The sequence below is a fragment of the Podarcis gaigeae genome (genome assembly GCF_964106915.1).
Source record: "Podarcis gaigeae genome assembly, chromosome: 12".
NCBI lineage: Eukaryota > Metazoa > Chordata > Lepidosauria > Squamata > Lacertidae > Podarcis > Podarcis gaigeae.
The window spans coordinates 28,135,144-28,279,322 of record NC_139688.1 but is presented as its reverse complement, the minus strand read 5'-3'; the positions used below and the strand labels follow the sequence as shown (position 1 = coordinate 28,279,322).

General features: G+C 42.7%; 4 protein-coding genes and 1 long non-coding RNA gene across 8 annotated transcripts; 2 read left to right on the top strand and 3 right to left on the bottom strand.

Annotated features, from left to right (window-relative positions):
* Nucleotides 1-55,787: 55,787 nt before the first annotated feature.
* BET1 (Bet1 golgi vesicular membrane trafficking protein) lies at nucleotides 55,788-68,665 on the top strand. Its single transcript, XM_083705446.1, has 4 exons — nucleotides 55,788-56,009; nucleotides 62,367-62,482; nucleotides 63,483-63,539; nucleotides 64,358-68,665. Exons 1-4 carry the CDS (start codon nucleotides 55,991-55,993, stop codon nucleotides 64,511-64,513), a joined length of 348 nt encoding a protein of 115 aa, XP_083561572.1. The 5' UTR covers nucleotides 55,788-55,990; the 3' UTR covers nucleotides 64,514-68,665.
* Nucleotides 68,666-69,305: 640 nt separating this feature from the next.
* On the bottom strand, nucleotides 69,306-119,748 carry LOC310828201 (putative acyl-CoA dehydrogenase 6). The gene is made up of 9 exons (XM_083705373.1): nucleotides 119,422-119,748; nucleotides 108,762-108,882; nucleotides 91,549-91,678; nucleotides 83,520-83,626; nucleotides 82,424-82,591; nucleotides 78,738-78,911; nucleotides 75,083-75,244; nucleotides 74,358-74,508; nucleotides 69,306-70,214 (listed from the first exon to the last, which is right to left on the bottom strand). Exons 1-9 carry the CDS (start codon nucleotides 119,608-119,610, stop codon nucleotides 70,124-70,126), a joined length of 1,293 nt encoding a protein of 430 aa, XP_083561499.1. The 5' UTR covers nucleotides 119,611-119,748; the 3' UTR covers nucleotides 69,306-70,123.
* On the bottom strand, nucleotides 96,838-108,743 carry LOC310828272. Its single transcript, XR_014556807.1, has 2 exons — nucleotides 108,451-108,743; nucleotides 96,838-97,216 (listed from the first exon to the last, which is right to left on the bottom strand). It is a non-coding gene; the product is annotated as an uncharacterized lncRNA (long non-coding RNA).
* A 3,422-nt stretch (nucleotides 119,749-123,170) lies between the features above and the next one.
* LOC310828233 (guanine nucleotide-binding protein G(I)/G(S)/G(O) subunit gamma-11) lies at nucleotides 123,171-126,967 on the bottom strand. Of its 4 annotated transcripts, none has more exons than XM_083705449.1 (3): nucleotides 126,446-126,967; nucleotides 126,064-126,165; nucleotides 123,171-123,571 (listed from the first exon to the last, which is right to left on the bottom strand). In XM_083705449.1, the coding sequence occupies exons 2-3, from the start codon at nucleotides 126,157-126,159 to the stop codon at nucleotides 123,446-123,448; spliced, it is 222 nt and encodes a 73-aa protein (XP_083561575.1). In that variant the 5' UTR covers nucleotides 126,160-126,165; nucleotides 126,446-126,967; the 3' UTR covers nucleotides 123,171-123,445. The 4 variants fall into 4 exon arrangements, with proteins under 4 accessions (XP_083561575.1, XP_083561576.1, XP_083561577.1 ...); XM_083705450.1 differs by having other exon boundaries at nucleotides 123,331-123,571; nucleotides 126,064-126,161; nucleotides 126,446-126,929; XM_083705451.1 differs by lacking the exon at nucleotides 126,446-126,967 and adding an exon at nucleotides 126,400-126,427 and having other exon boundaries at nucleotides 123,331-123,571; nucleotides 126,064-126,161.
* Nucleotides 126,968-133,223: 6,256 nt separating this feature from the next.
* On the top strand, nucleotides 133,224-143,939 carry LOC310828726 (tissue factor pathway inhibitor 2-like). The gene is made up of 5 exons (XM_083706462.1): nucleotides 133,224-133,638; nucleotides 139,696-139,875; nucleotides 139,993-140,172; nucleotides 140,619-140,792; nucleotides 141,735-143,939. The coding sequence occupies exons 1-5, from the start codon at nucleotides 133,545-133,547 to the stop codon at nucleotides 141,782-141,784; spliced, it is 678 nt and encodes a 225-aa protein (XP_083562588.1). The 5' UTR covers nucleotides 133,224-133,544; the 3' UTR covers nucleotides 141,785-143,939.
* Nucleotides 143,940-144,179: the final 240 nt, after the last annotated feature.

The window sequence follows — 144,179 nt, the reverse complement described above, 5'->3', positions numbered from 1 at the left end:
TAAACTGCAGTAAAGGAGCGCTTGAATGGCACTGGCTCTCTCAGGTCTACTTTAGGATCAAATAAGCCACTGGGGTGTAGAAAGAGAAATGTCTGACATTTATTCATCATACCCTGAGGCAGTTCCATTGAGCTGCAGTTCAGTTTCACCCAGTACAACACTATGTCTTCTTCTTTGGCAATCACTCGTAGCTGAGTAAGATTGTCTTCCATAAACACGGTTTTGACAATGAATGTATCTTGCAGTCCTCTATGATGGAATCATACATATGTTTGGTCATTATTATTGTTGCTGTTCAGACCTCTTTTTTACATGATTACACACTATTTCGTTGTTTTTTGTTTTTGTTTTTTGCAGTGGAATTCTAAATATTTTTTACCATGTAGACGTAGACCCTTTTAAATGTGATTTCACAGTACTTCAGTGTAGACATTGCTTTTCTTTTCTATGCTATTATTGGGTCACCACACTCTGCATCTTCCCCTACCTTGCTGCCTGCACAAAACCCTTCTTCATCCAAGTAATCAATCCCATTTAGACTATTGCAATGCATCAAGGGCTATACTGCCTTTGAAAGTATGGTGTGCTTCTGAAAGTTGCTTTGGTTCCAAGGGTTCCATGTATATTTGGTGGCCGGGGGACCTTAAAGCCACCCTGCAGCTAGTGGCTTTGGGAGAGAGTGATGTATGTATGTATATTTATATATGTATATATATATGAATGAAGTATTTTTAACTACAAAAAAAGATGATAGATGATAGATAGATGATAGATAGATATAGATAGATGATAGATAGATAGATAGATAGATAGATAGATAGATAGATAGATAGACAGATAGATGATAGATAGATAGATGATAGATAGATAGATAGATAGATAGATAGATAGATAGAGATAGATAGATAGATAGATAGATAGATAGATATAGATAGATGATAGATATAGATGATAGATATAGATGATAGATATAGGAGATAGATATAGATGATAGATATAGATGATAGATATAGAAGATAGATATAGAAGATAGATAGATAGATGATAGATAGATTAGATAGATTAGATAGATAGATAGATAGATAGATAGATAGATAGATAGATAGATGATAGATAGATAGATGATAGATAGATAGATGATAGATAGATAGATAGATAGATAGATGATAGATAGATAGATAGATAGATAGATAGATAGATGATAGATAGATAGATGATAGATGATAGATAGATAGATGATAGATAGATAGATAGATAGATAGATAGATAGATAGATAGATAGATAGATGATAGATAGCTAGATAGATAGATGATAGATAGATAGATAGATAGATAGATAGATAGATAGATAGATGATAGATAGATGATAGATAGATAGATAGATAGATAGATAGATAGATAGATGATAGATAGATGCAATATAAGATACTCCCGTACATTCTTATATAAATTGATATAGTGTTATCATACTTACATAATGTTAACAGGCTACTACATTCTGTAGAAACTCATTCCAAATGTTTTATTTATCCAAACAGTATGCTGGATAAATCCCCAATACTCCCAGAGCTGGTGCACTGAGCACATCTTGTCCAGCAAGCAAGGTGGAGAGCGTAAAAGCTCTTTCTGCACCAAATACCCCAGTGCAACACACACACACACACACACACACACACACACACACAAACACACACACTTACTTTTAAGCTTTCTGCCTTACTTGGGAGGGCAAGGCCCATGCAGTGTGCTGCTGTGGAAGGCTAGGGATGCTCACATGAGATCTTGCAGGAACTCATATTCCCACACAGCATCTCATGAGAGCATCCTAGAGATGGTGCAATGAACATATCTTGCCCCCAGGCAAGATGGAGAGCTTAAAAGCTCTTTCTGTGCCTGACAACCTCAAGTGGGCCCAGATAAAAAGAGCTTTTAAGCTCCTTGCTTTGCTTGGGATTTGACGTGCACAATGTCAACTAGCCTGCCTTCAGCTGCATATGGTTGAAATCACACAAGTTGAATGCTCATGAGATGCAGCCGTACTGTACACTGTTTACTCAGAGCATGCATTTGTCATGTGCCTATGGACCATGAATTACCATTGGTGAATTCTCGTCTTTTAGTTTGTTGTGTTGTTTCCACTCTTCATTTCTCCTACTCCCCAATTAAAGTCAGAAATTACTTATGTTCTGCTACAAATCAGGAGCAGTTAACTAGTTCAGCAATTTTTGCCGTCAAAGGTTCTGCACAGCAAAATGTAAATCATGACAAGTTAATTGAAGATTTTGTGCGAAGGAAATGTTGAAGAAAACACATTTTAAATGTCATGAATGTTTATGGATATTTTATGAGGATCTCTGGATGTTCATTCATTGCGTTCCTTGGAAGTTCGTTTTCAGATGAAGAGGAGTGTTTTCTTTTTACCTCTCTATATACATATAGTGTTAATGAGAGACAAAACATAACACACACACACACACACACGATGTACCAACTGCTGAAGCAGACCAGCTCACTACAACATAATGTCAAGGAAGACATGTCAACTCTCACAACAGTTGCAGACCTTGACATGTCAAATTTCAGTGGTGCCTTGTGTGACACCAAAACCTGCTGCCCCCACCTTGCTTTCTGTTGGACTTTATAGTTGCAGTCCTTGTTGTGGTACCTCAGAATCTCTGCGCCTGATGCGACTGAGGCAGTCACACTCCCCTAGACCTGCCTTTGGTTACATTCAGCTTGGCAGCCTCTCCCTTGGTCATCAACAAATCCTGTAGGTGGTTCTAAGAGAGCTGAGAGTTTTGGGAGACCGCAGCTTCCTTCAAAGTGCTATACATTCCAGAGTGGTTTAACCATCAAACTTTCGGAATTGTAGGTCTGCAAGGGCAGTAGTGGTCTAACAACTCTCAGCTCCCTTAACAAACTACAGTTCCCAGGATTCTTCAGGGAGAAGCCATGACTATTTAAAGTGGTATAATGCTGTATAGGGCAGATGGGGGCCGAAGTGTCATTTAGTGGAACTTACTACCAAATAAGCCTGCATGGATTGCTTGTAAAATGCTTCAGAGTTTTCAAACACTCAAGCGCGACTGTCACGTTCTGTGTTCATGCAGAGATTTCCTACATTGGAAGGGTCTTTGAAATAAGCTTCTATTAGCATAGCCTCCAGGGGTTTGGCAGAGTTTATAGGGAAGATCTGGCGCCACTAATTCCTCTAAAGGCATCTTATGCAAATGGATCAGGGATCCCTTTCCAATAGGCATGGGCTGATAAGTGGATATGAACAGGAGATTTGCCTAAGCAGCCAAGACAAAATATTATTCATGAATCAATTAGCTGGTGAGCAGGTATTACCTGCGCACTATGTATGTGATTATACCTTGAAATTTCTATATATTATGTAATTAGTCTAATAGATTGCAGGGCGCCCTGCAGAATCAAATCCTGCTGTTCCCAGTGTGGGGAGGGAAGGGAAGACTACATTTCTCCCTCCCTGGCTCCTGACTGCATGTTTAATCAGGGTTAAAAAAAAATCTAATTAAACATTAGCTCTACCCCAGCATTGATCCAAGGCTGGATGGGCGGGGTGGCACCCAGGGGTGGGCACATGGTGAATCTACTTGAACCCAGGAGTTAGATCAGGGTCCTGGGGTGGGTGGAGTGTCTCTGCACAGCCTTAGTGTTCAGTCCTGTGCCCAAGGGAAGGAAGAAGCAGCCCTGAGCTCATGGCTCATTCCTAGTCTTCCAGCACATGATTTGGATGGTGGTCTTAATGCATCTTCTATCCAAGTGATTATGCTGCGCATGGCCTCCAGTGTGTGGAAGATTAAAATAAGAAAATGGAAAGAAATGGAGACGTTTGGTTGGTAATTGTGCCATGAACTTTTATAAAATACTGCTGCTTCTAGAACGCTAAGTAAAATGTAACACGCATCAGTGAATTTTCGGCACCAGATCACATGAGTGCCTTTGATCTCATGTTCTCCTGCGTGAAGAAATGATGATATCAGACGGATGAATGCTATTAGATTTTAAAAGATGGGTAGGACCTTCAGGAGCAGGCTGGTTTTTCACAAGTTTTAAGAAGTATAGGCCTAGCAACCAAGAAAATTGAAACATTAATCCCGCAGAAAGGAGGAGAAGTAACACAAGTTTTTCTTGCATCACCACTTAGGTTTTACATCTTGAAGTACAATGAAAAACCTGCCTGCCTGCACTGAAGCCTGGTGGTGGACAGATGTTGATCCCCATGTTGATAACTAGGATTTAGGAAGCTTCCTTCAGAAGTGGGCAGCTCATTTAGAGCTCTGAAAATTACTGCAACATCTTTACATTCTAAATTCAGATCAGTTTCTGCAACAATGAAGCAAAGAATTGAAAGCCCAGGGCTGAGCCAATGCACTCCAGGTCACACATTAGGGACAGACTTTGGTCTTTCAAATTTCAGTGGCACCCCGGGCAAGGCCAAAATTAGGTGCCCCCTGCCTCTTGGCTGCTGCTCTGCTCAATTACATTATGCTGTAGTTGTGGCACCTTGCAGCGCCCCCTAGGCTCAGAATCCAGTGTGGCAGAAACAGTTGTGCTGCCGTCAATCTACCTCTGCACATGTTTAGGTAAGTATTTTCAGATGAACTAAGACAGGGCTGGGGAAATTTTGGACTTCCTGGTGTTATTGGTCTATAAACTGGCTGGGGTTGTTGGGAGTTGGAAGCCAATAACATCTGGCGAGTTCCCCACCTCTGAACTAAGACACGCAAGTACAGCCTCATATTAATGGCTGGAATCTCTTAAAAAGATTTGTCATGAAGGGCCTTTAAGAGGAGCAAATTATATCTTATATGCTTTATTTCTTTCTTTAAGTGCAGCTCTGACAAATACAATGGGGTGGTATCTAACATTAGTCGCAGTCAAAGTAGACCCATTGAAATTAATGGGCCTAAGATAGTCATGCCCATTGTTTTCAGTGGCTCTGCCCTGAATATTGCAGCATGCCAAATGCAACCCATGCCAAATATGCCAGCCACGAATGATAAAATCATGGTTTCAAGAGCTACGTCGGTATTCCAGAAAAGCTTCTAAACGCATCGAAAATGTTCCCAGTATTTGAAATTTCAAGTGTTAGTTTGCAGGTGGTGAATTGTTGCTAAATGTGTACTCATTATTCAGGTTCTCCCTGCCATACAGCCCTTGTTTTGTGTCTGGTATCATAACGACTTATGTGAAGCAGGAATTTTCTGAGGTGTTTATTGTGTGCATTACATAGATAAATTTAGTGGTGCTGCAACTTGCACTCACTTTACATGTGCGATCGCAACCTTACGTGGTGGTTGGGAATAAATAAATAAATAAATAAATGGAGATTGAGGGGAACCTACTGTTTCTTCTTGCATGGACTGCAAGAAAATCAAACCTATCCATTCTTAAGGAAATCAGCCCTGAGTGCTCACTGGAAGGACAGATCCTGAAGCTGAGGCTCCAATACTTTGGCCACCTCATGAGAAGAGAAGAATCCCTGGAAAAGACCCTGATGTTGGGAAAGATGGAGGGCACAAGGAGAAGGGGATGACAGAGGACGAGATGGTTGGACAGTGTTCTCGAAGCTACCAACATGAGTTTGACCAAACTGCAGGAGGCAGTGGAAGACAGGAGTGCCTGGCGTGCTCTGGTCCTTGGGGTCACGAAGAGTTGGACACGACTAAATGACTAAACAACAACACTGTTTCCCATTTATTTATTTGCCCCCGCTCATGCACCCAGTGGGTTTTCCTTCTTTACCAGGCTCTGGGAAGGACTCAGGGTGTCTCTGGGAACATCCCAGGGCCCTCCCACAACCTTCCCAGAGCCCCACCTTGTGGGGATGGTGGTTCCAAGGGTTCCTGACTTTGTGCAATTTTGTGCATGCCAGCCCCCAGAACTTAACCCTCACATGAATGCTCGGCAAACTGTAATCCAATTGAGGTCTTTTCGTGGCTCTACCTTTAGTGACACTCACTGCTGCAAACTTTGGCCTGAGACAGAACTCTTCATCAAGCAAAAACAGTCTTTGTAACCTGAAAGTGTGCACACATGTTGACCAACAATAATGGATCCAGTAAGATAGATCAATACTTGAGAATTAATTTTGTTTACCATTTGTCTCTGTGCTCACTATCTCATGTTTCCCTTAATACCATGCATCTAACCCAGCGACACTTCCAAGCCAAGGTTCCGCAATGCTCCTGCCAGAGAATGCTTTCTGTTTCCATAATTGACCTTTTTTGTTTTTGTTTTAAATTACTGTACCACATGGCCCATTTAGTTCTCTTTACAAAGGTTCCTTCTTGCCTTGCCTTTCCTCTGTTTACTGTTCCACCGAGATATCAGATTTTAATCCTGTTCTACTCTTTCATCTTTAGCCAGAGCACACAAAACAGCTTTTCTTCATGACCTCAGTAACATCTGAAGAAAGGCATCAACCCCCTTAAATGAGTTGGCCACAGATTGCTCCCAGCTCTGATTCGAAAACCAGACCTTGGCGTTTAGAATGGAGGTTGACCAGTCCATACACTTCTGCTGAAAATTAACAGTGTTTATGAATCGGTTGCCAGTACCCAGATACTGTATACTTCATCCCTTTTAAACGGTTAAAAGTGGGCATTCTGTATACAGGCTTGGAGGATATCCATATGGGCACAGGGAGTGGGTGGGAGGAAGTTCCTTCATACCAGACTGGAAAATATTATTTATTTATTTATTTATTGATGGATGGATGGATGGATGGATGGATGGATGGATGGATGGTACAGAGACCAAAGGAAGGACTTGAAAGCTGCCCTCATGAGTTAAAGGATTGCGCACCGACCCCTCTCGCTCTCCAAGCTTCAGGAAGACATCCACGGCCTAGGCAGCCCTGCGGGAGTTCCTGCAGGGGTGTCTAGGCTGCGGATAGTAGCCTGCTTCCCGGAGTGCCCGGCGCTTCGGTTTGACCAAACTGTGAGAGGCAGTGGAAGACAAGAGTGCCTGGCGTGCTCTGGTCCATGGCGTCACAAAGAGTCGGACATGACTAAACGACTAAACAACAAGGATTGTACACCCTCATGCTTAAGAACACATTACATATATATTGTAATGTCATCTGAAGACCCATCCCGCATCTTTTGAAAAACTTTGGAATAAATTGTAGATGGACCCCAAGTAATCTCACATGGCACTATTTGAACTTGTGGCATGTCATTAATTCAATTTAAATTATAAATTGAACTGTGTTTTTTTTAAAAAAAACACACACACATACACTTTCACCTGTAGGCATTATTCTTTTACGTATTGATGCAGATAAGAGAAACAGAGAACTGTGTGATGGACAGGATAATTGCACACCCACGCCAAAAAGCAGCAGCCCCAAACACCATCCCTATTATTCATTTGTGCATATTGGGAAGATTATTTCCATCTGCACAAAGACCTCATTAACAACAATTATACAGCACTGCAGTGACGAAGTCTAAGGAAGCAGGACACGCTCTGCTGAAAAGCCCGCTCCAATCATGGTTTTACCCTGTCCTCCGACTGTAATATTGCACCTACAGATGGCTGATTAAAGAATGAAATAAATAAAATCCCCATCACTTTGCCTCATAATTGAGCACTGCCCTTATGTTTCACATAACAGGATTTACAACCAAGAGTCCAACACAAAATCAGTTGGCTCCAACTCAAGCCCACAGGTTAGAAATCAGATTCTTATACTTCATTCGCTTTTCTTTTTTCAACTTCAAAAAGATGAATTCATTTTGCTTCTTCAGCCAGAAATGTATAATACGTCTTTCAGGCAGATGGCCAAATGTACAGCCTGCTGCTGTTCAGCTCTGCACATATTCCATTCTGAAGTGCTGATCTGTATCACACAGATATTTACAGCCACGTTGCTATCTGAAATGAGAAAGTGAAACAAAGCACTTTTCCTGTAACAAAGTCAGGTAGTGCCTGGGATATTTATAACTGCATTTTATCCATAGCATTCACCCATATAAGAAATGCTCCTTTTCTTTCTTTTTCTTCTTTCTTTCTTTCTTTCTTTCTTTCTTTCTTTCTTTCTTTCTTTTTTAGGAGTTGGGCAAAGGAAGAAGTATTGGATCCCTGTAAGGATCCACTAAACCCCTGGCATCTATGTGATGCTTAGTTTTATTTGCGCTGAGGTCCTGCTGACCTTATTAATATGAGAAACCTCGTTGAAAGAAATAAGCCTCTTCGTGCAAGTACGTGGACAGTAGTTGGAAGCCACGTGAAAGTTAATTTGCACCATCCAGATAATTAGTCCCGTTGAAATCAGGGAGACAAAAGCAAAAAGGGCCATACAGTGATACCTCTGGTTACAAACGTAATTCATTCCGGAGGTCCGTTCTTAACCCGAAACCGTTCTTAGCATGAGGCGCGCTTTCACTAATGGGGCCTCCTGCTGCCGCCGCGCCGCCGGCACGCGACTTCCGCTCACATCCCAGGGCAAAGTTCACAACAAGGACTGAAGGAATAAGGCTACAGGATCATCTACTCCCAGGTTAGCGGAGCTTGTTACGTGAAGCGTTTGTAAGGAGGACTGTACGTAACCCGAGGTTCCACTGTAGTTCATTGGTAGAGCACAAATGCTGTGAATGCAGAAGGCCTCAGGTTCAATCCTTGGCATCTCCAGGCACAGTAGGGAAATAATCCTGACATGCGAAATAAACACTGTCTGAAACTACTAGTCAGCAGGCACACAATAGTGCACTGGATGGGACCAATGGCCTGACTCAGGGTAAGCTAGTTTCCTAAGCACTCAGGTCTCAGTGTCACATAACACAGTTGTGGCAGCAGAAACGGAATGGTGGCAGAGGGGAGCTGTTTCCAGCTAAGCTACCTGAGATATTTCAGCTAGAAATACCAGGGACATGCAAAGCAGATGCTCTTTCATCTGAGCTTTGGTCCCTTGAGCCCAGAACTCTATCCAGTGAGATAGGGGTCACATTCACACCATGCATTTAAAGCGCTATAATGTTACTTTGAATAGTCGTAGCCTCCCCCAAATAACTGAGACTTGCTAGGAGACTCTTATTCCCCTCACACAGCAACAATTCCCATGCCTCCCTGTGAAGAGGGCTTGATTGTTAAACTGCTCAGGGAAATGGTTTAGTACTTTAGAAGTTTGGTGTGAATGTGGCCTAGTCCGTTACCTCTACTGAGAGACCAACTGGCATTTAGTAGCTCTTTCATATGCCTGCGGCAGAGGAGGAGATGGGACAGTGGTCTTTTCCATTTAGCTCCTCTTTCTCTTTCCTTGAACTGTTGGTTAGTTGCACTCTACCTTACTGCTACACCGGAGTAATGGAATAGCATGGCCAACTCATCTGAGAGGCCATGACTTCCATGTTACTCTTCCCTTCCATTAACTGTCTCCATCCCAGCTGGTCATTCTAAGTACAACGATATACGGTAACTTTAATAACTGTTCCTGAGTTAAAACAAAAAAAAATTCCTTCCAGTAGCACCTTAAAGACCAACTAAGTTAGTTCTTGGTATGAGCTTTCGTGTGCATGCACACTTCTTCAGATAGCTTTCGTGTGCATGCACACGAAAGCTCATACCAAGAACTAACTTAGTTGGTCTTTAAGGTGCTACTGGAAGGAATTTTGTTTTGTTTTGACTGTGGCAGACCAACACGGCTACCTATCTGTAACTGTTCCTGAGTTGGATGTTTTCCTTTTCCTTCAGTGTGGTGTAGTGGTTATGAGCAGTAGACTCATAATCTGGTGAACCAGATTTGCATCTCCGCATCTCCACATGCAGCTGCTGGGTGACCTTGGGCCAGTCACACTTCTCTGAAGTCTCTCAGCCCCACTCACCTCACAGAGTGTTTGTTGTGGTGGAGGAAGGGAAAAGAGAATGTTAGCCGCTTTGAGACTCCTTAAAGGGAGTGATAAAGCGGGATATCAAATCCAAACTCTTCTTCTTCTTCTTCTCCCTTTTTTCCTTTCCTTTCCTGTCATTTTTAGATTGTAATCCTGTGAACAGGGACTGTCTTGTTTTTTTAATCATGTAATTGTTGAGGCATTTTATAAATAAAAACAGCCACCCCCTTAGGTTACTTCCAAACAAAATGTTTAATAAGCATCCTTGGTGATCTACATGCACAAAGTTTGCATGGAGGTTATGTAATAAGCAGCTATTTATTGGACTTTCGTTCAGATTTGTTTGCAGGCAGGTCATATTAAATCCCACCAAGCAAATGTTATTTCACATTTACACGGTACATTTTCCTGTCGCTTTCATCACAAGTTCAGTTCAGTTTTGCTGCACAAGAGCACCAAATCCACTTTAACCACACAGCTTGAATTTGCCAGGATGTGACTGAACTTTCTCCTGCAAAATAGTTATAGCATAGTTATAGCAAAATAGTTATACAAGTAAGTAGGTACCCATATGGAGCAGGATTTGCTTCCAGACTGCCTTAGTTCATGACCCAACTCTCAACTCATTGAACCACTAATACAAAAAAAAAAATACAAAACAAAACAAAACAAAAAACCAATAATGCTCTGAAGCGGGACCTAATAAGGAGAGATTGTTTTTCCATGACTTGTTTTGATTTATGAATACCACAGCCAGGAAGACTTGACTAAACTTCACTCAAAAGATAATCCTTTGGTTCTGTTTGTTCTGCACTGTGGTTTTGGAGAAACTTAGGCTCTGTGGGGATCAAAATGGTCAGTTACCAAATGGAAAGGTCCATTTGGCTAGAATACTTTTCTCCCAAGAAAGTTTTGGGTTTGATAGCGAGACCTGGTGGCTGTTTTTTTGCTGATCCACAGCAAGTTTGTGCTTCTGGGAAGTGAACACATTGAGTCCCTGGAAGGTTGTAAGGGAATCAAAGGTAGATGACAGAAGCTTTATTTGGGCTCCTAAAATATGCTACACAGCAATCACCAGCTTTTTGTGTGCGTATACTCATTCCATGGTTTAAAAAACGGGCATGGCTTCTCTTTTTCCAAACAGTTGTAAGATCAAGCTGTCTCTGAGTTATGGGAAAAGAGAAAAAAAAATAAACCAAAGAAATGTAGGTTTTATGCCTTATATAACTCACTGTTGGCTGAGGCACTGATTAATAAACGTGGGATGCTTAAGAAATCATTTTTCATCTCCTTTATTCACTTCTAACATTTCTTTATTCATTTCTAAGTGGAAAAATATATAAATAGGCTCAAACCTCTCCAGATATATTAATTCCAGACTTTGTTCTTGGTGCTTAGAGGACAACTCCAAAAGAATTTCTCAGGGAGGTAAAAAAGAAAAAACCCTGAAACTGTTATTTCTCTGTGCTTGCTCTTGCTATTCTAAGGAATCATGATTAAATCTTTTTTATTTCTCTGTGGGGATACAGGTGAAAAGCAGGTATGGCTGCATTTTCAGGTGGAACAGTGTAGATGAAGGACCATTGATCAAATAGTGCATCTGACTGACTTTCTTATTAGTAACATCACTGGAAATAATTACTCCTAGAGGTCTCAGGAAAAACATTTTTTATTCAGATCATAGCCCCCAAACTATGTTTTCACCATTATCAGCCTATTGCAAATCTTGACTTGTGAGTTACAAGTTCTCCGAAAGCTCCACCAACTGCTTGAAGTGTGTCCAGGGAAGTATGAATTATAGAATCTAGTTATAGAATCGTAAGAGTTGGTAGGGCAATCCAACCCAGTTCCCTCTCAGTGCAGAAAATCTAGAAGGAGAACATCCCCAACAGAGGACTATTCTTCCTCCAAGATACTGAGGCATCTAATCATAAGCCTGCATTTTTATCAGAGCTTATATATTTCGATCAGGGCCTGTATATTAAAATGAGCTTAAAGATTTTCAAATGTTTCATGCCAGGCAGAAGACTAAAAAAACCTTGGCAAGATGTTTTTCCTCCTAGACAAGGGGGCCCCCTGATTTATAGCAGAAAACAATTCTCAAAGTCGTAAAAAGGGAATTACAGGCTGAGAGCGAGGACACTGACCCTACATATTACAGAAGATAAAAAAGGCTGAGAAAACATAATTAGGAGTGGGTAAATAGTAAAATAACACCATGTGCCTCCCATTAAAACTTGAGCCATATTTTCCTAAGGTTGAAAGGTCAAGAGCAAATTGAAAAGCAACTGGTCTGGCTGGCAGAAAGAGAGCATTTTTGGGAAGTCTTTTCTAAAGCTGTTTCTCTCTTAAACTGAGATCCTTTTAAGATTTCTTTTCCTTTTAAAAGGTTATTTATGTATTAAATATATTAGCTTAAATGTAATTATGCAAAGGATCTAGAAAGAAAGAAATGTTAAATTCTTATTTCATAGAGTCATATTGCAATAGGAGACCAGAGGGGCAAATGAGCCCAGCCTCCTGCCAGACAGGAGACGCCATCGAGCACTCCTGATATATGGTTGTCAGGCCTTTTGTTTAGACACCTCCAAATGAAGGAGATCTTTCAATGATGATGTGAACTCAAGATCCTTGAAGATAAAAATTTAAGATTAACCATCTGTTTTGGAAGGCAATAGGGCAAGGAGGGCAAGAGGTGAGCTGGTAATTAAGATTCCTTGTTGAGACACATGTAAGATATATTACTACTTATTTGTCATTTATAGATATAAGAATATATAGCTCTTTGTGTCCCATAAAAGGACAAAAGGAAATGGGTGTATCTTTTGTGATTGGTTCTAGCAAACAGCCAATAGGAATTTCAACCAGGCTGATTGGATAGAGGCAGCCACAGGAGGAGCAAGGGGGCTGGATTAAGGAAATATAAGTGCTGGCCAGAATGGCAGGAGGCCAGGCCAGAGCTTGGTAACCATATACCACTGTGCCTCTCATTTATTTGTCTGACAAATAAATTACTATTTTAATTTCTCTATTGCTGCGTTGAATATTTCATTCCAGCTAAGCGTTAACCACAAGCAGGGTGCTACAATACATCTTTCTGGCTCCCTTTTTATTGTAATCCCTGTTTTCAAACACTTGAATTGGCTGCCAATTCATTTCTGGGCCCAATTCAAAGTGCTCACATTAGTGTTTAAAGCCTTAAATGATATAGGCCCCAAATATATGAGATTGTCTCCTTTCCTACAGACTCTAATAAATCACCCTAATAAATCTCCCAACAAGGTGAGGTATGTTAGGCTATAAGATGGAGGCCTTGGCCTACAGCCACAGAGAAAGCCATGGCTGAACGGGGATTCGAACCGAGACTTCTCAGTCTGGGGCCGCATTCATACCATACATTTAAAGTGCTATGATAATCATAGTCATGGCTTCCCCTGAAGGTTTCTGGGAGTTGTAGTTTGTGAAGGGTGCTGAGAATTGTTAGCAGAACCCTATTTCCCTCCTACAGCTATGATTCCCAGAATTATTTTTCCCCACAAGGCAGGTAGCAGGAGATAGGAGGAGGCTAAGACTGAGCTTGGTGGGGCAGTGCCCCTGTTTGCCCTAATAGATCCCTGCCTCAGTTGGACATGCTCTAGTTATCTCCTGCTTGGACTATTGCAATGTGCTCTACATGGGGCTACCTTTGAAGGTGACCCGGAAACTACAACTAATCCAGAATGTGGCAGCTAGACTGGTGATTGGGGGCGGCCGCCAAGACCACATAACACTGGTCTTGAAAGACCTACATTGGCTCCCAGTACGTTTCCGAGCACAATTCAAAGTGTTGGTGTTGACCTTTAAAGCCCTAAATGTCCTCGGCCCAGTATACCGGAAGGAGCGTCTCCAATCCCATCGTTCTGCCGGACGCTGAGGTCCAGTGCCAAGGGCCTTCTGGTGGTTCCCTCACTGTGAGAAGCAAAGCTACAGGGAACCAGGCAGAGGGCCTTCTCTGTAGTGGCGCCTGCCCTGTGGAATGCCCTCCCACCAGATGTCAAAGAGATAAACAACTACCCGACGTTTAGAAGACATCTGGAGCCCTGTTCAGGGAAGTTTTTAATGTGTGACATTTTGCTGTATTTTTAATCTTTGTTGGAAGCTGTCCAGAGTGGCTGGGGAAACCCAGCCAGATGGGCGGGGTACAAATAATTATTATTATTTTTATTATTATTATTATTATTATTATTATTATTATTATTATTATCATCATCATCATCATCATCATCATCATCTGTACACAGCAGCCTTCATATAAGTGACATGTAGAGCTGACATTTCAGAAGGAAGCTCCATATAAGTTTCAGTCACCAGAACGAGTGCCCCATGAGATTTATAACTTTAAAGGAAAGAAAGTTGGAAAGTTCGATAACAAATTTGGATGGCATGCCTATCTATGGCAGGAGAAAAAGAGAGTCCATAAAGGCTTCGAGAACCACATCTTCCGAGGTCCCTTAATTGAGGTCTGGGATAGGTATAAAAATCTATTAGAACCTAGAACGCCACGTTGGCTATCACCACTAGAAGTTATGAGCGTAAAGGGAATCAATATGAGAAGCAATTGGACAACATATGGTCAACTGTTATTTAAGGAAGGGGGAAAGTGGAAAATAAAACCGTATGAGCAGGTAAAAGAACATGTATACGATTGGCTGCACTACTTCCAAATAAATGAGATGTTTAAGAAAGACAGTAAAGAACGAGGTTTAGTGGATAAGGAATCGAATTTTCAAAGTGAGGTTATTGATAGTGATGGCAAAAATTTATCTAAAATGTACAAACTGTTGTTACATTGGAATTTGGAAGACGAAGAAGTTAAGTCGGTGATGATCAGCTGGGCCAGGGATGTGGGTCATAATATACAATTCGAAGAGTGGGAGAAACTGTGGAATGAGGGATTAAAATTCACTGCTTGTATGACGTTAAAAGAAAACACGATGAAGATGTTCTATAGATGGTACATGACGCCGGTGAAACTGGCAAAAATGTACAAGACATGCAATCGGTGCTGGAAATGCAGGGATAAAGAGGGCAGTTTCTTCCATTTGTGGTGGGATTGTAAGAAAGTGAAAGACTTCTGGGAGAAAATATACAATGAGTTAAAGAAGATCTTAAAATACACATTTACGAAAAAAACCAGAAGTCTTTTTGTTGGGAATGGTAGGAAGCGAGATAAAAAGGGAAGACTGCAAATTCTTTAGATACGCAATCACAGCCGCAAGAGTGTTACTGGCCCAGGGCTGGAAACAGCAAGATATACCGACCATAGAAGAGTGGAGAATAAAATTGTTAGATTACGCAGAGCTAGACAAATTGACAGGGAAGATCAGATACTTAAGAGACCAAAAATTCATCGAGAACTGGGGGAAATTTGTGGAATATCTGGAATGTTTAAGTGAAGGACAGATGACGCTCAGGGGATTTAAAGAAGCACTGTAAGAAAAGTAAGAAGTATTGTCTAAAGAGAATAGGGAAAAAAAGGAGATAAATAATGTCAATGCAAATTGGAGAAATGTGTAATCAAATTACGACTATGAATGATTTACGGAACAGTTGAGGGAAGTCCAAAAGAGAAATAAGTAATGGAAAAGATGTGAAACTTATGCAAATTGTTTTGTTTTATTTGTGGATTTTTGTTTTGTTATTATTTATTTTTGTTTTATTTGTGGATTAATAAAAATCATATGAAAAAAAAAAAGGAAAGTTGGCTCCTTCTGTTGTTTATTTTTAGACTTAGACATTTTATTTAGGACTGGGAGGGGTGCAGTAAAAAGGATAATCTTCAGGGGGTCTTTAAAACATCTGGTAATACCTGGATCAGCCCAGAGGTAATTCCTGGATAAGAATGCATTGCCCCGATTTCTGTGATTAGGGGAGGGAAACTATTATTTCATTCATGCCCCAGTAGATGGCACTCACAGGAAGGAATCGGCATTTGGGAGGCCTGTCCCCAGGCAGAAGCATCTTGCCGATCAGCCCAAAGGTTGCTCCATTTCTGAAACATTCAAGAGACTCGGCACTATAAACTTCTTATGCCCTCCTGCTGTCATGCTGAATATTGGTCCCAATAGCTTCCTTGTAGCTATTTGAAGCCAAGCAGCCTCAGGGAGGTTCCGCGATCAGATAAAGAAGCTCCAAGTATTTTGTATTTACTGCCATGGTTTTGACAAGCAGGTAATAACAGGCAGATATCTCAAGTCCTCTTTTTGCTCACAGGGAGCCTGCCTTTACACACTTACTGCCTTGATCAGAAATGAGCATGCAGGCCTCCCATGCTCTGGGGAGCAAATGTCAGATAAAAGGCTCGTAGACAAGCTAGCAATTCATCCACCCATTGCATTTTCTGGTACTGACATTATCTTCCCTCTTCCCATACAGCTGCATATTTGTGAATAGATCTACTCTCTCTTGGAAAGGGTAACCAGTTGTGCATCAGCAGAGAGTGGGAGAGAGAAAACATTGCCAGAAAAGGACCCAGATCTGCACTGAATTTGCACGTGCTACCAGATATATATATGGATGCAAACTTAGAACATCGGAAGCCCAAGCCCTTAAGGTGAAGCAAGATATAAATAGAATAAAGTAAATCTTACCTTATCTGTTTTTTTTTATTTCTCTCACTATTTAATCTTAGAACAAGTGACAACACTTCAGAAGTAATAAACTGGCAAAAAAATGCATAAAATATACAATTCATTGAAACAACCCAATAGTCTTCCCTGACCATTAGAGACAGCTGGATTCAAATTCCAGCTAAACAAAAACAGTTGAGGAAGAAATGGGGCAGGACAGGTAAGGGATGCATCCTGGCAGCATGGCCACAGGTCACCCCTGCAGTAGACTTTAATAGTCTTACGGGGGTAGGCTCTTTAGATGGCAATACGTATTACTTTGCTGACTTCAAAATGTGCTGAGCCAGCCTTGCTACTTTTGAGGGCCCTTCCTGCTCATTCTACTGAGTGGGACCCCGGACTTATGCCCGAAATCCTGATCCCAATGTCACCACAGGTGCCTTATTTAGTGCCCAGCAACACACACCAGGGAGATGACACATGCATCTTCCAAACCCTTGTGAATGTTTGTATCACTTGCAGATCTGAATAAATGATTGATTCTAGTTGAATATTCTGATTTGAACTTTCCCCATTTAGCCAATGATTAGGATAAAGCCTAAAGGAAGAATTACACACTCGACTGCGAACTGAGAATCCAGAAATTAAATCCATAAGTTAAAAGTCATTTAAAGGATTTAACAAGTTCTGTAGCAAGCAATGCAACTTTCAAAATGAACACAGTTTAGCTGTATTATTCAGTATAATTAGATGACACCCTAAGGCTTAGTATTTTTTCCCATTACTGGTGGATTATAATACAAAAGCAGCTACCAATGTGGGAACAGAGACTTCTTTTTTTGGCGACGGGAGGGGCCCTTTTTAAATTCTTGCAGAGTATTTCAGATTCTAATAGGGTCTTTAAGAAATCTCTTGCTTCCTTTTAACGTTCGAAAAGGTGGTGCAATAAAATTATATTATACTTTCATTACATCATCCACAATGTGGAATTCTAAAATCCAGCAATTAAAAGGAGCAAAAAATGCACCAGAAATTTTAAGTGGTGAGGAGCAACTTTTAAAATCATTTTATGCCAAAGGAAACAAAACACATCTAGCATTTCCATTTGTCTTACAAATCATATGTAAATTATAAATACCAGGTGTGTGTGTGTGTGTGTGTGTGTGTGTGGTATGTAACACAATTCATTCAAACCTAATGGCAGCTGCCAGCCTTTCAACATAAGAATCAAATGTTCAACATAAGAATCAAATATTGGAGGCTGCTCTAAGTTTGGGAGTTAGCTGCAGTAGAAGAATACCAGGGCAAGCCTATGTAAGTACAGTGGTACCTTGGTTCCCAAATGGCTTGGCTCCTGAACAAATCAGCTCCCAAATACCGCATACCCGGAATTGAGTGTTCCTGTTTGCGACTGTTTTATGGAAGCCGAACGTCCAACATCTGAGTGAGCTTCCTGCACTTAATCGGAAGCTGCTCCTTGGTTTTTGAACTGTTTCAGGAGTCAAACAGACTCCCGGAATGGATTAAGTTTGAGAACCAAGGTACGACTGTACTGTAGGCATGTCTACACAGAAATCAGTTTGGGGGGGGAGCTATGACTGTTATAGTGGTATAAGAATGCTTTAATCGTATGGTGTGGATGTGGCCAAATAATACACATTACTGTCTAAAGCCAAGACCATTAAGTTGCATAGCGGTGCTACTAGAAACAAATGATTTCTTCAGAAGTGGCCCCAAGTTCAGCAGTCGAAACAGTTTTCAGTCAGTATCTTGCTTGTTCTTTCTCAATCTGAGTTGGAGCTGGTTTGTATGTGAAATACCTGTGAGCCCTGAATAAACAAAAAAAGAAAGATTCATTCAGAGCCTCTTCTCTGCTGAAAATGAAGTGACGGTTGGCTTTGATCTGAATGGCTGTTGATTCGGGAGTGTCAGCAGGCAGGGTAAAGCCACTAGCAGAATGGAAATAAATAGATGTGGACAGGGAGGAAGCAGCTATAAGACAATCTTCTTCTCACCAGGCTCAGGAGAAGATTATTAAAGGTCACCTCTCTACTCCTCATCACTTGTGTACACTTTACAGGATGGCAGAGATCCAAACTGGGGATTCTTAGACGAATACGCTGGCCAATCTCTTCTGAGGGATGGCAGATATAAAGCAAAGGGTAGCTTACAGAAGTCGTGCCTTGTTATCTCCAGGAAATGTACCAGATGCACGATATCAGAGCACTAGCACTGGGCATGTCTACCATTCAATTTGGTGCACAGAATGAGACAGCTAATGTAGAATATTAGGTAGAGCCTGTGAAGTCATGGAGAGAATGTTGGACCTGGAGGGGAGGGGAATATGAAAGCTGGCTGGGAAATCATACGCCACCGTCTTAGCTCATCTACCTCACAGGATTGCTGCATTATTGAAGCATATCCCATCCCGAACACCTTGGGGGAAGTGCAATTTACAATTATAATAGATGAACAATAAATCTGTGACCCACCAAAGTCTGTTGACAAACCTGCGCTTGATAGCGGTGGCACCTGCCTGGGCACACAACGAGGTTGTCAAAAACCTGGTAGTGCTGAGCTCATAGGGGATGGTGGGCTGCAAAAGGCCTGGTTAGTCAAACATGCCACAAGCCTGGCCCACAAAGTCAGGATGCTGCAAGGTGAAAGCAAAAATTCAGACAGCAGAATGGACGCCTCCTGGCCGTTCCTCCCGAGTCACTGGCCATTCCCTGCAATTGGAGGATAGACCTATGTGCACCGCATAGCCTGTCCAGCCACCCCTAAACTACCCTGCTGCCCTCAGATGTGCAGAAAGAAGCTGTTAGGGGTGTGCACTGGATTTAACCAAGTCCCAAGCCAAATCAGGCATATTTGGGTGGTACTTGAGCTCTGCCCCACCCCAAGAATCCTGGAATAGTCATTTGTTAAGGCTGCTGAGAGTTTTTAGCAGCTCCTATATCCCTCACGGAGCTACAATTCCCAGTCCTTAAAAACCAATCCTTCTTCCCAGGAAATTCAGGAAAATGTAGTTGTGTGCAGTGAGTGGGTAATAGAAATCTCGCTGGGGAGGGGTTTGTCAAGGGCCAGACAGAGAGGCCTGGTGGGGGGAATAATTATTTGGCCCCTGGGCCTGAGATTTCCCATCCATGTTACAGGGCATGGAGAGATTAGAGCAAAGTGATTTTCTGAAGCCTGGTGACAGACACCGAGGCCGGCAAAGTACCAGGGAAAATCAGTGGCTCATTAGCCTCCTGAGGCACAGCAACAGAATCCTGTACGACTTCTACAGATGTAGTTTAAAGGCTAGGTCAATATGAGGCAAGACATCTCTTTAGTCTTTCAGGGTTAATTTGTGTTTGACATGAGTATCCCTACACAGTGAGAGAGGAGAGATACTCTGAAACATTCTATATCTGTTTAAACCATACAGGGTTGCATTCAGAAAAGGAACCACGGAAGACTTACCAGGTATGGAGGGATATAGGAGGCTGCCTTATATTGAACCAGACCATTGGTCCATCCGGCTTAGTATTGTCCTCAACTGGCCACAGTTTTCCAGGCTTTCATACTCAGATCTTTCTCAGTTCTACCTGGAGGAGTGAGGGGTTTAACCTGGGAAATTCTGTACACAAAGCAGGCGCTTAACCTCTGTGGTTAAGAGCAGTAGACTCGTAATCTGGTGAACCGGGTTCACGTCTCCGCTCCTCCACATGCAGCTGCTGGGTGACCTTGGGCTAGTCACACTTCTCTGAAGTCTCTCAGCCCCACTCACCTCATAGAGTGTTTGTTGTGGGGGAGGAAGGGAAAGGAGAATCTTAGCTACTTTGAGGCTCCTTCGGGTAGTATAAAGCGGGGTATCAAATCCAAACTCTTCTTCTTCTTAGCTATGACCCCAGAGCCGACTTTCCTATTGGGCTTACTGGTGCGTTGCGCCAGGGCACCGGCCTCTCAAGGGCGCCCCAGCGAGTGGGGGAGCTGCGCAGCTTTGCTGGCGGCCTCCCCTTTCCCTGCACGCCCACCAGCTGTGCCCCGTCAAGCATATGGCTGGCGGGTGTGCAGCTTCCGTCCCAAGCCTCTTTGCACCACGGTGCCGGATATCCTTAAGACGGCCCTGCATGACCCTGTAGGAAAGGAAAGGAAAAGGAAGGAAAGCAAGCTCCACCATTACAGAAGACTAAATGGTAATTGTTATAGAGCTGTTGGTGGGAGAGATATATAGCTACGGTCAGCAGAAATCTTAGAAACACATTTTAATCCTGACACTGCATTTTACTTCAAATCTGTCCCAACCCCAAGCTGTGCAAGCTGGTGCTGTTAGGGTTGTTTATGGGGCTGAATCCAGGCCCCACAGCCTAGAGGACCCCGAATGACACCCCCACCCCAATAGTGGCAGATTCGGTGCAGCTGACAACAGACCCTGCATCAGCACCTGGGCTGACATGGTTGTGTTGCTCACAACAGCACACTTTCCTCCTCCTCCTCCTCGTTCCTCCTCCTCCTCCTCCTCCTCCTAATTCTTGCAAGGGCGTGGCCAGAATCACCATTAGAGTTCCAGATGCTCTCTTTATTATTTTTACTTTGAAATATATTCTCCTTTTCTATAACAAAATGGCTCTTCTTTCCAAGTAAATATGCTAAACTTCTAGGCAGCGAAAGGAAATTAAGTTTCATTCTTGTAACCATGGTGGTGTGATGATTTAACCAAGTTTAAAATGTGACACTGCACATGCTCTGCGTATTCTTTTTGAAAGAAAGAAAGAAAGAAAGAAAGAAAGAAAGAAAGAAAGAAAGAAAGAAAGAAAGAGAAAATCAGTGTTGGCATTTCATTTCCTACTTCTAACATAACGGAAGTGTAGAAGCAGTTGTAGGGAATGGTGGTTGGAAGAAAGGTTAACTGAAGTGCTTCACAACTGAAGCAGTGCCCAGGCCCACCTAAGGCCAGCCCTCCCACCTTGGTTAGGTCCAGAGTTTAAAACAGCCTTTCCCAAATTGTCTGGGGTTGATGGGAATTGCAGCCCAGAGCACCTGGAAGGCACCAGATTGGAAAGGCTGGTCTAAACTTACTTAAATGCACCCCTGTCTGTACCAATTTTGTGAAGTCTATCATCAAGTTGAACGCTGTATTCATAAAGAGCACATAAGGGCAGCTGGAAACCTAAACAGCATCACTCCACATGGTAATTTTTTATTGCAGGTACCACTCACTCTTGAAAAAGGATGATCAGTATTCCAACCCAGGATTCCACAGAGATGTTTAACATTCACTCGGTGCTTGCATTGAGAACCGAGCAAGAGAGAAGGCAGCAAACAAACAGCTAACCAGACTTTTCACGGACATTTCTTTTTCTTATTCTGATGCTTTTTAATTTCCGGTGTATTCATTCTCATAATCCCCATAACCATCTTTTAAAAATCCCAGGAGAAATAGCTGCTTGCTGTGATTTACAGTGTGATTGTGGTTGTGGCAGCATTGTGTGTGCGTGCCGCTGAGTAAATGTAATTTCTCTCTCTCCACTTCTTAAAAGTGGCTCTTGGCTTCTGGAGAAACCCGTGTGAATTGTGAATCTGCCAAACTGATTTCCTGCTTCAGTCGCTTGATGTATTGTTTATCTTGACAAGCTTCCATTTGTATATCAGCACCGTGGCCTTGTGTGGCCTCCTTGTTCTCAGACACAATGCTGTCATCGTCCAGCACCTTCCTGTGACACAAAGGCCACCTGCCAAATGGCGGCTGCATGCGGGTGTCTTCTTTATCAGTTATGCTTCTCTGGAGGTGAAGCAACAGCTGCCAGCACTTAGGAACAGGAACACTGGAAACTGCCTGCACCAAGTGTGAACATTGGCTCATCTAGTTCACTATTGTCTACACTGGTGGCCAGTGGCTCTCCAGGAGTCCACACAGGGTTATCTCTCAGCTCTACCTGGAGATGCTATGTATTGAACCTGGGGCCTTCTACCTGCAAGGCAAATGCTCTACCAACAACCCATAGCCTTGGTGGCTGCTGGTTCCCCTTTGGGACTGGTAGGGCAAAAGGCAGGGAAACCACTTCACTCAGTATTGTCTGGATCAGACATGAGGAACCTTTGGTCCTTCAGATGTTGCTGAACTCCAACTCCCATCACCCTTTGCTTGGGAGATGGAGTTCAGCAACATCTGAAGGGCCAGATTGATGAGCAGCAACTCTCCAGGATGTCAGAAGAGGCTCTTTTCCAGTCCTATCTGGATATTTTGATTGATTGACTGACTGACTGATTGATTGATTGATTGATTGATTGATTGACTGATTGCATGATTTGTATATCACTTAATCACCAAAGCCATCCTAGTGGTTGATCCTGGGATCTTCTACTGACAGGCAGTTGTGCTATCACTGTGCCACAGCCTTCCTCCAAAATCCTTCTGTCTAGGAAGAACTTGAGAGCAACCTGGAGCAAATGAATAGTTACTTGATGCTACCTCTACTCTTGGTTGCAACTTCTTACTTTTTCCTACAACCAGTGACTCTTCCGTCAACATGTTAATTAAGGTCTAGAAATGAAACGTGGCTGAGCATCTCATAGTTTAATTGGTCTCATTTGCACATATAATACAGAAAGAATAATTCATTGTGTGCTTGCCTCCCTGGGGCTTTCGGCTCATTCTTTGTTGTGTTACGAATCGACAGCCTTAGTTTTGCTGCAAGGCCTTCCACTGTTAATAGATTTCAATAGATTATATAAATATGCTAATTTAAATTTGCTGTTATAAACTGAGCCACTGACAATTACAGAATTGGAAGCAGAATCCAGAACAACTCTTTCATGAATTTCAATATATTTGCAACCAGATTGCTGTGTTTATGCTCTCATGGGGTTTTGTGCATGCGTGTGTGTTTTTAGGAATCCTGTGCATAACTGTTGTGAATAGCCTTGCCCAGCCTCTGTCAACCTAAAGCAGACCTATTACAATTAATGAGCAGAGGCTGGGCTAAGGTGCAGTAGTTAGGTGCAGTAAAGTTAGTGAAGGTTAGTTGACTATCACCCTTTGCTAGGCCTTTTCTCCACGAATTTGTCTAATCCTCTTTTAAGCCATCCAAGTTGGTGACCATCACTGCCTCCCAGGAGAGCAAGTTCCATAGTTTGTCTATGCACCGCATGAAGAAGTACTGGCTTAGATAAGTGGTGGACATTCAGGGCATTTCTTCACAAGTTTAATTTGGGGGTTGTTTAACTTTGGGGGGCACTTTGTATACTTGGTTGAGTTCCTTGGGAGGATATACATTAAATAAAAATAAGTGCATGGGATAATAGCCTCTCAGCAAAACTATTTTTAGGTGTATACCTTTATTTGAAAACTGTGTAAGAACTTCTACCTACCATACATTCATTAGACACCTGAAATGCAGGTCCTTTGCAGGTAATTTGCTTTCTTGCTTCTGAATGAAATCAAACCTCTTTTTTTGGTATGTACTCGGTGAGTATTTACTTTGACCCCCCCCCCCATCTCTAGCTCTTGAGTCTTTCTGGCGTTGTGCTGAACTTCTAAGGAATCCCTCTACAAAATCTAGGCAATCAGAGGTGGCAGGTGGTCTCTTTTATAGCTTGGCAAGGTAGATTAAATATCCTGGAAATCTAGTTAGCAGATGGTTTGTAATGAAGAGACCCAAGAGAGGAGAAACATGCTGCTGCAGAAATGAAGGGAAGATATTTCTAAGGTCTACAAGATGGCGATTTAGGGTGGAAATGTGGGTACAATCTCCAGCGTGGTTTAACAATCAAGCTCTCTTTATGGGGAATTCTGGGAACTGAAACTCTGGGAGGGGGAACAGGGCTTCCTAACAGCTCTCAGCACCCTTAACAAACTACAGTTCCCAGAATTCTTTGGGGGAAGCTATGCTTGTGATTTAGAATCATAGAACTGTAGAGTGAATGTGGTGGAGGAGGCGGTAAAGGTTTGGAGAGCAGTACACACAGCTCCTCAAGGCCTGCAGTTGCACCTGTTTCCATTTTAAGCATGAAGTCTGGCAGAGAAACAGAGTGGAATTTTATCAGGCAGACGTCCTTTGTGAAGAGCTGGAGGTCTGCCTTTTTGCAGTTGCCCGTTACGAATTGTCGCCCTGCTGTAATCACATCTTTACTCATTATAGGGGTGAAAAAAAGACTTCTGCTTACCCAAATGGGGAAATATGTTTTGGCATGTCCTGGGAAAATTGAAGTTGTATAATTTATTATTTGCCTCGCAAAGAAAAGATCCAAGAGGGGCAAGTCATTGCATGGCAAAGAGGAGATTGCCTTCCTGGTGCCAGCAGCAATGATACATGGCTGGGAACATTTGAACTGCTAAGGGACAGTGATGAGAAATGGGGGCTTCGTTGAATGTTATGTTGGTGTCTAGCTGTTACTTTATCTTCCCTAGCTCCACAGCCAAAAGCCAAATGGGTATATTGGGATATTAAAGGCGTGTGTTTGGAAAACGTATACTAAACATAATAAACATCAAAAATGAGCTATGTATTTATGCATTTGCTTAACAGCACAGTGCATAGCCTTCGGCCTGTGCATTAATCAATGTGACTGAGACACACCATTCACAGTCTTGGTTCATGCCAGTTCTGCAAGTTGATGGTACAATCCCATGCATTAACATGGGTGACTACTGGGGGGCAGAGTTGCCTCCACATCTGAACCGTAATCCCCAGATTACCTACAATTCCCAGAGTGGTTTGACAACCAATACCTCTTCCTGGAGAACTCTGGGAACTGTAGTTCTGGGAGGAGAATAAGCGTCTCCTAACAACTCTCATCTCCTTTAAGAAACTACAGTCCCCAGGATTATTTGGGGGAAGTGGTATAATTGTGCTTTGAACATACAGTGGTACCTCAGCTTAAGTACTTAATTCATTCCGGAGGTGTGTTCTTAACCTGAAACTGTTCTTAACCTGAAGCACCACTTTAGCTAATGGGGCCTCCCGCTGCTGCAGCGCCGCCGGAGCACGATTTCTGTTCTCATCCTGAAGCAAAGTTCTTAACGTGAAGCACTATTTCTGGGTTAACGGAGTCTGTAACCTGAAGCGTATGTAACCTGAGGTACCACTGTATGGTGCAGATGTGGGCCCGTGTTTCAGTTCATTGTCTGGGGGAAAACAAATTGGGTCTTGCCTCTCATGTTGTGATTGAGGCAACATAGTTGGGAGAAATAATTGAAGAGCTAAGAACAAAGCACAGCTTTATGCTTTGTAGCAAACTGTGTGTTGCAAAAAAGAAAAGAAAAAAGAGATAAACATTCACTTGCAAATGTTCAGCGGCACAACTATAAAAATTTGTTTTCTAGGTGAGATGTGGATCTGAATTTCTGACTCGTAATGGCTTATAGCACTACAGTCTTTAAATGGTTTTGTCTTAAATTGTTTAGACATGCTCTAAATAGAAGTGTGTGGCTGGTGTGCAAAATGTTTTTGGCTGCTGTTTTGAATCCCTGCCTTTTGTTGAAATGGGATATTGGAAGGCTTTTGGTTTCTTGACCCAAATAGCCAGCAATGAAACATTTCTAAATAAACAAATATCTGTAATCAGGGAAGGGATTGTATTATTACAATACACTGTAATACACTGTATTAGTTCAACATCACATGGCATTCAAGGATAGGAAACACTGACAAGTAAAATGTATATTGAAATTTTCTTTTTTAAAAAATAAAACCCATGTTTGTGCATATACCCTATTCAAACAATATACACATGCATGTTTTGATATGTGAATGTGCGGAGGAGGCAGGAGAGGAGAAATGAAAACTTTTCAACAGAAGCAAACTAAATCCCCTTTTAAAATGAAAGTGAGGGGAACTTGGTCACTTTCCTGATGCTCTACACCTGGAATTATGCAACATTCATGAATGCATGCTGCTGAGTTTTCATTTATGTATTGATCACAAAGCAACTTTCCATAGTCACATAGTTCTGAATAACATGGAAGAAGTCTAGCTTTTCCACATGCAAGCATTCTGCCTCTCATAAGAACATAGGAAGAGAATGCTGGATCAGGCCAATGGCCCATTTAGTCTAGCCTCCTGTTCTCACAAAGGCCAACCAGGTGCCGGTGGGAAGTCTGAAAGCAAGACTTGGATTCAACAGCACTCTTCCACCCTGCAGTTTGAAGCAACTGGTATTCAGACTGGCTCTGAGAGCAGAGGTGAGAGCTCTACAGTGCTGGCAGAGCAAATAATGAATCTTTTGGCCCACCCACCTTTCAGTGTGTGCTATTGAACAATCTGGACCAGGTAGCACTCAACAGGGCATCTCATCCAAGCAGTGAAGTTGTATTTCACTAATAATAATAATAATAATAATAATAATGTATCTAAGAGCAGGTAAGGTAAAGGTAAAGGGACCGCTGACCATTAGGTCCAGTCGTGGCCGACTCTGGGGTTGTGGCACTCATCTCGCTTTATTGACCGAGAGAGCCGGCATACAGTTTCCGGGTCATGTGGCCAGCATGACTAAGCCACTTCTGGCGAACCAGAGCAGCACGCCGTTTACCTTCCTGCCGGAGCGGTACCTATTTATCTACTTGCCCTTTGACGTGCTTTTGAACTGCTAGGTGGAGAGGAGCAGGGATCGAGAAACGGGAGCTCACCCCGTCGTGGGGATTTGAACCGCCAACCTTCTGATCAGCAAGTCCTAGGCTCTGTGGTTTAACCCACAGCGCCACCGGCGTCCCTTAAGTTCCATGAAAACTACGATAGCTATTGCTGCAGCAGGAATCAAAAGTACAATTCCCAGAGATCCCTGGGAAGAGGGATTGATTGTTTAACCACTCTGTGAGGGGAATAGGGGGATCTCCTAACAATTCTCAGAGCCCTTGTCAAACAATGGTTCCTAGGATTCTTTGAGGAAGCCACAACTGGCTTAAATTTACAGTGCATGTAAAGAGGCCTGTGATGGACTCTTTTTGCGGTTTATGGATGAATGATGGCCTTTTTGATGTTATTTTTATTTTCTTTTAGGCAACATCAAATGGCAGCACATTGCTCTGAGAAGCTATGTATCCTCCTTTAAAACCTTTTTCTTACAACCGAGACATATGGACAGTGTGGCAGCAAGCACCATCTAAAAGGCCCCGTTGTCAGGCGGCTTAATAACTATAGTAAATCTACACACTGAATCCGAAGTCCATGAACAAGGAATAGCCTAATACTCCATATTAATTTGGTTAACAAACACATTTCTTTGGAATAATAATGGTAGGGATATTATGGTGTTGTGGTTGTTGTTTTTTTTAAAAAAAGCTATATAAATAATTTAGAAAGAAAAAACAACTAAAGATTATGATAGAATACCCTCCTGTAAAAGGAATATTATAAACAGTGGCTCAGTAATAACTAGGGACTGCATTAAGCAAGCGGAGAGCACAGCAATAATATCAACCCAGGCTTTAAAGCAGGTGTTGCCAATGTGGTGCCCAGGGGCACCCATGCACCCATAGAGGCTCACCCTGGTGTCTATGGGGTCTCCTCTCCCTGCTGAGATTCCCTTTGAAAGAAGGAGTCTATTGTTTAGACTCAATTAATAGTGGTCTGTGCTTCAGATGATCATAAGGATCAAGCTCTCTTCCACTGCCCCTTGTGCTCATACAGTGGTACCTTGGGTTAAGTACTTAATTCGTTCTGGAAGTCCATTCTTAACCTGAAACACCACTTTAGCTAATGGGGCCTCCTGCTGATGCTGCGCTGCTGGAGCATGATTTCTGTTCTCATCCTAAAGCAAAGTACTTAACCCGAGGTAGTATTTCTAGGTTAGCGAAGTCTGTAACCTGAAGCGTATGTAACCAGATGTACCACTGTATTGCACAATAACTTTGCCATGAGATCCTGGGTTGTTTTAAGCTAGAGGTTCTTCAGGTCCAAACCCTGAAGCTTGTTTCCAATGTCAGTTAATAAATGAGGAAAATAAGGTGAGAACCACTGGTTTCTTAACCAATATTAAGACAGATGCTTCCTAGTTTAAACATAATGGGGAACTCTGGGCCCTTCCAGACTAGTTTTTCTGTCTCTTTGTGTGTGTACTCTGCAAGATTTCATTGACACAATAATAGTACATTTGTGATGGATTAAAACTGGGCACCATCCACACATTCATTCCATTTTTTTAGTTGTTCTGCGATGCTTCCTCAGTGTTATCACATTGTTGACATCTTGATGAGCAATCATACACTATAGCACAACAAGCGCAGGTCCGAAACAGCAACCCTGGAACATTTGTGGCATAAAGAGTTACAGGATTTCAGCAGGAAGCTATAGGACATGCACTAGTTGGGAGCGAAGCAGGGTGCCAGCCATGAAACTGCTGCAGGCACAGATGGTATTGAAAATGGGATAACATATAATCTTCCCAAAACCATCATTAGCACAATAATATTGTAGAATTCCTTCCCAAGAGAGCATAGATTGGCTCCCTCTTTGGTATTCTTCCACCAGGAGGCCAAGACCTGCCTATTCAGACCTTTGGAAACACCTGAATACAAAGCCCAAGTATATATTACAACATTTTCCACTTGACTGAGCTTCCAAGTGACATACATCAAGTAAAAACATAAAAGCAGTAAGACAATTTAAATGCATTTTTCTTTAATGATGGTAAAGCTGACAAAAATAAAGCCTGAACATAAAGTGGTACAAAAACACAGACCATAATCCACAAGCATCAAAGATATTTTCCCAAAAGATTCTCACTCAGAAATATTTCACCTGCAAACACACAAACTGCAAAAGCTAAAAATGGTGAGGACAAAGTAGGCTCCTTTGTCACAGAGTTCCAGAGATTGATGTGACCACCGAGAACGTCCTATCAGGTCTCCTCATCCCATATTTCAATGTAAGAAAAGATAATTGAATAGGAATACAGAACCAATCACAAGTTTATTCTTTAATGAGGCATGTTTTTCAGTTAAGTTGCCCATGTTAGATGCTTTTTGAAAACTTCATCCTTGGTGCGTGTTAACACCAAATGAAGTAGCATGCAGTCATTCCCAAAAGACCTTAGGACCTGATGAGGCTTGCAAGTGAGAAGGCACAGTAAAATGTGAATAAAAACTAGCTGGATAATTAATCTGTGCTCTTGTTCCAGGTTGTGTTCTGGATTCTTCTTGGAAAAGCTCTCTCCAAATGGTTATCCTCCATTCACCTGCAGTGAAATTAGGGGCATTTTAGGAAGTATGCCGAGGAAAATTGGGAATGCTAAAACTCACCCATAGGCAACACCCTGTTCCCAGCTCCCACTTTGGGTTTACCCATCAGCCCCCCTGAAAGAAAACAATATATATTATATAGCACTGTCTTACATGCATTTGGGAGGGGGGGACAACAGGCATCAACTGCTGCTGTGTGAGTTTATTGTTTATGTTAATGTTAATGCAAAAGTTTTAATTTGGGAACTTGTATCTTAGTCCCAGTTATGGGCCAATAGCTAAAATTCACATCTGGGGAATTTGGACAAATTCTTCTATTGTGTGAGCTACGTAAACAATTGGAATTTTGGAAGGCAAGCAACATTTTATTAACACAAAAGATGTCACCTGCACTGAATAAAATCCGCTGAATATAGAATGCACATTTGCATTGATTAAACATTTCCTGTTGACAGTACCTAATCTATGTCAGGATCTCTAAAATGGACGCTGCAATCTGACAGTCTGACAATGCACAGACATGGCAGGATGTTGACAAGCTATCCTAATCACCCAGTGACTCCGCGACCCCTTCTGTAAACAGACAAGATGTGTGGAGGAACATCTTGTGTGGGTGCATCAACGTTTCAGAACCAGTCAGACTCAGTGTTTTCAGCACTGCCTCACGAGGCTTTGACCTGCTTTGCTACAAATGCTCCTGACCTCTGCCTTTTGTCAGCATCTCATATAAATAACCACTGAACTGTCAGGCTGAAACCAGCAAATCTCTCTAGGCATTTCCTAGGAAATGGAATTGGCAAACGCTGGGCCTGTACTTGCATTTAACGGTGCACAATGATGTAAGGAGATGTCTTGCGGATTTGTACCTACTAAAGAAAAGAAGAATGAGGGAGACAGATCTCTCCTAGGAAAGATGGCCTCTCCCACCTTCAAGCTGAACTAGGAAATAAACAACGGTGGGTTAGTCCTGCTCATTGGGAATTATACTTACTGTGCTGCCAAAGCCTGATTTGAGTCCTAAAGCCTAATCTACTTGGCTTAAACAGCAGTATTCCTTTTATCAGAGAGTTCAAGACAACAACAATTTTTGCTGCCTGAGATAGAAATTGAGAAGAAGATTTGACGATTTGAGGACTGAATCACCATAGTGGGGAAAGGGATTTATATTATTGACTCTTTATGTATGTTTTAATTTATTACATTTATATCCTGCCTTTCCTCCAAGGAGCTCAAGGTGGCATCCAGGACTCACCTCCTCATGCTTATCCTCACAACAACTCTAAAAGATAGGCTAGGTTGGGATACAATTCTGGCTCAAGGTCACTCAGTTAGCTTCATGGCAATTTGAACTGGGCTCTCACATGTGCTAGACTAACACCCCAACCATTACACCACACTGACTCCCATTTATTTTCCCTCTCTTTCCCAACTTCTTGAGTTCCAGTTGTTCTTTAGCTTGATGTCACGTCGTCCAAAGCTTTGCTTCACAATAATAACACCTTCCCTACATCAAAACACAAGGGACAATGTACCTCTATTGAGGAAATCCGAAGCTGCCCTCACTTTCCTTAGATGCGTGGAAATATTACTATTGGCATTTCATGTTAAGCTAGATTTTTGTTATATGAAGCAAATAAGAATACATTTCTGTGTAGGGATTGCTGTCTACCAAGCATAACCAACATGGTGGACTCGAGATGCTGTTGGACTCCAACTCCCATCAGTCCCAGTCAGCTTGGTAAGGGATGATGGGAGCTGGAGTTCCAGCAACATCTGGAGGGCACCATGTTATTTCCCCTTTCCCTTTCAGCAAATGTGTAGCTAGAGGAGAGAGGAAGTAGCCAGTGGTGGCTGGTGACCATTGAAACAGGAGGGCCGGAAGACAGGGAGCTCCACAGGATGTGGAGCTGGAGACAATGGCAGGGAGAGCCTACTAATTCTAATTTGTTACAATTTTCCTCCCGCCCAAGTTCTACAAATGCAACACTGAGACTAAGGGGGAAGAAGCTGACAGGAAGTTCTGCCCCCTAAAAAGGTTGCAAGTAAGAAGGCAGGAAGGTGGGACACTATGGTTGGTCGGCCAATGCCCCATTTGCCCTAATAGACTAGCCACCATGGCAAGTAGGATTGGTGAGCCACTGTGCAAAACTGGATATTGGACTAGATAGCTACTTGCTTAAACTCTGCATGCCAAATATATTTGTTTATAATATCTATAAAGAGAGAGAGAGAGAGAGAGAAAGCATTCATTACCAATTATGTGTGGGCATCTACTGATACATTGCTGAACATTTCCTCCAATAAATGCCAATAGACACACATAGAACATATTTTCAAAAAATGTGATGGTGTGTGAAATATTTCTGCTTCAGTGGAGGATTACTTGGGCTTTTCAGCTACAGGACACCAGGAGGTCCATCTGTCACATTCAATTAAAAGTAACCTTTACAGAACTATCTGGGAGAAACTCCGTTCCAGAAGCAGAGTAGGAGGGCTTGTTTCCAGGACAGCCTCAAAATGGAATTTATGTGCCTCTTTCCTTCACAGTTATAACGATTTGTGTGCTCTACAGTCGTGCACCTTCTTTTTCTTTGTTTGCCTTCAGAACTCTGTGATTTGGGGCCTCCACTTTTCAAGTCAGAGCTATAAACCTGACAGAGAACGTCAGATTGGCAAAACAAATGGAACTCTGATTCCTGCGTGCCAATTCGATAAAAGGCCTGCTCTTGTCAGATACTGAAAGCCCTCGGAAATAATTGCTAGGGTCATTCGCAGGACACTCAATCTTAAAACTATACAGAAGTGAATGAGGAAGCCTCTCTCTTGTGCGAAAATCAATGGCAAATCTTCAGCAGGGTGACTGGATAGCACCAGATTCCAGAAGTTCAATATTGGCATACGGATGGTAGTTATGAAAAGGGAAAGCTCAAGAGCACATCTCCCTACTCTGGGACCCACCAGGTGTTTTGGGTTACAGCTCCCATCATCCCTCATGACTAGCCATGCTAGCTGGGGCTGATGGGAATTAGAGTGCAAAACATCTGAAGGGCACCAGGCTGGGGAAGAGGGAGAGGAAGGTTTTAGAAAGATGGTGGTCAAGCACCCTCTCCTCAGGAACCCTCATGCTGAGTTTGGCAATGGTAGCTCAAGAGGCAGCTGAACCTATGCCCCCAAATAGGCAAAGTCGTGCCCAAGTGATGCTTTGGTCTGCCATCTTTTTTCAAAATGGCGGCCAGCATCCAAACGTCAACAAAAATCACCACCCACAACTCAGGAACCTGTACAGAAAGTATTGATCTGATGTGCAGAGATTTTCCTATTCTAATTAATTCAAGAGGGTTCTGGAAGCTTCTCTGTGTGAAAGAAACAAGCAGAAGGTTCACGATGTTTGGGTTATTCCTTCAGAGAGGCTGAGTACAGTTGGCTTAAACTGGTTCTGTTATCTCCTCTGTGAAGGTCATGCTGTGAAGGTCATAAAAGTAGGGCCAAAAGGAGCCTGGGTTCCACTTTCATTTTCTCTTTCTATCTCTTTTCCTTCTGGTGTGGTGTCCTGTACATTGTATGCTTAGTGTTAAGGTCTTATTATAAGTTATTGCAAATTTAAGCTAAGTCTGCTGCAACTGGATTTCTTATGGGCAGTGCCAATCCTGAACGTATTGGATTTGTGACCTTCAGGAGCAGTAAAGCTCTGCTGGATGAAAAAGAATTGCCTCTGGTCTATTTTCTGGCAATCCTGAAACATGTTTAAGTTTTTGCTCTGCTAACTATATGCTGGAATCTACTCTGGATCAATACTGAGTAAAAGTTTTGCCCATGTCGGAACTCTCATGCTAAGTTTGGCAATGATATCTTGAGAGGCAGCCAAATCTATAGAGAGCAAACAGATAGGCGGAAACAGACAAACAACTTTCCAAAATATATAGCATATTGCAGAGGTGGCCAGAGCAATTCTGGAGACTAAACTGCCTGGTATAGAGCAGATGGGGACATTTTAATATCATGGCAAAGATTCCCCCCCCCCCCAGCTGACAGGAGCACACCAAATCCCTTTCTTACCTTTCTTTCATGTTCCTTTGCAGGCTGTGTGTTAATTTATCTGACATCCTAACGTTTCATATCTCAGGCGATGCCAACCATAGATTTTATTGATAGAGTCACACAGACTGCTTGACCTTGTTTATTTATACTCTTCCCCTCGCCTCTCGATATGCTCAGCTGTCTTCTGTAAGGTTGCAGGTTCCTTTCAGTTTTTATTTAGTTTATTTATATAAATAATAATAATTGGCACACTTTCAAACTCTTGTGTACCTAGTGACATGACACCACACACACCTCCCTTGTTTTTGGGTGGCCCAGTTTTGTTTCCAAACATATATGGCACTCAACCACCTAACTTTGCAAACAGATGGAATGATAGGAAACCATACCTTGCAAGTTGTCTTCAAGCCATGACTGGACAACTCAGGACATCACATCACAGTTATGCTTCATATAGTGTGTGGTGACATGGAAACTGAGCCTAGGTCTAACAGCCTATTTACTTTCCTCCCTTTAGAAAATTAAATACATGCCTGATACACGGTGGAAGAAAAGTGCAATTACTGGACTCAGGGGGACAATCAATAACCTCTTAATATACTTCCTTGGAGTTCATACTCACAAATGAGGCAGGGAGAAGGTAGGTCAAAACACATTAAGGTCAAGTATCTATTGTGCCAAAAGCTCATTGTGTCAAGAGCTAAGTAAGAAAAATGCTTAACAAGACCAGCTGCCGAAGGAATCCAGTGTGCCAAGTATCAGTGACTACCGGGCCAGGAGAGGGGAGAGAGATTGGTAGCAGTGAATAGGGATGGAGTAAATCTTTAACTTTGCGGAGCTCCATTGCCTGAATTAATATAAGCATAATTAAGGAGGCCATAGTTCACAATCGTCCCCAGTGAGATACCTTCATCAGCCTTACGGTACGGCTGTCCCTAGGACTAGCAGGCAATGAATGCTGTTTCCATGAAAACAATGGATGCCTGTGGCGATCACACAGGGTCCTCGAACGTTTAACGGTCTATTGATCCCTGTGCCACCACTGTGCCCACTTCCCCACTGCCACCAACTCGTTTCTCTCGGGTACACACTGAGTCCAGACGGTTGTTAAAATTGAACCAATTAAACAAGTTTATTTTATAAGTATTAACAAGCTTATGGTTTCTCAGATAATATTTTTGTCAGTCTCGTAACTTTAGTTTCTTTACTGGCCTATACCTTCCTAATACCTTCTGACTGATTATATCAACTGTTTGACTGACTCCTCTTAACAGATTCTCTCACTCTCCCACATCAGACTAGCCCAACCCACAGACTTATCCTCTCCATCTCTTCTCTAACTCCAGACTCTCAAGACTTCTTGACAACTCTAACTCTAACTCTAACTCTAACTCTAACTAACTCTTCCCCTTGGGTTCCTATTGGTTAGTCATTTTACAATTAGTTAACCCTTTCCTTATGAACCCAGTATGATGTCACACACCTAGGAGTGCAAACGCCACAATGCCCATTGGTCCTCTTCTCTTTCCCTTCACTACAGCATCTTTTCCTATTAGTGTTCAAGGCACTGAACCCCCAGTGTTCCCAGCAAATGCTCAGGCCCCATGATCCTTGGGTGGTGTGGATGCTTTTAGGCACTGGTACCTCTTGAGGATAAACACAAGGCTAGTGGAATGAGCAGCTTCTATGTACTTCCCATCCTTTGAAGGAAAGAGTGAAAAGCAGGAAACATCAGAAACTGGCTACTCTGCTCTGACAGTAAATTCTGAATCCTCCTTGAGAATGCCAGAAGATAAGAGTCCCTACCAGAGAAGAATGGCAAATTAAATTGTTGGACTATGCCAAAATGGCAAAACTGACCGGAAAGCTCAGGAACCAGGAAGACCAAAACTTTAATAAGGAATGAGAAAAATGTATAATTTACCTTGTAGACCACTGTAAGCAATTGAAAACATTAGCAGGACTGCAGTAACACTTACAACGCAATGAGAGCTATGGACATAATGGAGTTATATTAAAAAAACAACAACCTTGGATTGTTGAAAAAAGATGCAGTAGAAAAGGTTTAACAACAGAACCCAGGGAGGGGAAGGTGGGAAGTCCAGAGATTTGGAGGAATCTTCTAACTGCAGATGTGTTGTGGCATTATAATAAATTTAAATTTGTAAAACCAAATAAAAAAAAACGGGAGGGGGTAGAGAATTCCAGTTTTTAAGCAGTCTTCTGGTCCTCAGTCTTGCCTGGAAAAATGTAAGTTAAGAGTGGGCCTGTGCACCTGGTTAAGTGATCACCTTACCCTTATTTATTGGCTGCATATGCCACCTTTCTGCCAAGGCATTCAAGGTGATTTACAATTCTACAATTCTCCCCCCCCCTCCTCCCTTGCCTCTCTTGCTCTCATCCTTCCCATAGGACAGAGGGGTGTCCAGGATGGAGAGAGGGAACAACCTGCCAGGCACAAGCCTCCCTCCCTCCCTCCTTTCCTTCCTTCTTTGAGAGTTCAGTTTCCTTGATGGGAGATTTGGATTTCTGGAGAGTGGAGTGGAGAGAGCAAGTAGCTTTATAGATTGAAACTGGTGTCATTGTTTGAACAATGAGCTTGAAAGAGCTGGCTTTTTGTGTGATGATGATAATGTTGGCGGAGCTTTAGAAAATCCACCATAAAAGAACATGCCCCTTATTTAAACTGAATTTAACACACACACACACACTCGGTCTCTGGAAATTCCAACCCATTCTTTATTTCAGCGTGCAATGAGAAGTCTATATACTATTATGGACATTTCACCACTTCTAATACTGGTGGGTTGAAATCTATTGGAATGGATATATATATATATATATATATATATATATATATATATCTCCATATTTCTTCTGCTTGCCTCCCTCCTTCTCTCCCTCCCCATCTCTTTGTGTGCTGCTCAGCTTCAGTTTATGCTGAAGAGAAAACATATGGCTTTTTATAGCTAGCCTGTTAAATTGATTTATTTGAAGCCTGCACACAAGAAGTGACTAGCAGTGCTCTCATCTGGGTAGCAATTAAGCACATAAACATGCTAATTATTAGCATTACAGTGCATAAACGTCACAGAAGAAGAAGAAAAAACACCTATGTATTGCAAGAGCGTTAGAAAACGTTCTGCCAATTACGGTACATTTTATACTGCTAAATGGGAACTAATGATCGTGTGCCAGAACAAATGTGTGGAAAATGGCAATGTCAATATTTACCTGCTCAGGTTTTAATCCACATCCAACCTGAAAAGAAATAATTATACACAAAAAGAATCCATTTTCAGTATATAAGGAAAGTAATTTCCATAATCAGCTAACCCTTCCTTTCCCCTCCTTGTCAAATATTTATTATCTGATCATAGTAACAGTTTTCAAGAATACCTCTCTGTCCTTTTCATGCAACTCCTTTCCCCGCAAATAATCCATGACTTGGCATCCTCTTCTTGCATTGATCACCTCACTTCTGTTTGGTATTCTGCTGCCAAAGCCACTTAATTCAAGCTTGGAGAACCTTCTCACTCCATGGGCTGTGTTCTCTTTGACTGACTGATTGATTACATTACAGTTATATCCCACCTTTCCTGCAAAGACTTCATGGTGGAGTTCATAGTTCATAGATTAGGCTGAGAATAAGTGTCTGGCCCCAATTCACCCTGTAAGCTTCATGGCAGAGTGGCGATTTGAACCCTGGTCTCCCAGGTCCTAGTCCAACACTCTGACCACTACACCACAGTGACTGTCCTTCTAGGCAACCTTCTGGAAGTGAGGACACAAGACAGTGGTGGGCGAGGCCGGAAGCTCATGTGGGTGGAGCAATGGGTGCTGATTTTAGCTTTGTACAGTAGGCTTGTTTCTGCACTCATGCATCCTACTTTATGCTCCACCAGCATGATCAGAGTTCAAGGATAATTTCTAGCCAAGCAAAAATGCAATGCAAGCAAGGGTGGTGGAAGGTGTGACTTGCTGAGAAGACTTGTGGCTGAGGAGGAGGAGAGTCCTGAGGGCTAGAGAGAGAGGCTCAAAGGGCCACATTGGGCCCCTGGGCCTCAGTTTCCCTATCTGCGACTTAGCTTCTTGTTCTCTGAAAATGAGACTGCTTAAACTGCTCCACTGGAATAGATCTTGTGCCAGCTTCCAGATCCCCCATGGTGTTGCCTTCCTTTAGGGCTCTGCCCTTATATCCTGAGCATCTTTGCCCAGGACCTTCATTTGCTGCTTTCCTCTCCAAAAGTTTCCTGATCCTTGGAAACACTTTCCCCTTTCTCCCTGGGGTGAAAATGTCTCCAAGACTTTTTCTCCTTCCTCCAAATATTTCTGCACAGGTCACCATGAAGCTTTTGGCACAACCCTCCTGTGCCCCACTGCAATGGGTAGAACAATCTAACCCTCCCTCTGCTTTAGATTAGGCACAGGTGCCCTAACTCTCCTGGCTCAGCCAACCTCCCACCAGCTGCCACTGCCGCCCCCTCCACACTTCTTCCCACTGACTATATGAGTCTGCTAGCAATATCCATATTGGTTGGGACCAGCTGAAAGTTCCCCACATGAATGTTCCAAAGATGGGGATGGAGCAGGGTGGAGCTGGCCTGGGGTCTGCCAGATTCTGAGCTGCTCTCACAGCCATGGGCAATGGCACCAGGACCAATTTTTCTGACCATCAACTTCCACTGTGAGCAGCAGGGCTGAGAAGGTAGTGGTGGACCTGTCATGCTGCAAAGGCCCAGTGCAAAGGTCCTCCTCCTTCTGCTGCCTCCTCATGCCGCTTTCTAGTTTGTAAGCTCCAGGGAGCAGGGACTGGTCTTTTCATTCTTTGTAAAGGACCATGCATTTGGAGGTCACTCTACAGCCACACGTTTAAGCACAGTGTGTGAAAATGAGCCTCTTCCCTGAAAGAAATGAGGACATTCCATTTAGTATTTATGGGCAGTTCAGTCTTCTTCTACTCTTGTCTATTTTGAAATACAGGTTAAAAACATTGTATCCAACAACAATTAAATCCGCAAAGAAGAGAGAAAGGAAGAATGGCCAGTTTGGCCAGGTAAACTAAAGAGATTCACAGTACCTTCTATTGCAAAGTTCATCAGGCTCAGCTTAGTGACTGTAAATTTTGTCAAGAAATTCCCTGGAGCTTAAAAACACTCAACTGGAGGTAAAGGAAGCCATCAATTTTTGGCAATCTTATTTGAGCCTCGGGGGGGGGGGGGGAGAAAACTGCTTCTTACACAGGATTTCTGAGCCATCTTATAGCAATGAATGCGTCGTGCTGAACACTGATCACCTGGAGACAGCATTCAACCCAACAGTTGGAGACTGAGGACTCATCCAGACTTTCTTTTGTGCCGTGTTTCTAGGCACAGATCTGTGCTTTAAGGTGCCATGTCTGAGCTCTCCCCCCCTTTTTTTTGCCCCGGTTCTTTCCTCACAAAACCCCACTTTATCACTGAATCGGAGCAAACAGCAATGTGCAGAAAACCCAAATTGCCATTTGTATCGATTTAGTGTTTTTGTTGAGAAGGGCCAGGGCAAAAAAATTTTTTTTTTAAAAAAAATGCTCAGACCTGTGCCTAGAAAGTGTGGGGCAAAAGTGTGGATGAGCCCTGAGGAAACATTATTGCCCTCTTGTGGGCACCACAAGGGCAGAGCTGTGTAGACTTTGTGGTTTGCCTTGCAACCGCTAAGCTAGCTTGCTAGCCTGCTGCCTTCAGGAGGGCGCTGTCCCACTCCCAGTGCTGAAATAAAAATCGCCAGTCTGATCAGCTTCTGTATGTGGAATGGGGCAGCAGAGTGGGGTAGGTGCACCATTTTTCCCTATGCGCCAAGCAGCAAATTATCTTGGTCTGACCCTGCTTACCTTACACTGCCACAGCTGAACTGAGAACACCAACATGGGTTTCCCAACAAATGAATAACTTTGGTTTAACTCAGGATTAAACCCTTCTCCAGCAGAAGTAGTAAATTTAAGTAAAATCAATTTAAAATCAATGGGAAAAGCAACACTTGATTAGGCATTTCTCTTGGGAAGCATGAGTTCCTTTAATGGAGCCTCTATTGCTTTTAAACCACTAAATGTCTTAATGGAATCTTCCTTACAGCTTCCTTGCACATATAACACACGTCTGCTCCCTTTAACTGTGAAGATGCATACAAAGTCTGCAGGATGGCTTTGGATAGGAAGAATGGCTTCAAGACATTGAATAAGGTAGCTATTTGTCCAGCATGAAGGGTTGGTCCAAACTAGCATCTGAAGGAGAAAATCCAAATAACCTCCTCTTCTCAGAATAATATGCAATATTTAAATGTGAATGTCGCAATGTCAATGACTCCAACAGCACCCATAATCTAATGCTAGTGCCATAGTTCAGTTGTAGACCACATCACTTGCATGTGGAATGCTCTGGGTTCTATCCATGGCTGTGAAAGACCCCTGTGCAATTCTTTGATATGAAAAGCCCTGCTAGTGGACTGAACCTCCATGGATTGAACTTGGAGTCTTCTTGCATGCATGTGATATGCTCAGAAACTGAGCTATGGCTTTGCTGTTGGATTCTGACTGGCAACCCTGGACTAGACAAGACTCATGGGCAGACTTGGTGTAAAGATCCAGCCTTGCCAGCATGTCAGCTTGCAGCAGACACCAGTTCACCAGCTGTCTGGGACTACTGCCAAGCTCCCATTGTGCAGAGAAGTGTACCTGAAATAAGCAATGAGTACTGAGGTTCCCAGATCCTCTAAAGCAGCCAAACAATTAATCAACTGTTACTCTATATTGCATTTTGCTCTGCTGAAAGGGAAGGTGCACTCAGTGTGTTGCAATCACTCAGCATTCACCCATCAATTTCTATCCAAATCTGTCCCATGGTCTCAGAATAGGCTTTTCTTTTCTTAATACACAATGACCCAAACACAGAATGCACATTAGTGTTCAATAAGGTAAAGGGACCCCTGACCATTAGGTCCAGTCGTGGCCGACTCTGGGGTTGCGGCGCTCATCTCACTTTACTGACTGAGGGAGCCGGCATACAGCTTCCGGGTCATGTGGCCAGCATGACTAAGTCACTTCTGGCGAACCAGAGCAGCGCACGGAAATGCCGTTTACCTTCCCGCCAGAGCGGTACCTATTTATCTACTTACACATTGACTTGCTTTCGAACTGCTAGGTTGGCAGGAGCAGGGACCGAGCAACAGGAGCTCACCCCGTAGTGGGGATTCGAACCACCAACCTTCTGATCGGCAAGTCCTAGGCTCTGTGGTTTAACCCACAGTGCCACCTGCATCCCATGTAGTGTTCAATACCAATGTTCAAATTCATAAGCCTAACCTTTGGACAGCTCTTAAGATATTGTAACCAAATTTTGCATGGTGGTTCCTGAGATCAAGGAGCAGGCTTTCACCTGCCTTTGGATACAAATGGACACCATTTTGAATAAAGATGGAACTCTCAAAAATGCTCTGATTTGAACCACTGATTTTGAAACTACCCGGGGTGTTTGCTTCTAGTTTCATTGAATTCCTGACCAAAGCTGGGTATGAGGCTTCTCCTATTTAATAAAGTGGATTATTATTTTACTCATGATAGAATCTATTCATTTCCACCCTCGATATTTCCACTTCTCTGTTGCTTAAGCACCCACTACCATTAGAAAGAAGCAAGGAGACAGAAGATGGACACCAGAGTTCTTGACTCCAATATTTTGTTAGGTGTGAGTGCATGGAGGCAAAAGGGAAGAGACAGGGTAGGAGGTTTTGGTGTGGTGCCTAGTCACACAGATAGAAACATTCACAGCACATTAAGGTAATAACAATAAAGCTGGAATGGAGATAACTGGAATTTCTGCAGTGTAGAATAACTTACATGATGGTGAAATCAAATCACTCCTTCGTGCAGGTGACGCTGAAAAGGTTTACAGTGTAGAATGGGGAGGGAGACTGTTTTTCTTCGGCTTTATATTTTTCACATTAGTTTTCTTGTCTGTCCTCTCATTATTTACACTCACACTTACATACATTTTGTTCACTTCTCTTTTGCAAAAGACCTGCCCACCTTAATATTCCTCCTTAGTTTATTCATCTCCACAACCTGGTCAATTTTGTATTCAGTTCACATTCATGGTCAGGGGTCAGCAAACCTTTTCAGCAGGGGGCTGGTCCACTGTCCCTCAAACCTTGTGGGGGGCCGGACTGCATTTTTTTTGGGGGGGATGAACGAATTCCTGTGCCCCACAAATAACCCAGAGATGCATTTTAAATAAAAGCACACATTCTACTCATGTAAAAACACGCTGATTCCCAGACTGTCTGCGGGCTGGATTGAGAAGGCGATTGGGCCAGATCCGGTCCCCGGGCCTTAGCTTGCCTACCCATGTTCATGGCCAACAGCAAGGGGAGCACATTATAGCTCGCCCCTTGGTGGCCCATGCCTGCTTGCTATTCGCTGATTAGGCGAGCAGGTGGGACCAATTACCCAGGCAGCAAGCTCGGCCCTTTCCTTTGCTGCTTGGGAAATTCCCTGGGACTTCCCACAATGGCACCCATGAGGAAGGGTGGGTGGACTTCTTGAGCTGTGATTAATATATGTATTTTAAGTCATGGTGTTCCGATTAGAGGGATGCCATTGGATTGAAGATTCTGTGTATACCACCCACTGCAAAACATTCGAAGAATGTTGAAGTGGAATGAAAAATTAACCAGAATGGCGTGTTCCATCTGCCAAACATTGCAGATAACTTTAGCAACTGATACTCTTAGCTACTGCCCCAGTGTGTTGCTGGGAAAACTCCATGTGCCGTTTTCTTTCATTCACAGGTAGATTTCAGTAATGCAACAGAGCACCCCAGCTCTTTCCTCTAGCATTTCCCTGCACTTTGTATCTCACAAGCCATAACTCAGGGTCATTTACCTAAAGCAATTCCATTTCCAGAATGCCTTTCGCCACTAAGGCATTTACGTGACTGACACCTCTTCACTTCCACGGAAGATTCATAGTGTGCACTTCCCCTGCCTGCTAATTGAGGTCAAGAGAGTTACTTTTGGTGTCAGAGTTATTGCAGTAGTTCATGGTAAGAGCGCTTTATTTGTTTATTTATTCAACCCCCTTTGGGCAAAGGGGCAGTGAGCGCAGGGTGTGAGCTGCTACGGCACTGCCCAAGGGCTTATTATGGTAATAAAGAATTCTCTTTCACTTTGAGAAGGTTTAGTAATTGCAGTTCACCTGAAGCCGGTGGAAAGCATAATGGGTTTGTTGCTGCGTTTGATCCAGTTGCCAGCTCCCAGTTCCCTAACCCATCTCCCTTTAGCCTCCTGTTTTCAGAAGAATAACTCGTTCCAACACACTCGGAAATGAAATTTTAGGACTCCAGTGAGATTGTGAATGCCTTTGAAACTGTGCTAATCCCTGATAAAGGAAGGGTGTTTGCAGTTAATTAGGAATTTCTGGTTCTTGGTGTGCAGGCTACCAAAAAAAGACCTATGCATGTTGTTGTTGTTTTACTGAAATCCAGTGGTCCTCCAGTTATTACTGGGCTCCAGCTGCCCTCATCCTTGATGATTGATCATGCTGGCTGGGGCTGATGGGAGTTGGAGTCTAACAAGGGAGCCATACTCTACTCAATTAACTGGAAGGAAGGTCCATTAAGCTCAATGGAACTTTTGATTACACATGTCTAGAATCGCCTTGTTAGCTACAAGCTTCCTCTTTGTGGCCAAAGTGATGCCTCACTTTTTAAAAATTAATGTGGGGTCCAACTAAATTCTACTTAGAGTAGACCCATTGAAATTAATGAACCCGAGTTAGACACGTCTATTAATTTCAGTGGGTCTGCTGTGAGTAGAATCTCTGCTAAAGATCACCCTATACTGTGAGCACAATTGCCTGGTATTATGGCTGCAAACTTAGGTGCTCGCATAAACGTACTTCCAAGTGAGCTTGCATAGGCTTAGGCTCCACATCAGCTTCATCCAATCAGTGCAGTTTGGTCGCCCTGAACCAGTCTTCCAGGAAACAAGGCTGGCCACCGTTTCCTGTGACTTAAAGAGTAATGCCTGCAGTTTCTTAACCATGACCTGGCCATGGTTGCTTATGCCTTAGTCACATCCTGGCCAGATGAGTGTCCCATGCTGTAGATAGGGATGCCTTTGAAGAATTATCGGAAACTTCAGCTGGGACAAAATGCAGCCTGCTCTCTGGAAGTTGGCCATGGAGAACATATGGGGCCAATTTTGAAACAGCTGCATTGGATCACTGTTTGTTTCTGGGCCTGGTGTTCATTCTTTCCCTTGGAGATTATATTTTTTAAAAACAGCCTGGATACAGGGTCCTTGAAGTCCTATCATATTCTGTATGATTAGCCAAATGTTAAGTTCTCTTTTGGAGGCTATGCTTTAGAATTAAGCACTTGGGGTGAGTGCTTTTTTTGTGGTGGCAGCAAAACCCTGAAACTCTTACTAAAGCCAGGCAGATGCTATTTCTTTTTATGGTGGCGGTGGGTAGTACTGGCATTGGTATACAAAGCACTATACAGCTTGGGACCAGAATATCTAAAAGATAATCTCACTCATTATACATTCAATGCTTCGAAAGGAGAGACTCCTGCTGATGTCATCTCATCAGGAGGTCTGATCTATACAATATAGGAATTGGATGTTTACGTGGTAGGTGGTGGCACCTGCCTTTCAAAACTCCCTCCCATTAAATTCCAAATAAGCAGCATCTCTTATTGGACCCCAGAACTTTTTTTTCTGGTGGTACTCAAGGGTACACAGTACCGGCACCCCCCAATCACACACAGTCTGTTGAGGACATGGGGAAAGTAGGCAACAGCCCATTTCAAAATGTGGACTGGCTTGTCAACTTTGTTTACCAGTCCTGCTCCTGTGCCTTTAACCATAACCTGATATTAAGGAATTAATTGGGTGAAGCTTTACTTAGCATCACAGTAAGTGATAGGGAAAGGTGCAGCAAGGAATATTCAGGATTCATCCTGCACTCCAAGTTATGGGAGCAGAACCAGTGAAAAGTTGGCAACTCTTATTTCTAATTTTAATTCCTAACATTTTCATCTGTACTTTCTGCTGAGGGCATGTTTTCTTGCACCCTGTGATCAAGTATTTCAGATTGCCTTTCCCCACCCTAGAGTTACATTGATCTTGGTGCTTTTCGGAGAACATGGCCTGTCCTGCATTAAAGAAGCACTGAGATTTGAACTTTAAAAATGCTGATTGAATAGTTATTAATGCATGGTTTGTGTGAAATGCAAAGCCAATTTAACAGCCGCTTTTGAAAGCAGTCTAATGTAGGTCATGGAACTTCCATAAACTTCCTAGAAGCAATCTTCTTACTGTGAATCACACACAATGCGATATTGATGGGGATTTGCAGCAGTACATTTTTAAAATGCTGTAATCAGTGGACAGATGATTGTTACCTTTCTGTTTGCTAGAGTTTCTGGACCAAACAGCCATAGGCTGAAATTGAACAGGTTCTATACTTTCTCTCTCTCTCTCCCTCCCTCCCTCCCTCTCTCCCCATCCCTATGCCAGTGCCTGATCCTATTGTGCAGTGTGATGACATGTAAGCTAATACTTACTGCGCCAGTGCAGTATCTCAACCTATAGTGTGGCATCAGTGATACATTTTGACCAGGGGCCAGGAAGCTTTTTCATATGGGGTGGCACATTCTCTCATGGGAAGCAAGGTGGTGTGTAACCATGTGATTAGAACAGCTTAAAAAACAAACAAACTGCAATTAAACACAACACAGAAAATAACAGCCTATAATTTTAAAAGCAATACAAAATAGACACCCGTCCCATAGATTGAATATAGGTCGTGAAACTTCTTCATAAACCCTTGGCTTCATTTATATCTGGTCATCTTATTCATGGATTGAACCCCATTCCCCCACAATGTTGTAATTTCATGTATAAACCACCCTTCATCCCATAGCAGGTTATTTGACATTTAATATTCCACACTTTAGTATATGGGATACAGCAATGTCTGAGTGTCTCACCAGACACAGGAGGGCGATTAAAGGTGTAACAAAATGAGATACTTTCCAATAAACATGGATCCCTTTCTTTAACTATGCTAATGACCAGTCTTCTCAGTGGAGAGGTTGAATTAAGTAATATGTTTGAACACTGAATGTGTAAACTTATGTCTAAAGTCAATGGGTAGAAGAAACACCGTTAGATGTACTGCTGGATAAGTGTTTTAATTGTTCCAGTTTTTGTTTAAAAATAAATTTTAAAATGTTGTTAAAAGAAAAAAAATATTCCACACTATTGGTCCCAAGGATTGTCCCTGTTTCCATTTGAATGATGGTGTGAGGTGAGGCTTCACTGGTACCTGAGACAGCTCCATGCAGGCCACTGGCTGCCAATTCCACCAACATTAGACTCAGATGTTCCTTTACCAACAATGGTCCTCAAACAGAGCCTTAAATATGAGTTGCAATCCCTTCTCAGTTGTTGTTGCTACCACCACCTTCAGCAAGGAGAGCCTTTTCACTTAAACGGGACCAGCCCACTTTAACAGTCATTGACTCTGACAAAACGAGGGAGAATGTGGATAGTATTCAACTAGGTTTTACTCAAAGGAGGCCTGCTCTACTGGGTATACTCAGAGTAAAGACTAGTTGAAGACCACCCTGTGGTTCCACTTGGCTTCTGAGCTGGAATCGGAAGAGGGCAAGATGGCATCCTCAGCCTGGAGAGACACCGGCAGGCCTTGTGGACAGATTCCTTTTCCCTGAAGGAGAGAAGCCCAACCTAAAAGTCATGCCACCTCACTCTAGGCAGCCACTAATGATTAAAAAACAAAACACACTTTTAAACAGTACACTTTTAAACAATTATGCCCATAAACTGTCCTTCTGTTTGAGCCTCAACAAAATGGAGTCATTCCCATACAATCATGAATTTTACATTAGAGAATGTTTCATGTAAGCCAAGGGTAGGCAATTCTTAGAGGGCCACATTACCTTGGTGTTAATCCAGCAGGGTCCACAAGTTAGCAGGGCCACCTCTCCCCTCCTTCTCTCTCTCTCTCTCTCTCTCTCTCTCTCTCTCTCTCTCTCTCTCTCTCCTGTCCCGCTCTCTCTTTCTCTTTCTGGGGCTTCCTTCTCTCTCTCCACTTCTTCCTCCCCACTCAAAAAGCTGCCATGGCAGGGACGTAATGATATTGCCTACGATTGGGACTGATTGCTTATAGAGGACTTTTGAAACTAGACTAAGGTCTGCATGCCATCTAGGGCCTAGGGTTACCTACCTGTAAAGAGACTCCTGTGTTGTATTAACATAAAAATACATGTGTTTAATGCTATTTCTGTTTGTGGCCAAAATAAATGTGGTTGTGTGTTGTTGTTTTTAAAGTTCAGTCATAAAACACCAACAGACCTAGACATCAAAGTAGTAAGTCAGTATTTAATGACCATTTTCAGGAAAAGTAAGAATTGTGTGTTCCTTGAATCATTATTACAGATTTCCATTTTCTTGATATTATTAAGCACCTCTGAATAGAGCCTCTGGCTTTTACACAGGCTAGTAGTCATTGTCCTACCCAAGTTCTCCTCTTTTGACTCTGGAAATCTTAACCAACTTTAAGAGTTTCTGCTGAATTTGTCTCACCCACTCAGCTGATTATTCATCAGTCAAAGCTGACAACCCAAGTGCTACCTTTATGTTGCCGAAGGAAAACATGACTAGCGTTATGAATAAAGTAGGTAGCAATCAGGACACAGCTTCTGGTAGATTTATTTTAAAAAAAAACTTCCAAACCTGAAGCCCATTAAAACAGTTAAAAGATTGCTGCTTCCTGAGCCCTTGCAAAGTGAATGAATATTGATGGAAATGGCAACATTAAGATTCCACCAATGTAGAAGAAACACGATGCAGTGCTTTTCAACCAGTGTGCCGTGGCACCCTGGGGTGCCTTGAATGGTGGTAAGGGGTGTTGCAGCCAACACTGGCCTCTGTTCCTCTTTCCTTCCCTCCCTCCTCTGATGCCTCTGCCACCCCAAGGCCTGTGTGGCTGTTTGCTGCAGCAGCCCTGGCTACAAGCTCCGGAGGCGAATGGTGACTCAGGGGCTGGCCAGGGGGTGCTGGTTGCCAGGAGCTGATGCGGCCTCAGAGTAAGCAAGCAAGTGGGCGAGGGAGCCCAGCCAGCCAGCCCTTGCTGTTGGGAGAGGACAAACTAGTGGGAAGCTGAGTGGGCAGGTAGGCACTGTGCTGGCCTTCCTTGTGCTTGCTGTGTGCAAGGCCTGCCTGGGAGGCAAGTGCCCATTGCTGAAGGGGAGACTTTCCACCATGCAGGCCTGCCAGTGCCTGCTGCTGCCACTGCTGCCGTTGGGCCCCTAGGGCTGGGGGCATCCTCTTCCCAGGCCCCTATGGATAAGTATGAGGAGGAACCTCTCCTTGGGACCAGAGTGGGCAGCTCAGAGACCAGGTGTGACAGAAATGGCTGCTCAGAGGATTCCCAAGGAGAGGGAAAGGAGACTGAGAGAACGCTACATAAGGGAGGGTGTTCATAAAAGGGTGAGAGGCTGCCAGCTCTGCAGGAACTGGGCTCTTGAGTCCCACAGGGGTGCCACAGACAGAATGTAGTTGGTCACGGGAGCTGCGGACTCAAAAAGGTCGAAAACCTCTGGGAGGTTGATGGTGTTGTTGCCACAACAACAACAGTCACCCTTATAGAATAAATTAGGTACAGTATATAGTTCAGACATTCACACAAAGAGTTTTTCACAAGTATGAGTATCCTCTTGTTATCTTCATTAACATTTGCAGTGTGACACGTGTCAGGAACCTGTGGATCTCTGCTATGACAAGGTCCATGGCCTCCAGTGTTCTGAAATGCACATCTGCAACTTAAAAAGAATGAGAAACTGATGGGGCTTGGGAGTAATTAAATGACTGAATGAGTGGAAGTTCAGGAAATTGTTCGAAGCCGTTTTTGATAATGTCATGAGACTCAGGAGCTGCGTTAAATCACACTGATTGGGGAGACTTTTGCTGATTGAAGGCAGCAATCCTATGCATTGTAAGTAAGTCCCATTCAACCAAGTGAAAACATCATTACATACTTGCTGGGGGGGGGGGGGTGGAGAGATTGCAAGAGTGCAATGAGGAAGGTAGCACTACAAGTGGAGCTTGCAACAAAATGTTGCAGCATGGAGCCAGTGTGCCAGTCAGCCATGCCCTTCTTCCAGGAGGCTCCATTCCCTGCCACCCCACCAGAAACCAAGCCTGTACTTTAAATGTTGTTAGCTGTTTTCCATGGTTTTAAATGCTTTACTTATTTTATTTTTAATTGTATTGTTTTGCTGCTTTGTTGTTTGTCACCTTGGACTCCTTACGGAGGAATGGTAGGACAGAAATGTAATACGTTGTCGTTGTCATCAGGCTCTTTTTGTGTGTGTGTAACTGTTTTTCCTTAAGGGAAAACCTTGGGACTCCCCCTAGCGTGCTGGTACCCCCCCCCCCCTTGTCTTTCTGTAGCCCTGTTGTGCCATCTGCTGAGTTTGCTGTTTTGTGCTATGTGGAACCAAAGTTATAAGTGCACTCCCCGTTGATTGCAGAATATCAATGCCTCAGCAGTAGTGAAGGATGCTGGTATGCAAAGGACCTCAGCTAAATTCTAAGGATTCCCAGGATCATAGCAGTATCTGAGCCCCACCGGGATACACAGGACCAATTTTTCACATAAAGTTGCACACAATTTTCTTTTCATTTTTCACAGTAATTTGTGAACGCGAACCACACATCTTCATGAATAATGGGAACCTCCGGTTTAATCTAGGGACATGTTAGTGTCTATATTTTATTACAGATACTCAGTACAATCTTTTCATCATTAGAATGGCTTCCTATGATCAGTCCAGTTTGCCAGCAGCCTAACACCATGGGATGAAATGCAAGGGCTGAAACAATTGCCACACCTCAGACAGAAGAAGAAGAAGAAGAAGAAGAAGAAGAAGAAGAAGAAGAAGAAGAAGAAACACTTGGGGAGGATTGCTAGTTATATGATGTAGTTTCTACTTTTCTTCCTCCTCCCCCAAGCAGGCAACCCATTACAATATGTAGACATAGCACTTCAAAACAATTTAAGGATTTGTGGAACTCTCCCCACCACCTCAGCTCAACCTCTGCATGTACGACTGGAACCAAAGATGAACTCCTAACCTACAGTAAATCAACCATAAGATGCTTCCAAAATAATGCAATTCATATGCACAAAACTATAGCTAGAAATGTTTCTTAGAGGCTCTAATTTGGGGGGGAGGAACCCTCAAAACCAACATATCATGAACTATACAAGTGAAGATCAACAGCATCAGTTCAAAGATTTGTCCATTTGCACACCTGATGACCTCTTCCATCCTGTGTTGCTTTAGTGTTCTGGGTACCTGGGAAGGGGCTAGAAAGTGGGCAGCCTTTTTTTTTTAGCTCAGGCTTGCCAAAAAAGATGATACTCAGCAAGTTAAAGAAACCAAAGGCGCGAGAGGCTCCTTGCAGATACTGCAAGATATTTAAAACTATACAGTAAATTGATTTAAGAGGATGCTTCGAGATGTGGTAAGCTGAAAGAGCATGCTTTCCATGTTGATTTCCATCATCTGATGAGGATTTCGCTAGTTCAAAAGGATTGCCAGAATTCCTGTCCGACAGGAACAGTGGCGTAGCGTGGGGGGTGCAGGGGGGGCCGGCCGCACCAGGCGCAACATCTGGGGGTAGGGTTAGGGGGCGCGAATCCACGGGTTAGGGGGCGCAAATCCACGGGTTAGGGGGCACAAATTACTTGCCTTGCCCCGGGTCCTGACAACCCACACTACGCCACTGGGCAGGAACCCATGGGCTTCTTAGATGTTGCTCACCTACAACTCCCATCATCCCTCACCATTGACAATGCTGCCTGGGGTTGATGGGAGCAGGAGTCCAACAATGTCTGGAAGGACGGGGATCCTCCATCCCTGCTGTGAGCAGTTACAGTGCTATTTAAAAGGGAAACCCTCCATGAAGCTGTGAAATTCCCCCCAATTAGATGATGTCAGGATTGCTGCATCAATCCCAAAGCCACTGAATGATTCTGACTGCCACAAGGTCACTGGATACTTTCCTTGAGTAAAGAGCAAACCAGAGCAGGCATTTTCAACTACTGATTGACTTTGTTCTGCCCAGCAGCCCAAGTGATTTATGCTCTAGCAATTACCAGTTTCTACAAGGTGTTAAATGAATAGGGGAGCGGCAGAACTTGCACTATATTCCCTGCAGGAAACAAAAAGTGCTCCTTTAAAAGGGATACACGCTTGCTTTTATGCAGCTGATGTAGCGGATTGTGCTTATAAAAATCTCAGGCAGCCATTATCTAATTACAGTGATGGATCACCCATTAACAGGCAAGTCTTCTTTCGAAGAAGGTGGTGGTAGTGGTGGTGAGAGAAGCAATTTCTTTCTCAAAACGCAAACCGACCGAACATTAAGATTCAGATGCGCAAAAGCCCAAGATAACAGCTTGGTAGCTCACTAATGGTGTCAGACAACATCTGTAAAGTACAGGGAAGGAGCAGACTGAGAAAAATAAATGGCCATTAAGAACATTGTGCTCAAGAGCCTGAAAACACAGAGGAGAGGAGAAAACATCTACACCTGCGGCTACGGCAGTATTTTCCTCAAGGGAAGGATGCAGCCGAGAGAATGAACACAGGCTGCACATGTAGAAGGTGCCAAATTTAATCTCCCAGGCCAAACTAGGTGTGCTATCAATTAAAGATAAAGGGACCCCTGACCATTAGGTCCAGTCGTGGCCAACTCTGGGGTTGCGGCGCTCATCTCGCTTTATTGGCCGAGGGAGCCGGCGTACAGCTTCCGGGTCATGTGGCCAGCATGACTAAGCCGCTTCTGGCGAACCAGAGCAGCACACGGAAATGCCATTTACCTTCCCACTGGAGCGGTACCTATTTATCTACTTGCACTTTGGCGTGCTTTCGAACTGCTAGGTTGGCAGGAGCAGGGACTGAGCAATGGGAGCTCACCCCGTCACGGGGATTCGAACCGCCGACCTTCTGATCAGCAAGTCCTAAGCTCTGTGGTTTAATCCACAGCGCCACCTGCGTCCCACTTGTGGTATCAATTACATGGATGCAATTTACAATGCTTGGTTGTGTGGGGAAGGGCATTCTGTAAACAGTTGCTACAGGGAAGCCTAAGTAACCTTGAGATCATGGGGGGTGGGGGGAAGGAGGGGGGAAGTTGAGCTTGAGATCCAGGGCCCATTGCAGAAGCCCCAGGGCTCCCTGCACCTGCTATTCACTATCAACTCCCCTCCCTGACATGGTCCTGACTGAAACACCAAATGAAATGCAAATAGCAAGCTTCAGAAAGCCTGATTTCCATTCAAAGCATTTGTCCCTTTGCATCTTCCTGTAGCGCCACTGTCTTTTACTAAAACCATGAACAGTATTTTGGGCTATGATTGCAAATGAGGGGGGGGGGAGATGCAAATGAGCTGCAAAGCATTGGGAAATTGTGTATGCTCCTGTTCTGTAATTAATTTTTTTAAAAACTCAGTTAATCAGGAGGAGCGTAAAGAGAAAAGAACAAGAGATTTGTTCACATGGTTTACAGTACTGAATATAGGTACAAGCTGTCTCTACAGAAGTACAAGTATTTGTGTGAAGGAATGTACACTTTCTGTGTATATGGGTACACAGAGCGTACACTTGTTGACTGTAATGTGTCAACACCTTTAGGAACGCAATAGGCAACAGCTGCTCCCCCTTGTACTGTATTTAATTCAGCCAAGATTCCAGTTACCTTGACTTTATTCTTATTGCTGTCACATTCCATTGCTATCCTTCTTTTCCCCTGTAGGGAGACGTAGCAGAATGCAGGCAAAGGAAGATATTGAAACTGAGAAAACAGTTTTGTAACAGCTTTAGGCAAGGAAAAAGAAGAAAGGAAGTTGTACTTGAGTGATTCACTGCTTCCAAATGCCGCATTTCCCCCCTCCTGTTAAGGTTATCATCCTGGGAAATAAATCTATAATCCTGCAGTGCATGGCATGAGACACATCCATAATATAAGAAGATAATGCTGAATTCTCATGAAACATTTTGAATGGAGGCAAGTTGTAGGAGAAGACAAATTAGCTTTGCAAATTAATTCTAGGGCATTTTTGAGCTCAGAAGTAGAGAGAGAAATCTGAAGCATTACACTAGATGCTGCAGTAATGCCACCTTTGATATATTCTGATGAGGATTCAGTAATACTGACAATGATATTTATTTTAAACATGTAAGTACTGTACTTGGCATTTATATGGTGCTTTCCAGCGTGATCGCATGTGCTAACTCAAAGGGGAGCTTTATGTGACTCATGACCCCATATCTCAAGGACTGCCTCTCTGCACATGAACCAACAGGGACCTCATGATCATCATTGGAGTCCCTTCCGTGCCCTTTCTGAGGGAAGTGCAGAAAGTGGCGACATGAGAACAAGCCTTCTCAGAATGCTCTCCCCGGCATTCTCAACATCTGTTTTTAGGGGGCGAGCAAAAACAGTTTTATTCACCCAGGCTTTGGGACGATACTTTTCTGCTCATTACTTTTGGGACAGAAAGAGCTGCTCAACAGTGGAAGAGGATCCCACAAGAAGTGGTGGAGTCGCCTTCCGTGGAGGTTTTTAAGCAGAGGTTGAACAATCATCTGTCATGTACAATCTAATTAAGATTCCTGCACTGCAGGGGGTTGGAATGGATAGCCGTCAGTGTCCTTTCCAACTCTACAATTCTATGAGTTGGCCCTGCTCTTCTATACACACTATTGGTGAGCCTTTCGGGTTGTTTTTACTCTTGCTTTCATACCTGTTTTAAAAGCTTATTTCTGTAAGTCACTTTAAATTTACCTTTGGGGTAAAAGTGACTAATAAATCTAATATGATATAAATAAACAAATACCCCCCAAAAGGCAAAAACTGTCATAAAGGCGAGGAGCACACACACGCTCAAGATATAAGGGAGTATTCTTAGAAGAAATATATTAAATTGAGGCCGTGGTGCATCATAGGCTGTGCTCTACAAATCAACCCACAGCCCCATGTTTTCTAACCCTAATAAACAACCAAAAACTAACGAGCAGCCTCAGACTGCAATTCATTAAGTTAAGTGTTATGTATTGAAGTTCTCACCCTGGCCACCAGGAGTATCGTGTATATAGTTTTCACTCAGGTCCACGTCAGTTACTTTAGGCAGGAAACCCTGGGTTGTTGTTGCTACAATGTTGACAGCCGGCCGCCTATAAAAGCAGGCTGGCTGAGCTGTTTGTTGTTCAGTTCTGTTCTGGCCTGTGAATAAACAAGAGCTGTTTGAAGAATTGCTGTGTGTCGTCTGATATGTTCACCCACAACTTAACACTGGCGACAAGGATGGGATGGATGGACAACAGAGCACAGGCCACCCTCTGAGCGGAGCTGAATCACGGAGCTGAAACACCGAGCGAAATCACTGAACAGAACCAATTCAGAGCTGACCGTTCTGGCTAGAGCACTGTGTTCCATCCATCGCCTCCACATCGGCATCGGAACCATGGCTTCACTTGTTCCTCTACCGCCGTTTGCGCCAGCCTCTGAATCATGGGACTCCTACCTCACTCGGTTCGACTGCTACCTTCAAGCAAATGAGCTGACAAGACGGTCTGTAGAGGAGAAGCGGGCCTCTTCCTCAGCCTTTGTGGCCCCGAAGTGTTCAAGGCGGCCCGAGCATTGGTTGCGCCTCTAGCAGTCCAGGAGAAGGACTGCAACCACTATGCTCCAAAGCTGTCCAAGATTGCTGCCCGCCATGTGTTCTACCACCAAAATCAGGCAGAGGGGTAGTTAATTAACAACTACACCACCGCCCTCCGACAGGCTGCAATGCACTGCGAGTTCCGAGACTTAGACGACGCCCTGATGGATCAAATCGTCTGCGGGGTCCGGGACATCCGTCTGCAACGGCGTCTCCTCGCCAACGGCATCTCACACTGCAGAAAGCCATTGAGGAGGCCATGGCCTCAGAAGCTGCTGAACTCTCCGCCCAGGAAATCTGCAAGGCCAGTAGCCTGCGTCTTGCTAGGAAGCCAGAATTGGAAGGCCACCTGGACTCTGCTACTGGAGCTCGGCGATCCAGCAGGGATTCCAAGCGCCCAGCGTATTTAAAAGATTATGTTCACTGGACAAACTGCATATGTAAAGCTGTATGGTGAATAGGGTCAATTAATATGCTTATGTGCCTTACTGAAACCAATAAGGGTATTGTTGTATGTAATGGAACCACTATGATTGTAACTAATGCCTTATCTTGGTGGGGAGGGGTGTTATGTATTGAAGTTCTCACCCTGGTTATCAGGAGTATCGTGTATATAGTTTTCACTCAGGTCCACGTCAGTTACTTTAGGTGGGAAACCCTGGGTTGTTGTTGCTACAATGTTGACAGCCCGCCGCCTATAAAAGCAGGCCGGCTGAGCTGTTTGCTGTTCAGTTCTGTTCTGGCCTGTGAATAAACCAGAGCTGTTTGAAGAATCGCTGTGTCGTCTGATATGTTCACCCACAACTTAACACTAAGTGTGATCCTGTACGTGCCTATTTAGAAGTAAGAGTGCAACAATCCTAACCCCGGGGAGTAAGACCCCTTGAATTACTTCTGAGCAGGCATGGTTAGGCTTGCTCTGTAAGTCCCATCAAGTTCAACAGGTTTGCTCTCCCGGGATAAATGGATTACAGCCGTTGATGCCCATAAAGCGAGAAGGTGGAACGATGAGCAGGTAAATAGGAACCACTTTCACTTTCTTTTCTTTTCCTCGATGGCGTGCTTTTGGACTTTTTACTTTGCTTTTTGTCATTTTTAATTATTTAGGAATAGGCGAGAGCCCCCCACCCCATATCGCACCATCCACGCTTATTACTCGCCCGTGGAACTTAATTTCCCAGCGGAGGCATCCCCGGATTGGGTCTCCTGGAACTACATTACCCAGAAACCTCCAGGACCTGCCGCCTTTACGTCTTTGCCTCTTCCCATTCGCTCACGGTGACTACGTTACCCAGAGAACCTTGCGGGGGAAAAAAACCAACCAGAACTACATTACCCGGAACGCTTTGCGGTACTTAAGCGCTGTCGTGGCGTTTGTGGGGTGATCTGTGTCTGGCGAAAGAGTTTCGTAAAGCTCCCCCACTTTTGCCCGGCTGAGTGTCGGAAAAAGGCCGGCTTCGAGAGGGGCCCGCGGGTCGCAGGAGCGAGGCTTCACCGCGTCTCCTCCCCCGCCCCACGCAGAGCGAGGATGAGGAGGGCCGGGCTGGGTAAGTGGGGCGCAGTTGGGGAGCGGGGCCTAGGCGGCTTCTGAGGGAGAGAGGCCTGTTGCCATGGCCCCGGCTGGTTGCTAGGGATGAGCATCCCCTTCTCCAGAAGGGTCTTCAGGCTAACTCTTCCTTTTGCTGCGAGGGCAGTGTTTTCCTCGCGGGGGAAGGGCTTGGGGTGCAGGGGGGAGTTGGGGGCCCCTCAAAACCTGGCGTGGGGGGGGGACAGGTTCCCTCTCCCTATAAAGCGTCCCAGGCTCTTTGCTGATCCCAGCAGGGCTTACTCCCGAGTAAGTGTGCGTGCATGGAATGGGCAGCCTGGACGAGAGGAGACGTGTTGTAACTTACTCCTGACTTACTCCTTGGTGTTGTCTGCTCCCGTCGGGGCTTGAGCCTGTAAGCTCAGCATCTCTGCAGTTTTAATCAGAACCCGCTGCGTGTTTTTGCTTAGGCACCGGAGCCTTGTAAACTTGAGTGGTGGATCTCTAGGGTGCCACCTGTTTCCTGTGATTCATGTTGTGCTTTCATTGAATTACAGCTGTGATGGGAGAATTTGTACTTTAGTTTCACTTTTTGAACCGAGATTCGAGTTGACCGGTAGTGATAAGTAATCTAACGTTCTGTGAATGGGAAGTAACTGTCCCTACTTAGTGAAATTTAAATATAAATACCCCCCACCCCAGGATCAGAAGCTTCATGCCTCTGAATACCATTTGCTGGACTTCTCATGGGCATCTGGTTGGTTGCTATTAGTAATATGAGCAATAACACATATATTCTACCTTTACTTCAAGGAGCACAAGGTGGTCACATGGTTCTCCCCACCCTCCATTTTATCCTCACAACAACCTTGTGAAGTAGGTTAGACTGAGAGTCCATGACTGGTCCAGGGTCATCCAGTGAGCTTCACAGCTGACTGGCAATTTGAGTGTCCTAGTTTGACACTCTAATCATTCCATACTGGTTCCCAGGAGAAACAGGATACCGAATTAGACAGGCTTTTGCCAGTGTAGAACAGAATAGCATTTATTGCATTAGTACATAGACCACAGCAGAGGTTTTCCTTTGTAATCAATAAGAAAGTATGGAGAAGGATGCATTTGAACAAGGAGTTTTATTCAACTATTCTTTGGGTGGGTGAAGCCATATTTTGTACTGATCTTCCAATGCTATTTTCCCCAAAACTTTTTGGTGTGATTGTTTCCAACAACAGTTCTCTTTCTAGCCAGTGGGGTGAGATGCCATCCCACTTCTTTTGACACAGACTTAATAGTGTCTGCCTTGGCCATTCCTCTTCCTTTTCTTTCTTACATTGGGCACTGGTTTCAATATGAACTGGCAGTGTCCAAATCTTTGTCACAGAAATCCTTTCAACTAGTAGTTCCAATGCAGAAACGATAGTTTTTTGAGAGGTGCTCACTCTATATGTGTCATAGCTCAGTGGCAGAGCACACAAAATCCCAGATTCAGTCCCTGGCATCTCCAGGTAGAACTGGAAAAGACCTCTGTCTGAAACCCTGGAAGGCCACGGCCAATCACTGTACTGTAATTTACTGAACTAAAAAGACCAATGGACTGACTCTGGATAAGACCCCTTTCATTGTTTCCAGGTCTAGTAGCAGTACTATGAAAACAGCAGCATTTCCCATATGGATGCTCCACATGCAGCCTGGTCTTCATCAGGTTAATCATGTCCCACTGAGTGTTGTGAAATTTTCTCCCGAGCAGTGAGTTCTGTGAAACAAACTCCCACTCTTTGACCTGCGACCCTTTGTGATATTTTTCCGTTTATCAGCAGCTCTTTGGTGGGTGAATGCTAATTTTCATGGATAAGACAGAAAATACCATTTACTGTTACAATGGTAATGTCACGTAATGGGCAGTGAACCTGCCTAATTTGAACAGCAAACTAATGGATAGCTAGGGTATTCGGCAAACTCTTAGTCCCTGTAGAATAATTAGGGACTTACACAGAGTTGCCCACACAGTCATTTGGTTATAACGCATTCTGTACAATGAGGTGTTTTCTTCCCTCTCTTGTCTCCTCATGTCCCGCTGAGTGTTGTGAAATTTTCTCCCTAGCAGTGAGTTCTGTGAAAAAAACTCCCACTCTTTGACCTGCGAACCTTTGTGATATTTTCCATTTATCAGCAGCTCTTTGGTGGGTGAATGCTAATTTTCATGGATAAGACAGAAAATACCATTTACTGTTACAATGGTAATGTCAAGTAATGGGCAGTGAACCCGCCTAATTTGAACAGCAAACTAATGGATAGCTAGGGTATTCGGCAAACTCTTAGTCCCTGTGGAATAATTAAGGACTTGCAGAGTTGCCTGCACAGTAATTTGGTTATAACAAATTCTGCACAATGAGGTGTTTTCTTCACTCTCTTGTCTCCTCTTTACACCTTTCTTCCATATTTGGATTGATTTGTCAAAAAATTTTCTCTTTGCGGTGCAGAAACAATTTGTTTCAGGTGTGGGGAACCTGTGGCTCAGGGCCCAGTTGCAGCTCTCTAGACCTGTCTCTCCAGGTTACACCTCCTTGTTAACCACATCCCTCACCATCCCTACTTTGCACCTTCATTAAGTGTTTTGACTTGGTTGGAATGTATCTTTGAACTCTGATAATGCCTCTTGCTTGCCTGGAGGGGAGGAGAGATAGTGGTGTGTGTGAGGAAACCCGTCTACTGTACAAAGGTAAAATTTACCTTAGTTGCTCCACTCACCTTTGCCTCTAATCCTGCCTACCACTGATGTGTGATGTCAGAAGGTTGTCCAGAACAGATTTTAAGCCCTTAGGCCAATGAATTTGGTTCCCCATCCCTTATTTATTTATTATATCTGTATTCCACCTTGCCTCAAAGGAGCTCAAGAGACGAAGACTGGCCCATGGTCACCGAGTGAGCTCCATGACTGAGTGGGGATTTGAATCCTGGGCTCTCAGGTCCTAGTCCAGCATTCCCACATCTGGGCATCACAAAGTTAAACAGCTGTCTTCTTGGCTTACCAGCATGGTTCCTTGTTTGAGTGTAATGCTAAGCTAGGGATTCTGAGAGAACATTCCACATGCATCACAGCTGCGTAGACCCCTAACTGAGCCAGACCCCTTGTATTTAGGTAGAGGAAGGTAGAAGAACTCTGAGGAGGGTTTCTGCTCCCAGAATAGTCATATGGGAGAAGATGGTCCTTAAGCTACGCAGGTCCCAATCTGTTTCAGATGTGATCACCAGCACTTTGAAGTATGCCCAGAGATGGACTGGCAGTCTGTGCAGACCTGGCAAAATAAGATCCCTCTGGGCTGTCTCAGACTACCAGCAGCGTAACCCACTGAAGTTTCTGGCAACTCTTCAAAGGCAGCTCCCCATACAGCATATTGCAGTAGTCTAATAAACATGTTATCAGGACATGGATAACTGTGGCCAGGCTGTCTGTCCAGGAGCAGTTGCAACTAGCTTCCACTGACTGTGCAAGGTCTATCAGGACCACCAGGCTACAAACTTGCTCCATGTGAAGAGTGCAGCCTCGTCAAGAGCAGGTTCAATCTCACCTCCATTCTCAAATGATCCACCCATGGATGAAAACTGAGGAATCTTACCTATTTATTAGCCCTCATCCAGTCCATTACAGTTTCCAAGCACTGATTCAGCACTTCCACTGCCTCACCTGACTGATGAGAAAGATAAGTCGAGCTGAGTTTCATCAGTGTACTGATGACCTCATTCCAAATCTCATTGAGTTCTCCAAGGAACAAAGGAGGGGGTGGTTTTTCTCCTCTTTGCTAGACTGTCTTATGAGGCATTAGTAGCACCTCACTGATATTGCTGCTTTTTTAATCACACAGAACTCAGGTGTGAGGATATTTTCTTTCCTTTCATGTTCTTTTCTCTTGGGATCTTTGTGGTAGGAGTGTGGGGCAGGGACACTTGCTTCTGGTGATCAGGTGTGTGGATGTTTGAATATTGCAATTGTGAAATTGCTAAGTGTGTAATAGAAGTGTCATCAGTGGATTCAAGAAACATTCTTGTGGGAGAGATGCAGTTTTGAGTCATTGTCTGAAAGTGACAGCTGAGATTCTAGAAGAATCTGATTGTGGTTTGTATGTTGCGTCAGTCATAAAACAGAAAACATCTGGGTTAAGACATCCCTAGGGTGTGATACGTAACTGAACTTTGACTGATTAAGTAATTATTTGATATGCAGCTTCCTAAGAAAAGTCAGTGAGCTGGTCTACAAGTTACATAATGAGTATCTCTGATATCTTTCGTTCTAGCCACTTGTAAATATTGTTCCAGCTAAACTCTGTGCATGGAAATCTCACAGGAAAATTAATAAAGGTAAAGGTAAAGGTACCCCTGCCCATACGGGCCAGTCTTGTCAGACTCTAGGGTTGTGCGCTCATCTCACTCTATAGGCCGGGAGCCAGCGCTGTCCGCAGACACTTCTGGGTCACGTGGCCAGCGTGACAAGCTGCATCTGGCGAGCCAGCGCAGCACACGGAACGCCGTTTACCTTCCCGCTGGTAAGCGGTCCCTATTTATCTACTTGCACCCAGGGGTGCTTTCGAACTGCTAGGTTGGCAGACGCTGGGACCGAACGACGGGAGCTCACCCCGCCGCGGGGAAATAAAACAAAACTCATTATTTCACTTTTGTTATTGGGAGTCAAATAGTCTTCCAGGCCATAAAGTTTTCAGTAAACTGGCAGAGTGTAAAGCATCTGTAATGAATTTTGGCACTCCCACTTGGAGTGGGATAGGCTTACAGGCTTATTAACTTTGCAATTATAAACTTTGCAATTCTAAACATTGGATTTTGTATTTAATTATTGTTCTGACTGATTTGTTTGTTTGATTTTATGTGGGAAGAATAATGCAGATCAACCAAAAGGAACATTTGAGCTAAGGATCATGTTGGCAACAAAATGCAGTCTTCTGCAATGTTTACATTAGATGGAGTGATATAACACTTGCAGTTACATCACTTGTGGTCTTTGTTGCACAGTCATTGCTCTTTAATGCAGAAAAAAAGTCAAACGTACTTGCTATCTTTTTGCCTGACAGTTTTGTCTTTTTGTGGTGTCTCTGTTTTCGGAAAAGACAGAATCTCATTAACCAGTCTGTTGAAAGTTGTGGTAATGTTCGCTTCCAAAAGTCTCCTTAAAGTGGTGGACTACAGCACTGATTAAAACTGGAAATAAATTAAGGCCAGTTAAAATTGCCAATAATTATTCTAAACAGTACTTGTTGTATTTTCAGTTTATTTGGCTACACCATGTATTTTCTTTCAGATGTGCACATAACAGCTTGTGTGTTGACTAGGGCAGCTTGTACTTTCATTGTGTTGAAAAGGCATTCCTTGCTCATTCTAGTCTGGTGACTCCTATGACTTGCATGTCCGGAGACTTGAATGTATGCAGCAGAGCTTCCAATTTTGTTTCTAAGTAGCTCTGCCATCCCATATTGCAGGCACTGAAGAGAATTACAAACAGTACTTCCTTAAATCGTGAAGGCTGGGGTGAGGAACCTGGGGCCAACAATACATTGTTGGACTTCAGTTCCCAGCACCCAGCCAGCATGGCCAGTGGTCAAGAATGATGGGAGTTGCAGTCCAGCAAGAGATGCCACTAATGGCCTTGTTTTTGCATTTGTGTGACACAGCATGAAGCAACTGCTCTCTCTCTCTCTCTCTCTCTCTCTCTCTCTCTGTGTGTGTGTGTGTGTGTGTGTGTGTGCATGTATGAAATATTTACAGCATGGATTTGGGGTTATTTTTAACACTTAAAATCTGTGCTGTAAAAATGGATATTGTTGCATGTATCTCTGGCTGTATCCATGGTTGTCCACTAATTGTTGTAGTGTAGTAAATTATCTTCTGAGCCATCTGGTAGCATTTGAATGTACATGAGGAATTCATTCAGATATGAGTCTCTGTTCAAGTATAATCAAGATGGTGCAACAGGAGATGATCCAGCAAGGCATTAGCATTTTGGAAGGTGAAAGAAAGAACAGTGATGGACCTGGATATTTGTCAGGATGAAAGCTGTGGGAATGGGAGGTGGTTTTGGACTGTTCAGTCATTTTTGAATGATATATACACTTCTGGATCCAATGGTTCCTTTGGTTTGGAATTGTATGTGAAAAAGTTTTGTGGGGAGATATTTGGTGAAGTAGGTACATTTGTTTGTGTTCCCTTCATCTCCTTTCTTCATACACTTTGGGTCTTCATCTTGTGTAATACCAGTGCCTGCCTCAATCTCTTTAGACAGGTGTAATAAAAGGAAATTGCTCTTCCCCTCTAGAAATCCTGTTTGTTTTGTTTTTTGTTCAATTTCTGGGGTCTAAACTGATGTCCTTCTCAGGTGAAGGAGCTGCTGGCGGCAATTATGGCTACAGCAACAGTGGGTACAGTGTATTTGAGGAAGAAAATGAGAAGTTAACGGAAAGTTTGCGTTCAAAAGTCACTACCATAAAATCAGTAAGTATATTATTATAGAAGCATTAAAAGTGATGGTAGTACATAATGCTTGCTCAATCAGGGTAATAGCAATAGTGTCGCAAAAACTGAGACAGCTTAATTGAATTTGGGCAAAATATTGCCCATCAGAAGGCCTAGTGGACTCATTCGTGGAACAAATTTTCTGCCTAATTGGATTTGAGCTCCTGCTGACCTTTCTGGCTAATCAAGATATTAGTTACAGGTTGGGAAAGCAGAGGCTCTGCTTATTTGGCACACCGTGACTAAGGGTTGCACTCCCAAAGGACTTATAAGTCAGCAAGGTCAGTTAACCGACCTACTAATAAACCATCAGGCTAAATTATTCCTATTCCAATGGAATAAACATAGCTAAATGGGCTGTGTCAAAGCAAGACGATCTCACCCCCATCAGCCTATGTTATTTGAACCACAGTGTGTCATGTGAGAGCAAGGGTGCTGCAGATAAAGTACAGTAAATCTGATTTTATTGGGCATTGTACACTGAAGGGAAGGTAACTGTGCTCTACTGCAGGCTTCCCCAACCTGGTGCCCTCCATATGTTGTTGGACTACCACACCCATCAGGGAACCAGGCTGTAGAAGGCTGCACTATAGCACATCTCTTATAGCATAAATATGGAGGTGATTTAAAATACTCAAGTAGAATGAAAACAAAAACTGGGGTATGTTAAATAACTTGAAGCATCTCATATCAAGAAATAAAGACATTTGAACAAAAGATTTGTAACATGACACTACAAAATGTCAATACTTGGCTTTAGTTGCTGTTAGTTTGAGAGAAGTTTTATATAGTATCTGAAAACCATAGACTAGAATTTACTATTATCTTTTAGAATATTTTTAGAGTTGCCTGTATCTTGGATCTTTAAGATGATTCCAGAAAGCATATTAGCTACGTTTGATGTTTCCCAAAGAAACTTAGTTTTGCATGATGTAATCCAGTTAGCAGTATGGGATCACAGTCTTCTTTTTCCTCATAGCTTTCCATTGAAATTGGATCAGAAGTTAAACAGCAAAATAAAATGCTAGCTGAAATGGTATGTATATGATTAAAGTATTCAGTTCCTTTAGATGAATTTAGAATTTGTTTAACTCTCCGACTGATAAATTTAGTTGCACATTCTTTTCTGAAATGTGTCAGTATATAATTTGTTGGGTTTTAATTTTTTTTATAAATCTGTAATTTTGAATTCTAGTAATAGATGTGCTTTTATTTCCAGGAAAAAAAATTCTAGGTATCAATTTTTCAAACATTTTCATATGTTTACTTAAATTATTTTGAGATTTCTCTCTAGAATTTGCATCAACATCAAAATATGCCTATAAATTTTGTGGTGTGCCTGGCCATAGTTTTCTTAATTAAAAAAGAAAAAGTGCTCTTTTCTGGTCAGAACTACACATGCAGAATCTGGCTTTCCCCACCTGCATGGTGAACCATGTTGTCAATTGGTGCCCTTCCCTTTCCAATTTCATAGGTGAAGCTGAGCTTGGGGAACCCTTTCTAAAAAAGTAAAAAATTAATTGTTCATATGTTTGGGAGGAAGAGCTAGAGTCAGACTCCCTCTCCCCCTTAAACAGATGATTGGAAGGAGTTTAACTTTGGAAAGTGGCTCTGCACGCAGAGTCTCTAAAAGTCCCTTTGCACACATGCTGCTTTGGATCATGGCAAAGCTGTTTATTTCTCACATTTATATTCCACCTCTCCTCTAAGGAGCTCAAGACAGTTTGCATGGTTGTATTTCTGCCCCCACCCCCAAATTCTCACAGCAACCCTGAGGTGCCATTCTTTGCAAGTTTAGTGTTGCAAATTAAAATTGTATAAAGCACAGACTAATTTCCTCCTTTGTTACTACAGGACAATGAATTTGATACAACCAGTGGATTTCTTGGTGCCACGATGGGTAGACTGAAAACACTCTCCAGAGGAAGCCAAACAAAACTCTTATGCTACATGATGCTGTTCTCACTGTTCGTTTTTTTTGTAATTTACTGGATTATTAAATTGAGGTGATGCATATTCTCCAATACGAGATGATTTGCGCCACGTCAAGATCCTAGAAAGGTATCTGTGAAAAATCAACTATTTTTTGTAAACTGCATTAAGTATTAATGCGTGTGGTTTCTCAATGATTATCAGGCCAAAACTACTTCTATTTTTAAAACCCTTATTTTGTAGGGTTCTTAAATTGAATTCTGCTCAAGGCTGAACACTTTGTAGAGCCCCTACCCCAAAAAGAGAAAGTTACATTGTGGAGTGAAGTGTATATATTAAGAATGACATGAAAAGGATTTTTTAAAAAAATGTCTAAAAGCACCAGTTCTACTTTCCAAATACCACTAACAATAAAATGAATGAATTGCATTTGACAATGCTGTAAAGTTATACTCAGTTGGTTTTTTTTTTTTAATGAAGTACATGATCGTGGAAAAGCAAAGTGCCGTTAAGCCTCGTTGTTTCAATGGGAAAGGTCAGCATGTGCTTAACTTTGGCTGGATTGTGTCCACGGCAGTTTGTTCATTCCTGCAGTTAGAATTTACATTAACCAGAACTGTTAAAAAGAATGGCTGAGGTGTGGATCTGCTAATTTTCTCAGTTTCTTAAGCTGCCTTGTGACTGTGCTTTTTTGTGGTCTTAGGGTTTCAACAAAATAGCAAAGTGGTCCAACCCACATAGAGTGAGTGGGAAAGTGGGCTTCTGTGTCTGGAAATTCTATGGTTCTTGTGTCCTGTTCATAGAATCATGGAGCTGAGAGGTCCTTCCAGTGTAATCCTCTTCTACAGCATCCCTCATAGGTTGGCACCCTGCTCCTACCTAAAAGCCTCCAGTGAAGGAAAGGCTACCACCTTCTGAGGTAGCCTGTTCCATTGTCAATCAGCTTGTATCACCAGGAAGTTTTTCCTGCTTAGCCTAAATCCTTTTGGGGGGGGGTTGTTCTAATCCACTAGTTTTAATTCTGGACCAACAGAGACTAGATTTGCTCCATTATCTTTGTGACAACTCTTCAGATATTTGAAAATAGCTATCGTAACGTATCTTGCTTGTCTCTTCTCCAGGGTAAGCTTCAACCTAACTTTCCACTTAGCACCTGGGCTCCTAGTCCCTTACAAACACACACACACACACACACACACACACACACACACACACACCTTCATTGCCTTCCTTGGAATACATTCTGGTTCATCAGGATCCTTTGTGAATGGCAGTGCCCAGAACTGGACCCAGTACTCTGGATAAGGCCTGACCAAAGCAAAGTAGTATCAATACTTCTTGCAATCTGGATACAATCCTTCAAGACAACCTGAAATAACAGTTGCCTTTTTAATTGCCTCACACTGCCAACTCATGTTTATTTCTTTTAACGTGTTGAAACCAGTCCAGAGTGCACATCTGGCTAATTCCGCTTTCTCTTTCATCTGTGTCATGAATCTCAACATAGCATCGCCTCTTCTCCCAAGCTCCCACTGCTTCCATCTCCTCAACCAATTCTTCCTTATTGGTGAGACTTGGGTCTAGGGTAGCTGGTTCTCCTTGCCTTTTCTTTCATCTACTAAAAGATGAAATTGTCAGCAAGACGGGAATTTCTTAGACCTTTCATTCTTAGCAGAGCTTAGGAGTGGCTCCCCCTGGAGGGATGAGCCACAGCAGCACTGCTTCCACTTACTGGGAGGAGTAAGGCAATGTTGAGGATGGCACCATTTGGTGCACTGGTGCAGCCAATCCAGCACTCAGCTGCCTTTACCTCCTAGTAAGTGACAGTGACGCTGCAGCCGGGAGGCTGTTGCTGCAGCTCTGCCCATTGGGTGAGGTGCTCTTGGCAGAGTTCGACTTGCAACAAATATTCAGTTGTTTTATGTCTCCTATTACTATGTCTCTCCTCTTTGAAAGCTGCCTAATCTGATCTAGGAGACCATCCAAATCTTTGCCAGCATTAGCAGTTCCTGCAGTTGGTTCCAATAGGCTTATAGTTCTGTGTCCCTCTCTGGGTTAGGCAAAATGGTTGCAAATCAAAATAATGCTACATTATTTATGTTTTCATTAGTTAAACCTTGATAGCTTACTACATAGACTTACTGATTAATATAACAGCAAAAGCTCCTTACACTTTCCTGGGTGTCAGTCTCATTGAACTTTTTTGGATTTACTTCTGAGTTGATATGCATAGGACTGCATTATAAATTGCTAGCTGTGGTATAGATAGCCTCATTTGCTTTTTTCTGGCAGATTAAACTATTTTCTAATGCTGTAGTCTTCAGCCTTTTAAGATCTGGGCCCCACCTTTAACTTGATGCACATCAGAACCATTTTCTTATTAAGGTATATTTACATGGTGCCAGGGCTGCTGTTGCAATCCACCTTGGATTAGGCCCAACCCACGAGTATGAAGAGCAGTATACTAGACCAGGAAGATCTGATCAAAAGTTATGACTTAGCCAGGTTGTTGAAATATTGTATAAGCATATTTGTAAGCTTCAGGGGGGGGGGGGAAACAGAGCACAAAAATATTTGGAGCTGCTGTGATGGCTACATTCTTTCTGAGAAGTAATGCCAAATTGATTAATTCAGTACAAAATACTTCCTGAATATGGAAATTCCCTACTTCGTCAGCCAGTTTCCTGGGACAGCTGCAGTACAAGAGTGAGGCTGCAGCAGTGAAGTAGTTTTCCAGCTGATTACATGGTCTCACAGTAGCCAGATTTGTGGGAGCTCTTTAGGAGATATGGGGCTGCCATTTCTGCAGAAGTTAAGAGGGGCTCATCTTAACACAGTTCCACTATTTTGGGAAATGGTAAAAGAGCATGTAGTCTTGGAAATTAACTTTGATGATAACCCATCTATCTAGAACCTCAGCCAATCTAATCTGCCTTTATGAAATGACCTGGAGCAATGTATTGTGGTATTGTATTCGCGAGAGGTGAATGATGAATTTTTAAAAAATAAATAAATCTCTAGATTGCAGAAATAGTCGAGTGTATACATTGAGGGATCTTGTGATGGCCAACTCAGTTGTACTGCATCTGTTTTTTGATAAGATTGGTCCCATAATCCCATTAACAAGGGTTGAGGAGACGGTTCAGGTCATGAAGATTTGCCATTCCACCAGCTTTATAAATACATGGCACCAGGGGTTTTTTTCAGGGGGTAGTCAAGGGTATGCAGTACTGGCACATCTTTTTTTGTTGTTAAAACATGCGGCACTTACTGTAACAACTTCATGGTGGGCACTGTGGAAAAGAGCACTGCAAGGCACCATATTGGCAGGAGCAAGGATATATTGACGCGTTCATGTGCTTTAGAACTCCTTCTGCAGATAACTTTCAATATTTGTATTTTTTTTAAATACTCAAATGAAATGTGTCATGAGTTATAGTTATTGTTATAAATTTAAAAATGGCTGCAATTTACGGAAAAGAGCACTTCCATTGTTGTAATTCTTAGAAATGGTGGGGGAAATCCTATCCAAAATTCATATATCCACAGTGACTCTGCTGAAGTAGGTTAGTGACTGGCCCAAGTTTACCTAGTGAGCTTTGTGTCTGGGTGAATTTGAAGCTTCCCAATCTAAGTCAGGTAACTCGACAGCTAGAAGAAAGGGAGAGCACAGTTTACCAGCCCAAAGGCCTTTGGGGCAACAGTGCCTACAGCTTTCTGGGTAGAACATCATAGTCAGAGGGAGACCAACTCAGATCCCATTCAGAAGCTTGTGAAGAAGCAACTGCTGCAATGCTCTTTTCCTCTTCCCCTCACCAATCCCTCTGTTACATTGTGATCCTGTGGGCAGAGAAGGTCTAATTTTTTAATATCTGTATGGCACTTAGAAGATGTTAAAAATCACCCAAGTGCTTAATATTAAACGATGCTGGCTTAAAACCCACTTCAAAAAAAATGTGGGTGGCTGGGGTTGGGGTTGGAGAAAGCCACCTGGGGAAGAAAAAACATACATAAATCTAGAATTTGACACTCATGTTGAACTGTTTGTTAAATATTTTTTAAAATCCTAGAACTGCTGCCTCACCTACAGTTTATAAGAACAGAAAATTTGATCTTACTCTTTCTTCCAACGTTGTTATTTCATCACTAATTTTTTTTAATGAATGAATGAATTGATGCATCGTTCTTGTTTTGCAATAATAAAACTCAATAAATATATTTTTAAAAACAGTTCTGTGGTAGAGAAAATAACATGAATTTAAAACTCTTGGTATCGAGCTGTCACAACGGTAAGACTTGGAGCTGGGTAGGCAAGTCCAGAGACCTCCCACTTCTTGACTGAGTGTTGTTTGATCATTAGAATATTGGGGCACCTGGGCACTCGTTCTATTGTGACTATAGTTCTTGCCCCTTTTTTCTCTTCTGTAGCCAGTCCTTCTGACTGACAAGCTGAGCAGGTGAGACAGACTAACTGTGTGTTGCTGCTTCAGTCCCTTTTGCCCAGGAGCTCCAGACTTAGGATTTAGTAGGCTGAGAGTAGGGCAACTAAATAGCAAACTGAGGGGGGCAAAGGGATATTTCCTACCATGGCTACTAACCCCGTCCGTCTAGCCTGATGAAGGCCAGTCACATGGACACAAAAGGGGCAAGAGATCAAAACAAGTCCTTTTAAAGCAGGTAAGCTTTAAGATAGCAATGTGCAATGCGTATTGTGAGGGGTGAAAGTTATTATTATGAAAGCCCATCATTTGTGAACTGTTTCAGGATCTGAATCGTCTGTCATAAATGTAAACTGCATGCCTCACTCTTGCACTGTCCAGATGGGTAAGGTTTTGTTTTTGCTTTAGACAAAATAAATAGTATGAGCCAGTTCTTCAAAATTTAAAAATATTTTTTATTCAGCTTAGTACCGAGCCAGTGTTTGCAACTTATTGCAAAGTCAATTACCACTTCTTGATTGTCAGATGTGTTAACAAATTACACTAATTTAGCCAACCAGATGGAATTTTAGGGGGTTTGCTTTGAAACATGTTCTGTGAATTACCCATTTTAATTGTCTCCTTGCTGAAAACAGCTACGCTAACAATAAACCTAAACAATTACTCTGGAGCAGCCTAGATATGTGCTGTGCACACAAAGGTGTGCAATCAATACTTTGTTATTCCAATTGAGGAATTGCCAGAAGCCTCCCTTGGAGCAGAGAGGATTCACACAGACATTTAAGAAACTCTATTGGTATTTGAAGATTTTCTTGACACATGATGAGGTTCTTCTATTATATGGAATTTAAAAGCAAATAAGAAACAATTGCACTTCTACAGCAATTAAAAGCAGGCCCAGAAAAAACAATCTTTCACCAGAAGCTACTGCTCAAAGCTCTGGCTTTTGTGACGTATTTAAAATGTTTTAGCTTTGTAAGAATAGCCAGAGAAATAGTCCATCTCTGTCCAACCAAAGAGTGAGTATAGGTCATGCCATATAATATTTGAGGTAAAATAAGGTTGCATGTGTTTCTGGCAATGATTAGGTATGTTATTACCATATAAGGCACAATCCCAGCAACATGAATGTTAAGAACATTCAAGGTAAGTAACTCTTAGAACAGATCTTTTGGATATTTTTCCCTCACAGAATCTACCCAATTCAGCTTACTGAAATGTAAACAGAGATCAACAGGAGTCCTGGGAGTTACTTCTTTGGTAAGATGTCCATGTACTTGCATATAATGGAAAGCATGACCTCATCAGCACCAGCTCCTATGGAGAGCAATCTACAGTCTCTGCAAAGGAAAAACAAAGCAAACATAACAATGGCAAAACGAAGATTGTCCCATCTGGCAACTTTTAAACACAACTGCAGTTAGGTGTTCTTATTACTGCATAGAATGTTAGGTTCTGAAAGAAGTTACCCTTCTGCCCAATTAAATTAATGAACCAATAAGTCACTGTTTAGTTTAAAATGCAAATTGACTCTTTGGAAATGGAAACTCTTCAGCCGATCCTCAGTATCATGTAGTCAAAAAGCAACTACACACAGTCAGTCCTCATTTTTCTAGGGAAAGGGCATGGCTGGCTGGAATGCTTGACAAGAGCATTCCACAACTTTTTCTTGCAGATCCCTCCTCTTGTTTTAATTTCTTACAAGCATGGGGAAGGACTGTGCCTCAGTGGTATGCTCTGCATGCAGAAGATCCCCAAGTATCTCCAGGTAGAGCTAGCAATTTCCTATCTGAAATCCTGGAGAGCCTTTGCCCCGTCAGTGCAGACAATACTGAACAGGATGGACCTATAGTCTGACTTGGTATATGGCAGGTTCCTGTGTTCCTCAGGGGAAAGCTCTGAATATTTAACCCTCTGTGCCCATGATGGCCGCCCAGTCTTTGAAGTGAATGGGGAAACTTACCAACTGAATATATTCACCCAATGGGACAATATATGCATGCCTCCTCCCATATGAAAGAACTGCTGGGTTGAAGTATGTGGGTTGAAATAACTACAGTAGCTGGTCAAATTAATTTGTCCAAGCAAGTGGGATTTCTAAACTACTTGCATGAGAAACACAGTATTTTAAAAAAATGTGCACTTGTGGTAAGTGACACATACCCACAATGTGTCCATATGTACAGTGGTGCCTCGCAAGACGAAATTAATTCGTTCCGCAAGTCTTTTCGTCTTGCGAGTTTTTCGTCTTGCGAAGCACGGTTTCCCATAGGAATGCATTAAAAATCAATTAATGCGTTCCTATGGAAACCGCCTTCAGACCAGGTCCGGGGACAGTCTGTCCCCCGACCTCTTCTGAAGGCCGGTGGGGGGCGAAAGTCTTTGCTCCCCCCCCACCTGCCTTCCCGGGACAGCGGAAGTCTCCGCTGTCCCGGGGCGGTCTTAAAATGCTGGCGGGCGGCAGCGAAGCCTTCGCTGCCGTCCCCCAGCATTTTAAAAGCCCCTGGGACAGCGGAGACTTCCCGGGGCGATTTTAAAATGCTGGCGGGCAGCAGCGCTGCCGCCCACCAGCATTTTAAGATCACCCCAGACAGCGGAGAAGTCCTCCGCTGTCCCGGGGTTTTTAAAATGCTGGTGGGCGGCAGCGAAGGCTTCGCGGGCAGCAGCGCTGCCGCCCGCCAGCATTTTAAGATCACCCCAGACAGCGGAGACTTCTCCGCTCCCGGGGCGATTTTAAAATGCTGGCAGCGCTGCGTTTCTCCGCTCTCCCGGGAAGGCAGGCAGGGGGGAGCAAAGACTTTTGCCCCCCGCCCGCCTTCAGAAGAGGTCCAGGACCTCTTCTGAAGGCCGGTGGGGGGCGAAAGTCTTTGCTCCCCCCCCCCCGCCGCCTGCCTTCAAAAGCCATCCGGGATAGCGGGAAGCGCTTCCCTGCTATCCCGGACTGCTTTTAAAATGCTGGCGGTGGGGAGCAAAGCCTTTCGGCCCCCGCCGGCCTTCCTGGACCTCTTCTGAAGGCCGGAAGGGGGGGAAGGCTTTGCTCCCCACCGCTAGCATTTAAAAGAGGTCCCCGGAGATTTCCCTATGGGCTTTCTTCTTGCGAAGCAAGCCCATAGGGAAATTCGTTTTGCGAAGCGCCTCCAAAACGGAAAACCCTTTCGTCTAGCGGGTTTTTCGTCTTGCGAGGCCTTCGTCTTGCGGGGCACCACTGTACAATCACATAGCCAAGATATTCCATGAAAACTCTTGTATAAGTAAAAAGAGTGACACAGAGAAGGAAGTTGATAAACAGAAATCCCAGAGCGTGGCAATTGAGGTAAGCAGACTTTTTGTAAATTAATTCTTCCACAGCACTAGGGAAAAAATGTTTCCATAGCCGAGAGCAATTTAGAAAGGTTGATCCAAGAATAAGACAGCTGACGGACTTGCATGGTGCCTGACGAAAGTATTCCTCTATGAAGCAACTTGCAGCCCAAACGCAGCAGCCAGATGCCATGGGATATGATGGCTGTAGTAATGCAAACTGACCTATGCGTCAGACGCTTACTAAAGGCTGTGCAGCAGAAACATCACCAGGGAGTGAGGTTAAGGGTACATGCTGCTCAGTTATGAGAGACAAACCTCCCTACTGTGACAACGTCATTGACAACAGTCATAAAGTCTGAGCAAAAGTAGCAGCATTTATCAAAAAGCTTTCCATGTCCCCAGAAAAATAAAATGTAGTTCATTCTATGACTACGTAATACTGTATATCTGGTGAGGGCGGGCGGGCAAGGGGGATGAGGAATGAAGTCAGTCTCTGACTTTCATTTGGGAGAGCAAAGAGCAGTTTTTCTAAGAAATTTACCAAATATTCTTGCAGAAAGGAAGAATAGAAAGTCAGGGAGGGGACTGTCTGTAGCATTCCTGCTCCCCCCCCCCCTTCAGCCTGGCCAGGATTCAAAGACAGATACTTGCACATACAACTGGAACTTTATAAATTGCTTTTGGCTGAAGAGTTTCAATTCCCAAAAGTACAATTTGCATTTGAAACTAAACAGCAAATAAAGGTCATGATCTTTGCTGAAAGACCGATGCTTTGCAGCTGGCTCATAAATGGACTTAAGATAGAACAGGTAAAGAAAGTCCTTCAGAAAGTCTTTCAAGCCAATGGCGACTGGAAGGCACAAGCAGAATTTGCTGATCTGACAGCCCAAAAGAATACTTCTGTCATTTTTTTTTTAAAAAAAAACATACCAAAGGAGTTAATAATTTATGTAATGAGGATGTTTCAGGCCAAATCACTAACCCAGCTCTTAAATGATGGCCCTGACTCTAGTTTTACACGTCTGGAAGCAATTCATTCTAAATTTCTGAGGGATATTCTTCAAATACCCCATTGCATGCCAAATGCTGCCTTGTGTCGAGGTCAGCCTTCAGAAGGCCAAAGCCTTGCCTTGCCATTTTCAACTTTGCCTGAAGCTCACTTTCCATCCCACTCACCCTTCAGGATGGCTTTCAGTCTGTATGGGTTAAGCCAACCCACAAATGCCAGCTATATGGATTATCCCTGGGCTCCCTCATCCCTCTGGGACATGAAAAGGCTGGAGTGGCTCTCAAACGGCCTACTGTAAAATGTTGAATGGCAGCACAATTTAGGTTCAACCTCCAACCACACTGACTGACAAAGCACTCCAGCCACTCAATAAGCCAACTCTCTATACTCTAGGTCAAAAAGCATTGCAGAGCTTTCGTTCTGGCATGCCTAAATGCTATTCCCTCAGCAATGCTGGAGGCAAACTACTAAGACTGCAAGTGCCCATGTGCTTCTGGAGAGGTTGAGTTGGCAACCCATGTCCTCCCACACTGCTCTGTTTATGGAGATCTGCTGAAACTTCACTGAACCCCTCTTATCTGCATTTTTAGGTCCTCCTTCTCTCAGACCAAAATGCATCAATTACTCTTAGGGTGGCAAAGTACTGTGTTGCAGAAAGCAACACACGCCAGGAACTGTTAATTTTTTTAATGCTGATGACCATTTTAATTCATTTTATGCTACTTTTATTACTTTGTTTTATTTCATTTTCCCCCTTCTTATATACATATGGATAATATGTTCTATGTACTCCTTACCCTGGTTTCTTAATGCTGGCCATTGTAATAATAAACATTTGAACTAAACAGTGGCTTGCCTATTTAGCAGGAGTCTCGTGTGTGTGTGTATACACTTTTCTGAATTGCATCAATTGAGCTTAAAATATCAAATTGTGATGTACTGGTTAAAACAGGGTTGTGAAGAAATATGTTGGATGCATGGATGTAATAACGTAATAAAGATACCTTCCCCATATTTATATTAACTCCAAGCATACAAGACCTTGCCGCAAACCATTAAACCTCATTTAGCAATTAAAAAAATTACCAGTGGTATGCATTCTAAGAAACAAAACATTTAAATCAAAAGTTATTTCTTCTATCTATATATTGATCACAGAGTATTCACTCACCTGTACAGTCTGCTCACCAGCACCTCATTAGTGAACCCCATTCCTCCCCAGAACTGGAGACAACTATCTGTTAACTCCCGAGCCAGACGCCCTGCCTTTAATTTAGCCATGGATGCAAATTTGGTCACATCATTGCCACAGATATACAGAGCTATAATAGAAAAAGACATAAAGAATGCATTTTAAGAATACCTATATGGATATTTTGTTTGTTAGATTTTATAGTTTATATGTCTTTCTTCCATCATGGAACCCAAGGCGGCATACTTGCAGTTTCATCCAAGCAGAGACCACAGCCAGACCTGCTTAGCTTCAGCAAGGTGGTGGCTTAATGTGTCTCCATGGATGATAAGGCTATCAATGGCTGCTAGCCATAATGGCTATGCATTACCTCCAGAGTCAAAGATGGGATTCACAGGTGGGGAGAGTGGTACTGAGCTCATGTCCTGCTTGTGGGCTTCCCAGAGGCATCTGGCTGGATGTTGCATGAGCTGGGCCTTTGATCTGATCCAACAAGCAGATAAATCCTAACAAAATAGTGTGGGGGTTTCCCCCCAATACTGTCTGTGCATGAATGTAACAGACTCCGGCTTGCACAACAGGACTTCACCTTCTCCTCCAGCCTGCAGTCTCCCGAGGACCCTCAAAATCTGCTCTGGAAAGTTGAGGGAGGGAATCTCTCCCCGGTCAAGTAGATATCTGAAGCAAAACTTCAATCCACTTACCAATAGCCCGATAGAGTAAAGATCGAAGGAGTTCCACCTCCGTCGCTAATTCTGCCAGACGAAAGTGCACTGTTTGGTTATGAAGTATTGGCTGGTTGAATGCCTTACGCTGGCGAGTATAATCAACCGTCTCTTGTATCGCATTTTCCAGTGGCATCAAAACTATAGGAATTGGAGAATGAAAGAGGAAGTGAGTTTAATGAATGACTTTTCCGCAAAGGTTATGAACCCTAACCCTTTGTATTTTACCGGAGAAGTGGCCCTAATGACAAGGGTAAATATGGTCGTGTGTGTGTGTGTGGCCCTAGAGCCTGTGGTTATATAATGACGGCTTCGTTCCGACTTAGTTCATACACCCATGCGCATCGTTCCATTGCTCTTCTTCACAGGTGTTTCTGTGAATGGACCACTGAAAAGCATTGTGGGCGAGATGATGAGAGGAAAAAATGAAAGTTTCACCTGTGACGACCCATTCACTCATGCAAGTCCTCAAGCAACAAACAATAATGTTCATTCACAGAGAGCCTGATTCACCAATTCAGGGTAGATTAACTTGCGACCTCCAAACAAGTTAGTGTTTGGAAACAGCTTTAAAGGACATTATATGTCATATGTCTTGGAATGTATTAATTTACTTACAGCACGTGTTTCCTTGAAAATAAGTCCTACTGGGCTCTATGGTGTTTACTGCCTGGAAATGGCACTTAACACCCCATGGCTCATGCTAGCAGCTCTGAGAGACCCAAGGGGATGGGGAATCCAATGTACACCTGTGTATAAGCTTGTTCACCTGTTAACAGTTCTAAGGAGAAATCTCAACTTGGGAAGAGTCCAATACATTCTCTCAAGCAACCCTCTTAATGTGGGGAAGGTGAATCAGGACATACTGTGTCTATTTGAACATTGTTACTCCTTTTTTTTCCTCTCTCCCCACCTCTCTTTCTCTCTCACTGTCACTCCTCACACACACACACATGCACACACAACCAAAAAAAACCCTCCCTTTTTCTTTCATTGCATGAGTTACATTTCATACTCAAATAAAATGTGGTTGCACTCTGGTTTGGTTGTAACTTTTGTCTCATGGCAAGGGGCAAGGCCCATATCCAAGACTCTTACTGGCTTAAGATTCCCCCTTCTCCCCCTCAAAGTAGAAAGTGAATAGGTCCATCACTCCATGAGAATGGTAACTGCTCCTCACACTTCAGTCTTGCAGAACGCTTCTGTGGGACTCTGGATTGCGACGAAATAAAGCTTACAGTACTTTGTCCACCAAGAATTCACCCCAGGAATCTCAGCCAAATCCTATTCCCACTGAGCCACAGCAAACACCACTTTATAAACCATCACAGTGGCAAAACTGTTTTCAAGGGTTGAGAAGGGAGAGAAATCAGCTTAATCTTCAGCGTTAGTGCTTAAGAATCCATTAGTTGCAAAGCAACTGGAAACCTTCCTTTGTTAAGACATTTTCATGTCCTAGACGAGTTCTCAGCGTAACACTGAAGGAAAATGACTCTTAAGTGTTACTGTGCCTCTGTGAACATTTGACACTGCCTGCCATTTTCAATTCCCCCTGCTGCTTCCGCACAACAAATGTGTAGCCAAAAATAGTTATTCCCAGCATTCATGTGAAAACATATTCAGCTTCTCAAGCTGAAGTTGCTTTGTTGCTATTTTACAGCTCACTTAGCAAACTCAGGCTTCACTTTGTCCAGCATGTTGTGGCAGCGCCATGTCCCCTGGGTCCCTCCTGACATCAAACAGGCACCTTCACTCTGCTGGTCTACGCAGTGGCTGAAGAAACTTCTGTATCAGAAAACCTAGCCAGACGTTGTACTTAAATGTCTGGCTGATATTATATATGCTTTTAATTGGTTTGTATATTTTTTTCATGTTAATCATAGAATCGTAGAATTGGAAGGGACCACGAGGGTCATGGAGTCCAACCCCCCCTGCAACACAGGAATCTCTTGCCCAGTGCGGCACTCGAACCCATAACCCTGAGATTAAGTCTCATGCTCTACTGACGTACCTGTTCTATATATAACTGCACTTATATACTCCTTGGATAATTTTATCTTATTTTTTATCAAGTGGTTTATAAATTTTCAAAATGAATAAAATACTTAAGACCTGTGTGCCCTGATAGAATTATTATTATTATTATTAATTACCTGCTCTTTGCTCTCAAGATCCCAGGGTGGGTTACAATGTTATAAGGCAGTAGTCCTCCTAGCGGTGCAGCAGTACAATTGCTGGCACATTTGCAAAGCTAAGCAGGGTCTGGTATAGTTTCAAGTTGGGTGGGGGACTGTGTGTTGAGATTCCTGCATTGTTGGACTAGATGACCCTGAGGATCCCTTTTCAGCTCTACAATTCTATGACTGCATGAGTATTAACAAATGGTTTAAAACAACAAAAAAAGGTTAAAAAAAAAAATTGACTGCGCCAGGCCAACACAACCTACCTGAAAATAAAAAGAAAGTGTGTCCTAAAAATATGCAACTCGAGTGTCAAAAGCCAGGATAAAGAGGTATGTATATTCAGCATTTGCTGGAAGCTGTATAATGAAGGTGCCAAAGGCACCTCTGTGGGGAGGGAGTTGCACAAGTGGTAAAAGGTAAAGGACCCCTGGACGGTTAAGTCCAGTCAAAGGCGACGGGTTGTGGTGCTCATCTCGCTTTCAGGCTGACGGAGCCGGCGTTTGTCCACAGTGGAACACTGTGACAGAAAGCAGAGCGCACGGAAATGCCGTTTACCTTCCTGCTGCAGCAGTACCTATTTATCTACTTGCACTGGTGTTCTTTCAGACTGCTAAGTTGGCAGAAGCTGGGACAGAGCAATGGGAGCTCACTCAATTGCGGGGATTTGAACCACCGACCGCCTGATCAGCAAGCCCAAGAGGCTCAGTGGTTTCGACCACAGCGCCACCCATCACACACGAAGATTGGAATGCAGGCATTCCCTTGGTCTCTTCATGAAAGTCTCCTGCTTTAATTTCCATGATGTTTTAACAGCCTGGTGTATTTCTAATTGTTTTGTATTTAAACAATGTTGTGTAATTGGTTTTCAAGTTTTGCAAACCGCTTGAATGCTACCTTGACATCAGGCAGTATATATGAATCAATAAAATGGGTTGTGCCATTTGCATTGTGAAGCAGATGGCAGTGCTATATGGGTAATAACAAATGCACTAAAAATCCTAGTTAAGGAAAGAAAAAAATGTTTTAGTTTTGGGTGCTGAGTGAAGCAGAGGGTAAGATTAAGTGCTAGAAAATTCTACATTTTCTAGGAGGACCTTTTCATAATAAGCATGTACAGCTGAGTTCTGAAAGCCCCTCTGGAAAATTTACAACCGCTAACTTATAAGAACATAGGGAGCTGCCTCTTACTGAGTCAGAAACGGAACTTTTTGTTCCATTTGTGGACTCCTGCTTGTTGAACTTCCATTTATGTATTTTTCTGCACACAGAATGTCAAGGATGCAGAAGGGAGGAAAAAACTGACTTTGCCAGCACATACCAAAGTATTTGGTGTTCAGCAAAAATAAGGGCTTTCAAAATGCCCATCAAGATATGGCTCTGTTCTACCACTAAAATGCATCTTGAAAGTTGTTATGTAAGGGACAGGCTTTATCACTGCCCAAAGGACTTACCGTTGGCTACTCCCCACATTCGCTCCTCTTGGAATTGCAACATCTGGTACGTAAAGCCCATTCCTTCCTCCCCAATGAGGTATTTTCTGGGAACTCTGACATCTTCAAAAAAGATTTGTGCCGTGTCGGATGACCGCATGCCCATCTTGTCGATTTTCTTAGCAATGTGAACACCTAAAAATAAGTGTTCATGGAAAAAGTGACAGGAAACAATTAGTCCTAAACGCAACCGTGGTATTTTCTTTTTAAAAGGTATAACCAAGGGTCTTCCTTTTTAAACACATAAGATTTTAAAATTTAAGAACACGTGTGTGTGTGTGTGTGTGTGTGTGTGTGTGTGTGTTTTTAAAAAACCCCAAGATAAGGTAAATACTTCCATTTCTACCTTAACTGTAAAAGCAGTGGTGGTTTTGTTAATCAGCAAATCAGAATTCTCAAAATTTAAAAAAGGTCTTGCTTTTCATAATCCTGGAAACAGGAACAGCTTCCTAATGAGAGTAAGCTGAATTTTAAAGTGAAAAATGTCAAAACTGTCCAGGTTGCTTATTATGGTAAAACGTTAGAATCTTGATTAATAAAGGAAACGAAACATGTAAAAAAATTTTACAGAGAATTAGTATGAAATTTGTTCAGTCTTTCAAGTACCTAAACCCTTGAGAATGTACCCTCCATTCCCATCCAGAATATGGTTCTGAGAGCAAAACACCCGCAACAATTAACCTCAGGTCATTCCAGGATAAGTGAGCTTTTAAAAAATAAAAGAAAAGCATTTGGAGAAAATGGGAAGGAGTGGGTTGAGAGAAGGGGAAATTTCATCTTTGTTCTCTTTGCTGGGTGGAGGTCAGAATGAAATAGATAAATGCTATTTTCTTTAAGGTCACATGACCCGAGACAGTCAGCAAAACAAGGCTGCAGAATCATCCTGGGCTTTCTTCTCTTTTTAACCATGTGTTGGCATGCCAGGGATAAGCAGCTATGTGTCGGACTATATGGAAGCTAGCTGCCTTAGACCAAGTCAAGCCATTGGTCTGCCTAGCTCAGCATCGTTCACTCCGGCTGCTAACAGCCTCCCAGGGTTCCCCCAAGGAGCTGGAGGCAGTGTACATGGTTCCCCCCTCCCCATTTTATCCCATGAGCCTCTAGGGCTCTTCCACTTAATGTTTCAATCTTGCGTGTGTAATTAAGCCCATTAGCAGAGTGGAGTTCACAGTGACGCATGGAATACACGACAGCATGACTGGAAACATCCTCCAAATTCCAAATTCAAGTAAGTTTCTGAATCTTGGCTGAGTAGCAAAGTCCTAATTTGTTATGTTTCTAAGGCCGCTTGGTTAGAACTGCACGCACATTTGTAATTCTAAAGGAAACAAAAGTCCACAGAATGATAATCAAAGCAGCTGGATTCAGTAAGGTTCAAAAACTAAGAGAGGTATTTCACCCTGGTTAGGAACAAAACAAAGAAGAAATAATTCAGGATTACTGGCCATTTTTAAAAGAAAAAACAAACGGGCTGCAAGTTTAGCTCTGTTATGACCAGACTTAATTTTGGTGAAGTCCATAAACTCAGTTCACATAAATTTTAATTGATCTCAGGCACAGTATTATCATCCCTTCCATTTGTATGTTCAGGCAGTGGGCGCTGTTTACTTATGTAGCCCAAACAGCACCACCCACACGCAAGGGAAGATATCAGCAGGTTTGAGGGGTGGGGTGGAACCCAAGGTTCACAGAAGTACACAAAATATTGAGGGCGGGGGGGAAACCCCTAAGGAGGAAGGAGAAAACTCCAAAGCCAGCCTGACGAGAACTGGGTGTGCTCAGTGGCCACAGAATGCTGACAGACCATTGTGGGAGGGTGGTAGCGTTAATGGAACCATGAACAGAGGCACTGCATGCTGCAACATTTCGTTGCGGTTCCCACCTGTCCTTCTCCAATGCAGAAGAGGGGAGGGATCAGCCCTGGAGATGCATGAGAAGTTTGTTGGTTTGTTCTTTTAACGGAAAAGGAGCAGTTAATGGAACAAAAGTCCTTTAATAATAAATGGAAATATTTTCATCTGAAATTGTGGGCAGTGCTGACAATAGAGATTCCAGTCTCATCTGGGGGGAGAACAGTAATTTTCCCATGCAGAAAACATAGTGACTCTGATGCAGGAAACCATACTATGGTCTGTTCACATCGAAATCGGCCCCAACTATCTACTTATCCTTAAGTTGACCTGGAGGCCTTCATCAGTTGTCCACAAAGTCTCTGAGATCCCCTTCGCTGCCTCACTGAATCATGAGATGCTGAGAGTGGTTGTCTCTTTCTCCCATGAAAAGTACGCAGAGCTGAAGAAGGAAGTTCTGTGTGCTTTTCAATTGTCATTGCCAATCTCAAATCTACATACAGTGGTACCTTGGGCTAAGAACTTAATTCGTTCCGGAGGTCCGTTCTTAACCTGAAACTGTTCTTAACCTGACGCACCACTTTAGCTAATGGGGCCTCCTGCTGCTGCCGCACCGTCGCAACACGATTTCTGTTCTCATCCTGAAGCTAAGTTCTTAACCCAAGGTACTATTTCTGGGTTAGCGAAGTCTGTAACCTGAAGCGTATGTAACTTGAAGCGTCTGTAACCTGAGGTACCACTGTATATGTCCTTGGATATATCAAAATGACCCCAGCTTCAACCATATTTTGTAAAGAAAGATGGTGATGGCTCTGGGTTTTCATTGGTTTGGACCCCGAATTGCTCCTTTGTCGACTGTAAAGTACCTGGGGGAAGCAATTTCTACAAACAGACTTTTCACCTGAAGCCCCGACCACCACCATATCCCACATCACTCCCAAGCCGCCTCCAGCTCCCAGGAGCAGATTTGTAGGAAGGGAGGTGAGGGGTTTGCAGAAAGGGAAAAGGTAAGGCAGTAAAGCTTATTTCATGAACTGTTTTAAGTTCATGGGTGGAAAGTTGGGATTCTGGCCATCAGGTTTCCAGGTCACCTAATGAAGTTAAGCAACAAAAACAGTTTATACAGCAAAGAAATATATCTATCTATCTATCTCCTGGCTGTAGCTTTGGTGACCATTCTCCAAGACATACTAGATTGATAGCAGTATTGTTCAGTGTGTTTGGATGTTTCAAGCCGTGTTTTTACAAGTATTGTTTTTTTAAAAAAAGAAAATAAAAATCTGTGGGTTCCTTATCTATTCCTACAATAGGTTACAAATTACCACATCAAACACATATCTAAGAGAAAGATGGTTTTACATTTCCGCTGCTTGGGGTGAGGGAAGGGGTAGAGACTATGCATAAAATATTTACTTTACTTTCGTTCCCATTTCTCATTTCCCACCCACCCACCCCCCTGCGACTTTCAAACCATGACATATCATTTAGCCTCTCTCAAATGTGATTGATTACATTTCCAGGCAACACTGTTTTCATTTGAGGATGGAAGGACAGGTTAGGGAGGTCAGAACAGAAGATGTTCCAGCCCTCCAATTTTTGGTACTACTGCCATTTCCCCATATAATTTATTACATTTGCATCCTGCCTTTGTTGCATCATGGAACTGAAGGCAGCAGACTTGCAGTTCCCAGGCGGTCACCCATCTAGGTACAGGCCAGACCCGGACCTGCTTAGCTTAAGCAAGTTGGTGGCTTCATGCGCCTTCACAGACACTCACAAAGACACCAGTTTTATTACCAGGTAGCTTCATCGGCAGACACAGAAGAGATTTGTTTCTGTGAGGTGGTCCGTCACTAGTGTTTGCCAGCAAGCACATCCAATCAGCCTGACAACCAGATGTAATCCACATTTTGCCACCATTTATAACATAGTCATCTCCTTTTCTTACAGCCTTCGTCTTGATGCCTATTCAAAAGTAAAGAAGTTGTTAGGTGTACCTGTTCCAGAAATAAGGGGTCTAAAAAATCTTTTCAGGCTGTATAGGGCTTTGTGTAACAGCACCAGCATACTGGAACTTAGCCTAGTAGCTAACTGGCAACCAGCGCAATTCTTTCAGCAGTGGTGTAACACGATGGTTATAGTCTGCCCTAGTGAGCTGAGTTGAGCCACTGCATTCTGCACTAACTACAGCTTCTGAACCAACCTCAGAGGCAGCCCCACATGTTGCCATTTGCATTGCGATATCATGCGAAACACTAGGCCCTTTTCCCCCCAAGAGCCCATTCTGCAAAGCTTTTTCGTAACAGCACGCACTGTCCCAAATGCTGTAAGATTATGATCCACAACCCTGATGAGGAACCCTTGTCGCCACCAGCTCAGGAAGCCCACTCACAGAGGACCCTTTCCATACCCAAGGTCCCAGTTTTGTGTAATTTCAATAGCCCTCTGCAAGCTAGTAAGTCGCAGCTCTGGCAAGAGTGATCTGCTCTCCCCACTGCAGCCGCGAGACATGGAGGAAGAGGGAGGGGAAAGCAGTGGTCCCTCCCACTTTAAGTATGACTCCACCTATCAGTGGCATGCAGCCCTTGACAGACTGCCTTGGAGAGAATGTGACAGAAAAGGTTACTCGTCCATGCCCTATTATAGCATAGCAACTAGCAGCTTAATCTCCTGCACATTTGTGAAACTGAGAATGTAAACACAGTTTACTGGGTGATCTTGGGCCAATCACCATCTCGCAAAATTAAAGTTTCTGTGTTGTCTGTGCGGGGCAGAGGGATTGTGTATGTGTGTGTCACCCTGAGGAACTTGGAGGACAAGATCCAAAAACATGATGAAATGAACACCAGCTTACATGTCTTATAAAAATCCTAAGCATCGTCTATTTACTTACTTGCAACATCTGAGCCTGCACCAGGTTCACTGACTCCTAAGCAAGCCACAACATCTCCAGCTATACTGGGGGCAAGGAATTCTCTCTTCAGCTCTTCAGATCCAAATCTGCAATGTGAAATATTCAGAACATTGTTTGCTACAATTCTGAAGATTTCTGAATGCAAGTGGCATTACGATAGTCCTTCCCCCCTCCCATTTTTTTTTTTATTTGAACGGGAGAGCAATACTTTCATTTATGTCTTTTCAAAATACATATTCAAAAGAGACAGAAGCCATGAACATAACTTGTATGTCTGCAGAAGGGGAGAAACAAAAAGAAACCACAGAAAAATAAGATTTACAATGTGGCTATCAAGCAATAAGGCAAGGGCACTAAGAGGCAGCTTCTTCTAAGGAATGAGAACCAATCCAAATGGACTGGTGGCTTGCTGGGGCAATTGACAAATGCCCTGTGTTTTTGCAATACCCTCCCTTTGCAGTCCCTGGCAAGCAGCCAAACACACAAAACTCCAAACATATCGGGACATAGGAAGCTGCCTTATACAGAAGCACCTGCTCACACAAAGGGGTTCCTTTGCCAATGACCCTACTCAATGCTTCTACGTTCATGTATTAATTTACAAGGCCCTTAACAATTTGAGTCCAGGATACCTCAACAGCCAGCTAATCCCATATATCCCTGCCTAATGACTGAGTTCTTTGGGGGAGTCACTGTTAAGAGGCCTCTCCCCCAGCGCTTGGATGCACAGTTTGAACACAACAGGAGCTGTGTGTTTAGTATTGTGGGCTCAATTTTACACAATGCCCTTCCAGTTGGGGGACAAGAGGCTTCCCTGCTTCCTAAACCTCTGGTGTCTACTGAGGACTTCTTTTTTTGCAAGCAAGCATTTTAAGTAAAGTTTGATTTTATAGATTTAACTGATTTTTCTGTATTGTGTTTTTGTAAACCGCTTAGAGATTTATTTTAAATTGCTCAGACAAATAAAGATAATTGCATAAATGTGCAGACTTCGACGCAGCCCTGCTCCTGCCCTACATTCAAACAATACATGAGCGGAACTGATGTTTCAACTCCAGAACAAAATGTGAATGCAATTCTGTTGAATGGAGTTACAAAGAAGAGATTTATAAGGGCATCCGAACACTATTACGTTTACCACACTCACTTCTTCCACGCAGATGCCTGTGTATCCCAGGAAAATGCTTCCCAAGTTCCCCTTAAAGAGCAATCAATATGCTTTCTGGCAGATGGGAGTCTTGCTGCACTGAACAAAAACATGTTTTAAATGCCTGCACTTCATTCTGATTTAACTGGAGGGGGGGGCATTTGTTCCCTTCTCTTAATATTAATATGAAGGAGGGAGGCAGGGAGACGAGATGGTACTCTTTCTTCTTTCGCATCCCACAGGGGAGGAAAAAGGAGCCGTGCGGAGCCTCGTGCAACTGAATTAATTAAATCTAGAGTGAGGAAAGTTTCTAATTAGGACTGACACTTTATGACATACCATCAGTGGGGGGGGGGGGAATTGTAGCTTCAAGTAGGAACAGCTGCAGGTGAGTTCTTTCACATTCCACATTTCATTAAACCACCCTACGCTCGCGTCTTTCTAAGCGCCACGTCAAATGACCCACTTCAAAGGAGATGGCAGGTCTTCCAGGACGAGTGCGGCACTTGGCACACACAAGTGGCGCAGCGGATCTGCACAGAAGGGCATCAAACAGCTGATAACCCAAGACTGAGCAGCAGCAATACTGAAAAGAGTCAATCTTGAGAGTCACATGCTTAGGGAGGGTTGAATATATCCATTTCTGTTTCTCTCCGTTTCTTGTTTTTCCATTCTTAAGTTTGGTTCTCCACATCAGTTTGCAATAATAATAATAATAATAAATGAAACAGACCTCATGAAAAAGTCTCCTAATAAGACACATTTCTGGAACCAATTTTTGCTCTATACATGTTTTTGCTAAGCAAATTTTCTCAATGTAACATTTTAATTTTTTTGTATGTTGTTCACAAATAAATGCGTGTACAGTATATGAATCTTCACACATGTATGCATTACCTAGTTGAAGAAATGCATTGCAATATCCGGAGAAGTGAGAGTTTTGAAGGATGGATGATGACTTTCTGCAGGGCTTGACTGTGCGATCAAGTTCCCTGCAGTGAACTCTGATAAGCAGCTGATTCAGCTGCATCCCCACCTGCCATCAGGTATGGGGAAAGTGGCCATGGCTGGGGGAAAACAACCTTGTGGGCCAAGCTGGGACCTATGACGGGTCAAAGCTGGCTTGTGGGCTGCAGACTCTCCACTCCTGCTTTAGAAGTTTTATTCAAAAATTACTTTCTCAAACCTCAGTATTCCCTTAAGCATGTTGATGCCACCCTTTTGTTGGAGACCTGCTATGGGCTGCACTTCTGTTGCCCCTGGAGTTTGTTATTAGAGGGAAGGCTAAGCAGTCCATTTGAGCTCCTGCAACTCCTTTGGAAAAGAAGTATCAGGGTAAGAGGTTTAGGGTTTATTATGCAGGACTCCCAATATAATCAGAATTTCTCATGTTGCTATTCTGCCAACAATGCCTGCAATTTCTGCTGCAAAGATTCTTGTATTCCAGGCATGTCCAACAGGTCGATCGCAATCTACCTACCGGTTGACCGGTGTCTGTGGTTGATCATGGTCAAACTTTTGGTGAAAAAAGCTCAACAACTCTGGTTATTCCTCCCCAAATAAGCTCATCAACTCTGGTCATTCCCCACCCCCAAAAAACTCAGCAACTAACTGTGGTCAATCCAATAGGTAGATCACTGCCAGTTTATTTATAGTGGGAGTTGATCACAGTCTCTTGGAAGTTGAATGTGCCTGTTGTATTCAGTTCTCAACCAAAGTGTCCCTTCCCTGCCTCCCCCCCCATCTCTTTTAGTGCAGCATATTCTTGCCATTTCCATGAGACATTTGTGTAGCTTGTAAATGGATATGATTAGTATCCCAGAGGCTGTCATTGCCACATGGTGCTGAAAAAACACAGCAAACGTAAGCCAAAACACTGGGGGAGGGGGGGGGATGAAGCCATGTGTCGGCTATTTATTGATTTGTTTAAAAACCACAGGGAAGAATTAAATATAATAAAAGCCTATTCTGGGGAATTCTTTCCACAGTCTTATTGCATCAAGCTGCCATTTTTATCCTCAGCAGTACAATAAATGGGCCAGAGTTTGGGAGGAAGCAATCAATATGTGAAATTATGGCAACCTGCACGTTGCCAGGGGGGTTATACCACACATGTTTAAAAGGAAAAAGAAAATGCTATTTGGAAAGATCTCTCTGGGGGAAGCCTTCATATCGAACAAAGAATGTTCACATTTCTAACTTGTCTGGATAAATTCAAAAACAGGGGTGTTAATTCAGAAAGGAGTAGAGGTGGGAAGACAAGAAAAATGCATTTTACACCTGGACCTGACCAATTCCAAATTCAACTTTAACCACACAGTTGGATTACCACAAAGGACTTTTTGTGGGGCCACCCTTGGGGTTGGTCCTGAGGCTACAGGTGGTGCTGAATATGGAAGCTAGGTTGCTTGTGGGGACAAATTACCACCAGCATATAATGTATTGATTGCAGGATTTTCACTGGCTGCCGATTTGCTACTGGGTCAAGTCCAAGGTGTTGGTTCTAAAATCTACAGTTCAGGACCAGGTGACTTGAGACACTACCTTAAACCTAATGGTCTGCAGGAAAGCTTCTTTGGCAAGTTTCACAAATCTCAGAAGCCGGTACTCCAGTAACTCAGAGAAGGACTTTCAGTATGACTGCTCCTGTACTGTAGAATAACATTTCTGTCAAAATAGGCACCCATTATCTCCACTTTCTGGAAGCAGCTGAAGACATTTCTTGTCCTGACAGGCTTTCCCAGCTGGGTGAATGCCTTAAGATGATTGTGTGCAAGGCCAACAGTAATTAATGATAATGAGCCTACATGTGCTTAAATCTGAATCCACAGGCTTCCTTGATAGTTGACAACACAACAGAAGACAATCTCTGCCCCACCAAGAAAGCATAAACAGGTTGTCTCAGGGGCTAGGGATGCCATTGATCCGCTTCAGCTGCGGCCACTAATGTAGCCCATGCATTGGTAACCTCAAGTCTGGATTATGAAAACACGCTGTATGTCAGGCTACCTTTAGCTTTGCTCTAGAAGATTTGGTCTGTGGTGCTTTTAATGACCACCTTACCCCATATGTCCCAAGTAAATTACTGCGATCATTTGGGAGAACATTATTAGTTGGTCTTCTGTAGTCCAGAAGCATGACTTGTGTCAACAAGGAGCCATGCCTTGAGTGTTGTGGGCCCAACTCCATGGAACTCCATTAGAAATCAAGCAGGTACCATCTCCGGTAGGTTTGAGATGTCAGGTTAAAGCTGTTCTATTTCAGAAGGATACTGTTTTGCTGGAAAAGGTGCGCAAAAGGGCAACCAAAATGACCCCGTGGCTGGAGCAACCAACATTTTTGACTTATTAGTTTAGGGGGGAAACGGAGCAATGGTGATGGAGACATGACAGGCATAAAAATTATGAATGGTGTGGACAGAGAGAACTTTTCTTTTTCTTTTTTTTAGAAATTTATTTTAAGAAAGATACACATACCATTGAAAAAATACACATACCAAAAAAGAAATATACATACCAAAGAAAAAAAATACACTTACCAAGAACGAAGAAAGAAAAAAAAAAAGAAGAAAGAAAAAAGAGGCAAAAAGAAAAGAAAAAGGAAAATGTAAACACTTACAAACAGTAAACTTCCATCCAACTCGGTTTGGGGTTATATAATCTTATACAGTTTCTGCAGTTGTTCAAACAATGACTCTAAACGTCGTAGGTATTAATTGTCGTCTGCTGTTAAGTTATTAATTCCAAGATTAATCTCAATATAGTTTATAAATTTAGTCCATTCGTCTTTTAGTTTTACAGTATTATGATGCCTAATTCTTTGTGTTAATCTCGCCATTTCTATATATTGAAACAGTCTCACTTGCCAGTCTCCAATCGTAGGTATATCGGAGGATTTCCATTTTTGCGCTATTAAAGTCCTCGCCGCAGCTGTGGCATATTGAAAAAAGATTTGGTCTGTATTTTTTATTTCCTCGCCAATCATACCTAAAAGGAACGCCTCAGGTACTTTGGGAAAATTGTACTTCAAAATTTTCTTCAATTCCTCATAGATTTGTCCCCAAAATCCCTTCACCACATCACAAGTCCACCAAATATGGAAGAAGGTCCCTACCTTGTCTTTACATCTCCAACAAATGTTGTCTACCGTTCTGTACATCTTCCCCAGTTTTGCCGGGGTCAAGTACCATCGGTACATCATTTTTTCTAAATTTTCTCGTATAGCTGCACATGCTGTAAACTTCATACCTTTCTTCCAGAGAATCTGCCATTTATCATATTCTACATTATGCCCAAGATCTCTAGCCCACTTGACCATCACTCCCTTCACCACTTCCTCTTTAGTATCCCATTCCAGTAATTGTTTATACATTTTGGAGAGGAGTTTAGTATTGCTTTCTAGAATTTCCACTTGAAATCTCGACTTTTTTTCACTCATGCCCAATTTCTTGTGTTCACCCCACAATGCATTAATTTGGTGGAAATGTAGCCACTCCTTGATATTACCTTTCAGTTCACCATATGACCTCACCTTCCACCCTTCTTCTGTTTTAACCAAAAGATCCTCGTACGTCCACCTTTCACCTGTCATGTTTAATTTTTTAATTTTAATAATATCAACTGGGGAGAGCCACCAGGGAATGCCTTCTTCAATCAGCTTTTTATTCTTGTTCCAGACTTCAAGTAGCGAACCTCTAATTATGTGGTTGGAGAAACCTCTGTGGACCCTACCTTTCTCCTGCCACAGGTAGGCATGCCAACCAAACCTAATATTAAAGCCTTCTAAATCTAGTAAATCTGTGTTCCTTAGGGTGGCCCAGTCCTTTATCCAACATAGGCAGGCTGCCTCATAATAAAGCCTTATATTCGGGACTGCAAAGCCACCTCTCTCTCTTGAGTCTGTAAGATGTTTAAACTTAACTCTAGCTTTTTCCCCCTGCCATATGAACTTGGCCAAAGTTTTTTGCCAGTTCTTAAAACAGGTGGTGCCTTTAATTACTGGAATGTTCTGAAACAAAAATAGCAGTCTCGGAAGAATACACATCTTGATCGCTGCCATCCTCCCTGTCCATGATAGTTTCAGTCTATGCCAGGTGTCCAAATCTTTCTTAATTTCTTGCCATACCTTATTATAATTATCTTCCACTAAATTTATATTTTTTGGGGATAGCCAAATTCCCAAGTATTTTACTTTGTTCACAATTTTCCTCTTTTGCTCTTTTCAACAGCATCTGCATACATAAGTTTCTAAGACAGGTGATAAAAATCCCTTTGAGATTTTCTTTCATGGTATTTTCAACTCTGGTGTCTACATGTTAAATTGTTGATGCTCCTATGATTCTCTCATCCTGAATTACTTCCATCCATCTTCTTGCAAATTAACTGTCCAATCTTGTTCTTGTCTCTATTGAGTTGGGTGGCAATATTACCTGCTGAGAGTTTATTTACTTTTTTTTTTTTTACCTTGAGGCTCATCTCATCAGCAGTAGTAATGGTACTGCAGTGAAAAAAAACATATAACATGGCTTCTATTTCCTGAACTCCCAAACAAGATAACCAGGTGCTTTGATAAACTAGAGCGATTATCGACCTGCCGAAGTGGTGGGTGTTGGTGAGCTGCGATAATATGCAGGCTCAGGTGTACAGAACCATTTCTACTAATGGATTTTTCTATGTTACCTTTCCTTCTAATTTGCAGAGTGGTCTTTGATCTTCACAGCATTTGCCTTCAAAACAACTGCTAAGTAGGTCATATGGCAGTTCCCATATTACAGATGGGAAATTGGGGCAGAGTGCACACCTTGCCCCATACAATGTTCACAGAGGCAGCTGGAGGGGCCATCAGTCAGGCGGTGAGCCGGCTTGACATTGTGAACACATGTGGGGAAACTTGACAGTGAGATGCTGATCTGTTATCCAGGTACTAAGAGTCAACAGCCTCCTTAGATACGGTTACACCACAAAATGGATAGGGAGGCACTTTCCCACTCCCAAGCTATTCACTGCAGCTAGAGACCAAATTGGATGTCATGTAATGATGAAGTTGATGATAACAATGTTTTGGGGTTAGTGCATCTATTTTATTTTGTGTTGAAATACGTGCTTATGAGCATCACACAAACTATCTGGAAGAAACCTCTTGCATATTTACAAACTCAGAAAAAAGATATGGCATTTACATGTATGAAATGTATAGAATTATGGGTTTTTTGTTTTTTCTTTCTCTTTTTCTCTCTTCTTACATTCTTTCTTTTTTATGTTCTTGTTTTGTGTTTGCATTAAATGTCGTTGCGTTTTGATATTTTTTAATTCAAATCAATAAAGATTTATTAAAAAGAAAAAGAAAAAAATCTCTTGCTACAACCTCATTTTGCCCTTGCACCAAAATAATAGCAGCTTTCTTGAAATTAGTAGCAAACAAATTAAATCAGGACCTTACAATTTATTTCAGACCTTTGCTGAATTGTGGTGAATACATAAAAGTAAACACATACCAGGCGAGTTAATAGTTACTCTATTTATTTATTGTGGGATTTCCTAGATTGCCTTTTGTTAATTGATCCCAGGGCGATTCACAATAATTGAAACAACCAAATGAAGCATTTAAACAAATCCTCCAACAAGAATATAACTTTTCATTAAAATCTGTGTGAGCTACTCTTGTTGCTTGGTGGTATTTTATGTCTTTGGGTGAAACATATGTCACATTTAAAATCTTCCATTTTTGCCTTCCTTCATTATGCAGAGCTAGATTGAAAGTTGTAGCTCTCTTTCTGCTTTTTTATAAAACCTCACTGCCCCCTGAAGAACAAACCCTTTAAAGTCAAGAGAAAGAGCCAATGAGTTTTCTTGGGAAATCTACCTTGCAAGGGCAGGTGTCGCCATGTCAGCTTGTACTCCAATCGCCATGGGAACCCCTCCACAGCGAATATTTCCCAGTTCTTCAGCCACTGCCATACTGTATGAGAAGTCCAGGCCAAGGCCGCCATATTCTGTTCATAAGAAAGGAAATTTTCTTCTTTAGAATTATAAAATTGTATTCAATCAAATTTGTTGTTGTTGTTGTTGCTACCACCACTTACTCTATATTATGGAAAATTTGTTGTTCACTATGCATTTGGATACCTCTTAAGCTATCGTAACCTAATTTTGGAAGGATAGTCCCTCACAGAAACGAGTAGGTTTTCATCTATGCTTGGATACAACTGGATATCATTTCAAATCAAAATTGTGAACTGAATTTTTCAAAACTGATCTGATTTTTTGCTTTCTAAGAATTCCTGATCAACGCTGGCAAGGCTACCAGTATCCTATGATGCAGCCTTCTCTGATCTGATATTTTGCATTCCAACGACCTTCAGCCCCAGCCAGCATGAAAAATTGTCATGGACTATAGTCCAAAATATCTGAAGTATGTGAGGAATCAAGTGTTATTGTGTTTGTACATCTTGTAAAGCCAAACTATAGCTTCCTGGCTTATAATTACATAAACATGCAGGCTCCTGGGGAGGAGCTCACAGCTCCTCTAAGTGGTGATCTGCTCAAGGGATGCTTGTTTGCACTGCTCGCTTCATACCCGATTGAAAATCATGATTAAGAAGAATGCATACATTGGTAGAAAACGTCTTCTAAATTCTCTTTTTAAAGGTTATTCCTCCCATTTCCATCACTGGTAATAAACCTCCTAATTCATGCTTATTTGTATGAAGTTATATATGCTCCCGCTGCTCGGTCCCAGCGCCTGCCAACCTAGCAGTTCGAAAGCACCTCCGGGTGCAAGTAGATAAATAGGGACCGCTTTCTAGCGGGAAGGTAAACGGCGTTTCCGTGTGCGGCTCTGGTTCGCCAGAGCAGCGATGTCACGCTGGCCACGTGACCCGGAAGTGTCTCCAGACAGCGCTGGCCCCTGGCCTCTTGAGTGAGATGGGCGCACAACCCCAGAGTCTGTCAAGACTGGCCCGTACGGGCAGGGGTACCTTTACCTTTACCTTATATATGCACAGCCTAAAAGGATTTTTAGCAACTGACATTAAGAAAAACTCATAAAGCCCTCATACTTTGAAGCAAATGGCATTTGTTCAATTACGGAAATATGCCACAATTCATGGGCTAAGATTTATCCAGGGTTGTTTTGTTGAAGAGCTGATGTTTAAGTTGATGTTAATGCTTCTCTAAATGGGACTTATTTCATTAGTCTGGGCTGAAAGAAGTCAGGTTCTTGACTTGCTCCACTGGGTCAGAGTTTGCTTCACTGGGACATCTGTCGGAAAAGAAATGAAGTCTCCACCAGGGCAAACTACAGAGTACATACCAGCTCTATTTTCCCACACATGTACGGTGCAGGGGGACCATTACACAGCACTGACCAAGCTCAGACATAAGTATGTTGCTTCAAAGCTCAAACTCTAGAAAAGGACCTCGGAAGTTACACCAAATCTGGTGCCTACAGTTGGTAATGATGCAGCCCTCTTGAAAAGAAGGAAACCTGGAGTTGCATCTAAGGAAGTTCTGCTCAGAATTGGCCCATTAAAATTCATCAGCCTAACTTAGCCATGCTCATTAATTTCAATGGGTCTACTCTGAGTATGACTAGCAATGGCTATACCCACTGGGCTCCACAGAGTGTGGTATTAATTGTCTTAGATTCAGATTCAGAAGAATTCCACTCAAGGGGCGCTCCTGCCAATAGAGGTGGAAGGAGTGACTTTTGTCAATTCGCTATTCTTGTGCCCTGCAAAAATCTGCTCTGGAGAACTTGGGGACTTATTGTAACGAGGGCAGGGGGCTGCAGGGGGAGAGGAAAAGTTTTTAAGTTAATAAAATGTAGAATTTAGAAGCAACAATTTAAATGCATAATAAGCTGACTTCAAGCTGCTTTTCATATGCAAATACCAACATTACTCGAAACCTGACAATCATCTCTCAGAGTCCAGAACAATGAAAGGCACTTTTGTGAAAAGATTTGATCTGCCACATTTTACCAGCTATAGAAAAACTCTCAAGGGGGCAGAGGAGAGTGCTGTCCTCTCACAAATATGAGCATTAAACATACTGATGTATTGTGATTCAGTGGTTTTTGCTGTTCACGAAAGCTTAAACCATAATAAATCTGTTAGTCTTTAAGGTTCTATAAGGCTTTCATTGTTTTTTGCTGGAAGAGACATAGCTACCCCACTAGAAACCATAAAAAACTACGAAAAAACACTTCTCCCTTAATACATGCACACATAGGTTTTATGTGTATGCCTCCTTTCCGCAGTTCAAACTATGCTCAAGGCAGCTTGCAACATGAAGAAGACACAGAACTACAGTGGTACCTCAGGTTAAGAACTTAATTCATTCTGGAGGTCCGTTCTTAACCTAAAACTGTTCTTAACCTGAGGTACCACTTTAGCTAATGGGGCTTCCCGTTGTCGCCACACGATTTCTGTTCTCATCCTGAAGCAAAGTTCTTAACCCTAGGTACTATTTCTGGGTTAGCAGAGTCTGTAACCTGAAGCGTCTGTAACCCAAGGTACCACTGTATAACGTAACAAAAGTAGTCATAAACGATAAAAAATACTGTACATAGCCAAACTGAACAATTTCCACATAAATCACAAGATTCAAAACTAAGATACACAGACCAGCAGAAACAACAACAGCACCCCAGTTGGAGATGTCAGAACACAGAATTTGTAAGTGTAATCAGCACTTTGCCTAGTTGGACATCCTAGAAAATGATAATTCCACAAAGGGCATTAGCAGTTTCCCTGCAGTACTGGCTGTTCAGACACAAGCTGGTGTAGCACTGTGATTGAGGGAGCTATACATCTGTAACCTCCTGATTCAAATGTCACCTTGGCCATGACCTCACCCAATGGACTTAAGCACATTCTTCTCCCTCAGCTTCAATATCCCTTTCTGCAACGAGTGGGGATATAATAATACAGACTTGCCTTGAGGGATCATCATCATCATCATATTCCAGAGCAGAGATAAAGCACAATGAGAAAGCTAATCTATTCTGACACTTCCACTATCAGGCTATTTCCAGGACTACTTGGCAAAAGTGATCTTCATGCCCACCTGCCTGCTAGCCCAACACATTTTCTACGATTTACCCCTGCATCCATTCCTCTCCCTTTCTGCCGTTGCTTCCCTTGCACAAAATTCTGGAGCAGGAGTAGGGGACCCCCCAACTCCCATCTGCATGGCCACGAGTCATGGGCGATGGGAACTGCAGTCCAGAACTTTGATGGCGCTATATAAATGATACACAACCTGAACCAAATCTAGCTGCAAAAGACAAGACCAAAAAAAGATTCTGCAATAGCAATACAGGCATTTGACTATAATAGTACCTGTCAATGCTAATTGCAATACAATTTATCACAGATCACACAGCAACGCGGTGGAATGCATAATCGCTTTATTAAGAGGTTCAAAGCCAATAAAATAACACACATAGATACACTGAATATGCATTGAATGGTCCATCAAGCCAAGAGCAGTTTTAAAAACAAATGCCCTATTCTGTATTAACTAATGCATAAAATACCAAACAAGATCATGCAAAATCCTAGTTGGCACCTATTCAGGACCCTGCCGCTGATTTTAATTAACCTTATTTCATTTTGAAATGTACAAACAAACCTCTTCTCAGGCTAATTTAAATTCATCTATTTCATAAGGCCCCTTCCCCAATAGTTATTTCAAAGGCATCTGGTTTTCTTAAATAAATATACCATGGGGGTTAGGCATGTTACATTTATGTTGCACCCTTCCATCAGGGGGACATGGATTTCTCTGAACATCACAAATATGCAGTTTATCCTCCTATCAGGGGGTATATAAGAGAGAGACAGACAGACAGACAGACAGACAGACAAAGAAACAGATTGGTCCAAGGTCACACGAGCTTCATGGCCGAGTTGGAATTTAAAGAGAGCCTGTGGCCCTCCAGATGTTGTCAGGCATCAACTAGTATCAGCCCCAAGCAGCATGATCAATGGTCAGGGATGAGAAGAGCTGCATCCAACAACATCTGCAAGGATGGGATGGGGCACAGATTCCACACTGCTATTCTTGCTACTATGGAACCTCTTATTAAAGGAAATTTGACTAAACAAAAGTTTAAACCAGGGATAGGGGGCCTGTGGCCCTCCAGGTGTTGTCCAACTCCCATGAGCCTCAGCCAGCATGCCCAATAGTCATGGATGATGGGAGTTGTAGTCCGGGAATATCTAGACAACCAGAGATTCCCCATCCCTAGATTAAACACCAAGGCAGTTAATTTTTTTAATAAATACCAGGTGTCACCAGTCCAGAATACTCTGCAATGGCTGCCAGTGAGCTTACAGGCCTGATTCAAAGTGGTAGTACTAGCACCCAAAGTCCTAAATGACCTGGGACTCAAGTACCTAAAGGATCGACTCATCCAAAGTAAACTACCTTGGGTCCACAATCAACAAGGGAGGCCTTGTTGGAGGTGCTGCCTCTGGCTGCAGTCCATTTGGGGTTGGCCTGTGTCGGGGCCTTCTTGGTGGTGGTCCCCATTTGTGGAATGCCCTCCCTGGTAAAGTGTGTTACTGGGGTTGAGGAGAAATGTAATAATATTCCTGTTTACCCAGGCATTTGATGGCTGAAAGGTAATGGCTGTGCCAGCTGTGGGGGTATGTGATTGCTTTCCAATGTCCTAAAATGCTTTTAGATGGTTTTTTAAAATTATTTTGCAAAAAAAATTAGTTGGCTTTAAAATGGTTTTTTAAATGTTTTAAATACGCTTTTATTTTTCATTTTAAATTGTACTGTTTTAATTTTTTTATGTTTGTCACCCTGGGCTCTGACATCCACTTAAAAACAGTTTCACATTCTGTTTATAAATAACAGCTGTAGATGTTTGCCAGCATAAGAAATCAAGTGGATATGTGGGCACAATAAAAGAGGGAGAAAATATAGCAACCTGTTCCCTTGACCCTGGATCTGAGATATATTTATAATCAGCACCAGCTTTTCCATCCAACATTTCCATCCAAAGGTAAGATGCATTTGTGCCACACCTTTGAAGCAACATCTGGGAAAAAGTATTCTGGGATCTGTATTTTGTCAAGAGTGCTGGGAATTGTAGTTCTTTGAAGGGTAAACTACAGTTCCCATGGTTTTTTTTCCCCCAGGGGTTGCTTCAAATATATGTTGTGTACACAACCTACGACACTATTCCTCCCTACAGCAGGAAAAGGGGAAGGGTAGAAAAGGATGGCAGGCCATTAGTTTTGTGGTGAGGGCAGAGGAAAGAAGGTAGAGAAAGAAAAGGTGGGGGGCAGAACCAAAACATAATGCTTATTAAAAAGCCTTGGGAACCAGAATTAATGTATAACTATTTAATTTTTTTAAAACAACTGAGCTTGTTGAGAAAAAGATCAGCCAGGTTTTTTGGCAACATGCCTTGATTTTTAATCAGTATTTCCAAGGCTCTGTTTTCCTTAATATGCAGTGGAGATTAGTGTTCTGATTCTCTTCTTTTCTCAACGTGTGGAAAACTGCTTCCTCTGCAAAACAAAATTTTAACAAGGTCGTGGAAGATGAAACGCATCACCTAAAATGCAGCTCTGCCCTCAAAAAGTGGACTTTGACATTTGTGCCTTAATCCATGAGATGAAGTAAAAACAATTTTAAAAACTGAGAGCAGCAAACTAATAACCTAAATAAACAAGCAAACAAACAAACCAAACTGACCAGGCTGCAGCAGGTTCATGCTACAGTCCCTCACCAAAGACTCCTAAGCAAACTTAGTAATCATAGGATAAGAGGCAAGATGCTCTTATGGATATAGAATATGAAACAGTTAAAAGTTTATGGTTAAAGAATATGAAGCAGATAACATAATAAATGAATAGTTCTCACAACAGAGGCATGTAAAAAGTGGGGTCCCCCAAAGTTATATACTGTGACAAGACAGTGATCAGCACTGCGCAGGCCAGGTTTGCTGACGACTCCAATTCATTTAGGATGGTAAAAACAAAACAGGAACAGCAAAGAGCCCCAGAAGTATCTCTCCAAAATGGCAGAATGGGGATCAAAAAGGCAAAAACAGCTCAACCGAAGCAAGTGTAAAGTGGGATAAAAAATTCCTAGCTTCACTTATAGTGCTGATGGTGTCTGTGTTGGCAGCGGCAGGCCAGTAATGGGATCTGGGCATTGATTGAAATGTCTCTGTACTAATTCTGTGAAAAAGGCAACTTGAGGAACAATGAGAAGAGAATAGAAAATAGACCACAAATATCACAACACCTTTATACAAATCCATAATGCAACAACGCATGGAATACTGTGTACAGTTGGTGATGTGGTACAATTGGCTTCAGTTTAGTCAGGCTTTGTGGCTGTGGGGCTGTCACTTGGGCCTCTACAAGTGTTATAACTTGTGCATCTTTGCCCTTTGGTGTTAAGGAACAATTCAATTTAGCTTGCATTTAATGAGAAATTGCCTCATTCTTACTGCTCCAACCGCTGAAACACAGGTGCTCCTCAAAATTTGCACTTCTTCAAATTTTGCAAAGCAGTTCTCCAACCAAAAATGCATTACTTTAGGGGCATTTCCTAGCAAAAATGCATATACAGTGATACCTCGGGTTACATACACTTCAGGTTACATACGCTTCAGGTTACAGACTCCGCTAACCCAGAAATAGTGCTTCAGGTTAAGAACTTTGCTTCAGGATGAGAACAGAAATTGCATGGCGGCGGTGCAACAGCAGTGGGAGGCCCCATTAGCTAAAGTGGTGCTTCAGGTTAAGAACAGTTTCAGGTTAAGAACAGACCTCCGGAACGAATTAAGTACGTAACCAGAGGTACCACTGTATCCGTCAAAACGGCGTACCCAAATGTTTTGTACTGGGAGAAAAATCACACTAAAATGCTGATGAAGTTTCATGAGGACTTAAATAAATTACAATTTGCTGTGGAAATGTGGAGAAATGAGAAACTTGCACAATCGAAAGTGACAGTGTCATCGTTCCCTACTTTCCAGGAGCTGCACTTGCTCACAGATTAAATGCTCCGAGAAACATTCCTAGACTAAACTTGCTGTTGCTTGCCTAAGGAGGCACGGCTGATTAATGGAAAACACATTATTGTAATTAATTGCAAATCAAATTATATCACAAATGACTAACGATCGTGGCACAAAGGCCATGTTCATTAAAAATTTAACCTGCCACTATCAAGAAAGGTGTTTTTCTGCTCCTAGATGAGAAAAAATAACCCTGGCCTTAATGCAGATTAATTACCATCAAGACTGAGCATCATTTTGACCTTTTAAATAATCAATGTCCAATGAACATGACAGCCAAACTTTACATCTTTTGCCTTAAATAGCTGATAGAGAGTGAATAGTGGAGAAGGGGGAACTGCATTTCCTAAGAATGATGCAGACAGTTATGACATCCTAAGCACTAAACAAAGGTTATGTGGTTTCTTCCTACCACTCACCATCTTGGAACAATGAATTTTTATGGACAGACGCATCCCGTGAAATATGAGAGAAAGCAAGTGGAAGCATCTAAAGAACATAAGAAGCAACTGCTGGTTCAGTTGCAGAAGCCCATCTAGTCCAGCACCTTGTTCTCACAGTGGTCCCCAAGATGCCTATGGGAAGCAGGCAAGCAGGACAGAAACATGACAGCCCTCATCCCTCCTGCAGTTTCCAGCAACTGGAAATTCAAAACCATACTTTTACTCCATGAATTTGTCTAATACTCTATTAAAGCTCTCCAAGTTGGTAGCCACCGCTGCCTCTTGTAGAAGCCAATTCCATAGCTGAGCTATGCGTTGTGTGAACTACGTTCTTTTGTCCACAATCTTCCAACATTCAGCTTCACTGGCTATCCCCAAGTTCTTCTCTCTCTTTTTTAAAGCACTGCCCATGATCCCGAAGCAGTGTGACAGGTGGGAGTCCACCAACATGTACAGGGCCACAGGTTGCCCATCCCTGCTGGAAGGCCCCACTGCTCCATTCTCCTAAGCGACCACAGTGCCCATCTCTCACTCCTGCTAACAATTCCTCCATCTCCAGCCATCCTCAGCCTTAGCTGGGGTTGAGATGGGAAAACAACAAAACCTACCAAGCGATCTTCCCAGAAGAGGCATAGGCAAACTCCGGCCCTCCAGATGTTTGGGACTACAATTTCCACTATCTCTGACCACTGGTCCTGTTAGCTAGGGATGATGGGAATTGTAGTCCCAAACATCTGGAGGGCCAGAGTTTGCCTACGCCTGAATTAGAAAATGTACATTTCATGCTCCAGCTGTGCCGTTTCCTCCCCAGGGAGATAGGATTTTCTGCAAGTATCCACAGAGATACTGTACTGGCATACCTTCTCCCTTCCCAAGGACAGTAATTACCATAACTTTCTGAATAGCAGAAACAAAGGGGCAAAAAACAAGGCTGGACATAGCATTTGTAAAAATCAATTTTCCTTGTATATCTGCTGAGGTTAAGGATTCACCTTTCACACACTTGGAAAGTATTCAGCGCAGCACCGTCTGAGATCAGCTATTAAGATTCTGCAGGTATGAGAACAATAGATTGCCCCTGTTTTCCACAGGGATCTCCACAGTCCCTGCCATTAGACACTTTTATACCATTTGTCTCTGCTTGGGTCAAAAGAAAGGTCTCCGAAACTCACACTTAGAATTCAGAGCTCAGAGTTAACGCTTGCCGGAGCTTCCCCTTCGGAAAGGGGCATCTGCAAAACAGCAGGCAATGAATCTGCCAATCTGAAGTCGCTGCTATGTTGACAAGCAAGGTGAAATGGCTTCCCAAGGTAAATGTGCCACCGGAAAAAGGGCAGAACAATCCTAGGAGTGCAAATACTGAAGCTCTGTTAATAGAGCCTGGATGCTCCTTTAACACGCTAGCCAATCTGACGAGTTTACATTTTGCCCTTGGGATGTCTTCCCATCTTCTGCAGTTGCATTTTTAAAATGCCCCCCCCCCCCAAGCAGCATGTAAACAATTCTGTGCCTGCCTACTCAGGAGTCAGTTGCACTGAGATTAAGACTATTTACTCCCAGGTAAGGGCATATGAGATTGCAGGCTTATACCAAGTCAGACGACCTACCTACTGTCTGCACTGTTCTACAATGGCTGGCAGCAGGTCTCCAAGGCTTCAGACACGGGTCTTTCCAGCACTGCTTGCAGACCCCAAGATTTCACCTGGGTCCTTTGACATGCAAAGCCCATGCTCCGAGCTACAGACTCACTGGGGTTGTGCCAGCCCAAACCACCCCCACCCCCCACTTTTGAATATTCAGGTTATCAGTAAGCACAATTACCGTGGGAACTTTTTTTTAAGCATTAGATCAAGCCATACCTCTACCAACCTAGAGTGTTGCCTACATCATTCCCCTAATCAGAAGCTTGTGTCGCTTCATGCCATGCTGCCATTAAAAAATGTTAATGAGAACAGCCTTTTCTAGCTTTATTGTGTACTCTGGAGATTGCACGGACACTTGATTTAATTTGCCTCAACGTTTATTTATGCATTCCTTCCTAACGAATCTGCACTCTTCATTTAAAATATTCAGGAGACAAACATTAATAAATGGAGGCCTAGATATTGGACAATATTCTCGTCTTGCATAGCAATTCTGCAGCCCAGTGCAAATGGCTGTAGTTATGCCAGACACAGCTGGTTGGGATCCTTGGCAACACCACTAGGTAAAGGGAAAGGGACCCCTGACCATTAGGTCCAGTCGTGACCGACTCTGGGGTTGCGGTGTTCATCTCGCTTTATTGGCCAAGGGAGCCGGCGTACAGCTTCCGGGTCATGTGGCCAGCATGACTGAGCCGCTTCTGGCGAACCAGAGCAGTGCACGGAAACGGTGTTAACCTTCCTGCCGGAGTGGTACCTATTTATCTACTTGCACTTTGACATGCCTTCGAACTGCTAGGTTGGCAGGAGCAGGGACTGGGCAACACCCTGGCAACACCACTAGCAATGTCAAAAAACAGAGTAAGGGAAGGAAGAGGTATAAAAAGGTAAAGGTACCCCTGACCATTAGGTCCAGTCGTGACCAACTCTGGGGTTGCGGCGCTCATCTCGCTCTATGGGCTGAGGGAGCGTTTGTCCGCAGACAGCTTCCGGATCATGTGGCCAGCATGACTAAGCTGCTTGTGGCGAACCAGAGCAGCGCACGGAAATGCTGTTTACCTTCCCACTGGAGCGGTTCCTATTGATCTACCTGCACTTTGACGTGCTTTCGAACTGCTAGGTTGGCAGGAGCAGGGACCGAGCAACGGGAGCTCACCCCATCGCGGGGATTCGAACCGCCGACCTTCTGATCAGCAAGTCCTAGGCTCTGTGGTTTAACCCACAGCGCCACCCGCGTCCCTAGGAAGAGGTATAGGGGGACCCAAAACAGAAAAAGAGAAGAAAAAAATTAAGGGGAGGAAAGCTGGTGTGGCACTTGCCATCAGCAACTCATCCAGGTCTAGCCCTGATTCTTGCTTGTTGCATTGAATTGTTTGAAAACGAATACTTGAAGGCATTCAAGTAATGATGAACGGCCCTTGCTTGATCTGCAAGCTTTTAACCTCAGAGTTGCAAAGAACTCTTTAATGGACAGGATGGAATGATAGCTACATTTTCTTTTCTGTAGGAAAAAAAGGTTAGGTGTTGATGCATGTATTTGATATGCACATTATTAATTCTTTCATTTATGAAATGTTTCCTATATGGGGCATCTCAAAGTGATTTATAGTACACTTGGTAGAAAACTGCTGTAAACAAAATAGTTTCACTCTTCAAAACATATTATAAAAGAGATTATAGACAGAGTACAAACTTTCCAAGGACTCTACTTTAAATCATTGGCTTTTGTGTTTTAACTTCTGGTTTGTACAAACTTTTTTACATCCTTTTTTTCTCCCAAAAAAGAATCCAAAAATAACAGTAACTAAAATAAAACAATGAAAGTCAGTATATAAAACAAACAGGAAACAGTATCCAACACCGATAATAAAATTAGTGCCATACAAGTACGGTAAATAATGCAAGTGTCATGTGTTGGGATCTTTACTCTTCCATTACAAAGTACAGAAAATTTGCCTTCAGTTGGGGATCTGTGCTTCTGGTTGTATCATACAGAAGGGAAATGTTTTCAGTTTCTAGATAACACATATCTTGTCATTTCTTGTACTACATTTAGTTCTATAATCCAAAAGGTTTTTATTTTAGTACTGTGCAACTATGTTTAAAATTGACTCCGCTTCTCTTTCACCTCAAACAGAACATGTTTTGATTATATATTTTGCTCTGTCAATATGAAACAAGTTAACATGGATAAATTGTTCCAAATAAATTTTCCTTTAAATTAGCATGGATTAATGGAGCACATGTATTTTTGAACAGCCACTCTGTTGCATTATCAGATGTTGTTTCATAAGAACTTCCCCCCCATTTTCAAACATTTGGATGTCTGGATGGCATATATGGATTTGTATGTGTAAATTAAGATGGATTTAGTGATATTTATTATACTGTTAACACAAGGTGACAGAATTACCGCTCCCTCTTCCCTGTTTTTTCCCTTTTTTTCTTTAGACATTTGCAATAAACATTTTTAAAAAAAAAAAAATCCAATTTTTTATGCATGCTGCTTGCCAGTCTTCTCTTTTAAATTTAGATAGAATTGTATAGAGTTTTAAAACCAACTTTCTCTGAGCATTCTGTAACAAGAGATTTTTGAATGGAATTTTAAGACAAGGAATTCCATATTTTGTTAAAAGTTGTTCTCTTGCGGGTCTTATTTGGAAAGATGGAAGGTATGTCTGATTCAGTAGATTACTGCTTGATCTTAAGCAACTTTGTGTCCTTGGTTTATCCAATCTTTAAAATGAAGAATGTTTCACCAGATTGAGCCATTAAGTATATTTTGTAGTTGACTTCCTATAAACTGATTTCTGTAGTCAAAGGTAAGGGGAAACATTTCTGGAGAAAAGTTTTTGAAAACACATGCTCCAAACTTTAAGCATGGCTTTTGTAAACATAAGATTGGTTTCCTTTTTTAAATAAAAACAACTGGTGGGGGGTGAATACTTTCTGACACTTAATTTTGGAAACAAGAAGTGATTATTTAACAGAATCACCTTATAAATCTACACAAATGATCAACTTTTAAAAAGGTAAAATACATTCCAAGTTAGTAACAGGTAATTAGTGTAAAAATATGTGGTTGGGGTCCTAAAATAAAAGGCATAAAAATCAAACCCTAGCAGTATGATTCAGAAGATGTCTTCAAACAGCATTTCTGTCATTCATTTTTAGGATTCACTGGTTATTTCTCGTTTCCCTTTTCCTCTGGCAATAATGAAAACTGCTTACTAACTTCCCCAAACTTGTACCAGAGTTTACTATTAATAAAGGAATGTACTGGGATGACAAACTAATAAGCTACAACTACGTATGTAGACAAAAGCTGATGACACCTTCACAATAAAAACCCAATGCAATTCAGTTGATCACAGTCAAACATGAGTGTCCACTTCTGTTGAAACATTCTATTCCTATTACACACTTCATTCTTCACAATGGAACAATCAAGCAGATGTTTCCTACTTTTGAAGTAGAACAGGTGGCTAGACAGAAATTGTGTGTGAATGTGTTGTAGAGGTTAGTGTCAGACAGGGACCTGGGAGACCAGGGTTCAAATCCCACTTGGTCATGAAGATCACTGGGTGACCTTGGGTCGGTGACTGCCTTCCAGCCTAACATACCTCAAGGGGTTATTGTAGGGATTAAATGAGGAGTGGGGGATGGGGAGGGAGCAAGCACACCACCTTCCTGAACATTTGTTAATTATTATATATTAATTGCATAGGGGGACGCGGGTGGCCCTGTGGTCTAGACCACTGAGCCTCTTGGGCTTGCTGATCAGAAGGTTGGCGGTTTGAATCCCCGCGATGGGGTGAGCTCCTGTTGCTCGGTCCCAGCTCCTGCCAACCTAGCAGTTCGAAAGCACGCCAAAAAGTGCAAGTAGATAAATAGGTACCGCTTTGGTGGGAAGGTAAACAGTGTTTCTGTGCACTGCTCTGGTTTCAGTGTTCCGTCACCAGAGGCAGCTTAGTCATGCTGGCCACATGACCTGGAAAAACTGTCTGCAGAGCGGACAAACCCCAGAGTCGTCTGCAACTGGACTTAACTGTCAGGAGTCCTTTACCTTTACCTTTTTTTAATTACATGATCACCTGCAAAGTGCTATATAGTACAACATAAAACACAAAGACTTGCCCAAAGGTTTGCAATCTCATCCAGCAAAGAAAAGAAAGAGAGAGGGTGATTGAAGACAAAGATGGAGAGAGGCACACGAAATCTAGACACCTTGTGATGCAGGATTTCAAAACACTTTATTTAATCATATGCAAAAACTAGTGAAGTTATTTTCAAAGGCAGCTGTTCCAACATCGGAACTGGCATAATACCAACTGACTGCAGCCTAAATACCTTCAGACCAGCCGTGTAAAGAGCACGTTCATATTAGTGGTTAGAAACACAGCAAGGTCATGTCTCTTCACACACACACACACACACACACACACACACACACACACACACCAGCTGCTGTTCAAGCTGCATTTGCAATGAGATGTTCCCATTAGAAAGGGCACAGGGATGTCCTCACTCGACCGCCATGACCTTTTCGGTCTCCCCGCCTCTGAAACTCTCCCTGAACTCCTATTCATAAAACTGTCATCTGAGTCTGTGTGACAGCAGTTAGGGTATGTTCACATTATTCTGCATTTGTGGTTGTTGTTTTTTTAAATGGATTGAAACTGGTTTGTGGCGGGGAAACACCACATCGAATGACAGCATTTGTCAAGAAACTCCAGGATTGATATGGATTGCAGCTAGCGGCATGTAAATTTGGCTTCAAAGATTAGCAGTGGTAGCGCACTGGGTGGGAAGCAAACAGTTCCGTGAACATACCCTTAGATATGAAAAGAGAAGTCAAATCATCGACCAAATTGGGAATGCAAGACTGCTCTAAGTATGCCAGGCTAGAGAACTGCTTTGAACCAGTTTCTGGTTTCAAGTTCTCTTTAACCAGTAATCTCATTTGTCCTTTAAAGTTAATCTTTAATGTTCTCTTTGCACCCTCAGCATTTTTATAAGGTGGAAACTCAAAACTAATTGGATTTGTCAAACAAACCCATCACCGTGTAGCAGTTTTCTGAAGCAGAGCAAGTGTTTGTGGCTACTGTTCCGTCATTCTGGGCCAAACCCTATTAAAATAATGGCATTGTTTCGACAGAATTTTGGCTTTCGTTTTATATCAGAGAGATGCGATCAACGGTCAGAGAGAGAGAGAGAGAGAGAGAACACATGTGTGTGTGTGCATGCATAAACACACTCTTTCTTTTGTCTGGGTTCCTGGGCCTTTCCTGCAGCTGTTAACTCTCCAAGATAAACAATAAAGGAAAGAATGCCTTCAAGGATACTCTCTGTAAGGGTATGGGGGGGGGTGTGCTCGAGAGCAATCAGGCAAATGCCTCCCTGGTCGGCTGTAAAGCCTTGTTATTGGTGCCAAAAAACCTTCACCATGCAGAGCACCACTATTCCGTGGCTCCCTCATTCACTGGCAGAATCTGAGAGTGGGCGGTCCTTAAACCTTCCCCAGCAGAGTAGTTTTTTGACGCCCAGTCTGCGCTTCCCCTCTCTGCGCGGAAGCTTACTGCGCAAGGAGGGCGTGGGTAACGGAGGACCCCTCTCCTCCCCGCTTTGCCCAGGCAAGGTGTCCTGGCACCGCCTCGCCTCCCCCCCGAGCCCTGCAGCTCCTCTCCGCTGGAGGCGTGGTTACTCTCCTCCGCTGAGGAGGTGCTGCTTCCCATGATCTTTGGGGGCTCTCTATAATCCATCCGGCTTTTCCCCTCTCGCCCCTGAGCCGATGGCAGTTCCCTGACACTCTCCATTAAATGGTTAATCCCACAGTCTGCCTCTTATAAAATCAAAGAAGTATCCTCCCAGCCAGCCCAGTTGAAGCAAAGTTTCCACAATGAGACGGTGACAATATTATACCTTGAGGAACATATTCACATTGGAGACTTATGAAACATTTGCAAAGGGAGCTATTTTTAAATAGCTGAATTCTTACAGGGAAGCAAAATCACAGAGGCTGAATTCTGGAGCATTTAAGAGACAATAATCCAAGTCCTCATTACCTGCAGACAATATTAAAACTTGCAAACACACGGCCCTGCAAGGAAAACCCTGCACTTGAGTGGGACATAACAAATAGCAGGCGCTCAACAAGATCTGGCAATATCTTCAAAACATTTGCCTTGCACATCTTGCTAGTTTTCTTGTGGTGAAATGCCATCCAGCACACAGCTAGAGATGTGACCCAAGCTGTAGGATAATAAAAGAAGTCCAATCTTGTGCAATTTAAATATGCAGTGCATTTTGAAGCCTATGTTCAATTTATGCTAAAAGCTGAGCATTAAAAAAGGGGGGGCAGCAGACGAAAAAAGAAAACAAGATAAGTGATACATTACCAAGCTTTTGTTCCATTTAACTCTGCAATTTGGTTTTAAGAAGTGCATTTCTTAAAGAGGAATGACCAAATGCTCACATATAACTACTCAGAACTAGATCTGAACCATGCAATTATGCCTCATTTGCTTTTCGTGGATTCTGTATCTTTTCAACCCTGACAATGATTCAAAGTATGTTTACTAAAAAATTAGTAACTAGACTAGTTCTAGTTCTCTTTCAGAAGCTACTAAGGATTAAAAAAATCTTCCCAAGCTAAGAGCAAGAAGTTTTTTCTCTCTCAATTTCTACTTGAGTGTTTTAACAGAGATATGACAGCAGACCCTAGGACAAAATTGGCAAGTGATTTGAATTCTTGGTGTAGTCCACTTTAGTCCAAATTTTACAAGGTGCCCTGCCACAAATTTAAAGGTCTGTTTTTAACAAAAAGCAAAAACCTGAGGCAGAGCAAACCAATGGCTCTTTTTCAAAGTTAGCAGTCCTCCTGACCTTAAGGTGAAAAAATGTAACTTGGCAACGACCCATGTTCTCCTGGACCTATCCCTAATGAAACTACTTTTGGCTGTATATACACAAGACCTTTAAAGCACATTCAAAATACATTTCGTCTCTCAAAGAACCCTGGGAACTGTAGTTTGTTAAGGGTACTGGGAATTGTAGGTCTGTGGGCTATGTGTGAACTACAATTCCCATAATTCTTTGAGGGTAGGCTTTGAATGTGTTTTATAGGTCTGGTGCATCCCCAGTCCTTGTCCTTTTCTATGCTGTGCTGTGTAATGGATCTGTGCAGCAACCCTAAATCCTATGATGAAACCATCCTATGATAAAACCATTTATGGGGTTGACACGGTGATCACATTGTCCAATCCCTATGTAGACAAAATAGCACCACACACACAGAAGGTATAAGCAAGTCTCTTTTCAGAAGTACAAAACCCCTTAAATAAATAAATAAATAAATAAATAAATAAATAAATAAATAAACCCCCAAACCTAAGCATGCTCAGTAACCATAAAATATTGACTGACCGTTGGGGGAGGGAGAGGGGGTAAAGACAAGAGAGAAAAAGAAATGGTAATGATGAGAGCAAGCTTGGCTGGCACCTTGAACAGCACTGCAACGTTCTGTTGCCGTTCCCAGTTGTTGCATTGAATTCTACAATGCAGTCAGTTCACACAAGGCAATTATGTTAAGACTGACCACAAGGAACTTTGATTCTCATCCTACACACCTGTTTGCTGGTACAGTGGTTCATAAGGTCAGACTCTTCGTTCAAATGTGTAAGGAGACTCTGCAAGAATAAATTAAATATTTCCCAGAATACACCCAGAGCAAATTACACCTGTGATCGGGAGGGTAGGGAAAACTGCTATGTATCTTGGTGAAATCCCCCCGGTGTTAAAATGTTCTAAATGAGATGAATTTACAAATAGCTACTGAGATTAATTTAGAAACAGCTTTTGGTAAATCTCTGAACCAAGCCCTTTAAAGGCCAGAACATGCCTTTTACATTGAAAGTAGAGACTTAAGACTATTTCTTACCAGTTGGCTTATTCACTCCAAGGAATCCAGCTTTCCCCAGAGTCTTAAAAACTTGGTGTGCTGGAAACTGTCCCTCTTCTTCCCATTTGTCCACAAATGGGTTGATTTCTTTGTCAATAATCTGTATTTTGAGAAGTGGGGGGGGGGGAGAGAGAGAGAGAAAGAGAAGAGTTCGGAAAGTTAAGCTTGTGCTATTTGGCCTGGCTGAGTCCGATTAGCTTCAGTGGACCTAAATAGGCTTAACACCAGATGCTACAGCTTAAATGAGATTGTGGCAGGGTGTGTGTGTCAGGCTTCTCATCTTAAATTGAAGCAAAGCACTTTGTTAACACCTAAGGACAGCTGACTTTTCCAGTTCTTGGGAGATTTCCCTCATCTTAATCACACTTTCAATTCAAATCAACAGCATCCTGTAGGCAGTGCTGGCTGGTGCCCACTGGGACTGGTAGGGCAGAAGGCAGGGAGCCCCACAGTAGATGGTGCCAAAGCCAACTTATTCTAAGTTTGCCCCTCCTCCTCCCCACTGAGTTCTACAAGGGCAATGTGGAGACTAAGCAGGAGAAAGCTAATAGACCCCATTTGCCCTAATGGACTAGCCTCCATGTGTTAGCTGGAGCTGATGGGAGTTGTAGTCCAAAGCATCTGGAGGGCAACAGATGGGGGAAGGTTGCTTGAGGGCCTGACAAATGGCAGCTCTTTCCCCACTTCTGACTAAGTCCCCTTTGGGGAACCACAGAAATTCACACACTCCTTTGTGAATCCTTTCTGCCCTGCGGGTGTATCGAAGCTACTTGGGAGTAAATGGAAAAATGGAGGCAGATAAACATATGAGATGAGAATTATTTTCCTCATGAATCTTGAAAGGTTCTGGAAACCAAGCCTTACGAGGAATGGTTGAGGGAGTTGGGTATCTTTCGCCTAGTAAAGAAGAGACTGAAATAGGATAGCCATCTTCAAATATCTAAAGGGCTGCCATACAGAAAATGGAGCAAGCTTCTTTTTCCCCCCTGCTCCAGAGGCTAGGACCCAAATCAATGGATTCAAGTTAAAATAAAGGAGATTCTGACTAAATATCAAGAACTTTCTGACAGTAAGAGCTGTTCAACAGTGGCTCAGACTCCCACAAAAGGTGGTGGACTCCCCTTCCTTTGAGGTTTTTAAGCAGAGGTTGAATGATCTAGTTGAGATCATGTATGGTCCAGATGAGATTCCTGCATTGCAAGGGGTTGGACTGGACGACCCTCGGTTTCCCTTCCAACTCTACCATTCTATGGTTCTATTAACATGAGAAGGAAAACATTTTTTTTGTCAGAAAAAAGAATAATTTATTACAAACAGCTAAAACTATTACAGAGGTATGCAAGTCAGCATTCAGGTTACATATTCAGATGACGCACCAAAGTTTACAGGAAATGAGTTACTGATTCATGTGCAGTAGAGAATATTTTATCAGTGAACTTTGAAATCATTTCCCCTGTTTCTGAGGCTAGGTGTCATTGCTTATATAGCCAACACTGTAACACATTCACACATGGAAGAGGCGTCAGCAAGCTTGTGAAACCACAAGGTTACAAAAAATATTTTGGGGTAAAGAATCCTAAGAAGGCACAAAACCCCCATCAGCCAAATGAACACTGGGCTTAGTGGTCACAGAATGCAGATTGACAGGGCCAGAGAGACAGAAAACTGGAAAGTGAGACAGGAATGGCATGGCTGATATTCTGAACACTCCACCATTTTGTTGTAGGTTCCATTTGCAAAATTGAATCCCATATATAAACACACCATTGAAACACTCTTTAACAGGTTTCTTGAAATCTGCTTATAGCAGCAACTCAATTTTTGGTAAGAAGATTGAACAAGCCTAATTGCTGACCAGCACCTTTATTTGTATCCTGCCTTTCCTCCATAGAGCTAAAGATGACATTTGTAGTTCCACCACATCTCATTTTATCCTCACAACAATCAGTTCATATACCCTTAGGATTTTCTTCCTCTGACATCTAATAGAAATGTTAGTCTTTTTATGAGAAAGCTACTACTTTTCTGTTCAGTTTTGTCGTGAAAACTGGCTATATGCTAAAGTAAGGCAGAGATGAATGCAAAATCATTATGATAAAATAAGTGTGTTTGCTGTTTTTAATCTTTTCCCCCTCACCAGGAAAATAAGCAAATCTCATGGTGCAAAAATAGGCAACCATTTAATCTGGAAGTAAACACATCTACTTTCTAAACTGTCACGTGTTGACAAATCTATGTAGAGCTTCTCTGGAGATGTTCAGAAGAATATAGTTATTTCATGTCAATACACCCTATACCACTCCTTTAACATGACATTTTTGAAATGGATTAAACAGGGTTATTAATGACTGTCGTCTGTGCCAAGCGTTTGCCTTGTAATCAGCACAAACAAAAGGAGTCCTGGGCTTCCTTTTCCAGTGATGGTATCAACTCCGTGCAGGCTTCCACCATGGATATATATAAATATACACATTCCAGACAGTCAGATTGTTATTTGTGTGTGTGTGCATACTGAACTGCAGATGAACAGTGGCTGGAGTTTAGTAAGACTCGCTGGCCGCTGGTGCCTGTTGGACGTAGGGTGGGAGGCAGGGAGACGAACAGTAGGTGGCGCCAGAGAAAATGACAGGCAAATCCAACTAATTTTGTTTTTGTCGCTCCCCTCCCTATTGAGTTCTACAAGGGACAACACTGAGCCTATGGAGGAAGCTGACAATCAGTGCCATCCCTTGAACTAGTTGTAAGGAAGGACACAGGCTGGTGGTCAGACAGTGCCCTGTTCATCCTAGTGAACCTGCCTCCACAATCAGTGATCAGCTACATGGAACACAGTATAAATAAAAGTTGCTTTCTACATACATCTGTATCTGGGACTACGTGGGGGGGGGGGGCAGCCAGCAGGTATAAAACAGCTGCTCTCTGAAGTCTATAAAAGCCAAGAGAGCAGTTAGCAGTCTGAGTAGTTTTCTCCATCATGTTTGTAAGCCAGGATAGCTCATAAGTTTGGGCCTAAGGGCTGCATTCACCCTGCGGAGGGGCTACACAACTGCAGTAGGTATGGCCACAAACATTTTTGCACACGCTGCCCCCCTCAACTGATCCGTGCAAATCAAATAAGGAAGAGAATTATTGCTCCTTCCTTCTCATTAAATGAACAATCTGGTGACTGGGGAGGAACAACTCACATCCCTGTCAGAGTGCTGTAGCTATTTTTTATTTTTATTTTGCTGCCACCATTGCCAAAATCAGTGGGGTCTTTTTGGTTTATGAGCTAGCCTCTGGCTGGGTATTACTAACCTCAGCTGTAAGGTGTCGTGTCGCTTCGCCAGCTCCATGTTTACTACTGTCCCATCTAGTTCCGTCTAGAATGAGTCAAGGTACAAAACCATTTTTAAATATGGTAAAAATTACCATGAGATCACCTTTGGCACCTCATTTTTCATGCTGGGAAAAATAGGTCTGTGAAAAGTTCACTCTGGGGCAAAAGTGGAAGATTCCATACTGGAAAAACAAGAGAAAAACAAAAACAAGAAGCCCAGAATTGGTTACTGGTGATTACACCATAGGTGAATATCTTGAATCTTCATATTATATGAAAACATAGACCCCATCAGCAGCTGTCCCACAGCATTCTGCACCAGTCATGGCCTCCAAATGGTCCCCAAGAGCAAACAAATACAGAGTAGAAGTTCTAAACCAGGCTATATCTGGGATGAAATACAAACTACTGCAACTTGATAACATTATCTTGCCATAAAGCACTGTAGATTCTAATACGGCCATACCTTGGAAGTTGAACAGCCTAGTTCTCAAACATTTTGGCTCCCAATCAAAACCCAGAAGTGACTGTTCTTTTGGAAGCTGAACATCTGACGCGGCTTCCATGGCTTCTGATTGGCTACAGGAGCTTCCTGCAGCCAATCAGAAGCTGTGATGTGGTTTTTGAACATTTTGGAAATGTTCGGATTCCATTCAACTTCCAAGGTACAACTGTACTAGGATAGCTGGATCACAAACTTTGGCTTATGCTTCATGAAGGCAAAAGATGCTCCAGCCTCTTTCATCTCAAGATCTACTCTACAAACCTGGAGCATTAACCAATATTGAAGAGAAATTAGCAAACCCACCTTAATGAAATTCTGTGCTCATTCACATGCGTGCACAAGAACGTGTGGTTGTTCATGATTAGTTATTTGCCACAATACAGAATTATACACAATTCCTGTGGCAAAGGTGGTGCTCTCAATCGGGGGGGGGGGGGGGACATGCCTACTGGATCGGCTTCCTTTAGTTGTGCAAGGAACAAGACATGGATATGCATGGTTTTTATATTTCATTTCTGTCCAACGTTTCAAATAACAGTTAAGATAAAATAGTAAAGACAGCTGAATACCAATTGCCCTACATCTCTGTTACAAGTTACTTAAAAGGTAAAGGACCCCTGACCGTTAAGTCTAGTCGCGAACGACTCTGGGGTTGCGGTGCTCATCTCGCTTTACTGGCCGAGGGAGCTGGCATTTTTGTCTGCAGACAGTTTTTCCGGGTCATGTGGCCAGCTCTGGCGAACCAGAGCAGCAAACGGAAACACCATTTACCTTCCTGCCAGAGCGGTACGTATTTATCTACTTGCACTTTGACGTGCTTTCGAACTGCTAGGTTGGCAGGAGTTACTTAGTGGGCCTTAATGAAATCTTCCCTTGATCATAAGCCAAGCATGGGGTCATCTGTGCAAGACTTTAAAATCATCTGAGAAAGATTTTAAAATACACAATCTGGTGACCTTAGTTATTGATTAAAGGTCGGTTTTTAGGTTGCAATGGAAATGAAAAGCAACAAATGTTTTTTTACAAGTCCACTCAAGGTACTACTAAGTGTAGACAGAATTTATTTTCCAGAGTGGTTTAACAATCAGTCCTCCTTCCCATAAATCTCTAGGAATTGTATGTCTGTGAGAGGAACAGAAATCGCTCAACAACTTTCAGCACCCTTAAAAAGCTACATTTCCCAGAATTCTTTTGAGGGAAACTGTGGCTGTTAAAGTAGAGTAAGAGTGCTTTAGCTCTAAGATGCAGATGTAGCCTAATTAATTAATCCCTTAAGTATTATCCATAACTGTGGTATCCACTTTAGCTCCTGTATATATTAATACGACCAGTAGGGTGCTTAATTACATTTTGGGACCTAATAAATAGAGCACATTTGAGTTATTATATTAACAGTGCCTATAATGCCAGCGGGAGACAGCAAGGGAAAGACTTCCTCATAGCCTCATGACAAAATAATTCATGAAGACTGCTCTTTAATTAATGAGGAGAAAGATAGTAGGAGCAAAGAATGAGCAAAGAGCCAGACGTAGTTCTTTAATGATAACAGGGCAATTTTAAAAGCTAATATTAAGATCAATGACTGCCAGAGACAATAGTTATTTTTTCTACTTATATCAATAATCAAGAGGATAATCACTTTAAAAGGATCTTTTAAAAGTAATTTCTTGAATTCACTTCACAATACAGCATGTTTTTTCATTTATTATAAAGTCTGGGAATAATTCTAATAGAAGGCACTAAAAACTGCTTACAGTACCATCCCTATTCACGTTCAGAACAATGGAAACCAAACCCCTTAAGCTTCCCTTGTCAACCAACAGTATAATCCTACATATGTTTACATGGAAGTAAGTCCCATTAACTTCAACAGGGCTTACTTCCAGGTTAAGTGGGCATAGGATTTCCACCTAAATATGCAGGTGCTGCATATTAGATCCTGAAGCTGAGGCTCCAATACTTTGGCCACCTCACGAGAAGACTCCTTGGAGAAGACTCTGATGTTGGGAAAGATGGAGGGCACAAGGAGAAGGGGACGACAGAAGACGAGACGGTTGGACAGTGTTCTCGAAGCTACCAGCATGAGTTTGACCAAACTGCAGGAGGCAGTGGAAGACAGAAATGCCTGGCGTGGGGGGGGGCCCACAAGGGTGCGCATTGGAAGATGGCCGACAATACCATCTCTCCAACCCACACGGGATAATTAAGAGGCTGTTATGGGAGTAGGCAGTCTCCCTTGTTGCCCCAAGGAAATGGGGAACACTGCCCTTGCCTGCTGTGCCCATAAATCACCCCCTAATTCAAAAGAAGGGGGTGAGGGCCCTAGGCAGAATGCCCCCGTGTGGACCTCGGCTCTCCTGGACGCTGTCTCTGATCGCGCACTAGTTGCAGCAATTTGGAATAATTAATTACAAAAGAAGCAAATGCACATATTTCAAGTGAAGAAGGGGAGTGAAGTCTGCTAATTTAAGTGACCTCTGCGAAAAAAGACGATGGGCTGGAGAAACAGGAATATTTTACGATGAAGATACACCAAAGGCGGGGTATGTTGACAACGGGGCTGAATGGGCGGGGGGGAACCTTTTTTACTTTACTTCTATGTGATTTACAAGAACCCCTCCTCATTAGAACCGTCGGTTGAACTGACCCAAGCAGGATGATTAAGGTCTGTGTGGAGATAAACTTTAACCAAAAGTATGCTTTATGGAGACTGAAAAGCAATAAGAGCTTTTGGGAATGGCACAGCAATTAATTCGGAGTCGCCATCTTGCCAAAGGATTTATAGCCAGGAGGAAGAACGGATTTGTTTTCAGACTGCATTCCTAGAGAATCTCCTCAGAGGTTTTGAGAAAGGAGGCAGATTGGTGAAGATTAATGACGCTATGACTGTTTTGATGTATGGAAGTGATGTTATATGGAAAACCTCTGGATATGGCTACTGGATAAAAATAATAATATCCATGCAGGATTACAAACTGTTCTAACCAGCTTGCAGAGACTATCAGAGGTCACAAAGAGAAAGGAAAAATATATGAAAATAACAAGAAGAGATGTGGAAAAATAATAAGAAAGGACTGGAAAGTACTGTGAACATCATAAGGTTAGATTTGTGGACATTAAAACAGCAGTAAGAAGCAAGAAGTTGATTGGATCCCTTCGGAACTTGAAATATGGGTACCACCAACAAAAATTTAAAATTTGGCTGTGTAATTTGGAATTTATGTAATTTGGTTTGATTTGATGTGGTTGGTCAGTCCATGGGGTCATGAAGAGTCGGACATGACTAAACGACTAAACAAACAAAAATATCTCACTGCTGCCCATCATACACATAAATTAGAGGGAATCACCTGCAACTGCAGTCCTAATCCTAATTTATTAAATGGAAAAAGCAACAGGGCTGTTGGGCCATTGTGTTTAGTCCCTTCAAAAACACAGCATTTCCATACTATATAGAGAATGAGTACTCTGTTGTAAATCTGACCCAGAGAGTGCCTTGGATAACCACAAAAGCCTGCAGATTTCACCTGCCATAAAACCTCTCCACTTTTGGGGAACTGCTCTGAGGTCTTAGGTTTTCCCTCATAACTTTTACTCTCCAGGACAGGTTCCTTGGGCCTTTCCCCATAAAACTATTTATTTATATTAAAAGTTATATGTTGCTTTCCATTTGTATGATCCTTCGAAAGAACTAGTAAAATGTAAAAACAATATATAATGAAACACAATCAGATAATCATCATGATGCAGCTGAATAATCTGTTGAAGTACTACAGCAAGCCGGGAATAGAAGATAGTACAGTCTTGATTGCAAGACAGTACATCTATAATGTGGGCACATAAGAAAACCCAGTGTGGAGTAGTGGTTGGAGTGCTGGACTAGCACCTGGGAGAGCAGGGTTCAAATCCCCACTCAGCCATGAAGCCCACTAGGTGTCCTTGGGCCAAATCACTGTCTCTTTGCCAAACCTACCTCACAGGGTTGTTGCAAGGATAAAGTGAAGAGAGGGAGAAGCTTGTATACCACTTTGAGCTCTTACAAGGAAAGGCAGGGTATAAATGTGGTGTCTTTTTAAGCCTCCCGGGCCAGAGGGTTCCATTCCCTCAGTCCCACAGCCACCACGCATCAAAAAGGCCCCTTTTCATGCCACAGTCAATTGTTCACAGGCTTATGAGCCTGCTATCGTCAAACATGTCACAGCAATTCCTTCAAATACCACAAGCTCGTGTATCTAAATCTTTTCCACACAGTGTGATTGGGTCTAAGAAGGACGTAAAATGTACTTGCATGTATTGTGCCTTTGTTGTGATGACAGATTGAGGTGACGGGGAAGGGAAAAACAGAGCAACATCATTCCTTCCCCAGCCATTTTTAGCTCAGTCCCATCTATGTGAATCATGTCACACATTTATGGAATCACCAGAAACAAAGTGAACTAAAGCAACTCCTACCATGTCCAGTCTTGCTTTATCTCTTTTTAGGGGAAGCTCAAATACTGGATTCCGTCACTTAACCAGAATACATGTTCTAATTGGACACACCAGAGTTTTAAACTTCACTGACCTTTTCAAAGATTAACATTGTTGACTTGGCTTCTCAAAGATAATAATGCTAGCAGATCATCTCCCCTTTCTTCTTCGTCTTCTTTTGGAATCTAAAATAGTTTTTGATTCTTTCATTTAGCAGAGAAGCACAATCAAAATAAGATTGCAGAGCACCTTCTCTCTCAGTTTGCAAGGGCAGGGAAGATAAGACAAGAGGACAATGGTTTCGGCCAATAGTAGTAATAAACATCCCTTGTGTTTCACTAATGTCCACAGGAAGGTTCTAAGAGGCAAGCCAAAAAAAGTATTTATTGTGGCCAAAGTATTATTGAAGCCGAAAGGCTTATTCAGAGTTCAGACATGTGTTCTGTGACCTGCCTCTGGCACAATTAAGAGTTTCTTTCCCTCCACAGAGAGGCTCACTGGGACTACGCAGGTTCCCAGAGAGAAGTTCAAAGCTGCTCTGCTCCTACCTGGTCTGTTTTCTTTCTTCTTTTTTTTAACTTCTGCATTGCACTGAGCTAAGCCAAGGTTTGGCTCAGTATGCTGTCCAAACCTGGGCTTGTGCTTAAGCTCCCTAACCACAAGCCATAGCCAAGGTTTCTGGAGCATGCCAACACCTCCCTCTTGCACCTCAATAGCTGCAGAAGAAGTCTGAGATCTGCTGCCCTAGATAGCCTGAGAAATCTCTAGCCTTGCATGCTTGCTGAAAGGCTTGCAAGAAGTGAAGGAAGCTAAATGATTACCCTGGCTCGTGCACTGGTCAAAAGTACAGTATACCTGAGGAAAGACAACATGAAACAGAACTATTCCTGTAAACCTAGTTTTTCCACTCGGCGAAAGAGACCAAGATTCCATCATATCCAGATAAGCATCAGCAATAATTGCATGTTCCCAGGCAGCAGTAATGCATGTATTGGTATAATCCAATGTTCCCAGGCAGGATACCTACAGTTCCTACTCAGAATAACTAGAGCACCAGAATGTTTAATCATAAGCAAAGATCCTCAGTCCATAAGTCTTACCTCCCTCACCTTTTATTTTAAAACAAGCAACACTAGTGCTTAGGCAGAAAGATAGTAGATTTGTGGCTGCCTCCTTACAAACCAATCCTATACATGTCAACTCAGAAGTTAATTAATAACTGCAAATGCTTGACATATTAGTTAATACTATTTGATGAAATGATGTAATGTTCTTGTAGATTATAATGAAAACAAATCCCAAAGCACGCCCTGGGCTCAGTAATCAGGGTGATGCCGTTTCTCCTTTGAGCCACAACTATTATCCCAATTGTTTCTAATCCCATCTACAAATTATGCCAGTACTGGAGCAGCTACCGTACTCAGAATTCTGGCAGAAGGAACATATTTCTCCAGCACTGCATTTTCAGCTACCCCAGCTAGTGACCCTTTGTCTCATAGTTCTGGACCTTGCACCAGAGCCCAGCTGCTTCCACACCTAGGTCCACAGTTTGCTTTTGTTTTTAAAGGGTGTCTGTGTGGCACTGTGAATAAAGCATTGCTAACTCATGTTATCCCTGTTCAGCTTCAGAACTTTCTTTTTCAGAACTCAAAGCCCAACTTAAAAACTCAATAAAACACCTGTGCAATTTCCCTATGTGTAGATAGCCTGTTGTGCTACTATCCTGCGCTATGGAGATTGTTCTAGCCAATGTGGGGACCTCCAGAAGTTGCTGGACTACAATTCCCATCATCCCTGGTTCTTGACCATGTTGGCTGGGCCTGATGGTAGCTAAGAGCGGAGGCTGCCAGGACAGGAGAAAAGCCCTACTGCTTTCACGGCACCAAATGGGAGGCTGCAGCCAGTGACAGTAAAACCACATCTGCACCATAGAAAGCACCATGATTAGTCATGTAGCCCCCAAGGAATCCTGGGAAATGTAGTCTGTTAGTGGAGCATTGCTAGGAGTCCCCTGATCCTATCCCAGAACTACAACACCCAGGGTTCCCCAGGAAGAAAGATTAACTGTTAAACCACTCTGGGAATTGTAGCTCTCCCAGAACAGGGTTTCTCCTAAGAACTCTCGGGACCCTGTACAAACTACATCTCCCAGAATTCTTTGGGTGGGTGGGGAAGCCGGAACTGTTTAAAGCGGTACCGTGTTGTTTCCAAAGCGCGGTCTGGATGCGGCCTTGAACTCAAAAGGCACCGCGGCTGCGGATTCCTGTGCCTAATTCACTGCACACAAAAAACAACAACAAGAGGCGAGGCGGGCGGTGAGGCCGAGGCGCCCCGGCCCGCAATACCTTTCTCAGAGACTCCCTCAAGGCGAAATGCTCCTGCGTGTATATTAGGTGGTCTCCGGAGGGGGACCCGGCCACGGCGGCAGCGCTGCTGCTCCGGCTGCGAGGAGAGCTTCCTTGCGCCCCGCGCAAGAGCAGCAGCAACTTGGCTCCCTCTTTGCGTCTCAGCGCAAAAGTCCAGCGCAAAGCCATGTTCGACAGGGCAGCTAAAGAGCATGCGCGGGCCCTGCGGCCGGGAAGGACGGAACGAAGCTGGGCCGCCTGTGGAAACGCCTCTACGACCTTCGCCTCGGCTGCCGCGAACGCGCTTTCCGTCGCTTGGGAAAAGGCTTCGCGGGCGGTCCCTGAGCAGGAGCCCTTAAGGTGGAGCCTTCCCTTTGCAGGTCCCTGCAAATAAACCAGAGCGAAAGCTGCAAACAGTATAATTTACTTATTCACAAGTCGCTTAGCAGACCCAAGCAGCATTTCTGAAGCAGAAAAGCCTGTTTTCCTTGTCTGGTAATGCAGGCATTGGGGGTGGGGTGGGGAGTGATATTGGGTTGTTGTTTTTATTTTGATTATAGATTTTGTGGTTTTATATTTTGATTTTGTTCTATGAACCGCCCTGGGACCTCCAGGTATTGGGCGGTATAAAAATTCAATTACTAATAATATTAACAACAACATGGACTACCAATGGTGTGTCTCAGCAGCTTCTTATGTGACCTGGAGGCATCTTGGAAGAGGTATTCCCTCCTGTGTAAGAAAGGGAACAGAGAGAATCCCTGTGTTGTGCTTGCTAGCTGCCGTTTTTTATAAGTACGTACATTAAGATTGTCAGTAAGTATATCAAGTTTGTATAAGTCTATTAAAAGTACATATTTTCTTTAGAAGTCTCCAATTCCATACTTTTACATCTTTAGGCTGCAATTCCTTACTTACCTGGGAGGATGTTCCATTGAATTCGATGGGGCTTATTGGGAAGGACGGTGGCTCAATGGCAGAGAACCTACCTTGCAAGCGGAAGGTCCCACATTCAGTCGCTACTGGCCAGCAAAGGCTCCCTGTCTGAAATCCTAGAGCCGCTGCATGTCTGTGTAGACAATACTGAGCTACATGGCACTAGTAATCTGGTTCAATACAGTGGTACCTCGCAAGACGAATGCCTCGTAAGACGAAAAACTCGCAAGACGAAAGAGTTTTTCGTTTTTTGAGTTGCTTCACAAGACGAATTTCCCTATGGGCTTGCTTCGCAAGACGAAAACGTCTTGCAAGTTTGTTTCCTTTGTCTTGCAAGTTTGTTTCCTTTTTCTTAAAACCGTGCATTCAGGGGGTGCAGTTGCAACTTGACTTCGAGGAGCAACTCATAGCATGCGGTGTGGTAGCCTTTTTTGAGGTTTTTGAAGACTTTGGTGATTTTTGAAGCTTTTCCAAAATCCGTGCTTCGCAAGACGAAAAAATCGCAAGATGAAAAAACTCGCAGAACGAATTAATTTCGTCTTGTGAGGTAACACTGTATAACAGTTTCCTATGATCCTGTAGGACTTTGCCGTTAATCCGTTTAATTTCTGGTTAATTTTAAAATTAACTAAATTTTCAATCATGGTCTGGGGAGAATTGAGTCTGCATGTGGATAGGCAGGGCAGCCTTCTGGATGGAAAAAGCTTCCACATACCTCATTGAACCTATTAATTAACAGTGCAAGCCTTCTGTTTTACTCAGACATAAAGCCTACTCAAGTTCAATAAAATCCCCACTGCCTTAAATGGCTCCAGTAGCAGTTGGTGGGGTGGCATAGGCAGGACAGGGTTGCTGACCTGCCTTCCCAACACAGCATCACGGCTGGCTTCTGAGAGGGAGAGGCACAAGGTGCAGGGAGCAAGGTGGCTGGAGATCATGGAAGTTGTGGTTCAAAAAGATATGGGTTCCCAAGGTTGAAGAATGCTGCCCTAAGCTGAGGTTTGAGTGTTTGGGGTCCTGGTAAGAGCCTTCTCCATGGTGGCACCTACTGTCTCAGGGGTGGGGGAGTTTTGGTCCTCCAGGTGCTGTGGAACTTCATCTCCCATCAACTGCAGCCAGCATGGCCAATTGTCGAGGCTGATAGTTGTAGGGAAGGGCCATGGTTCAGTGGTAGAGCAGCTACCTTGTAAGCAGAAGCTCCCAGGGTCAATCCCCGGCATCTCCCAGGTAGGATTGGAAGAGACTCCTGCTTGAAATCCTGGAGAGTTTCTGCCAGTCAATGTATACAGTACTGAACTAGATGGACCAGTGGTCTCTCTTCGTATGAGGCAGCTTCCTCTGTTCCAACAACACACAGAGGGCCAAAGGCTCCCCAGCCCTGCACTATGTAGAATAAACTTCTAGTGGAGATCAGGCAGTCAGTAATGGTGTGATATTTCCTACCCTGGCACTTCCTAACTCTTCAGAACAGTTTTTGCTGGTTTGATTACTGTGGTTATTGCAGCCGTGCTATTGTATAGTTTGTTTACCAGATTTCAATTGCTTTTTGTTGGTTTGGTTTTAATCGGATTTTGGATCGCCTGTTGTGAACTGCTTTAATATATATTTTTTCTAAACAAAAAGCAGTAGATAAGGGTTTTTTAATAAACGAATAAAGCCGATTTAATCTGAAGTACATTGTTTGCAGCAGTCCAGGGTCGTGGAGGCTTGAAGACCTGCGACAGTTTCTACAGCTGGGGCCCTGACTCCTGTGTCTTAGAGTTACTCTGTTAGTATAGAAAGCAAGCTTTTTAGCCACTGAGAAAAGGCCTTCTCACCCTTTGTGCTGATTGGAGCCAATCAGAGTGAATGGTGGTCAGTCAGCCATTGAGGATTGGCTTCTAGGGTCACTTTAGAGAAAGCGCATGGGAAGAACGTTGCGGAGTTGCTGTTCTGTAGCTCCAAAGCTTAAGCGTTTAGGAACACTGAAACCAGGTGCCTCAGTTTCAAGGCAATAGTGTGCAGGTTCTGTTATATACAATGGAACTTCAAAGGAAATGCAACTTAAGTCACTCTGAAAGAAGATATTGGAGCAATCTGAATCATTTGCCCACCTATGTGCATAGAAAATTGGATCTAGTTGAAAGCAGCATATGGAGATCTGCACTAATTATAGCAATGCATCCCTTATTATTATTATTATTATTATTAGGTAAATATAATCTTAGAATGTTCTTGTTTTATTATTACTGTTTATTAAATTTCTATACTGCCCTTCATCTGAAGTTCATTCACAGGGCAGTTTACAATATAAAAACATTAAAAGGTTGTACAGTGGTACCTCGGGTTAAGTACTTAATTCGTTCCGGAGGTCCGTTCTTAACCTGAAACTGTTCTTAACCTGAAGCACCACTTTAGCTAATGGGGCCTCTTGCTGCCGCTGCGCCGCCAGAGCACGATTTCTGTTCTCATCCTGAAGCAAAGTTCTTAACCTGAAGCACTATTTCTGGGTTAGCAGAGTCTGTAACCTGAAGCGTATGTAACCTGAGGTACCACTGTATAATCTTAGAAGGGTGGGAGCGAGGGGGGGGCATGGCTGTGACTACCATGAGGAGCCCCTGCACTTCTGAATTTGCCACCACACTACTGCAGCTGACCCAAAAACTAAAACCCTTGCATAATCCTTGTACTTCACCAGATGTAAATGAACCCCTATTTTTATTATAACAGTGCTATCATGGTTTTCTCACGGTTACAGTTCTATTTTCTGCAAAGAAAAAAAGAAGCCTTTCACCATGCATCTTAGCATTCTCTTTACCAAAATAACACTGTAGTTGATTGTTCAAATAGATTTCTTTTATTACTGAAATCAGCATGTGCAGGAAATTAAAAGAACAGGAAGCAGCCTCTAGAAACTTATTTAGGGATACAGTAAGCAAGAATCTGCTTCATGGAATAAAAATATAAGCAGGCATTTTCTGTTTTCTTTAAAAATAAAAAAAAGATTATCACTGTCTATTTGTTCAGTAAGGACTCCTGGAACTTAAATCTGGCTAGTTATGCTAGGATGCTTTTTATTCCACTTTCAATATTGCTTAACCATCTTCGTCTAAGCAATAACACATCCTCCTTTTTCTTTGAAAGGGTTCCTGTCTTCAGGAATGCCTTTAACCAGAGGGTCTTCTCCAGATCTTTCTTCAATGTAATTTTTAATTTCTTCAGAACATTTGGAAACCTTCAAAAAGAGAGAGCGAAAGAAATCTAAATACAGGGGTCGTTTTGGAAGGCAAGAAAATAGTTTCACAGTGATACACAAACACTACACATATGAATTAATGATAAACACCAGAAATAAAATTTGCAAGTTGCTATGTATCAATATTTTTTCCTGCAACTTGTGTTATTTAACAAAATTTGTATAAGTATAGCTGTAAGTGAAACCTCTAGGCAGTTTACAAAGAACATATACATTAAATCTGTTTTTTTTAAAAAACAAGTGTATAAAGATGCAAAATGAATATAACAGCAGTTTAAAGTGTACATTATGATATTGCATATGAAAATATACATTGCATGTGAAAACGTGTTGAGTAGTAGGAATACAGGCAACTCCTGGTTTAGGTGTGTCCGAATAACATGTGCATGGCGCCAAACCCAGAAGTAGCTCCAAAACTCCACAAAAAGGAGTGGAGCAGACGTATGTGCACTTGTGACAACGCATGTGGGGTCTGGGATGGAACCCCCACACAAAATGAGGATTGCCTGTATTCTGTACCATCAATTTGTTTTATATTTGCTATGTTAAAAAAAAAAAAAAACCCTCACACCCGCTTGGAGAGGAAGGGCAGGATATGAATTCAGTATATTATAAATAAAAATAAGAAAATAGTATCCTCTGGGAGGGCACAGGTTCCCCATTCCTCATCCACTGGGCTATGGCTGGATATTAGTGAAAAATAACAGTACCACCTACCCTGCCACTGGATGAACTTTATGAAAACGTAGTTTCTTGCAATTATTTTGAGTATCTCCACTTCTCTACAAGATTTGCCAGGAGAGGCAAATCTGTCCAGATTTCTGGAAATAATCATGGAAACACTTCATGCCCAATTTGTCCCCCCCCCCCCCCCCAGTCATCCGGCCATTTCTTCCTTGCTATATTGCATACCTCGGCTCCCTGAAGTCTTGTACTAAAGCAGTAAAAAGCCCCAAATTTAGCCCTCTGCTTGCCTACCCCATAATTAGCCTCTTCACGCTTCTCCCCTTTCCTTGTAATTGCACCTTCCACTCTAATTCAGGCTGTGTCATCAGTTCTGCAGCTGATGTCAATAGGCATTCCCTCGTGTGTCAGTGATTCCCAAATTGTGGTTGTTTTTGGGAAGAGGGGGCCAGGCCAGGCAGAAGCAGCCCAAGACATTTTGTACCCGAGAGACAGAAAACCCAGATAGTCCTATACTCCTTTCACAGTTGTACATATGATAGATTAAATCAGGAATGGGGTGGAACAGAAATAAAGGCAGAAGTACTAAGAAGTTCTGATCTAGACTTAAGAAAAGTGCTCATGAAACTTCATCAGCATTTTAGTGTCAGCTTCCAATATACACATGTTTCTAGGCAATCTGCACGTTTTTACAGAGTGCTTTTTCTTAGTATAGTAGATTTTTGTACGTTATTTTCACTCGTATGTGCATTTATATGCACACTTTACCTCAATGCATGCATTTTTGCATACGTTACTTGGCTGAATAATTAGAATTGTAGAGTTGAAAGGGACTCCAAGGGTCATCTAGCCCAACCCCCGGCAATGCATGATAGGACAGGTTCTCAACTAACTTTTTACCTCACATGCTAGCCCCCTGTGTGTAGTCTGGAGAGACGGCCCTATCATTAGGCGAAATGAGGAAGCTATCTCAGGTGAGAGATGCATTGCAAAATTCAGCAAACTGCACCTTTCGAAGGATGGTTTGTTCCAGTTCTCTTACTGTTTTGTAAAGTGTGGATTAGGTAGGGGTCACCTGCACATGTGAACTGTATTGAATTTCTCCTCCCCCCCCCCCCCCAAGACCTGCTGTTAGTCAATCACATTGTTAATCACTTGGTTCGATCACACGCCCTTGCCTGGCAATAATTGCTGGGCATCCCTGGCATATTCTGGTAGGGCCAACTAGTCTGAAACCCTGGGTAGCTTCTGCCAGTCGTATAAAATCATGGAATTATAGAGCTGGAAAGCTCATCTAATCCAAACCCCTGCAATGCAGAAATATCAGATCTAAATAATCCATTGGTCTGACTCTGTATAAGGCAGCTTCCCATTCTCATATGGATTTCACATGTGTACCTTTTGAGCGCAATCTGGCCAGAGTAATCTTTCCCCACAATTGAATACAATTCAGATCATGTATCCCTACCTGTGTCCCTTATGTATCGGGGAGAGATGGTTGTGTTTTGTTTTGATTTTACCCGAGTCTAGAAAAATCAATCAATACCTTCCTCCCTTTCACACACCCCTCCCTTCAATCTGGGCCTCCTTTCGAGGCCCCTTTAATGATCCTAGGCAGTCAAATTGCCAAACTGCTTTGTAACCAGCAAGCTGCAGACATGCACAGAAGGCCTCTTCCAAACAAACAGGCCGGTGCTTTGATCCGCCTGCCACTGAAAACAGGAGCTGTTCCAACCAACAGCTAGGCTCCCCAGATATAATAAAGAAAGAAACCACGCAGCACTCACCGGCTGCCGTTCCAGCTTGACTTCTTTCCGGAGCTGTTCCACTTCCATTTTCAGTTTATCCTTCTCGCTCAGATCCTCTATATTGATTGCTGGCATCGCTGGCTTAAAGCAGGGAGAGAGGCAGAGGGAGAAGGAGAGTTAAATGAGGTTGAGAGGTGCAGCTGAGTGTATAAGACATCCTCCCCACCCCGGTGGTGCCATGGGGGGGGGTGGACTTTAGGGCAGAGGTCCATGGCCCCACTCACCAGAATGAGCAGGAGGGCCCCGAAACACAGCAGGAATGAGTGAACTAAAAAGCAGGGGCACAAGATCATTAAGTCCGGCGTCTAAAGTTACCTAATTATGTCACTGCCCTCTCCTTTTCTCCCCAGAAAATCCTTACCTCCTCTTTGTGAGTTTGTCCCGGTTTCTCTGTAGCAGCGGCGGCAACTTCCTGTTCAGCCAACTTTCTTGCCAGGCTCTTTGAGCTCCTAGTAACTACTTTCAGGATTTTAATTCATCAGCAGAATCCGTCCTAATCTGATTAAACTGCACAGTTTGACCTCTCTCTGTGGCTCTCTCTCTCTCTCTCTCTCTCTCTCTCTCTCTCTCTCTAGTTTTCACTGCTTCAAACCAAAAAGAAGCATTACACATACATGGAAAACCATCCTTCGCTCCTCTGACTCCAGGCCACCCCCAAATTTCCCTAACATTTCCCTAACATCACACAAGGCGGGGGGGGGACCCCAGCTCTCTCGCTACCTAGAAAGAATCTCGGACCCCAGGAGAGGGGAAGAATGGAGGTCAGGGAATTTCACAGAGAAATCCCCTTAGATAATTTTTTTATATGGGATTATTAACACACCTGGAGGCTGTAAGCTCTCAAGTGTGCATGAAGAGAAACTGCGGAGCTGGGGGGGGGGTGGAGAGGAGGATGGGAGGGAGGGAAACTCTGAGAGACAGGATGTGTGCTTCGGCTTTCTCTACAATGGAAAACGCCAGCCATGCTGAGCGCTCCAGAGGAAACAGGTTTGCTAAGGAAATGTCTGGCCCTCTCTGCCTGCCTGAAACAATAGAGTGGCTTGGAAAGCAGCATGGGAAAATGGAAAAGGCAAACCTATAGAGGGGGGAAACACTTTTAGAGTTGTCCTTCTCCCCACCCCAAGGGAAGCAGGGGAACACCCTAGCAGCCGCTTGTTTATTTACATATATTAGGCTGCAAACCTATTTTGGCTGTGCACGCCTATATGCAGTGGGGTGTAATTACTTCTGGGTATTCTTTATTTCATTCCCTTCTTGTGAGGCATCTTGAAGCAATTGACTATAAGAACATCAACAAGCTGGGTTTGATGGGAGCTGGAGTCCATTAACCTTCGGAGCGCCACAAGCTCCTCTCTTAAGCTTTAAGCTCACAAGCTTAAAGTCTCTCCTTTTTATTAATAACTTATTTTCTGCTGTTCATATATATTATGATGACCACCAGCACTAGCATTGTGGATTAATCTGTTTCAAAAGCTCATAAACTTCTTTTGAAGCACAGTATTGATATTGCTGTAATAATAATAATAATAATAATAATAATAATAATAATAATAATAATAATAATAATAATTTTATTTATATCCCGCCCTCCCCGTCCGAAGCCGGGCTCAGGGCGGCTAACAACACTAAAACAGTCCAACATTATAAAAACATTATAAAAAGTAATTAAAATCAAAATTGATGGCAACCATAAACTAAAGTTTTGTAAAGATTGCCAAAGGAGGGAGTCAGGCTGCGCCCTGACCAAAGGCCAGGTGGAACAGCTCTGTCTTGCAGGCCCTGCAGAAAGATGTCAAGTCCTGCAGGGCCCTTGTCTCTTGTGACAGAGCGTTCCACCAGGTTGGAGCCGCAGCCGAAAAAGCCCTGGCTCTAGTTGAGGCCAGCCTAACCTCTCTGTGGCCTGGGACCTTCAAGATGTTTTTATTTGAAGACCGTAAGTTCCTCTGTGGGGCATACCAGGAGAGGCGGTCCCGTAGGTACGAGGGTCCTAGGCCATATAGGGCTTTGAAGGTTAAAACCAGCACCTTAAACCTGATCCTGTACTCCACCGGGAGCCAGTGCAGCTGTAGTGCTGGTGGTCAACAAAAGAGGTTCAAAGACTCAAGCAAATCTAAAAAGAAAAGTGGTACAAACACTGACAACTGGGCAACACTGGCCTGCAAATGCTCCAGTTGGAGAACAGCCTTTACCAAAGGTGTCATGGACTTTGAAGACACTCGAACACAGAACGAAAGGGAGTAACGTGTTAAGAGGAAGGCACGCTTGGCAAACCTTCACCGTGATCAACTCCCATCCGGAAACATGTCCCCACTGTGCAAGGACGTGTGGATCCAGAATTTGCCTCCACAATCACTTACGGACTCACTGTTAAAACTGTGTTCATGGAAGACAATCTTACTCAACCATGAATGATCGCCAAAGAGAAGATAGCACAGTAAGTGCTATTCACGCATAGTGCCCATTTTATATGAACCTGTGAAGTTGGACTACTGGCCCATCTAGCCCAAAGTCCCAGCCCAGCCCTGTTAACTTCAGATGCTTGAGGGAAAAGTTGAGGTTTTCTGCATAGGAAACATGTGGTACTTAACGCTGAGAAATTATTTAGAATGTATAAAAGTGTTCTGAATACCTGTTGGAAATATAAAGAAAATGAAGGGATATTTTATCATGCATGGCGGACATGTTATAAAAGTCACCAAAAGGAGGATAAGAATACCTACACTAATATGGAGAATTTTGAAGATTAACTTTCAACCGAAACCAGAACTCTTCCTGCGTGGACTTATGCATATAAAATTAGAAAAGGTCGATGGAACTTTGTTTCAAGATATGATTACAGTGGCGAGACTATTACATACGCAAAGATGGAAAGATTCATCATTACCAGCAATGGAAGAATGGTTGTTAAAATTAATGGACTTAGCTAAGATGGCAAAATGCACATGTTTAAGTTGTTAACATTTACCAAAGATTGGAAACCTCTCATAGACATTTTGCATGAAAATGAAAATGAAATAATGGCACTTGGATTTGGGGATTGAAGTTTGTTTATAGAAAGTGGTTTGGTTGGGTGTTATATTGGAGTGGATGAAGTGAATGTTGTTTATATATAGCAGACAGATGAAGAATTGGAATTTTTTTAGTTTTTGAACTTTATTTTTCTCTTTTAAGCTTTTTTTGTATCTACTTATCTTTTGTTTCTTTTTTTGCTGTTTTTCTCTTACTTAGACTAATGTTGGATAAAAAAGATATTTAATATTAAGTTTTGTATTTTTCTCTATAAACTCTAATAAAATTTATATTAAAAATGGAAATGTGTTGCAGCTTAGCTGTTTTCTCAAAAACCAGTAAACACACACACACACACACACACACACACACACACACACATATATTAAAAAGAGGGTACTATTACATGCTTGGGGATACATCAACATTTGCAGAATTATGGGGTGGATTAAACTAAGGAGTTGCCCCCCCCCAAAAAAAAAATATTTTTGCATTTTGAGTGGTAAAGCACATAGATTTGTACTCTAGTTTACAATGTAGTTTCACTATGCTGTATAACTCCTGTGGCAATACCCAAACGGACCTAGCAGGTTATCTGTAAATTTTACAAATGCCTCAAAATAGTACTGATCTTCAGTAAATATCTGAAAAAGAAAACGCTATAAGAGAGCAGTGGAATGTTGTTGTTATATATGGAATCTTCAATCTTTATTTGCTTGTCCATTTTTATTCATTGATTTAAAAGAAATTGTAATGTTTGGAATATAATATTTTTCCAGTGTATATCTATGGATCCTTAAGAGCTTTTGTCCTGATTGGGTGTCTTTTGAATACCCCTTTAATAGTATACAACAAATCATAAGAAAATATTTTAGGCAGCCACACTGCCTTCTAATCTATTAAATGGTGCAGTTCTAAATTGTATACCATAACTGCCGAAGGGGATTTGAACTTGGAAGAATAATGGGAGCTCCATAAATTCTGCTAAGCCAGGCATAGGCAAACTCGGCCCTCCAGATGTTTTGGGACTACAACTCCCATCATTCCTAGTTAACAGGACCAGTGGTCAGGGATGATGGGAGTTGTAGTCCCAAAACATCTGGAGGGCCGAGTTTGCCTATTCCTGTGCTAAGCTTTCAAAGGGACAGTGAAATGCACGTATGTACCACTCCTTTGAGCAGCAAACTCAGGTGGCGAGTGCTGATAGAAACTGACCCAAAATAGGACCAATGAGAAGTGTGCTTTGGACTGTCACTATTTTCGGGTGCGATTCCATCACATAGCAGCATATTCAGGTTGCACCACTATAGTTAATTGGGAGCTCTTGCACAACAAACCTGCCTCTCTCTGAAAAGATTGGGCTTTTACTGATAAGGAAAGCAAATGGGAGAACCGTTACTTTGAAACGTTATCTCCCTGTAAACAAATCAGGATGAATACTCCATAAACAGATCATCTGGAAACACCTTAAGAGTGGTTAGAGTCAATGCTCCATATTTATTTCTTAATATTGAAGGTGAAGATGACGTAAACAACTTTTTTCACAGTTACAGGTTTTTTAATTTTCTTTTGCTTGTACATCTTTTTACAGCTTTATTCTCAAAAACAAACATACAGTATATATTAAAAAGGAGGGTGATATCATCATTCTTGGGAAACATCCACATTGGCAAAATCAGTGCTTTTTTTCCTTAAAAAAATGTTTAGGGGTACTCTCATTTTGACTCAAGAAAATCATCATTTTATAGTTTAAATCGGGGGGGAATAAATACAGTAAATGGACAAAAGTACAAAGATTCACAAAATGTTTAGGGGTATGCATACCCCCAGAAAAAAAGCACTGGGTAGAATTATGGGATGGGTTAAACCATGGAGATCCCCCTTCCTCTCCCCCCAAAAAACCAGCCCAATGAGGACTGACTATACTTAGTTGCTACAGATTTTGAAGTATTATGTGGAAGGAGGTGAGAGATTCCTGCTTGAGCCCCTTAAGGATCCTGCATGACAGCATGGCTGGTTGGCTGGCACCATAAGAAGGAGCATACTGCAACACATTGTTGCAGTCCCATTTGTACATACATAAAGACAAACGTAGGAACCATGCTGGATATGAAGAAAGTTTCAGCATGTCCTGTTTCCCAAAAGGATCAAGTAGAAACTCCAAAAAGCCCACAAGCAGAATATGAAGGAATACCCTTCCCATATGGGCTACTGTTAAAATGAGGCTGCATTTTAAATTATATTTCAACCTGTATTTTAAATCGGTTTATTTTTTATTTTATTTTTAATTATAATTTTACTGGTGTTAGCTGCCTTGAGCCTGGCTCTGGCCGGGGAGGGCGGGGTATAAATAAAAATTTATGATGATGATGATGATGATTTTCCACGGTAACCATTATTAATAAATTCCAGCTAAGTTAACTCAATCTAAAACGATTTGCTAAGGAGATTTGGGTTTTCCACACACGTCCTAGATTTCTTCACCCCCTAGCAAGACTTTCCTCTGCAATGGGGGTAAAGAGAGATACTTTCATGCTTCTATTATAATAAGTTTCCTAGCATTACTAGGCACAGGTGCTTGGCAACAGTTTTTTAAAACATCACTCTTCGCCTGTAGAGCCACAATCTAAAACCAACCAACAAAGCAGGGAAGTGAAACTAAGCAGTAATGGATCAAATGGATTCTGGATCAAAGCCACAAAACATAGAGGGCAAAATTGGGATGTAATGGGGGGAATGAGAAGCAAAATAACGAGAAGTCTGAAAGCTTTCTTTATAAAAATACAGAGCAGAGAACCTTTCCTAACCTGGTGCCCTGCAGATGTTGAGGGACTGTGACTCCCATCTTCCCTGATTGTTGGCCAAGCTGGCTAGGGCTGATGGGAGTTTTAATCCAAAGCATGTGGAAGGCACCAGGTCATGCAAAGCTGTTGTACGACAATGAAGAGAAAGAAGAGGTGATCTTAAGGCAAGATGAGCAATTGTGAACATCGAAGAAAAAAATGAGATCCTTAATAATAATAATAATAATAATAATTTATTTATACCCCGCCCATCTGGCTGGGTTTCCCCAGCCACTCTGGGCGGCTTCCAACAGAACACTAAAATACAATAACCTATTAAACATTAAAAGCTTCCCTAAACAGGGCTGCCTTCAGATGTCTTCTAAAAGTTTGGTAGTTATTTTTCTCTTTGACATCTGGTGGGAGGGCGTTCCACAGGGCGGGTGCCACTACCGAGAAGGCCCTCTGTCTGGTTCCCTGTAACTTGGCTTCTTGCAATGAGGGAACCGCCAGAAGGCCCTCGGCGCTGGACCTCAATGTCCAGGCAGAACGATGGGGGTGAAGATGCTCCTTCAAGTATACTGGACCGAGGCTGACGCTGATTGTCAGCATAACCAAGATGCAAGGAAGGAAGGACTTAAATCAGGGTCTTTGTGAAAAGGATAGATAGAATGGGGCAGAGATTCCTCCTATAAAAGATCTGTCCTCACTAGCTTGGAAGATGAGCATAATCTCCTGCTCCCTGATTCTAATTTGGACCACCACCAGATCTTGGGGAAATTAATGTCAGCAACTCAGATGTACTTTACTGCCCTTTACTGCATCCTGCCCCCTGTCCCCCCCCCCCCCGCTTCTGCTGGAATTAGGCCCTTGGGGCTATTAAACAATTTATGATTAAGGCTTGTCGTGGCTCATTCCATTTTTGTCCATATTCCTCCCTCCTTGCTATTATTATCGGTGCCTGGCATATTAATTCAGTTGAAGTTGAGGAGCAGTGGGTGGGGAATAGTAGTTGTTTCCTTTCATAGAATACAGCAATGGCCGTTTTAAATTCTTCTTGGAAAGCTAACAATAACCAATTCCAGATTTTCTGGAAGAGCGGAAGGCACTATCATTTGGGCCACCTGAATGCTCCATCGAGCTCCCTAAGCTTTGCTTTCTAACTTCAGAAGTGAACATCTTGGTGCCGTCTGAATCCTCAACAGACGCCTGGGGACACTTTCGCGTCTGGCTGGTGTTGTTCCGTGCATTCAACTCGGGGTTTACTCCAATATTTGCTCCTTCAATCTTCCTCGCACCTTTTCGCCGCTGTCGGGGTGGCGAGCAGCAAGGCTCCAGGCCCGCCCTAGCCGTCCCGGATACGCGTCGGGATGGGCCAGCGACCACCCCGCGGAGCTGCTTCTTCGGAAGATGCGCAATGACGCGCGGGGCGCACCAGCCACGCAAGGGACCGCTCCCTCGGTCCGGCCGCCCCCTCGCGGTTTTACATCGCTTTCCAGAAACGGATGAATCACCCCCTCCGAGCCCTCCCTCGTCTGGGAAGCACGCCCGCAGGCTTTGGGCCAGGAGGCGGCGGCAGAGAAGCCGGGATCGGTTTATAAAGGGGCCACTGTGGCCAACGTTTCCATCGGTCGTAGAGCAGCCAAACGCGCGCAGCGACTTGCAGCGATGGATCTGACTTCTGGAAACTCGCGGGCCTTTCTGCTGGTCGTCTCCTTGGTGTTACTTCTGGAGCAGGTCTGGCCCCAGTCGACAACAGGAGGTAATCGGGGCCTTTTTTGGAGCGGGTGCATGTTATCAGCTCTTTTCTTCTTGCCAGTTGTTTTTGCGCTTCCCCGGGATGGTGACCGAGGTTCTCTTTCCAAAATCCTCGCTTCGCCCCACATGCTGCACCTGCCTTCGTCTCCCAAAACCCTTTTTATTTTTTTTGCTTTTCCTTGCCTAGCCGGTAGCCAAAATATTATGACTGCTGGTGTTTTTATTCTTTCTTGGCAAAGTTTTTCTTTCAAAACTTCATTGTACAATGTTTACAAAACAGAGAGAACAATTATAACAACAGGTGAAAATTAAAAGACCAAAGAAGGAAACTCTAGAATAGGAACGTAGAAAGAGTATGGTTGCCCAGGGGTTTAAAAAAAACAAAAGTCCAAGTAAAGACTATCAGTGCCGTCAGGTAATAGTGATGGCGTCATTGAGTGTTTGCGGCTGTGTTTGGCGCTTACTAAAGCGCTTGTGCCTGTAATGCAGGGATTATATTCCCTTTAAATATGATAAATTAAAGAAGGATCTTGCGTCGTCCGGAAATGCGAGATATGTTGATTAAGCAATTCCCCCCAAATGTCAGGAATCAGAAATACAAACCAGATTTGCAGCAAAATGTCATTTTCCAAGCAATTTAGAACTGTTGGAGACTTTTTAAAAAAAAATATCCGTTTCCAAAGTTTTAGATACTGTGTCATTGTAATAAAACTTTAAAGCAGTTTACGAAAAGAATAAAATAATGCAGCCATCAGAAAAAGTATTTAAAACACCCCAAAATAATAATTAAAATGAATGCTAAGCTAAAAATCAAATTAGAAAACATGCCAACATTCTACATGTCTGGAGAGTGGGCCTTCTCTGCAGTGGCTCCCCATCTGTGGAATGTTCTCCCCAGGGAAGTTCGCCTGGTGCCTTCATTATACAGTTTAGGCGCCAGGCAGAAACGTTCCTTTTTAACCAGGCCTTTGGTTGATCTGTTTGGCATTCTATACCCTTTTAAAATGTGGCTCTTTTCGGGGGATGTTTGGGTTGCTGTTTTCATTCTGATTATATATGTTGTGATTTTTTTTTTCTGTAAACCGCCCTGAGACCTCCGTGTATAGGGGCAGTATATAAACTATAATAATAATAATAATAATAATAATAATTTTTTTTAAATAAAATTTTTATTAAGGGTTTTTACAAAATAAAGTACAAAGACAATAAACAACCTTACTTTTATCTCAACAGAGTTTCATAACTTCTTTGGACTTCCTCACATCTCCCGCTGCCATTTTCATCATCATAGATTTTTTCCATGCAATTTATCATCTAATTTGCAAATTTTATAACCACTTATTTAAATATAGTCCTCTGCAAATTAATTTCTCTTAATCTCACTTTACATCCCATTCCGATCCGATTTTGTGGTGGCCAATTATTTATGATCAAACATCCTACTTAACTTTCCACCAAATCACAGTATTTTTGTAAATAAGTCTTAAATTTCCTCCAATCTTCTTCAACCCTCTCTTCTCCCAGGTCTCGAATTCTGCCAGTCATCTCAGCCAGTTGCATATAGTCCATCAGCTGCATCTGCCATTCTTCCAGAGTGGGTAGATCTTGAGTTTTCCACTTCTTGGCGATAAGTATCCTTGCTGCTGCTGTTGCGTACAAAAAGAATGTTCGATCCTTCTTTGGCACCATCTGGCCGACAATGCCCAGGAGGAAGGCCTCTGGTTTCTTAAGGAAGGTATACTTAAATACCTTTTTCAGCTCATTATATATCATTTCCCAGAAGACCTTCACCCTGGGACAAGTCCACCAGAGGTGAAAGAATGTTCCTTCATTTTCCTTACATTTCCAACATTTATTGTCTGGCACATGGCATATTTTGGCAAGTTTAACTGGGGTCATGTACCACCTATATATCATTTTCATTACATTTTCCTTCAGAGCATTACATGCCGTGAAGTTCATCCCCGTGGTCCACAACCTTTCCCAATCCTCAAACATAATATTATGCCCAATATCCTGTGCCCACTTTATCATGGCCGACTTAACCATTTCATCTTGTGTATTCCATTTCAACAGCAAGTTATACATTCTTGAGAGTACTTTAGTCTTAGGTTCTAACAATTCTGTTTCCAACTTCGATTTCTCCACCTGGAATCCTAACTTTTTATCCTTTTTAAAAATTTCTTGAATCTGAGCGTAATGTAACCAGTCTCGCACTTTGTCTTTCATTTTTTCCAAACTCTGCAATTTCCAATTATTGCCCTCTTTCTCTATTATTTCCCAATATTTCGGCCATTTGGCCTCCATATTGGGTCTTTTTCGGGCCTTAGCCTCCAGAGGTGATAGCCATCTTGGAGTTTTATTTTCCAATAGGTCTTTGTATTTTGTCCAGACATTAAACACTGCTTTCCTGACAATATGGTTCTTAAAGGCCTTATTGATCTTAACTTTGTCATACCATAAGTATGCATGCCAACCAAATGCATTGTTAAAACCTTCTAAATCTAACACATCAGTGTCCTCTAGAAGTAGCCAATCTTTTAGCCAGCAGAAAGCTGCGGCTTCATAGTACAACCTTAAGTCTGGCAGGGCAAAGCCCCCTCTTTCTTTCGCATCAGTTAATATCTTAAACTTAATTCTGGGCTTTTTGCCCTGCCAGACAAATTTAGAAATATCTCTCTGCCACTTCCTGAAACACTCCGTCTTGTCCACAATTTGCAATGTTTGAAACAAAAACAGCATCTTAGGCAATACATTCATCTTAATAGCAGCAATTCGGCCTAGCAAAGAAAGCTTCAATTTTGACCAACTGTCCAAGTCTCTCTTAATTTCAGACCAACATTTTTCATAATTGTCCTTAAATAGACTCAGATTTTTTGCTGTTATGTTTACCCCTAGGTACTTTACTTTTTTAACCACAGTTAGTTCTGTTTCTCTCTGAAACCGTTCTGACTCTGCATCTGTCAAGTTTTTTCCCAACACCTTAGTTTTCTGTTTATTTAGTTTGAAGCCCGCTACCCGACCAAAGTCCTGAATCAATTGTAACACTCTTTTTGTGCTAGATTCTGGCTCTTGCAATGTCAAAACAAGGTCATCTGCAAAAGCTTTAAGTTTATATTGTTTCGCTCCGATCTGAATCCCTTGCACCAACCGGTCCCCTCTAATCAAGTTCAAGAGCACCTCCAGGACAGAAATAAACAGCAAGGGGGAAATCGGGCAGCCTTGTCGTGTCCCTTTTTCAATCTTAAACTCTTCTGTAACCACATTGTTGACTATCAGTTTTGCCTTTTGTTCTGAGTAAATTGCGTCAATCCCATTTTCAAAACCCCGCCCCACTCCCATTTCTTTTAAATTCCCCTTCATAAATTTCCAAGAGATGTTATCGAAGGCCTTCTCCGCGTCTATAAAAATTAAAACTGCTTTAGTGTTAATATTTGTTTGCAAAAATTCCAAAATGTCAATAATGTTCCTTGTATTAGCAAACAAGTGTCTTCCTGGGAGAAAGCCTGCCTGGTCTTTATGAATTATCTCATTTAAAACTCTTTTGAGTCTTCCTGCCAAAACGTCAGCAAATATTTTATAATCCACATTTAAAAGGGAAATGGGACGGTAGTTCTTAAGTTGTGTCTTTTCAGTTTCTGATTTTGGTATCAATGTGATGAAAGCTTCCTTCCACGATTCAGGCGCCTTCTTTCCCTCCATAATTTCATTGCTGACCTCCATCAGTGGTTGAATCAAATAGTCACTTAATGTCTTATAATACTTGGAGGTCAAGCCATCTGGCCCTGGAGACTTGCCCAGCTTCATATTCTGAATGGCATGTTCTATCTCTAATCGTGTTATTTTACTATTCAGGAGTGATCTATTTTCTTGTGATAGTTTTTTAAGTCCATTTTTCTCCAAAAATTTTGCAATCTCTTCCTCATTTTGTGGCCCTTGAGTGTATAATTTCTTAAAATATTTCTGGAAACATTTTCTAATTTCCACCGGGTTCTGAATATATCTTCCTTCTATTTCCAAATTTGTTACTATGTTCAACTTTTGTCTCTTCTTCAACTGCCAAGCCAGCAGTTTCCCACATTTGTTAGCCGATTCAAATGTTTTTTGTTTCATTAATTTAATCTTCCATTCTATTTCCTGATTTATCAGTTTGGAATATTGTGCCTGATGAAGTTTAATTTCTCTCAAGATCGGCTGTGACTTCGGGTTTACTCTTAGTTTCTTCTCTAACTCTTTAATTTTCCCCAAAATCTTATCCTTTTTCTCATTTTGTAGTCTTTTCTTTATAGCGTTCTGTTGTATCAAGAACCCTCTCATCACAGCTTTGCTTGCGTCCCAGATTGTTCTTTTTTCCACGGCAGTGTTCAAATTTATCTCGAAGTAGTCCTTTATTGTTTTTTTGGCCTTCTTAATAATCTCCTGATCTCTAAACAAGTTGTCATTCATCTTCCATCTAAAGGAGCCGGTTGGTAATAATGTCATGTCCATTTTCAACGCGTTATGATCGGAGCAGGTCTTTGGGCAGATTTCCACTTTCTTCACCTTAGGAGCCAGACCTCTAGAAATCCATATTTGGTCAATTCTTGTCCAAGTCAGTTGGGCTTCAGAGAAAAATGTTCCTTCTTTCCCCAAGGGGTTCTTTGTCCTCCATATATCAATCCAGTCCATGTTGTCTGTCATTTCGAAAAAGGTCTTTGGTAGTCTGCCATCTTTAGTAACCTTTTGGCTTTGTGACCTATCCATGTTTGTTGAAACGATCCCATTCATATCTCCCATCATGATGATGTTATCATAGTCCAGATAATCCAGCATAATCTCATGCAACTTCTTGTAGAATTCTGATTTCCCTTCATTTGGAGCGTAGATTCCTAATATCAAAATTTTCTCAATAATAATAATAATAATAATAATAATAATAATAATAATAATAATAATTTATTTCATACCATTTATACACCACTTGATAGTTAAAAACAACAACCCTCAAAGCAGTTTACAAAGTAGGCTTGCCTAAAGAAAAATGTTTTTAGCAGGTGTGGAAAAGTGCCTGCCTGGTGTCCCTAGGCAGGGAGTTCCAAAGTGTGAGTGCTGCCACACTAAAATATTTCTTACAAATGTGGAATGAGTATTATGTGACACTGGTCACAGATCGAAGTAGTTTAGCGGGCATATGAAGGGGGACGGGGGACGGTAATGGGATCTCGCAAGTAAACTGCCCCAATCTGTTAAGGCCTTTACATACTAAGAGTAACATCTTGATCCTTGCCTGGTAGCAGATTGGCAACCAGTACAGCTGTCTGAGAACATGTATTATAAGATGACAGGGTATAAACTCCTGTCAGCAATCCTGCCACAGCATTCTCAACCCAGAGTGATGTCACCTAGAATAATTTCCACTGCACTCCACAAGAAGAGGGTATGCCTCTGAAACAGGGACGCGGGTGGCACTGTGGTCTAATCCACTGAGCCTCTTCCGAGCGGAAGATGAGCAGTTCGAATCCTTCAACAGAGTCAGCTCCTGTTGCTCTGTCCCAGCTCCTGCCAACCTAGCAGTTCGAAAGTGCACCAGTGTGAGTAGATAAGTAAGCACCACTGTGGCGGGAAGGTAAACAGTGCTTCCATACGCTCTGGTGTTCTGTTGCTGGCCACACGACCCGGAAAGCTGTCTGTGGACAAATGCCCGCTCCCTCAGCCTGAAAGCGAGATGAGCACTGCAACCCCATAGTCGCCTTTCACTGGACTTAACCTCCCAGGGGTCCTTTACCTTTTTTATGCCTCTGAAGGCCAGGCATGGGAATCGCAGGTGGGGTGGGGAGAGTGCTCTTGAACTCAGGTCCTGCTTTCAGGCTACTTATATGCATCCGGCTGACCACTGTGAGAATGAGATGCTGGCCTACTTGGGCTTTGGCCTCGTGCAGGAGAGGTCTTCTTACATTTCACTGGGACAAACTTTCAACACATGAATTTCTTACCTGCCTCCCTACTCTCTTCTCTTCTTTTTTCTGGGATTTGTACCTAAAGCATTTCTCTTTCCCCCACCCCCCCTTCTTTTTTCATGCAGACAACAGAGATATTTGTCTCCAGCCACCACTTAAAGGACCCTGCCGGGGTTTGTATGTCAGGTGGTACTACGACAGAGCCACCCAAACCTGCCAGGAGTTTAGTTTCGGGGGCTGCGTGGGAAACGACAACAACTTTTTGAGTTTTGAGGAGTGTTCAAAAACTTGCGGGAGAATCAAGAGTAAGTTGTGGCTCTAAAATTTCAAATCCTGGAGTGAATTGCAGAATCAGTTTGATAAAAGCAATGGTTTGGCTTAGATTGTTGTTTTCAACCAGTTGGTTGCTCTTTCGTTTTTAGAGGTGCCTAAAATATGCCGACTGAAATCTGATGAAGGAATCTGTAGAGGTTTAATGCGAAAATATTACTTCAGCCTTGAGACGATGAGCTGTGAAAAATTTTATTATGGAGGCTGTTTAGGAAACCAGAACCGATTTGACGATAAAGACTCCTGCATGAACTTCTGCCTGCCGAAAAGAAGTAATTATTATTTTTAATGAATAGCTTGTTTGGGTGGAGGAGGGTGAAATGTTCTGTTGTGTCTTATGGGACTGGTGCTCGCTAACCATTTCTGATGAATTAATTTTGAATTATTACAAGTTTGTATTGAATTGCATCAATTATTTGTGGCATTGTTCGTTTTTGCTTTACCAACGCACTATTGTGGTGTGTGTGTCTTTTCCCTAATTGATTGCACGGATGGAAATGTTTGCTCATTTTTAATGCTTTGTAGTTATGAGCTGCTTTGAGCTCAACGTTTTTGCTGGGAAAGCAGTGTACAAATATTAAATCAAAGATCAGAAACTCTGCCCACTTTCTGATTGGGAACTGTTGGTTTGTATGCCTAACACCACTGCAGTCTACACTTCAAAAAACAAAAAGAAGTAGTGTTAATTAACTCTGTCTCTCTCTCTCTTTTTCTAAAGATACCCCCTCCTTTTGCTCTAACCCCAAAGACGTGGGAATTTGTTCGAGTTCAGTTCCTCGCTTTTATTACAACATAGACACAGGAGATTGTGAAGAATTCACCTATACAGGTTGTGGAGGAAACATTAACAACTTCCTCACTCGGAAATCATGTCTCAAGGCCTGCAAGAAAGGTAGGATTCTCTCTCCTTGCTGAGACCAAGAGTTACAGGGATGTATGTTGTCTTATAGCCAGATTGTGAAGGTTCACAAATAAGCCCTGTTCTAGTAATTCTGGAGTGATTAAAGAGAACATCATTAAGCAGCACAAACAGCTGATGCTCTCCAAGAGTAAACAGGGAGGCTTTTTGTTATAGTGGGGTGAGAAAACTGTGTCCAAATGCCGCTGGCGTACATATCTCTCATCATTCCTGACCATGTTACGTGGTGGCTGAGGCTGATGGGAGTTGGAGTCCAAGAACAACTGGAGAGACACGTGTTTCCCACTCCTGCATTAAACCACCTTCCATAGGTGCATAATGCAGTAGCCACAGGTGGATTGTGGTCCTCCCGTATTTTCAGCTCACTCCCTTGGCCAAAGGTTGTGAGGATATAGAAGGAGATGAGAGGGACCAGAAGGGGGCAATAGTTGCTGGATGAAGGCTAGGTGTGGGTAATGGACTGTGCCCTCCAGTCGTTTGTGCTGCTCTGAAGGCGGACAAAGGTGGGATGCGTCCCAGGTTGTGGCAAAAGCAGCTTGTGAGAAAGCATCCTCTGCCAAGGAATTTCAGACAAGGAACTCTTCCCTTTCCCTGGCGGACTGTCTTCTACCCATCACGGTCAAGGGCCCATTTGCTTTTGTGAGGAGGTAGTACCTGCAGGCATTAAGGTGAGCACAAGCCTTGCTTGTCACAAGGAGGGTTGTGCTGGCTTCGGTCCTGCTGAGACGGGGGCTCGCTTTTGTCCCTGCTTTAATGCCCAAAACACGCATAGTGGAAACTGCAATAACCTGGTGGTTGGGAATTAGCAGACCTAGAATGTTGCATCCCTTTTTCTTCTCTTTTGTCTTTATTCACCACATGTGAATAAAGTGATTTAAGTTACCTCTGATTATATTTTGGTTTCTATTTTCTTAGTAGGGAGAAAGAAACCACCTGCTACGGGATCAAAATATGTTGTCTCATAAGGATGAGGAGTCTACAGCCAACATTCAAATCCAACGAACGCCACATACATTCTTAAATCTGGAGAGGTCTCCAGACTAGATGCACTGATTTCACTCACTAGAAACTTTTAACTTATGGGTGGGTTTGGGCTTTGTTCAGTTTTATGTGGCTATGTAACAATTTTACTATATGAACAGTTTTGAAATGTAGAACAGCAAGGTTACTTTGATCTAGTTACAGCTCACTTATGGATTGGGCCCCATGCACATGCCAGTGTGCCTTGTTGCAGGATAAAATCCTGGGCTGTTGACCCTCATTCAGATACTTGGACGCACAAGAGGCGGCTCAACACTCTCTGCTGAACATCAATTCTTCTCTACTGGCTGCTAAATATGATAGACTCTTTCTGATGGTTTCATTATATGGAACACTAAATTAAGACCTTCTCCTGAACTTTCTTATCTTCATCTTCATAAGGAGGGGTGGCAGATGCGTGGTAGAGGGCTTACCTTGCATGCAGAATGTCTGAGGTTTGGTTCTTGGAATCTCTAGTTAAAACAGTCCGCTGTGCTGATGTTACATGACCTCCCATCACCTGCATGACAGCGGCTGATGAGTCGGGGTGTGGTTGGCGCAGTTGAAACACATGGGCAGAACCAATCCAGTGCTTCTGCCAGTGCATTTGCAGCACACCACTCTCAATGCTGCCTTGCTCAAGTTAAGCCAGTGATGCCAGTGGCAGGAGATCAGGCAAGTCTCACTGACCACTAGATAGCATTAGATAGTGGGCAATGGGGAGGGCTTTGGCCTGAAACCTTGGAGATCCTCATCCACTCATTGTAGACAATACTGAGCTGGCTGAACAAATATTTTGGCTTGGGATATGGGAGATTCCTGTGTTTATATGTGAATAAGTCTGGCAGAGAGGATACAGCTGATTACAGACGTTGCAGATAACTGTAGATACAGATCTTTAGCTCTTAAGGAGTTTCCCCCAGGTTTTATAAAATGTTACTATAAATATAAATGCATACGTTTTAAACTTTCCCCTTTGTGTAGTTTATGAAAATGGTTCTGCTGTACTGGAAGAGCTGAACTGTTGTTGAATAGTTGAAGCAAGAACCATGGCCCATACTTGTTGTTGTTGTTTTTTAAATTGATATTTGTCAGATATTTCTTGCATTGTTCCCTTAACTAAAGATTAGCCAAACTCGTTTTTCTCTTGAATAAATTGGTATTGCTGGTATCAGTTCCTTTGCTGTGAACTTTTCAAGAACATCCTCAGGGGGCAGGCTTGCCAGAAACTACCAAGTGAATTGGAAGGGAGGAGAATGTAAATAAGTCAAAACCCAATCTGACATTCTAAAATTTTATCCTGGGTTCAAAGTCCTTGTTTGAGGTTAGGAAATATGAACGTGGACTAGTGGTTACGAGTGCTAGACTAGGACTTGGGAGACTAGGGTTCAATTCACCACTCAGCCATGTCTGAGTGGTTTTTGTACATACAGTCTCTCAGCCTAACCTACCTCACAGGATTGTTATGAGGGTATAGAAGGGAGAAGTGTGTTTGCCACCTTGGAGAATAGGTGGGATATAGACACTGTGATAATAAAAATAAAATACATTAGATCTTGGTAATACACATAATCATAATGCTGCTGATAAAAAAGCTGGCACTGGGAAGAGACCAGCAATGAATTTGATAGTGGGGTTTGCTTGTTTTTTAAATGTTAGTTATAAGCTACGTAAGGTTTCAGGAGTGTGGTGAACTGATGGCTGCATCTCCCATTGTCAACTGGTCCAGTTCTAAAGCTACAGGATTCATTTTCATCATGGGATTATTCCTGCTGGACAGTTAAGAGTGGAGAACGCTAGACAGATATTGAGGTTATTTCCCTCCTCTTTAAAGTCATCCTCCTGATCTCTTGCATGGAACACATTTTGAGGTGCCTTTATTAATGTGCATTTGGCATGTTTTCTGTTCTGAAGCTGAAGAAGAGTCATCTGCCTTCACTCCATGCTGTCTGTTTCCCTAAGGATATTTGCACCTGTATCAAACCTTACTTTGCCTATATGAGAATTGGTTAAATTGCATCCTAACTTGCTTTGTGCAAGTGTGACTGACCTTCACTGTAAATTTGTAAAAACAAAGAAAAATAAAATAAGTTGTCATAAGTGTTTGTTTCTCCTAATTTATTACACATCATTTTATGCAGATCTAGTTTCCCCCTAGCTAACTTATTTTGCAGTCCATGTATGTACACACTGCATGCACATGCTACATTTTCATTCCACTTTATCCAGTTAAGATCTAGCCTCTGCCTCTGCTCCCAAGCACACCCGTCCCATTAATTTCAAGGAAGAGATGTCCACATGCAGAATTGTCTCTTCTGCAGCTAAAGAGGTCATAGGCAG

Bases quoted from the DNA above. Each gene is read 5' to 3' on its own strand.
- BET1 (XM_083705446.1), top strand. The intron at 62,483-63,482 runs GTAAGTATATTA...TTTTCCTCATAG, and splicing joins AAGTCACTACCATAAAATCA to CTTTCCATTGAAATTGGATC. The intron at 63,540-64,357 runs GTATGTATATGA...TTGTTACTACAG, and splicing joins ATAAAATGCTAGCTGAAATG to GACAATGAATTTGATACAAC.
- LOC310828201 (XM_083705373.1), bottom strand. From the start codon at position 119,610: ATGGCTTTGCGCTGGACTTTTGCGCTGAGACGCAAAGAGGGAGCCAAG. The intron at 75,245-78,737 runs GTAAGTCCTTTG...CAATTCCTATAG, and splicing joins AATGTGGGGAGTAGCCAACG to TTTTGATGCCACTGGAAAAT. The intron at 70,215-74,357 runs GTGAGTGAATAC...TTTCCTTTGCAG, and splicing joins CTGGTGAGCAGACTGTACAG to AGACTGTAGATTGCTCTCCA.
- LOC310828233 (XM_083705448.1), bottom strand. From the start codon at position 126,377: ATGATCTTGTGCCCCTGCTTTTTAGTTCACTCATTCCTGCTGTGTTTC. The intron at 126,166-126,308 runs GTGAGTGGGGCC...CCCTGCTTTAAG, and splicing joins GGGCCCTCCTGCTCATTCTG to CCAGCGATGCCAGCAATCAA. The intron at 123,572-126,063 runs GTGAGTGCTGCG...CTCTTTTTGAAG, and splicing joins TCAAGCTGGAACGGCAGCCG to GTTTCCAAATGTTCTGAAGA.
- LOC310828726 (XM_083706462.1), top strand. From the start codon at position 133,545: ATGGATCTGACTTCTGGAAACTCGCGGGCCTTTCTGCTGGTCGTCTCC. The intron at 139,876-139,992 runs GTAAGTTGTGGC...TTTCGTTTTTAG, and splicing joins AACTTGCGGGAGAATCAAGA to AGGTGCCTAAAATATGCCGA. The intron at 140,793-141,734 runs GTAGGATTCTCT...CTATTTTCTTAG, and splicing joins TCTCAAGGCCTGCAAGAAAG to TAGGGAGAAAGAAACCACCT.